This window comes from Camelus bactrianus, chromosome 12 (genome assembly GCF_048773025.1).
Source record: "Camelus bactrianus isolate YW-2024 breed Bactrian camel chromosome 12, ASM4877302v1, whole genome shotgun sequence".
Classification (NCBI taxonomy): Eukaryota; Metazoa; Chordata; class Mammalia; order Artiodactyla; family Camelidae; genus Camelus; species Camelus bactrianus.
The window spans coordinates 62,546,324-62,687,616 of record NC_133550.1 but is presented as its reverse complement, the minus strand read 5'-3'; the positions used below and the strand labels follow the sequence as shown (position 1 = coordinate 62,687,616).

The 141,293-nt window shown below is 56.1% G+C and overlaps 1 protein-coding gene and 1 long non-coding RNA gene across 2 annotated transcripts; one reads left to right on the top strand and one right to left on the bottom strand.

The window, feature by feature from the left end:
- Positions 1–25,828: 25,828 nt before the first annotated feature.
- CACNA1I (calcium voltage-gated channel subunit alpha1 I) lies at positions 25,829–136,752 on the bottom strand. The gene is made up of 37 exons (XM_074375583.1): positions 136,528–136,752; positions 126,287–126,543; positions 108,223–108,334; positions 106,501–106,634; positions 91,224–91,321; positions 77,228–77,387; positions 71,153–71,468; positions 69,945–70,037; positions 66,449–66,761; positions 63,622–64,043; positions 55,793–55,944; positions 54,949–55,134; positions 54,520–54,637; positions 53,706–53,861; positions 53,120–53,213; positions 52,269–52,459; positions 51,128–51,607; positions 50,648–50,748; positions 49,786–49,909; positions 49,475–49,543; positions 48,745–48,929; positions 48,210–48,336; positions 46,789–46,914; positions 46,205–46,294; positions 44,600–44,792; positions 43,831–43,982; positions 42,502–42,611; positions 41,743–41,876; positions 40,832–40,902; positions 37,589–37,667; positions 36,762–36,883; positions 36,002–36,346; positions 35,585–35,731; positions 34,532–34,654; positions 33,215–33,380; positions 31,504–31,700; positions 25,829–30,193 (listed from the first exon to the last, which is right to left on the bottom strand). The coding sequence occupies exons 2-37, from the start codon at positions 126,517–126,519 to the stop codon at positions 29,543–29,545; spliced, it is 6,570 nt and encodes a 2,189-aa protein (XP_074231684.1). The 5' UTR covers positions 126,520–126,543; positions 136,528–136,752; the 3' UTR covers positions 25,829–29,542.
- LOC141579458 (uncharacterized) lies at positions 31,739–39,853 on the top strand. Its single transcript, XR_012510929.1, has 6 exons — positions 31,739–33,008; positions 33,237–33,364; positions 35,538–35,725; positions 36,206–36,648; positions 36,747–37,058; positions 37,567–39,853. It is a non-coding gene; the product is annotated as an uncharacterized LOC141579458 (long non-coding RNA).
- Positions 136,753–141,293: the final 4,541 nt, after the last annotated feature.

The following is a 141,293-nucleotide window of genomic DNA, read 5'->3' as shown; positions in this document are numbered from 1 at the left end:
TTTTTTCAGTGGTAAAAGACCCTGAATGGCTAAAATGGTAAAAGACCCAGTAGTTTCACACCGTTTTTCAGGTTACAAAGTTGTCTCCACACTTTATTTCATTTTTCCCTCAACAGTGTTTGCAGGTTAGCATGATTACCCTGCCTCGAATGTGAGGAACCAAGTTTCAGAGGCGCTCAGGTCACGTCCCCGGGTGGACGGGCAGGACTGGGACCCAGGGCCCCTCCGTCTCCACCCCATGACGCCCTGGTCTCCAATGTTAGAAGCAGAACTTACTCTTTGTTCAAGCTGATGCTCACTTTTCCATCTTATTTCACTCCTCACTTCTATCTATTAATTGGAGTTTCCAGCAGGGGCTCAGACCAGGTCAGGGTAGTGATATAGTCTCGTCTCAAAAAATTTTTGAGAAAGAAGAGGGAAAAAACCTACCCGAGTCTCAGTCCCCTTGCTCTGAACCGAGTCTAACTCCTTCTAGTCTTTTATAGAAGATCAGAATGATCGTGGAGGAAACATAGCAGAAGGAAATCTCTTATTTGCACTTAAAACCAAGCAGGTGAGTCTGGTCAAACTGGAGCAGAGCCACACCGGCTGGGAAGCCAGGGAGGTGACAGTCACTGCTGTTGGCCGAGCACCAGCAGCAGCAGTGCTCTGCCAGGGCCTTTCCTCCCATGTCTGATGGCGACCCTACCAACAGGACCGTCTGCCCCATCGTGGACACAGGCAGGCAGGCGGGAAGCCTTAGGGGTCAGTACAGCTGCAAAGTGGTGCTGCTCCTCTGCCACCAGGCCGCAGAAGGAAAGGGAGGCCACTCCCCAAGTCCAGCTGCGGGGAGGGGGACCTGTGACAAAGCTCAGGCTGGGGCTCCTTCCACTGCTGCCACCGCGGCAGCGCCTGGGGACCCTCCTCAGAGACAAGACTCCAAACACCGTCCCACCCCGCGCCCTCCCTGGACCACGTTCAGATAGGAAGGTATTGATGGTCATCTTTAGCGCCAAGATATTTCTTTACTTATTTTAAGTAAACTGTGGACATTTCCTGAGTGCCTCTGCTACGTGCCGGGCTCAAGGTTAGGCACCAAAGCACCAAGATGAAGATGCCCTTATCTGGGACCTTGAGGGGCAGACTGGAGACGGCGCCCCCCCACCCCCATTACCACACAATGGACTGTTCCAGAGGCAGCTGTGCGGGGTTGGGTGACTGGCTAATTCTGCCCGGGATGGGGAGGCGAGGCACAGGAGAGATGCTATTGAGCTAAGTCGACAAGGCTGAGCTCACCAGGTGGAGAAGTGTGGTCCACGCTTGACAGAGGACACAGGCTGTGCATCAGTGAGCAGGGTGTCTGCCGGGAAGGGCCGGCTGGTGAGTGACAGGAGTTCTGGGAAGCAGGCAGGTGCGCCATCTGTAAGACCCTGAAAGACAACAAACACGGGAGTTTAGATGTTCTCTTGCAGGCAATGGAGAGCCAGGAAATGTCTGTGGGGGAGAATGGGGTGAGTCGGCGGCTGATGGACAGACCCAGGGGACTGGGGCCAGAGGGAAGGGCAGCGGCTGGGAAGAAGGGAACACTAAGCCCATCCCCACCCCAGGGCAGGCCGGCTGCAAGGATGGAAGATGGTCATGGAGCCTTCTGGGGAGCAGGTGCGCCCTCGGTAGGCTCCCAGCCCTCAGGGCAGCGTGTCTGCTAACAGCTGCCGCGCCTGGACTGAAAGCATCCTGCGCTCCAGCTCACTGAGGCCTGGCCTGCTGCTGCCCGGGAGACACGCCGGTGGCCGCACATGGGGCCGTTGGAGCTGCAAATGAAGCAGCGAGGCCAGGCTGGCCAGCCCAGCCTTCCACGGGGGCTTTGGGGTGTCAGAAGGGGTGCAGGACCATCCCCTCCCCAGCCAGCCTGTGGAGGAGCCTGAATATCATTAGAGGCTCATTCTGCCAACAGCGGGCCTTTCCTCTCCCAGCACCGGCTGTGGCGGTGGCATTCAGCCCGGCCCCTCTCGTTAGCTGCGTGATCGTCAGCGAGATCCTTAAGCTCCTTGAGCCTCAGTTTCTGTACAGAATTGACCACTTTCCTTAACAATGATTAGACCTGCACCCTCCAAGGCTGGCAGTAAAGGGACACTTCGGTGGGGAGGGGGCAGCTCTCCACAGTTCACCCATCCCTGCGGCAGCCACATGACCGCACCCCTGCCCAGTGCCCAGGTGAGGGGTGCACCCTGCCCTGGAGCCCACAGACCGGACTCAGGTGACAACAAGAAAGCGAGTATGAAGGGTGATGGTGCCCACGTGGATGCGACACTGCCTCCTCTCTGGGTTCAGAGGCTCTGCTCTGTTTGAACAAGATCCTAAAGGAAATCGCCCTGGTGGTGTTCCCAGTCTGGCTCACACAGCACCAAGGTCACATTGTGTGCCTCTCTCTCCAAATCTGGATGCAGTGACTTCACGTGGGTAGCTTGACATCGGCCATAGTGGAATTATTTATGCCATGGAAATTGGCCAGTACTACATAGCAGGGCTTTTTTTCTCCCCAAAGAGCTGGTGGTTAAACATTTATCAGCATGCCAATGGTTAGTCCCGCATGCCTACCCTGTGACCCAGAAATTCCACCTCTGCGTAAAAACTATGAAAAAGAGGCCATCCATCCATCCAAAGACAAGGGCAAGAATGTCCTAGTAGCCATATTCATAATAGGCAAAGAGTAGAAATGGGCCAATGCCCACCAGGATGAGAATGGGTAAACTGAGTCCCACATGTACAATGGATACACCTCATAAAGAAAAAGGATGAACTTTTGATACACAATACAGGGCATCCTGGATGAATCTCATAGACCTTATGAAAGAAGTCAGACACAAAAGACTACAATTGTTTCTTTCCATTTATATGAAGTTCAAGGACAGGCAGAACTGGTGTAGAGTGACAGAGGTCAGAATAGTGGTTACCCTGGGGGCGAGGGGAGTTGGGATTGAGTGGGAAGGGGTACCAGGGCCCTCGGGGCAGGGGAGGCTCTTCTACATCTTGATGTAAGTGATGGTTATGCAGGGATACATGTACATAAACACAGATCAAGCTGTGGTTTTGGGTCCGTGCACTTTGCCTGGTACGTGTCTTACTCTGTATGTTATATACCTCAATTAAAAAGGAAAGACTCTGTGTGTGTATGTGTGTCCTCCTCCTCCTTCCTAGCTCCCGGTGCACCTCAGCCCCATCTTCCAGGAGCTCAGACCTTCCTTAAAGTGCAGACTCAGGAAAGACTATCTCCCCAGTTCTGGTTTTCCAGAACACCCAACCCAGGGCAACTGCCTTTAGAAACCCAAGAGACAGGCTCCCCCTTGCCCTCCACCCAGAGGGGATGACTTCATGCACAGAGCTGAGGAGGATGCGGTCGTCAGCACAGGAAGAACAGCCGGCGTACACGAAATGCAGAGAACAGCGGTGCTGCTGAGATGCGGGGGGGGGGGGGGGGGGACCCTGGGTGTGGAGGGTTCTGTGGTCCGTAGCAGGTGCAAATACAAGTTTGCAAACCCAGGCATTTGCCCAGGACTAAAGGGGGCAAGCCACTGTGACAGGTTGGGACAAGTGTAAGTAAGACGAGTCAGCACCAGCACCAGGACCAGCTAGGGCTCTTGGCTGTAAGTAGCTATAAGAAGCTGACTCCCTGAGGAGGGAAAAAAAGGACTTTAAGGGGGGTGGGGATATAGCTCAGGGCAGAGTCTGTGCTTACCATGCACTAGTTCCTGGGTTCGATTCCCAGTACCTCCATTAAAATAACTAAATAAATAAACCTTATCCACCCCCTCAAATATAAATAAATAAATAAACTTAAATGTTAAATTAACAACAACAAAAAAGGACTTGTTAAGAGGGCATGGTCAGGACGGCGGAAGCTTCCGAGCACGGCCGACCTTGAGCTCACCCTCAGTGAGCCTGGGACGCCGCAGTGGCACCCCGGCCACTTCTGCAGCCGAGACCGCTGCCCCCAGAGAAGGAAAAAGGCCCCAAGTCGAAGCGTGCTCTGCGCCCCAGCTGCAAGGCAAGCAGGGAAAGGAACGTTTCCAGCTCCTTTAGGGGAGGCGGTCTTCCCACAGGACGGGGTTTGGGCCAAAGTGAATGACCAGCGTCCACCGCATACCCCTGCTTTCCGTGGCCCTCGAGCCGCCGGGGCTGCACCAAATGCCCGTGGTGGGTGCACATGGGGGGGTCCGTCCTGCCGCTCCCGCTGTGTTCGCCCAGCCTTGGGGACAGGATCCAGTGTGCAGAGAATTTGAACAAGGGCATTCAATCAACCCCAGACGGATTCTGAATTCTAAAGCCAGGCCAAAGACCCCTAAACAGGCCTCCACCAGACTGACAGCCAGGCCAGCCCACATTATCACAGTCACTCATTCAAAATCCCAGGTGAGGGGCCCCTGGGCCAAGGGGACAAGAAGACAGGCATGTCTTCCCGAAGCCACAGCAACGGAATTGAGCCCAGAAGGAAGGTGGGCTGTGGGGGTGGCAGGTAGACGTCCTGCTTCGTGGTTTGGCTCTGATAGAATGAGGAAGGACAAGAGGGAAGGGCCCAGGGGTGACTGGGGCCTGGGGACCAGGAAGCTGGTCACGTCTCTGCCAGAGGTCAGAAGGTCAGAAGGTTGTCATGTCAGTCTGTCTGCCTCTGCAAGCCTTGGCTGGTGGACTGCCTGCTTCCTGATTCAGGCTAAGAGAAGAGTCCTGACCAGATCGTAACAGTGACAAGGAGTTAATGCTAACTGAGCTCTGCAAGGGTGCGAGGCTCATGTTCAGTGCTTTAACTTCAGCATTTCATTCAATTATTGGCTGCTCCTGCCCACGTTTGACAACTGAGGAAACTGAGGCTGGAGGAAGTGTGGGCAGGGGACACCTTTCCACAGGCTCACCTAGTTAGGACGCCCCAAGCTCGGGATCTGAACCTATTTCTTCTATCCAGGAGCTGGGATGCTCTGGGGAAGGCAGGCCTGGGGTACACAGCAGAGGTCTGGACTGGCCTGGGTATTGGGGGTGGGGGTGAGGCTGGCGTGGAGGATCCGGCCCACAGGACTTGGGGTGTAGCATCGTCTGAGTCTCCTTCAGGCTCAGGACAGAAAGAGGTCAAACCTTGGGGGGAACTGGAGACACAGCAGAGTGAGGTGAGACCCAAATATGTGCCCAGCATCCCGCCAGGCCACCTTCAGGAGACCTTAGGTGAGGCTCCGAAGCTCTCTGAGCCTCCATTTCCTCATCTGTTAAAAGGAGAATGAAGACTTCACAGGCTTCTTACTCAGATCACGAGAAGTGATGTGAGTGACACACCAGGCAGAGATTTAGGCTGTATGAAAACACTACAGATGCTCAGGAAATACTAGCTGACTAGGTTAAATCCAACCAAGCACCCGCCAACAAATATAAATGAATACTGAATATGCCTGCTTAACCACGGCTTATGGGTGGCCCTGGGCCAAGGGCTTGGGGAGAAGGTCCCATGTGTTTGTGCAGGAAACTTTCTCCCTAAAGCTCTGAAGAATCAAATGTTCTAACACCTATCCTGCTTTGCAGTTACTTTTATTAGAAATCATGAATTCACCGAATTCCTGCCAGCTTAGGCCCTGACCCTATTCCACAGCAAATGCCCAGCACAGGAGGACAGCTCCCAAGCCCGCCTCTGTGGTGTCTGCTAGACATGTAGGGAAATGTCCAGTCACCGGGTGGCCCAGAGTGGGGTGGGGTTTCACAGGGAGAGAACAGCCGGGCCTTCCCCCCAGCCCCTTCCCTTGCCTCCTTTGGTCCCCTCCTTTCTCAAGGGCACCAAGTGGTCAAGTTTATAATGCCTCAAGCCTCTGCCTGGTGAAGACATTTTTAGAGGAAACAGCAAATCTTTTCTGCAAAGCCACCGCCTCCCAGGCCATATGCAGGCAGGCATTGCCTTGGGGCTCAGACTCGGGCCCCCAGACAGAGCGGGACATTGACCCTGCCTGGTATGTAGGCTCAGCCTGTCCTGTGCTGCTTGTCACAGAGGGTGGGGTGGTGGAGGGACCTGCGGGCCCTGAAGCCCCCCTGGGGGGGGGGGGCCTGGGCCCCAGTCTCCCAGGCCTATGATGCCGGCTCCAGAGTCCCAAACCGCCAGTTTCAGAGCCAGGGCTGGCCAAGGTGCCTGCTGGCTTCTCCCTCATGGACCCCCCGGGGGACCAACACTCACCTCCCCCAGGGCCAGCCTGGGCCCCAGTCTAGACCAAGGTCGCCCCACCTCTATGTTTAAGGGCAATTTTTTAAAGATTCATCACATTATTAGCAACAACTTGCTCCTTCCTGCCAGAAAGATGCTAAATAAGTGTGTTTGTTATTTTCCATCTTTAAGAACTGCTTTGCAAACCGAGACAAATACAAACGGGAAAAGCACAAGGGTTTATGTTAAGTCAGACATCCTCACCTGCCTCCCCCCTCTTCCCACGAACATTTCTGCACCAGCGCAGGGTCACACCCCACCGCCCACCCTGTTTTTCCTTACCCAGTGCTGCACCTGCTGCTCTTCACTTCACGAGGCATCTTTGCAGCTCTTTTGGGATCAGGCTGCACAAACCAACTCTGTGCTCTCTAATGGCTCCTGGAATTTCATTACACAAAGGCTCCATGCTGTGTAGTGTTTCAATCCCATTTTGATGGAAATTTAGGTGGCTTCCATGCTGTAGTAAATATCTTTGTGTATTTGTGCAAGTAATTCCGTGGAATAAATTCCTGGATGTGGAATTGCTGGGTTGAAAGTCAAGGCCGCTGTGGATGTCACATACTGGCTCTCTGCTCCCGTCAGGGTCGGTCCACAGCCTGAGGGGTGTCCTGGTCCTGCCCCGCCTGTCCACCTCCCCATTCCCATAAACTCTAATGCAGGCCTCACAGCCAGGCCCACCACATTTGAGAGTCATTCATTCCCTGATTCATCCATTATCTTCTCCGACCAGGCCTGGTGCTAGGTGTTGGGGGTTCACACAAGGCCCAGCTCAGCCTTCGGAAGCTTGTAGCCTTGGGTTAAGTCCTCCTGTTCTGTGAAGTCTCCTGGGACCACCCTCTCATGCCTTCTGCAAGATCTTGGCACCCTCCTCCTCTGGGCTCCCACAGCAGTCCATGAACAGTCTGCACTTCTTTTTGTCTGTAACAGAGATTTACTTACACACCTTCTGGAGAAATCTTCTTCTACCCTCACGGGCAAAGGATGTCCTCCTTCCATCCCAGGAGACCAGTTCTGTCCACCCCTGACTGGATGAGGGCCAATTGGATTCCAGTCCTGGGACCCCAGAGACCTGGATGTGAGGCAGATGTTGTTGGCCTTGGGTGGAGGTGCAGCTGAGAAATGGAGGGCAGAAACAGCTCTGGCTGCCCGTGGAGAATGGAGCCTGCATGCAGGGAGGGGCAGGGCCCGAAGAGGCAAGGAGAGGTACCCTCCATCCCTGCAGCAAATCCTGGGAGATCTGCCACAATCCTGACAGCAAACTCACTAACTCACTTTACTTAAACTGGTTCAAAAGAGGTTTGCTCCTTCTGACCCAACAAACCCTAGGATGCTTCCCCTCCTTGACTGGGCCCCTGGGGTGGAGACCAGGCTTCCGGTTCTGCATCCTCGGCCCCTAGCAAGTGCTGACAGTCACCTTCTAGGGCACTTGCCAGGTGCTGTGCTGGCAGCATCACCCAGACCCCGTGAGGGAGCACATGCCCCTTTGAAATCAGGACACTCAGGTTAAGAGGCTCTGTCTCTTGCCAAGAAATAACAGGGTCGGGGGCTTTGCTATGAGTCCACATGTTATTTACCTGCAGCTGTTTCCCACGCTGATGTTATTGGTAGGAATCCAGCATTCTCTCCACTGGTACCAAGTTTCCTCGGCATCCCATCCAACCCCCAGACCTAGGTGTGACCTTGGAGTTGCAGAAGTAACATTTCTGAGAAGTAGAATAAACACAGAACGCAGATGACAAGGCAAATGCACCGAAAGGACCAGGCTGTAAGCATGTGCCCCCTTGGGGTGACCCCAAGGGTCCCTGGGCTTTCGAGAGCCCCAGGGCTGTGGCATCTCCATGGCTGTGCTCGAGGTCCTTTGTGGGCCCTTGAGGAGGAGGAAGAGGTGATGAGACCAGCCTTGCTTGGGAATGCAGGTGGCTTACTGTCTTTCTGAGGCTCTGCAGTGTTGGAACAGGGAACGCTGTGTCTTGCTGGGGCACATTGTGGCTTAGGTTATAGAAGTTAGAAAATTTTAAATTTTCTCCCCGTGTGACATTTCATGACCCTACCCCTCACCATCATCATGACAAGCACAGGGACACTTCCAGGGAAGAGGGGAGCATTCAAGGTACAAGTGACCCTTGTCCATAGGGACCCCATCTGGTCCTTGTCACCACCTCTTCATGGGTTCTGAGAATCTGGGGCCTATTTGCCCAGGACATGAGAGGTTTCCAGATGGATCCGCATCCTGGTGCCATTTGGGTCCTTCCAAATGAGAACATGTAATGAAAACATAATGATGCGACTCTCGGGTGGCTGAGCTGAGGGGACCAGGGCTCTGTGGACTGAGCAGCCCTCCCCAGCAGATAAGAAGATGCCAGCTGATAGCAGCGGTAACTGAGTAGAATCTGGGAGAGAGTGCTGCGGGCCAAGGAAGTGGGTCAGTTGGTCTACAAAGAGGAAGTTGACAGGGTAGGTCCCAGGAGCCGAGGGGCATGGGGCTCTTGGTCCCCTCCAACCAGCCGCCTTCCTCAGGGTCCCAGCCAGTGCTGGTGTCTGGCCTCAGGCGGTTCTGGGCAGCTGTCTCAAACCGGCTTGGGGGCTCCATCTGGGTGAAGTCAGTTTCTATTGGCAGCAGGGACCCCGGGAGTGACAGGGTCAGGTTTTGGACAGAGCTATCATTCCTGGGGAGATGGGACACTGAGGACAGACAGAACCAAAGCAGGCAATGCCATTACACAGTGTACTGAGAGGGGGTAGGGTTTTACAGCCCCCGGAGGACTTCCTGGAAGAGGGAAAAACCACAGACACTTCTTATTAAACAAGTAGCCACTCTCCAGCAAAACCTAGAGAGTTGGGGAGGGGAGGGTATCCAGGCTGAGAGGCTAGCACGAGCAATGGTTGAGGGGACAACATGAGCTGGATGGGGTACTGTAGCTAGCAAGGAGACAGGAAATGGAGAGAAGCCTGGAAGAGCAGGCAGATGCCAGGGTGAGGGAGCCTCGTGCCAGAAGTGCTCGGGAGGCACCAAAGGTGAGGGACTGATGCAGTCAGATTAATCTGACCCCGTGGAGTCAATGTGGAGGGCGGGCAAGGGGCCCGTGGGGTCCAGCAGGAGATGACAAGGTGACCTAGCAGACAAAGGACACCAGAGATATTTAGAAGGCAAAGTTCTCAGGGCTTGAAACTCAGGTCCCTTTGGCTCGGGGCCTGAGCACAGAGAGCTGGTGGACTCGGCAGGTCCTAAAACTGAGGTGGCTTCAGCCTGCAGGTGGCAGAGAAACAGTCTGGGGCAGGAGACTGGGGGAGGCCTTTGTACTCAGAGCCCAAGGGAGGGAGAGGCCCCCACAGCTACGCAGGCTGGTCACTAATTTAAGAGCAAGTGGCACCTTCTCCAATGATTGCTGCAGGCTGCCCCGGAGGCCTTGCTTCTGGAAGGCAGGGAGCTGCCTTTCAGCTCTAGGTAACAGCAATTCCATTCACATATTAGAGTCTCGGTCCTAACAGCCTGCTTTCATGTTCCGAAGACAGAAGATAAATGGCCCTTATCATTCTTCTGTAGCTGAGGTCAGCACCAAAGTACATGGAGTGACCCGAGCTGCTTTTGTACCTTGTTTATTACGCACTTCAAGACCTTTCTCCAGGAAGATGCATCTGGGCTGAGAAATGACTCCTTGTTTAACATGGGCCAGCTCCACAGGACTGGGTCGAGATGCTCACACCTCCAGTTAGAACTGCAGGGCCAGTCTGAGCCCGGGACTGCGGGCCAGCTGGAGTGACTGTGTCCGGGCCCCAGCAGGCAGGAAGCAGCGTCCAGGCCTCAATTAGCTGCTCGGCAGGGCGGCCAGCCTCTCTCTCCAGATGACCAGGCAGGGTGTGGCAGGAGCAGGAGAGGAAGGGGTGCTAGTGAGGGCCCTCGCCTGCCCGGCTCTTGCGGGGAATCCTCGGGGTTACTGTACAGGAAGGGTGACGATGGCCATCAGCAGCGAGGATGCCAAGGCATGGAGGGAGATGTCACGGAGCAGACGCGGCCCCTCCACCCAGCACCCTCCCCTCTGTTCTCCGTTGGGAGGCTGGGAAGGCCCGAGGCCTGTTCTTTGTTGGGTGAGGCTGATGGATCTTAAAGCACCCCCAAAACTGGGCAGCGCCTCCCCGGGCTTGAGCCTGGTGTGTTCGGAGACCTCTGTGAAGGTCAGAACAGAGCTGCAGGGCCGCTTCCAAGCTCCAGACAACTTAATCAGGACACAAGCCAGTCTCCTCATTACAGACCTAGGTCCTAGTCCATCTTTCAAACTAATGAGAAATCTTGTTTGGACGTGTTGAGCTTTTTTTTCTTCTTCATTTTTTATTACTTTCCACCAAAACCTTACCTGAATACAAATCTGTCCTCGTCAGCTCTGCAGCCAAGCACTTTAACCCCAGATCTGCTCAGAACTCTGGCCCAGGAACCAGGGCTGAGGCCTATACGGCTCACCTGGGGATCCACTCAGGAGGCAGAGTTGACACTCACACTTCTTTCTTACTCCCCGTCTGTCAAGCACCAAGTTTCACGGGTGAATAAAAATCCTGCAAACAAATGGTTCACGTTCCAAATGCTGCTCTCTGCCAGTGAGAATCTAGTTGCAAACACAACAGCAAGGTTGTTCAGAGTGGAGGGTGGGGAGGGGGGAGCCTGGAGGGGAGGGGACCCCAGGAGGGAGAGGGAAGGGCAGGCACTGGCTGCTGGGCTGGGGGTGGGTGCTACTTCCCAGACCAGGTCCAGGATGTCCAGACCAGACCATACAGGGAGACAGAGATCAAAGCAATTTGCTGCCAGGGTGCAGGCCCCATAGGACCAAACAAGAGCCATTTGGTATAAGGAAGGTGTCCCTGTTTTACAGCCCAGTGGCCTCAGCAGGACCCAGGAACACGGCCCAAGCTGGTCCTCAGAAGGCAGGGGCATATTGGAGCATCTACCAAAGGCCAGGCTGGACCTTTAGCTCCCTGGGCTTCTGTGCGAGTATGTATCAGGTCCCTACTCTTTTCTCTGGGAGAGACTGGGGTTGGTGAAGCAGTTGGTCTCCTAACTAATGACAGAGCAAGACCTGGGAGCTCGCGCATGGCGGAAATCAGGGTTCAAACCGCGTCTGCGCTGAAACACCACGGAACGCAGGTGGCAAGGTTTCACCTGTGACCTTCTCATTTGCCAAAGGAGAGAACCAGGTCCTGTGCTGGAGGCTGGGCGTGTGGGAAGGCCTCCTGCCACCCCCAGCCCTGCAGACCCCTCCCGGGCTCCCAGAGGGCTCCCCCGACCCGCACAGCACAGCCTGTTCCCGCCACGAGCTGGGCGGGGCCTCAGAGCCTGAGTCAGGGGCGCTTTCCCCAGCGCGGGAGCCACCTTGACACGTGGCCCTGCGTGGAAGGAGGGGCGGCACTGCCCCCTGGGGACCAGAGTCACCCAGGGGAGCTATGAGTGAGCTCCAGGGTGAAGATGCGTCCCCACGCTCCGGAATGAGTCTCAGAGATCTCTAGAAATGCTGCGCATCCGAGAACATGGCCACGGGGCGAGGTGCCCAGAGGTCCATCTCCTCGCAGTTGTCTGCAGGGACCCTAAACAGAAAGCAGGGCTCTGCACACACCTGCTTGGTGTCTGAATCCCCGCCCTGCCATGTATCTGCTGTGTGACCTGGGCCCCCACAAAGGGGTGATGGTGCCGGCCTGGCCCCCACTTATTTGTCAGACAGCCGTCACTCTTTGGGCCACCAACCCCTCTTGGCCGTTCCTGGCCCCAGGCAGCCCCCAGAGCTGGGACCCTCCCCTGCTCAGGTGGGGGATGCAGGCCCAGGTCTGGTGTGACCTGCCTTGGGATTAGGGGGCCAGGAGGAGGGCCATCAGACAGCCAGCTGTGCCCCAGAGAGAGGTCTCAGGCTGAGTCCCATCAGCCTCCCCCAGGGCCAGTGCTCCGCCCAGGCACCTCCCACGCCTGGTCCAGCAGTTTCCCCAGGATTCAGAAAGCAGGCCCTTCTCTTCCTGCCACAGCCGGCTTCCAGCCCAAGCCGATTTCTCAGCCAAGACCTCTTTCCTGATATTCGGCTCAGTTTCAACCCATTACTCCTCATTACTCTCCTGAACGGCTCTTCATAAAGCTTCTCCTCCTCCACGTTTGGTTCACGTCCTTCAGTGGTTTGCAACAGGACTCGTTTCTTGGCTCAGGGACAGGCCATCAGTCTTCTTAATCTGACTTCATAAATCAGCCACCTGGGCATCCTCAGGTGCCCCCACTGCTCTCTTCAACGCCTGAGTCCTCTGAGGGCAGCACCGGGGCCTCCAGCCTCTCCAAGGGGGGGCTGTGCTCCCCCTACAGGCCCACACACCCTCTCCCTCCCCCTCTCCCCGCCAGCCAGGTGGGGGCTCACAGCTGCTCCTAAAGGAGTCCCGCCAGCAACCTGGCAGCTGCCTCTCCTGTCAGCAGGGCCTTCTCCTGGAACGGGGACATCTCAAGCTTGTGGGGATCAATTGTCCATGGCATTCCACTTCATCCCCTTCCAGGTGGCTGACAGCTTCAGTGGAGACGAGGAACGAGGACTTTTCAGGACCCTAAACCAATCCCAAAGGGACATGGCCTTCAGTGTGGAGAATGGAGCAGGACGTGTTCAGGGGCTGGGGCTGGGGAGCGGGGAGGGCAGTGAGAAGCCTCCCAGAGCGAGGGACCCTGTGTGTAGGAAAAGCCCCCAGGTTGTAGCCCTTGGGGAGCCCTACTTGTCACAAGCGAGGGGCAGGAGGACCAACAGAGTCCAGTGCCAAGCCTGGCACACAGTGGGCATTCAAGAAGGCTCCCTAAGAGGCAGAAGAGAGGTGGCAACTCTGATGAAGAGAAATAGCATGTGTGTCTGTGTCTGTGTGTGGGGGAGTTGTATGGGTGTGCTATCCTTGCTTGATGAGGTGTGTGTGCATGCCGGGAGGCTTCCTGGAAGAGGGGTGTTAACCCTGCAACAGGCCAGAATGACTTGGGATTATTAGGCTAGTGGTTCTCAAACTGTGGTCTGCGACGAGCAGCACCTGGGAACTTTTAGAAATACAGATCCTCAGGCTGAATCAGACGCAGGTGACTCAGGTGAGAACCACTGGGCTGGGCTGTGGGAAGACTGGCACAGGGGGACCCAGCATCCTGGGGATTCTCTCTTTTGGCCAAGAGTTTGGGGCCTGACAGCGCTTTCTGGGCTCCAGTCCAGGTGCTGAATCATCCTGCAGGTCGACAAAGTATGCACCCGGGGTTCAGGCAAAAAGGAAAAAATTTCTCATAGGAATTGACATTTAGTCTTTCTCCAGAAAGCATTGAAATCATCATCATGGGAAGTACCAGAATCTTTGTTGGACGTTTTATCTGTTTTATCCCCCAGATTAGACATGGTTAAGATCACTCCACCAAGTCCATGTACGCGAGACCTCCCCGCCCGCTGAGCTGTCTCTTCCCCCTCCTTCCTCCTTTAGGAGTGGGTCTTGTGAGGGGCTGTGAGACCTACCCTATCTTGGTTTTGTCTGACAATGTCTTCATCTTGTTCTTGAAAGATATTTTTACTTAATACAGACTCCAGGTGGACAATTAACGGACTCACGTTTTGGTCTTTGACAATATTGTTTCCAGGTTCCTGGCCTGTATCTGCCCTCAAGGAGTTAGCCTTCAATCAAATTGTTGTTCACAGCTGGGTCATTTTCTCATCTCTCCAGTTTCTTGTAGAACCTCTTTGCTATTCTGCACCACTCTGATGGGTCCAGGTGTGGATTTTTTTTTTTTAATCCCTTGCTCAGGATTTATTGTGCACCCTCAACTGAAATGCCTGTCTTTCATCAATTCTGGAAAATCCTCAGCCATCACTTTGTTGAATAACGAGTCTGTCCCAGTCTCTGTTCTCTCCCTCTGTCACCCCAGGTAGGGTTGTTTCTTACCCTAACTTTCTTACCCTAACTTTCTCGTCCCAGCCTCCATTTCCTATTTTCTGTCTTACCCTCTGTTCTGTGTTATGCATTCTGATAATTGCTTCTGCTCCATCTTCTCGTTCACTGATTCCCTCCTGAACTGGGTCTATTTGCTGTTCTGCCCATCCATGGAGTTTGGTGTTTCAAGTTATTACATTTTTCATTTCTAGAAATTCTATTTGGCTCTTTTTCATATCCCTCTGATCATTTTTATACCCTTTTCTCCCCCTTGTCTGTGTTCTCAATTCTTCTTTCTTGAAACATTTTTAAGTTACTTATTTTTCATTCTAGTTCTGATCATTCAAACATCTGAAATTTTTTTTATCTCATTTTTCATGTGTGGTTTCTGCTGACTCTGACTCATCATGGATTGTTTTCGCCTGTGTTTTGCAATTTGAGACTGTGGGCCTAATGAAACTCTGCAGGGACCCAGAAGGACCCAGAATATGTGGGTGTGCTCCGGCCGTGTGCCCTGCCCGGGTCTACCAACCTAACATCACTTTAGGTTAATGTCTTGGCTTGGGGTTTTTGGACCACTGATCTCACAAATTGGAACCCCAATTCCTAGTGAAGATCAGCCTAAACTGACACATTCTCAGGAGGAAATCTTTTTATCCTCATTCATTGCAGAGCCCTTGACAAATGAAATGAATGTCCTTGGCTCGAAGGTTGATTTTTATAGCCCACCCTTATGCTGAGGGTACCTCCCTGGAGGGTCCCAGCTTGAGATAAGGATCTCACTTCCTGTTCCCACTTCCCACGCTCTCATGAGCTCTAGATAAGATAGTGTCTGCGTTGTTGTTAAAACCCAAAGTTCTAGGCTCCTGTTGGCAAATGCCTCGAGGCATCCAGAGGTCAGCATTTGCTTTTGGTTGTGGTGTCACCTCCCAGGTCATTCCTGGCTTTCAAGAATTTTCCTTCCTTGCAAACTTAGCTATGCATTGAATAAAGAAGTCTGTGGTAATTGAGCCTGTATTTTTCAGTGTTTATGTAGTGCAAGTGCTCCCCCCCCTCACCTTGAAGATCTGACTGTAGCAGAACAGATCTTACTATTCACTGAACCATTGCTTCCTTTGGGGCTCACACCTAGACCACATTCCCAGCTAAGCATGGTTATATGCCCGGTGGGACCATTTCCAGGTGAGGCCCATGAAAACCTCCCACACGATCCACAGGGGAAGATGGCAGAGCCACAAGGTTTATGCGCCTACATCCCTGATCACTGCTTGAAGGGGAACTGCCTACCGTTCCAGATGTGAGATGAGCAGGAAAAAGTCACTGGAACTTCAGGGTTTACCTGCTATAGCAGCTGGTGTTATTTAACTAGTCTGTGGGCCTACCATACTGCCAGGATTAAAGTCTCACTCAGAATTATTGCACGATTTAGTATGACGTGTATAATGGTGGCAGGTGACTTTAAGGGGTTTTTATCCAGCCTGGCTCTCAGGAGGCAGGACCACGGGTCACAGAGCCCGAGGGGCTCGCTGGAATTGCCATCGAGATGATGGTCTGAGAAAGATCCCCCTTCCCATCCCTGCCTTGTCGCTGCTCTGAGCCAGGCCCCACACGGGCCACCGAATCCCCAGACCACTCAGGCGTCACCCTGCTCTTGAGGAGCTCCTGGGTGTTGGGTCACAGACGCAGAAACAGGCAAGCCCAAGACGAGGGGTTGAGGGTCTCAGTGGACCAAGGGGCTGTGCTGACTCAGGCAACGGCCCCTGCAGACCGAGGTTCCAGGCCTGTTGGGCAGCACCTGACCCAGGGATCCCAGGGTCCACTGAGCTGGAGACAGAGTACCAGGCACGTCTGGCCCCAGTCCAAGCACATGGGACTCCAGAGGGCAGTGCAGCCCGCCTGGCAGGGAGGGGTCCAGGCATGCTCAGAGGTGGGCAGGTGGCCCAGAGCTGACAGGACTTCCAAGCTGCCCTGTGCAGGAAAGCCTCATCTCCACAGCCTGAACGACACCTTGCTTGCTGGTCTCTGGAGTCCTCAGGCTGCAAACATGTCCTCAGGAGGCCACAGTCTGTAGTCACAGCAGACTTCTCTCAGCGATGAGAGCTACCTCAGGCGGCTGGAGACAGGACAGGGTCTGCAGTGACAAATCAGGCCAGAGGATGGGCTTCCAGACCCCCACCTTTGATGGGTCACAGCCTGGAGGGACAGGGAAGGTCCCCGGGCTGGGAGCTGACCCACACGTCCACCCCCGCCCTCCCAGCTGCGCAGTAAGAGCTGTGTCCTTAGCCCGCCGGCCAGCGAGGATGCCGTGTGGTGACACAGTGTGGCGAACGTGCTACAGGCAAGCGTATTCCACCCGGTTGTGATGTTGACTTCATGTGTCAACCTGGCTGGGCTGTGGTGTCAAACGCTATCTGACGTCACTCTGAAGGTACCTTGTGGGTGTGATTAACATTTATGATCCGTTGACTTTGAGTGAAGGAGGGCGCCCTGCCCTCCGTGCGGTGGGCAGGCCAATCAGTCTGGCTTAAGAGCGAAAAACAGGCTTTCCAGAGAAAAAGGGGCCGTGTCTCAAGAAGAACATAGGGGTTCTGCCTGAGTCTCCAGCCTGCCCTACGGATTTGGGATTTGCCAGCCCCCACAGGCATGTGGGCTGATTTCTTAAACTAAGCCTCACCATTCCCTTCTCTCTCTCCAACCTGCCGCTCAGCCTCCTCGACCAAACCACGGCCTTGAGAGCTTCCTGTGCACCCAGCACGGCGGGGCCGCCCAGTCTCTCCGCTCCTGCGCGGTCTCAGGGGACTCAGACTCACATAGGACACCCACCCTGACACATCCCAGGGCACAGGGCCAGAGGGGATGGCCTCGGGAGCCCAGAGGAGGGCGTGGCTGATCCCAGGTGGAGGTTCAGGGAAAGTGGCCCAGTCCGGGAAAAGCCTCGAGAGACAGGCTGAGGATTCTGCCCTTTGTTCTGGAATGTTGTCTCTGCCCCCTACTCCCATCCTGGGCCTGACTCCCACCCACTAAAATAAAATGTCGGAGCTGACCTCACGCCCAGAAGAGCTGCAGGGACGGGAGGTGGTGAGGGCAGGGGCACCCGGCCCGGCCTCGCTCCAGGAAGAGCCTGGCTGGCAGAGGAGCCCGCTCGGCTGCACGGGGGCTGCAAACCCACCTCGGGAAATGGAGTCCCCGGACTGTGCCCACTCTGCATTAACTCCGTGGCCGCAGGGGGGGCAGGCCCTTGGGAAAAGAAGTTCCACTTAAAAGGCCATCATCTACTCTCCTCCCGTCCCGTTCTCCAGACGTCATAAATTCCAGAGGGAAGCGGGGCCCGCGCTGGGGGCTGAGGTCACGGCCCCGCTCCATCCATTGCTGCAGAAGAAGGACCCCTGGGAATGGGGTGCAAAGGGCGACCGGTGGCCCAGGGCATCCTTGTCAAAGCCCCTCATTTCCCACAGCCCTATCCAGCCCTCTGACCACGATAGGTCACTGCCCTGCACTCCAGAGAAAAATTGCTTCTTCTTCTGCACTGCCCTCCTCCAGTCACCCCACCTGAGAGTTGAGCCTCTGGGGTTTTAGGGTTAAAGAGCAGTGGGGAAGCTGTGAGCACAGGAGAGCCCAGTAATTAGCTGCTGAGAATACTCAGAAGCCCACATCCATCTGGGCAGGACAGCCTTTTCACTCACATCTTAAACCCTGTGGAGCCAGCCGGAAATAACACAGACCGCAGTATTGGCTGGTCCGGCCAGGGTCCTGGCGCTGCCCCCGACTGGTGGTGGGCCCAGGACTGGTCACTCATCTCTCTGAGCCTCCATCTCCTTGTCCACAGAAGTGGGAATAAGAATCCCCACTTCACCAGGCTGAGCTGCGGGTGAAAGGCCGCACTGGACGTGCTCAACCAGCAGCCGTCCCTCTGCGCCCAGGCCCCCAGTCCCACCTCTCGTCCCTCCCTCTATCCTGCCCGCAGAAGCTTGTTGGGACATGGGACCTGGAACAACTAACACAATTTGGGGGGTGTGAGGGTTTGAGGGGGTCAGAGAAGGTGCCTCAAGTGACCAGGAGGGATTTCATGTGGAGCGGGGCGTGGGCAAAGCCCCAGGCATGAGAGTCCTGAGCTGTTCCCTCTCTTCCTTCTCCCAACTGCACAAAACACGGCCCTCACAAGCATTTGAGGGCTGTTTCCTGGGCCCCTTGATACTTTCAGAAGCAGGGGCTCGGAGGCGTCCTCTCAGGCCTGGGCTGCGGGTGGACTGAGCAGCCTCCTTCCTCATGAAGGGAAGGACTGGGTGAGGGCCCCATGGAGCCCAGGGGCCAGGAGGCGTCCTGACCTCCACAAGTCATGTCCCGTGCAGGATCCAACCACGCAGGAGGCCCCAGGGACCCCCAGCTGGGCCCAGGTGCTGCAAAGGAAAGGAGGCCAGCCTCTCAGGGAGGACAAGCCCAGAAGGGGACGCACCTCCCTGTCCCGAGCCACCTCCCGTGTGCCAACCCTGGTGGAGGAAGCAGGGCCACAGAGGTGAAGTTCACACACTGGAGGGTCTCAGTGCTTTCCCGCCACTTCTCGCAGCTAAAACACGGAGTCTGTGCGGAGCCGCCCTCAAGAAATGTAGCCACTGTTACCTGATCTATTCACTCGACAGTTTGCATCTCCACTTCAGAGGCTGGAAAACTGAGGCACAGAGGGACATGACACCCCTAGACTGATGCAGCTCAACCCTTCTGAGCACTCGAACCCAGGGAACTTCCAGGTCTGCTGCTCCCTGGCTTCATGACCTTGATTAAGTGAGTCCCCTGGACTCAGTGTCCTCATCGGTAAACTGGGAACCATCACCTCTTCCTGTGCACTGGCCCCAAGGATGAAATGAGATAACACATGTGCAAGAGCCTCATCAGGTGCCTAATATAATAAACCTTGATTAGAATTACTATCCAGACCTCAATGCTTTTATTCTAATTTTCTCCCATTAAGCACTCTGTATTTGCTAAATGAGTGATTTTTTTCAACATTTTATTATGAGAATTTCAAACACACAGCAAAGTTGAAAGAATTTTTAGGAACACTCATATGCTATTAGCAGTAGAATTCTCCCATTGACATTTCATAATACTTGCCTTATCAAATCCATCCATCAATCCATCTTATTTTTTGATGCATCTTGAAGTAAATCGATGACATCAGTCCAATTCCCCTTAAACACATCAGCATTTACTGTTTTGGAGGTGATATTTACATACAATGAAATGCATGAAACTTGATAGTCATTTGCTGAACTTTGAAAAATGCATATAAATGTGTAACACAAACTACTGTCAGAATAAAGGATGTTAATATCATCCCAAAAAGTTTCCTCATGCCTCTTTTCAGGCAGTCCTGCCCCTACTCCCAGGACGCAAACACTGTTCTGATTTTCTTCCACCATAGGTTAATCTTCCTATTGTAGAATTTCACAAAATACAGGACATGGCTTCGAAACGCAGTATAGTATGTACTTGTATCAGTTATCTGTGGCTGCATAACAAATTACCCCAAAATCTAGCAGCTTGAAACAACAACGCCTGTGACTTCACAGTTTCTATCATCTGGGAACCAGGACATGGCTTAACTGGACCCTCCAGCTTGTGGGGTCCCCTAAGGCTGCAATCTACATGCTGGCTGGGGCTGCAGTCTCATCTCCAGGTTCGACCGAGGGAGGTCTGCTTCCAAGCTCACCTGAGTGGGTGCCAAGCTCACCTGAGTGGGTGTCAGCAGAATCAGTGCAGTGGGGGTTGTTGGACTTGGGGCCCAGTCCTCCCTGGATGTTGGCCTTAGGGAACCTTCTTCCAGTCCCTTGTCATGTGGGCCTCAAGTAGACGTGGCAGCTGGTTTCCATCAGAGCAAGTAGGTGAGGGGGCAAGAGAAGGTGAGCATGATGGAAACCAGAGACTTTTTGCTGCCTGCTCTCAGAAGTGACATCCCATCATTTTTGCCACATTTTGTTCATTAGAAGGAAGTCAGTAGGTCCAGTCTACACTCAAGGGGAGGGGACTCTACAAGGGCCTGGATACCAGGAGGCAGGATCACTGAGAAGCATTTGACAAGCTGCCATGCCAGCACTGAGGCGAGACCCCGAGGGACAGTCCTCCTGGCCGCTCTCTCTCTCCAAATGCCCCTCTGGCTTCGGGGGATGACCACCGTGACAGTGCTTATCTCCCTTGGCTTGGCCTCCTGGGTGGGAAGATGCCCCTCCCTGTGATTGCAGGGGGCCTGGGCCCTGGCCCAAAGCTGACTGGGGCCCTGAGGTCCTGACCTTTGCTCTCCCATCCTCCCAAGAAGGAATGTCTTGTGGGGACACCCCATTCGGGGAGCATGCAGCGCTGGGTGTTCTGGGGTGGGGGTGAGAAGCTTCCCCCAGGTCTGCGTTTAGCTGACGAGTCCTGGTGCGGCCTTTCCTCAGGGAGAGTGCTGGCCACATGCAGCACCAGCACAGCAGGCTGTCCCCTGTTTTGCCCAAGAAGTGTGACCCTGGGCCATGGTCACTCAGGGGGCAGGACAGAGACCCTGACCTGAATGCCCTTCCCTACTCCCAAGATACCAGCAGCAGGAGTGCATGCAAAATGCACCGTATGAGGAGAAGGGAGCACAGAATCAGGTCCAGGCTGTGACTCAACCCTCAACCACATGGAAACCACGGCACCCTCCCTCTGGGGCTGTGAGCGCAGAGGGCCCGGGATGGGGGCTTGGCCTGCGATGTGCTTTCTGTTATTGTAAATATGACTGGGAAATGGCCAGAAAATCAGCAGAGAACCAGAGATGGAGGGAGATAGGCTGAGGCAGAGAGACAGAGATGGAAGAAGAGATGGACAGAGAGAGACAGACGGACAGAGACACAGAGAGAGATGGAGAGGGAAGGAGTGAGCGGCAGAGAAGACAGAGGGACGAGGATGTGAGGCTGGAAGTTGAAAGCTAACGGGCTGAAATGGAATGAACCGGGTGTTGGTACAGCACCCAGGGGAACCTTCCCGCGCCCCACATCTCCCAGGGGAAATTCAAAAGCCTCATCCTTGAGGTGCTTGCATCTGGATCAAAGATAAGGTGACCTGAGGAGCCACCAGGCTGGCCCAGGTGGGACACAGGGTCCCCAGGCAGCTGGGCGGGAGAGCAGACAAGACCCCCTGGTGGGGGGCACAGCCGGGTAGGCACTGCAAACGCACACACGACGGACAGATGGACGTGTCAGTGCAACAGGTGTGGAAGGAGGCATCTCGGCCCAGGAGCTCAGAGAGGCTAGAGATGCTACTTCTGTGTTCTTGGGGGCCATCCCTACCCAGGGGTTTGCCTCCACATTGTCTGGGCCTTTGAGATGGATGGATCCCCTCCCCTGAGCCTGTGGGCCACAAGGGCTTGAGCCCTTAGACTATGGCCCTTGACTCCTTCCAGTAGCCCTGGGGGCTTTGGTGGGCCAGGAGCTCCACACGTCCACCCCTCTTGGGGTCAGACCCCAGTCCCGCCTGGAGCAGAGCTCAGGACCCTCGGCTGTGGGAGCTGGGCAGCCCCACCCTCCCCTCCCTGCCTCCTGCCCCCTCCCCACACTCTCCAAGTTCTCCTTTGGGTTTTGGAAGAACAAGTGAGGAAGTCTTGAGCAGCCCTGAGCTAAGCCACACACCTCCCCTGAGGCACGGAGGCAGGAGTGTGCTAAAAAGAGGAGAGGGAACAGGAAGGGGAAAGAGAGAGGCCAAAATCTACAGATAATATATCCAAATATTACTCTAAAAGTGAGATGTGGAGGTGGCAGTAAAATTGTTCAGCTGCTGTGGGAAACAGTGCAGCAGTTTCCAAAAAGAGTGTAACACAGAGTTACCATACGATGCAGAAATTCCACTCCTGGGTTTGTGCCCAAGAGAATGGAAAGATACGTGTGCAGCCACATTCACAGCTGCATGGTTCACAGCAGTCAAAGGTGGAGACAATCCAGGTGTCCAGCAGTGAATATACAAAATGCGGTGTATCCGTACAATGGAATATTATTCAGCCTTTAAAAAGGAAGGAAATTCTGACACAGATGAACCTCGAAGACATTATGCTCAGTGAAAGAAGCCAGTCACAGGAGGACAAGTACTTATGATGCCACTTGTACGAGCTACCTGGAGTAGAGACAGAAGTAGATGGTGGTTCCCAGGGGCTGGGAGGAGGGGAAGGGGAGTTGGGGCTTAATGGGCACAGTTTCCATGGGATAATGAAGAATTCTGGAGATGGATGGTGGTGATGGTTGCACAACACTGTGAATGTTTATGCCACTGAATTGTACATTTAAAAATGGTTAAAGTGGTAAATTATTTTAAAATATACATAAATATTTTACCACAATTAAAAAATGACTAACTGTTTTTTTAAGTGAAGAGCTGATAGTCTTCAGAGATTGGGGACCACCTAGAGTTGCAGGAAAGTTTCTCAAGGCAGTGACACCCAAGGTGGGGCTTGAAGGCTGGGGAGCATCTATCAAGTGATAGGCCGGGAGGTGGTCGGGCTGTCACACTGGTCGGTGGGCAAGGACCAGAGCACCAGGCCTTGCTGGCCTCCATGCAGGGAGCCACAGAACAGGGTAGGGCAGGCAGAGGCCGGCTCAGAGGGCTCAGAGTGAGAACAGTTTGCAGGGGAGAGACTGGCGGGGAGATTGCCACCAGGGTGTGTACTCAGCTCTGCTGCTCAAGACCTGGGCAAGTCACCTCCACTCTCCGATAGGTGTGGCACGTTTAGCAAATAAGAATCTGAACTTCAGACAAACCACAGTTAACTTTATAGTGTAAGTAGGCCCAAAATATTGTGTGGGACCTGCATATGCTAAAAAATTATTTGTGGTTTATCTGAAATTCAAAGTTAACCATGCATCATGAACTTTTTCTGTCAGCCCTCCTCTCTGGGGGGTCACCGGTGCCTTTGCGTGGCTGTCTACCTCTTGTCCCCCAGGCCTTGCTGCAAACGACTCCTCCCCAGAGAGGCCTCTCTGACCCTCCAGGGTGGAAGGGTCTTCAGTCACTCTCTGCCTTGTCACCTGGCCCACAGCCTTCCCAGCACTTGCAGGCTCTAAAACAACTGCATCTGTGTGTCTGTTTGCTGTTTATTTTCTGTCTCTCACCCTGAGATGCAGGGACCTGTCGCTGCTGTACCCTAGGACACAGTAGGTGCTCAACAAATATCCACTGAAAGATGAAAGGGAGGGGCCACCAGGGAGAGGAATGAGAGGATGTGAGTAACGTGGGGGCGTTGTGCACTTGGTTTTGCCCACTGCACCCCTCCCACTGGTGACTTGTCCCTTCTCCTGTGAGGCTCAGGGCTGCCCAGGGGACACAGCTGCCCGGGTCTCGCCTGGATGTGGGGCCTGCTGGACTGCACTAGCCCAGCCCGGGCCTGCTGGCCACCCCTCCCACAGGACCAGCCTCCTGTCCACAGATTCCCATGGAAGCCCCGTTACCATGGCAACGGCAATCTGAGGTCACAGTGCTAGAAACCAGAGGACGCCGCCCTCCTGGAACGCCACCTCCGAGTCAGAATGTAATTTTCATTACAGCTATAATAGTGGTTTTGCATAATCGTACATATATTAATACCTAACATGCCAGTGTTTATTTTGTTAAAATTCATGAATTCAGGTCTAAATAAAAAGTGCTGATGGCTCAAGTTCTTCATTCTCTTAAAATGTTCTTGGTTTTTTTTTTTTTAAGTCAGTCTCTCTCCTTGGCAGCAACTTGCTTTTAATCCATTAACGGGTAAGGGAGAGGAAAACAAAGCTTGGCCCTGCTCCCCAGGGGCCCAGGGTCCTCAGTGGGAGAGTAGGACGCTAGCTCCACGGCAGCCGTGAAGGGGCAGTGCGGGTCACAGTCACCCCTGGCTCCACCTCCTTGTGTGACACAGTGCACACCATGCCACCTCTCTGTTTCCTGCCATAGAGAAATGAGGGAAGAGCTTAGTTTGTCTTAAAAATTCCTTCTGCTTCCAAAACATAGACATGTAGCTGACATTTCCTGAGGCTTAGCCGGGCAGCAGGCTCTGGGCTGGGAAGAGGGACTATGGTCGCTGTCTTCCAACTGATTCACATGATGGGAACTCAGGAAACAGACAATGACATCAGGAGGAAGAGTTGGTGTGGAGGGAGAAGTTGAAGCTGTGGGACCAAGACATGGGTCAGTCAGGAAGGCTTCCTGGAAGAAGTGGCACTTGAGCTGAGACCTGAAGGGTTGGAGATAGCATGGGGTTGGCAGTGCATGGGTGGTCCACAGAGTGAGAGGCTGACGAGGCCTGGAAAGGGTGACAAGGACGGGCTTGGCTCCAAGTGTCCTCTGAGAACAAGGAGGCAGGGAGAGGCTGGGGGCTGGGAGGAAGGAGAGAGTCCCAGAAGGAGGGATGGTCCTACTGACAGTCGCCTCTAAAGGGCCCAGTGGGGTGAGCTGTGGGGACCACAGGTTGTGTCCCTGGGGGTCAGCAGGGAGACCTGGGAGGGGATGAAGATGTTTGGATGAGGAGGAGCTTGGGTTGGGGAGCGGGAGGGAAGTAAGCCTGAGGTGAGCCCATTCAGGCCCTGGATCCCTAGTGAGGGAGAGGTCGAGGCTAGGGCCCAGGTTTCCAGGTAGGGACAGGTGTTGGGGGACAATGATCTGCCCCAGCCATGCCAAGGCCTCGGTCAGTCCCTGAGGAAGGCAGAGAGCACATATGAGGGGGATGGGAGGCCCAGATGAGGCTGGTGGGAGGCCCTCTAGCCACCAGCTTGGCTATTCTGCTCCCACAGCCTGTTGACAACCCGGTGACCAGTCTCTGGACCTCTCTGGGCCCCTTGCCTCATCTGAAGGGCAGCAATGAGAGCGCCCTTCCCAGGGACAAAGCCACAGGGGGCTGAGCCCGAGGGGAGGCACCCCAGGTTTTGCTGCACACCCAGCCTTCACCCCCTCCTTCCAACAAGTGCACAACTGTTCTGCTTGGCAGTTTCTCCTGTTCCTGCTCTCAGGCCATGGTGCAGGTCACCTCCATCCCCAGATCCCAGAGTTCCGACCTGGCCAATCAGAGCATGGCATGTACCCCAGTAAACCGATGAGAGTCCATGAACTTTGCCAGATTGTCAGGGAGAGAAGCTCTCCTTTATCTGGGCATGGGCAGACAGGCCCGAAGCCTGAGCTGCTGGTGGCCACTAGGAGAGGAGAAAAGCAAACACAGAAGGGAGCAGGGCCAAGAGGTGAAGAGAAACTGCATTCTAGTGACATAGTTGGAGCCCTTGATCCAACTGTACCTGAAGCCTACATACCTCTGGGCTTTTTGCTACTTGAGCCACTAGGTTATTCCTTCTTGTTTCTCTCTTTCCTTCCTCCCTTACTTTCCTCTCTTCTGATTCTTTCTTTTATTCTTAAACTCATTTGAGTTGGGTTTTTGTCCTTTGCAGCCAAGAGTCCTGATAATATCCATAGTATGATTTCAGGAAACAGTGCCAAAGGTGAACAGACTGCTACTCCCTTGTGACCCTCTCACCCAGGTCCAGCATCCTATCTACAGAACCAGAGTGTGAGACCAGGTCTGCTTCCTCCTCAGCCCAGCAGGCCACAATACCCCAGCCATGAGGGGACCCTTCCATGAGTGTCTCTAGGTCCCAGACACCCCAGACACCACAACCTGGACAAGATGAACACATCACCACCCCACTGCCTGGGAAGCCCCTGCAGATCAACACCCGCCCCATTGGGGAAAGAACAGCACAGACACATGGAGAAATTCTGAAATAGGCTTCTGGGTTTTATTCAAAACAACACTGGTGGCGGCTGCCACTTGGTTTCTCTATCCCAGGCCATCTGGGCCAGCAGGTACCAGTGCCATCAGCAGCTAGGAGGGAAGTTTATTCACACCGTAGAAACTGTACAGTGACTGGGAGTGTGAAAGTCACGGCAGCAGGGCTGGGCCGAGGGCTTCCAGGAGGCGGCGGCCTCTGCCTCCTCCCCAGACCCCAGCTTGGCCCAGGTCTGCCAGGAACACTGATTATTGCACAAAGACAAAAAGAGTATGTGTATCTGGGCTAAACAGCAGCTTCTAAGACCCCAAGCCCTTACACAGCGCAGCAAAGGGGGCCAGAGGTGGCCCTGGAAACAGAAAGCTCCGGGGGGAGAATCTGGGGCGAAGACAGGCAGACAGGCTGATACTGTGCACATTTTGTCCTCCTTTAGGGGGCTGCCTGGTGCAGGAGAAGGCCAGGCAGGGGACAGGAAAAGGGTTTGGCGGGGGTAGGCCATGTCCTATCTGTCTTGGGTCCCTCTGTACAGGCCTTGAGGTGTCCACCAGCCACCACTCTGTAGAGGTCTGCAAACAGCTTGGGTCCAGCACCTGGGTCCCCACTCTCCCCAGGGCCAGGCCATGTGGGTTAGGGTAAGTTTGTGCTTTTGTGATGGGCAGGCCACAGGATCAGGGAGGGCAGAGGGGCCATTCCCCCAACCCTTAACCTTTTTGGCTTGTCCTGGCCAGCCAATCACAGCCTCCCTGGTCCTCCATCTCCTATTGCTCATAGGAACAAGACCATGCTCCTGGGATCACCATTTGAGACCCTCTGGGAACCAGCTCCATCTCTATCTCCACAACTCCCCAGGCAAAGCTCTCTTCTGTGCTCAGCTATTCCCACCTCCAGACACACCCTGCTCTGTTCAGCCCTTGCAAAATCATTCAGGCCAGTCCCTTTGCTTGGACCACACTTCCTATGTGTCTGCTTGTCCTGGGGTCACACAGTTCAGGGTAAAAGGATGGCTTTGTGCCAGACATGCCCAGGATGTGTTCCTGGCCCAGCCACTTACAACCGGTGACACCAGGATAGCCACTTCCCTGGTCTGTGCATGGAGCAGCAGTGCACACAGCTTAGGGCCGCTGTGCAGAGTAAACAGATGACACTCAAGCCCAGAAAATGGAAGCTGCTGACCAGTGTCAGACGCCATCCCATTGAACCCCAACCCACCCTCCATATGGTCCCCCCAGATCCCACTGGCCATCTTTTGGGCCCTTGCACACACATCACTCCAGGAACACGCTGCTGTGTGCAGCTTACGTGTGCTGTCTCGCTCCACCTGCGACTGCTCGGGGCGACATGGTGCAGGGAGGGCGGGCGAGGCAGAGCCAGGCAAGCTGCCTGTGCCCTCTTCTTCCCGCAGACAAGTGCCCCGGAGAAGAAACAATCAGCACAGCAGGGGAGCCCAGCGCAAGGCCCTCTGGAGCAGGCAGCTTGGAACGTGGGCCCAGCCTCCCCAGGGAGCCCAGGGGCCACTGGGGGTGGGAAGGAACATGACCCCTGGCCCAGCCCACCCCTCACCCTGGAGGTTGCCCTCCTGGGAGGAAGCACAGCATCTGGGCATCACCTTGTATGTCCTCACAGTGACCCCACCCTCTGCCCTTCTGCCTGTGAGGAGAGGGAGACTCCAGAGAGAGGCTCGGGGCAAATCCGGGTCTGACCTCCAAGTCTGCCCAGCTCCCCGCCCCAGCAGAGGCCTGCAGCTGGGCTGTGCTTTCTGAATCCACCTGCTGTGAAACGTGGAGTCGCTGTTTCACATTCTAGGAAATCAGTGCTGGCCTCCCACGGTGCCTCAGCCTCTGCTGCCCGGGCCCTGGGGGACCTTGGGGTGGCCCTTCACCTATCTGGCCGAGGTTCCCTCACATGTAAAGTGGGCCTGATAACCCTTTCCCGACCACTCACCAGCTCTTGGGAAAAGGCTTTGCAGGCCATGAAGCTTGTGTCCCTCATTACCTCCTCCCTTTGCACGGTGCCCAGGCCCCAGGGGTCTCTACGCCACCCCGAAAACACAAGGAGCCTGTCAAGCACACCACACCCCACCCCCACGTTCTTTAAGGTCAGGTTTTGGGAACAAGGACAAGGGCCCCTCAGCGGCACCCAGCTGAAGCCATTAAGAAGATCTCACATAGGCGAAGGGCCCGGTTATTGCTGAAGCACAAAGCCCTGACCTGCGGCCTTTCCCACTCCACGACCTCTGCGTGTCAGCAGACCCCACTACCACCACGCCCTCAGCCCTCTTCCTCAAACTGACTCCAAGTCCATTCACTCGCCTTGACCTAAGCAGTATGTCTGCAAAATCACGGATTCAATGTATTGGTTTTTTTCCTAATAAATACTGAAATAAATGCATAACTATTTAAATAAAAGATACCCATCTGTGAACCTATTTGGGAAGCACTGCAGCTTTGGGAAAGTGGCGGTGGGGGGAGGGAGGATGAAACAGAGACCCAGAGACAGGCAGCGGAGGAGGAGGGAGAATGTGGGTCTTCAGATGGGCATGTGAAGGTGCTGGGATCGGGGCTGGTCCCAGGGCCCAGGCAGGTACCCCCACCCCAGCTTTCAGTCCTGTCAGATCTCCTTTACCCTGAAATCCATGGGGGCGGGGGTGCGAGGCAGAATTGCTCAGGGGACAGTGGGTTGGGAGTAACCTCCTGAAACAGCTGTGGCTCAGGGTCCAGCTGGGGGTAAAAGGCAATAAGTAACCATGCCACTGACTGAAGCCCAGGAGCCCCCTGGACAGCTCGACCGGCCCAGAGCAGGCAGGTTCCCTTGACTTCCAAGCATCTCATCTGCTCAGTGCCCTCAGCCTTTCCTCTCTCGCCTGCAGCCTTGCTGCTCTCAGCCTCCTTGGGGCAAAGCCACTGGGGCTGGGACCTCACCTGAGGCCAAGCCCTCTGCCCAGCCATGGAGCCCTGCTCCACCCCGACCCCTGCCCTAAAAAATACAACTACTCACCCCTGGTTTTTCTAAGAAAGACATCTAACTGGTTGACTAAGAGAGTTTGTGTGCTCTGGGGCATCTACAAAAGACTGTTCACAACAACTAGACGGTCAGGAACAAGACAGACACCCCGACATGTGGAGGGGCGGGATCTTAGCAGCGTTTCTTCTTTAAAGGAAAAAAATGCACCCTGAATTCCACCTCTTCTTCTGGGCCAGTCTCCCCAGCCACAGGACCCTCAGAGACCTGAGAGCCCTCTCCAAGCTACGCTCAACCCTGGGGGAGACACCAGAAATCAAGGCTGCCAATGCCCCAGCAGGACCATCTGTCCTGGAGTGGGTCTGGCCTGGATCTCAAGCATCAGGCAAAAGCCCTGCCTGGGCTCTGACCCACACTCCCCAACTTTAGCACTTTCTGGAAGTCATAAGCTCTCAGTAAAAAAAATAAATATATATATATATATGTCTGTCTCTCTCTATGTATATGCATATGTATATACTTATATGCACGGGCAGGACCACACTGGGCCATCTGAGCCTCGGGCACCGGGACCCTGCTCCACCCGCCCCGGCGGCGGCCTGGCGCTGGCCCGCGGCGCGGTGCCCAGGTCGTGGACAAAGTATTGCTGTCTGCCCCCTGGCTCCTGAGGTAAAGAAGGTGAGACGGGGCGGGCGGAGGGCGGCGGCGGTGGCGGCGGCGGCGTTGGGCCCGGCGGCCCTCATCTCTTCCCCTGGCTCGCCGCGTCTCCGAGCTGCGGTTCCCCCGGCGGCGGCTGCGGCTCCGGCGCCAAGGGGCCCCGGCTGGCGGCCGGCTCGGCCTGGCGCGGCGGGTCCTTGCAGCGATCGGCGGCCCAGGAGGGGCTGCGGGCCAGGCCGCGGGGCCGGGCGGCGGCGCGGGGGCGGCCCGGGGCGGCGGCCAGGCTGCTGGTGCTGCTGAACCGGCGGGCGGGTGGGAGCCCGGGCGGCGGGGGCGGCGGCCCGAAGAGGGAGGTGAGCGAGAGGCTGCTGAGGGTCTCCGAGTGCTCGCTGCCCGCGCCCCCGCCGCCCCCGCCGGCTCGGCCGCCCACACCCTCCTCGTCCGAGGGGTCCATGGAATCGTGCTGGGTGCAGCCAGGGCTGGTGGAGCCCCCGCTGCTGTGGCTGCGCTGGTGCGCCCGCAGCCCGCGCAGGCTGAACAGGCCCCGGCCCCGCAGGCTCAGGCGGCGGCGGGCGGCGGGCGACAGGCCAGCGTGGGGCCCCGGGGTGGGCGCAGGCAGCCCCAGGGCGCGCCGCGGACTGTCGCTCATGGTCAGGCTATCCTCCAGCGTGGTCTGCAGGCTGCCTGCAGAGCTGCTGCGGCTGGCCTCCAGCGACATGTCGCTCCCTGTGGCCTATGGGGAAGCCACAGGGGATGGGGAGCTGCCCAGTGTCCCCCAGCCCCGCTGCTCCCGCAGCCCACCCTTCCCGGTGACACGCGGGCCCCTCCGGTCCCCCAGAAATTCACTCAGAACGCCTCCAGTATCCCACTGCTTCTCCCTCTGCCCCACCATCACCTGTCTGGGCTTCTGAGTGAACTTCAACTGAGCGCCCTGCCCCCACCCCACTCCCCTGTTCTCAGTGGGTAGCCAGCATCATCCTGCTCAGACCCAGGTCAGACCCTGGCCCCCAGCCCAAGAGGCTGGGGGCTCGCTGGGAGTGAGAGACCTTGGGCCCCAGCCCATCCCTCTGGGACCTCACTTCTTACCACCCTCTCCCTTGCTCACATGGCTCCTTCTGCCCCCACGCCACTCCGCTACCCCACCCCAACCGATGCTCCAGCTGCTGCCTGGAAAGCTCTTCCCCACACCCACCTGCTTCACACTTCCCTGCCTTCCCTGCCCCTCGACCTGAGCTGCCAGCACCCTGCTCCCCCCACACCCCTTCCCTGGCAGGTCTCACTATCGGCTAGACTATACTTTTCATTCATTTATTTTGGTTTATCATGTCTCCTCCTGCACCCCCGCAACACAGGCACGAAACACTGAACTATAAACCCCGTGAGGCAGGGATTTTGTATCTTGCATAGCTACAGCCTGCTGCGTAGTTGAGGTCAGCAGTCACTGATGGAACACGTGACTGGAAAAGCCCTGGGCCTGGCCCTGCCTCCACTACACTGTGCGAGCTGGGGCAGCTCCTGCCTCTCCCAGAGACCTGGACTCCTGCCCACAAAACGGGGATGTCAGGTCTGCAGGACCTTCTGCTCTGTGCTCCACACCCTCTGGGTGCCTAGGTGGTGGCCCTGGCCAATCCACTCAGGTGGCCCTGCAAACCCATCCCCCAGACCCATCCTCCCCGCCTCTATCCCTAGTAATCACACCCAACCTCCTCGGTGCCGCCCCCCCACACCCTGCAAAGCATCCCAATGCCCCCTCCTCCCCATCCCCTCAAGTTAGAGTCCAAGGATCTTCCTTCAGGATCCCCTACCTGGGCTCCCCCAACACCCTACTGCCCCAAATGCCCTAGGACCTGGCTCTGCCCATTTAATCAGCCTGTAGTGCCACCTCCTTCCTCAAGTCTCAGCACCACCCCCTCACTTTCCCAAGTGCCCCCAGCATTGCTGTGCCTCGTGCCTTTGGTTGGGCCCATCCCCTCCCCTGCCCCTGGCCTTTAAGGCCCCACTCAGGAGTGACAGGAGTGCTCTCAGAGCCGGGAGATGCCATACCTGCCGGAGGAGGGTGCAGTTGACACTAGGTGACCGCAGGGATGCCCAGGAGCCCTGCAGGGCGATCTTGGGGAGGGTCCTGGCACCAGCGCCCTTCTCCTGCCCTTTCTGGCTGGCAGCCACAGCAGGGTGGAAGAACTCGGCTGGCATGGGCAGGAGCGGGCTGGAAGCATCCGTGGAGAAGGGGCTCTGGGGCGCTGCTGGGGGGAAGGAGAGGGGGCTGGGGAGCAGGCTCAGGCTGGTAGGCTCCTGGAGGGTGGGCTGGCAGGAAGGGACTACCTAACAAACTGGCTGCAAGACTGTGGGCAAGCCTTCCTCTCTGAGCCTCAGTGTCCCCGTTGTAAAAGCAAGAGAGAAATACTGAGCCTGCCTGTGTGACTCCTGGGAGGATGGGCACTGGTCAAAGGCAGTTTTTGGAGCCAAGCAGACCCAGACTCAAGGCCCCTTGGGCTCCTTCCTCTGTGAAATGGGGACCAGCTGCCTACCTCAAGGAGCGGAGGGAAGGCTGTAGGAGCCAGAGTCACTGAGGTGCTCCCAGTCCAGTGCACAGCAGCGCCCACTGTGATAGTCACCCCCTAGGTCCTGACACCCACAGGGCCCGGCCAGGCCTGGAGGCCCCTCCAGGACAGCTGGCAGGTGCGCTCTGCACTTGATGGCAGAGCAGACAGAGTGCTGGGGATCTGCGTGGTCTGCTCCACTGGGGATGGAGAGGGCCAAGGAGAGGGTGAGGGGAGAGTGGCAGAGGGGGCAGGTCAGGGTAGGGGCAGCAGCAACCTCTGCCTTCCAGGATGAAGATGAAAGCTTGAATGTCCACAGGTAGGGGCATTCCTAATCTATGTCGTTTTATTATTTAAGGAAAACACTAATGACTGGTCGACTAAAGAGGATGAAATTTCATCAGATCAGAATGGCTCTCGGGTCCTGTGCCCTGAATTTTGGTTCAGGATGTCTGGGGTCTTGGCACCTCAGCTGTCATGTCCAGTCCAGAGGCTATCAGCTCGAGTGAAGGTCCTCAGAAAAGTCAGCTCCAGTGAAGTGCTCAATGCCAGGCCTCCCTGGAGAGTACTTGGGGTGGGCTCAGGATCCTGGGGGTCCCTCTTCTGCTGAGCTCATCTCTCTGCCCTCCTCCCCAGCCAGTGCTATGAAACCAGATCCTGTCGCCCCTCAAGGGGACTAGAGGTGAATGTGAGCCCGAGGGACGGACGGGTCAACTTAGTCCTCTGTCCTTGTGCTCATAGCCTGGCCACAAGCCACCACAAACACAGGATGCTGAGGGCAGGGCATTGTACAAAAGGGCTATTGAGAACAATAAGCTTTCTGTTGTTCAACATGACCTTGTGTGAAGATCTGCAAGATAAACACCTTGCAAAATTCAACTCTAGAAAAACACTCCAATAATTAGGCAGCTATCCTGCTTGATGAGAGCTGTGTGTGCCAGCCTGTTTCCTTTTTCACCACAGCTCCTAGGAAACTCAGCATGAATCTTTCATTAGCCCAGATTTCTGGTATAATTATCATCTCATCTCTCTGTCATCTTTGGCTCCCGATCTTTCATTATTGTTATATTGGGCCTGAGATGCCTATCTTTTATTGTCAGTTACCCATCTGGTTCTTTCTGGACTCGACACAACAGTCTAGGCAAAAATATTAAGGGAAACACTCAGCCGGCTCCCTCTGAAGCCGACACCTGAGATCGAGGCTCCACCCTCACCTTGGCTGCTCTCATGTTTCAGCCAGGACCGGACAGGGTTGAACGGCATCGCCTCCATCTCGCACAGGAAGTTCTCTGGACTCGACGAGACAGCCATGTTGGACAAGGGGAAGAAGCATTCGCCGAGGTCCCCTACACGCATGGGCTCAGGTGGGTCTGGCTCACCCTTCAGGGAAAGGGAGGTGGAAGGGGCAGGATGGTGGAGTGAGTACAGAGGCTGAGACTCCCACAGCTGCCTTCATGGCCCTGCTACTCAGCCCTTAGCTTGGCTGCTCTCACTGCCTGGGGTGGCCTTCTTCTCGTCTCCTCCATCTGGCCAGCAATCATCATCTTCCAAAACCTGGGTGAAAGGGCTCCACCTCCAGGAAGCCCTCTCTGATGCCTCAGGCAGGTAAGTTTCCTGCTCTCTCCCCACCGAGATCCTTGAGGGTCTGCTTGTCTCTGTAGCCAAGTACCTGGTATAGACTCTGGGATAGGAAGATCCACTTCCCCCATCCCAGCCTTCCCAGAGCTGATGGAGGAGGGCCCTGGGGGACAGTGGTGCCAAACTCAGCCTGCCCCAGGGGTCAGGGAGACAGAGGTTGTCTTAGGGCAGGGCCACTGCATCCCAACCTCAGGCCAAGGGCTCCCTCTCACATTCCCCAGCTGGTGCAAGAACGACCTGGCCTGGAGGTCACTAGCTGGGCAGCAGACCTCCTCTGCCTGAGTCTGCAGAATCCACAAGGTGGTCCTTCCAGCCCTCCTGGCCTGCTCAGACTGAGTACATCGAGGGCAGAGGTTGAGGACCAGCCCTAGGGCTGGCTTCCCAGCTATGCCATTCCTGGTTGTGTGACAGGACAAGCCACCTCACTTCTCAGCTCTCATTTTCTCTGTGTGGATGGAGCCAAATCATCCCCACTGCACAGATCCGGGGGATGGACACACTGAGTGCCAGTCAAGTCTGGCACACAGCACATGTTTGCACCTGTTAGGACTGTCCCCTATCCTCTTCAGCTTCATAGCTCCCCTCCTTAAGGATAGCCTGCCAGGGATGACTCCCATTAAATGGATAAAAAATTATCCGAAGCCACAGTGAGTGACCAGTGCCACTTGGAGGCTGTGATTGGAGCCCTGGCTGGACTCGTTGCTGTGTGACTTTAGTTAAATGTCCACCTCTCTGTCCCCTGCCTTCATCTGACCAACAGGAGATGAGGGTCCAGCACACAGCAGGCATCCCTCAGACGGTGCCCTGGGAAGGAGCAGTATTCAGGCACGGCAGGCAGAGGCCAGGCTGTAAGGATGGGCCCGCTTGCCCTGGTGCCCTCCCGGGGTGCTCACCTTGCTGTCTCTGGGGCCGAGCTGGCAGGTTGCGGGGTCCTCCAGACTCAGGTCGTCACCCAGTAGGATGGACGAGGACTTGTCTGAATTCAGGGAGAAGGCCTCCGTCTCCGCCAGCTGCACCTGCAGGGAAAGGTGGCAGCCTCAGGTCACCCCTGGCACTGGGCTGGAGCAGGCTGGTCCTCCAGAAAGACATAGGACAGTGGTCAGAGCTCCACAGATCCACTGAGCATGGATGGCATGTCCCCCCTGTGCAGGGACTCAACCTGGGCAGGAGGTGGGAGATGACACAAGAGTGTCCCAGCCAGCGGGGTGCCAGGCCAGGGCTGGGCCAGAGGGCAGGCAAGTTGCCTCAGACTGTGAACTCCAAAGCTGACCTACTTGCCCCCAGACCAAGTGCCCTGCGAGGTTGGGCTGGGTCTGACTCATCTATGGGCCTGTGGAGGACCTTAGGGTATTTGAAGCCACCCCAGGCTGGGGGGCCGCTCAGGGGTTGGAGTACCCCTGGGGAGGAGCTTAGGGCCCCACGCTGCTGGGGAGAGGGCCTGCCTAAGCCTGCACAAGACAGGCCCGAGGCCACTGGATGCCTTGGGATGCTCATCTGGGAAACTCCACCTGGGAAGGTGGGGCTTAGTCCCCCGCTGGAGGCCAGGGCAGGAGCTCCTGGAGGAGGCTCTGGGGTGCTCAGGCCTTGAGTGCTGGGATGAACCCCTTTGTGTCACAGAAAAAGCAAACTGTACCAGAGGTGACACCTGGGCCTTCTGTTGGCACCAGCAGCCCGCCACCAAGGTGGGCAGCTGCCCTTTCTGAGCGCCCACTGTGTACAGGCACAGCACGGGGCCTCACAGCTCTCTGGGGCCTGACTGTGCAGACCTGTGCACACTGTGCAGACAGACAGGCCAGCTCAGGCTTGGGGAGACGGGTCTGCCACGGGCACAGGGGCCAGCATTGGCCAAGTCGGCCCAACCAGGTCCTCTGCCCAGCGCGAGCTCTCCCCTCTGGTTAGCCCCCCACCAGGTCTTCATGCCACGCTCCCTCCAGGGCTGCCGTTACCTCTTGCTTGTCGTGGTGACACTTCTCGCAGCTGGCCGGCGAGGAATAGTGGTGGAAGATGGAGCCAGACAGGTTGTCGATGATGGTCAGCTCCCCCTCCAAGGAGTCCTTGATGATTAAAGAGACGCTGTCCAGCCACAGGTTCTCCTAGGCGGACGAGGACGGGGTGGGGACAGGCGGGATTATCGGCCGGGTCCGGGGACGGCGGGGTGGGCGGGGCACAGCTGCCCTCCCGGTTCACTGTGCCCATGGCCTGGGCCCGACCCCTTCATCATAGGGTCGCCCCTTCAACACAGCTGAGCAGGGTGGGGCCCCAGACGACAGAGGTCTCTGCCCGAGGCCTTCTGGCCCAGGTGCCCTTCCAGCCCTGCGGGCCCGCCCTCGGTGACCCCGGTGCCCCCTCCAGCCCCCGCCCACCTGGGCTGGAGAATAGCAGCGTCGGCACAGGCGGCCCTCGGTGTCGCCCCCGCCACCCGCCCCTCCTGGCCCTTGGCCGGGCACAGGCGCCCCCGGGGAGCTGGCAGGTGGCCGCGGGCCAGGACCCAGGCTGTGGGCCATCTCCAGCTCGAGCTCGGCGTCCATCTCAGCGTCCTCCTGGGCCTCCTTGTTGCTGTCGTCCAGGTGCTTCATGAGCACGGCCACCACCACGTTGATGAGCACGAACTGGGCCGTGAGCACGAAGCTGACGAAGTACAGTGGCGACACGAACTGCAGGCTGCTCAGGCAGCTGCGCTCGTCGTGGGTGCAGTCCCGCAGCGTGTCCTGTGCCCGGCGGGGTGGGGAGGCAGGGTGAGGCCCGGAGGTCCCCGGGCACAGGCCTCATATCTGTCCTCCAGGAGCCCCTCCCTGCCCAGCCCAGCTAGACTGCAGGCCGGGGCCAGGGAGCCTGTGCTGGGTGATGGGCAGTGCGGCCAACGCCCGAGGGCCTGGCACCTGGAAGAGCAGTGCCTGGAGCCTCTGGCCCTGGGTGGAGCATCTGAGCACTGGTCCCGCAGCAGCATTTAGGGGCGAACAGAGAAGCTGTTCTGGCCTCAACTCCACCTTGCTGTGCTTCAGGGTCCCAGGCAGGTCCCTCTGCTTCTCTGTGCCCTGCAACCCCTCCCGTGGGCCTGGGAGTCCGTGACTGTCAGACCTGAAACCCAGCCTGACTCTCCCTCCCCAGCCCACCCTCGAGTACCTTCATGATCCCGTTCCAGTTGTCACCGGTGGAGACCTGGAAGAGCGTGAGGAAGGCCATGCCGAAGTTCTCGAAGGTGGCATGCCGGCTCATGCCCTCGCAGGGGTTCTCGTCGTTGCAGACTGGAAGGAAAGTGGGGTCAGCCCCACCCCAGGCACAGCCTGCCCTGCACTGCTGCCTCCTGGCCACATCTCAGAATCCCCACCACAACCTCAGGTGTGTGCGGACCATGCCCAGCCCACAGCTGGAGAAACTGAGGCCCAGGCAGGTGGTACACAAGCTGGGAGTCAAACTCAGGTAAGCCTGGCTCCTCCCCACACCCAGGTATCAATTCCTGCAAGAGAGAATGGGGTGGGTAAAGGCTGATGCTCAAGGGACCCTGTGTTCTGGAGCCAGCCCTGTGTAGGGCTGGGCTTGGCAGGAGCTGTGTTGCCCTCGGCCTGTGCCCTGGCCACTCTGCCTGCTGGGGCGCCACTGGCTCAGGACGGGCACCAGCAGGTGGAGCCGGAAGGGGCTTTCCCGAGAGGCTTCAGACGGCTGAGGGGGCTCCAAGCTGGGGGGTCCCCTGTACAGGCCTGGGTGTGCACTGGACTCAGACTAGCATCTCTCAAAAGCTCCTGTTCCACTGGGCAAGAGATGTGGATGGCTGAGGGTTACTCATCCATCCCACTGTGGGCCTGCAGAGGGGGCACCACCCCAACACAAAGACCTTGACATGACAGTTGGTGGGTAGGGGGGGTCTCAGGACTCCCTGCCCTACCAAAGCCCTCCTCCAGACCTGTTCCATGCACCCGCCCCTCTACAGGCCTTTTTCGGGCATCACTCACCCAGCTTCCCGAACAGTTCCACGCCCAGGGCAGCATAGATGAAGAAAAGCAGCATGAAGAGGAGGCCCAGGTTGCCCACCTGTGGGGACAGCAGGTGGGGATGGGGGGCCAGCAGGCTTCAGGCAAAGGGCCAGCCTGAGGGTCAGGGCAGCTGCAACATTTCACTCAGCTGTGTCCATGTCTGCCCCTGCGCACGACCTCCTGCAGGGCAGGGCAGGTCCAGCACGGGGCAAGGGAAAATAATAAAGCACCTGTGACGCCTTTACTGTCAGCAGCCCAGTTTCAAACACTCCATATTCGTTACTCCACACAATGGCCTACGAACTCTCTTTTACCCCCATTCTTCAGATGACCAGAAATTATGTACTAAGAGATGAAGTAACTTTCCCCGGGTCACACTGTTAGTAAGTGGAAGGACTGGGGTTCAAACCCAGCAAGCTGGCCCCAAGGTCCATGCACACAGTCACTACTCCATACACCTGTGTGTGGTTAGTACCATCCCATGGATGAATGGAGAGACTGAGTAAAGGAAGTTGTAGCAATAAGGCCACCTCCTCCATGAAGCCTGCCTGGATTCCTTTGGACAGACCGAGATGCAGTCTGACAGCGTGAGTGTAACCGGTGTGTCCCTGTCACTGTCTCTGCTGGTCTGGGAAGGCCTTGAGAGCAGGGACATGGCTGGATTAATTCAGATCTGCTTCCTCAGGCCAGCCTGGGCCCTGGCTATAGAGAGGAATGAACACAGGAATCATGCTAGACTGTGGGCCCCAGAAGCCTCCTGCAAACCCAGCCACCCCCGTCCCACAGCTCCTGTGGGAGAAAAGCATCCCAGATTCCAACCTATTTCAAATCCATCCGTAGACTGGAGACCGTCTTTAACTTGTGTTATGGACAAGATAATGTTCAAACACGTCCTCGCCCTAGAAATGCACTATCTCCTAGAAGCCTCAGAAGACCTGCATGAATGGAATCCGAGATGTTCACAGTAATTGCTGAAAAGTAAACCACGTTAATCACAGACTCCTAATGTTTCTGTGCTCCAGATGAGGGTTTCCTTCAGAGCTACAATCACACCAACAGTGTCTGACTAATTAAATGATGCTCTTTCATTAATGAAACAAGCACTTATGGAGCCCCTACAAGGCAAGGTGTGAGGCCCTGACAGTGAGAGGAATCAGGCATGTCTTGGGCCTTCACCTCAGCCTCCCACCCTGTGCAGGCCCAGGTCAGCGTGTCTTCGACCTCACCTTTCCTATCAGCTCCCGCCCGCAGCATCTCCGAGTCTGTGTGGCTACAGTGGCCTCCTCACCTGCCTCCAGCCTCTCCCTCCAGTCCACGCTCCTCATGGCCACCAGAGCAACCTCCTAAAAGGCAGCTTGGCTTGATGCCTCCCTTGTCCAGAACCTCCCGTGGCTCCCACTGCCCACAGGACCAAGCCCAAGTTTGCTCTCCTGGCATCGAAGACCTGTGTGATCTAGCCCTGCAGACCCCCTCCCAGCCTGATCTTCCAACCTCAGACTCCAGCCACACAGAAAACAGACCTCATCTGCATATTCGGTTTCTTCTGCCGGGAAGACCCTCTCTCTCTGTCTTTGCCTAGTAAATGCTTCCTCCCCACCCCTCATAGCCCAGATCACAGGTCACCTCCTCTGAGAAGTCTTCCCTGATGCCTCCTCCCCCTGCATGCCTGAGGTAGAGCCTAGAAGGAAGGGACTGAAGTTTCATTTTCATATCACTTTACACATAACCGAGGAGATGTCCAGGGTCAGCTGATAGATTTTGAGGGGTAATCCCCTCACCCCAGTATCACATGGTACTTGGCACATGCATCTCTTAAAGCGCTGATGTAATTGTAATTACTATCATGTGTCTTCCACTTGAGGCTGGGACCTTCTAGGCATCTCCATGTGCCCTGTGCCAACTCACAGTTGGCCTGGGGAGCCACCCAAGGGTGCCCAGGGGTCAGAACAAGGGGACAAGGAGAAGGGCAAGGAGGCCAGGCAGGCTGGGGGCACACACTTGCCACCCCTATCCCCGTCCTTTGCAGATTCTCACATGGCACTTCCTGTGACCCAGGTCCTGCTCAGTGCTTTATAAGCCTTAACAATTGTAAACCTCACAACATCCCTTTGAGACAAGCACTCTTATCATTCCCCACTTCATAGGCAAGAAAACTAAGGCCTGAGAAATTGAATCACACACCAGGATCTCCCCGGGGGACTAGGCTTTGGCAAGTAGGGTGGCTTGAGTCTGGGCTCCAACCTACTTCCTGTCTGCACACCCCCACCCACCCCCAGCCCAGCACTCACCCTAATCTCCCATGTGACAAACTCCCCTGAAGGGATTTCAGCTCTCTGAATGAAGGCCCTTGCTTTCCATCCAGACCCGACATGAGCCATGTCACTTTCCCTTTGCAACAAGGCTGCTGGGAAACTCACATCAAACTGAGGAACAGAGCTCACTAACATCCTCAGCCCAGCTGCCTGAGAAAACTAGCTTTGCTTTCCCCTTCCCTGGGCCGTTAACCTTTTATCCTCATTTTTAGTGTGCTGTGTCTGTGCCTTTTACTTTAAGGTACCTGAAGCTCCTTAAGACTCGATGAGTCATAATGAATAAATGAAAGTATATGAGGCTCACCTCAGAGTGAGGTGAGGCCACACTGAGGGGAGGGAGAAGGGGAGCCTGGGATGCAGAATTCCCAGGATGTGGCCCGGGCCCTACCTCCCTTCCACCCACCACTGAGATGGGGTTGGGGGGGGGGCTTCCTAACATCCCAGGGTTCCCACCACGGCAGGACCTCACGCTGTCCCCTCCTGGAATATCCTATCTGTCACCTCTCCATCCACATCACCACCTCCTCCTACCAAGCTGCCCTACAAGGTCAAGCTCAAAGCCCCCTGATTCCCCCAGGGAGTGTCAGGATCCTCTTCTCCCTACACTGCCCTGAGGCATGTCTTCTCCACCAGACTGGTGACTACTGAGGGCAGAATGTGAGTCCTCAGTGGGCAGCCCAGGGCTGGTGCAGAGCAGGTGTGAGCGAGCCCTTGGCCAAAAAGGAAGAAAGAGGCAGAGGGGACCCTTCCCACCTCTCACGGCCCCTGGCTCACACTGCTTCTCTGGAGGCGGGACTCTGCCCTGGCTCCAGGCAGGCCCAGGGAGAAGGGCAGTGAGGGCTCGCACCCACCAGGGCCGAGCATGACACTAGTGACAGCCAGGCGGGGCGGCCGAAGGAGCGGCTCTTACCTGGGGCAGCGCCTGCACCACGGTGTCCAGCAGGGCCCGCATCCCCGTGGCCATCTTCAGCAGCTTCAGCACTGTGGGCGAGACCCAGCCCAGCCCACTCAGCCCAGGCCAATGGGGACGGGCGTGTGCACAGGTGTGCACGGATGTGAACGCGGAGGAAGAGTGAAGAGTTTGGGGAGCATGTCAGCAAAGCGGATAGCTCTGTGATGTCGCACTATAAGCACGTGGGTGCAGCTGAATGAGGGAGTTGCATGAAAACAAGCGTGCACAAGGTGGGACGTCGGTGTAAAAAGTCCAAGAGGAGGAGGGCAGGCACAGTGGGAACGGAGGGATGTGAAGTGTGTGCGTGAGTGAATAATCACCGTGATGAGACAACAATGAGCGATGTGTGAGCGCCCACATCTCTCCCCGCCCCTCCGTATTACAGCCGGGATTCTCCACTGGGCCCCTCCCCACCTCCGAATCTGGAGGCAACAGGTGGTTCAGGGGGAAGGGCGAGCACCGAAGGAGGAGGTTTTTGAAAGAAGTAAGAGGAACAGCCTTGGGGTGAGAGGGAGGCTCTTGGAGAAGGAAAGAGATTTTCAGGACGGTGTGTCGCAGCCAGTGTTGGAGAAATGCCAGTGAGGAGCCCAGTGTCTTCCCAGCTACACTGGGTTCCCTTCAGCCCAACCTGAGGCTGGACCGCTCGGGTCACGGTGTGATATGGAGGTGGGTGCAGGGTGCTGTGCAGAGCTGTCTGGACCGGAGCACATGTGTGCACACAGGGGGTGAAGGTGTGTCAGGTACAGGATGCTCCTGGCTCCTGTTCCCCCCCGCTTCCCCCCTCAGGAGGAAGTCCATCTGGCCCCCACACCTCCCCCGCCTCCCCCGCCTGTCCCGCCTCTCCCGCCTCTCCTGCTCCCGCCCCTCACCCCGGGCAATGCGCAGGACCCGCATGATGCGGATGATGGTGGGGTTGATGGGCAGAGCTGCGTTGATCTCGATCTCCTCCAGCGTGATGCCCATGACCGACAGCAGCACGATGGCCAGGTCCAGCTGGTTCCAACTATGCAGCCGGGCAGAGGAGGGCAGGAGTGAGAGGCAGGGTGAGAGGCACATGAGTTTAGATATGCTCCAGCTGGGACGAGTCCCCCACCTCTACACCCTCCTGCCATGGCCCGGGGGGTCCCTCACAGCCCTTCCAGACCCTACTGGTTCCAGCTACCTTTCTGCCCACCACAGCCTCTGATCCCTCAAGCAAGAGGCTGACCAGGCTAAGCAAACACCTCTGGCCTCCTGCAGGAAGAATGGACTCTGACTCCTAGGTCTGAGTCTTGAACCAGCTGCTCCCTCTGTGTGGCCTTGAGCTAGTCCATCAACCTCTCTGAGCCCCACTTGTTCCCTTCCTCTAGAATGACTGGCCTGAGGGATGCCCTGCTCTGCTTGTGGGGTATGGAGGACCCACAAGAGATGAGCTGAGGAGGGCTTGGCAGAATGCCCTGCACCCATCCATTGGGACCATAATCACTTCCTGTTCAGGATTTTAGGCAGCACCTGGGGTCCGTGGCCGTCAGTGCCCAGATGCTTATTGGCTCCCCTCCTCCAGCTACTCCAGGCTTCCCCAAGGATCAGGACTGCTTCTCCATCTTGCAACGCACTTAGTGCTACCCCAGCCCAGCCCAGCTGCTCACCGGTCCTTGAAGAAGCGCCTCAGACCAAACGCCACCAGCTTCATCACAGCCTCCAGCACAAAGACAGTGGTGAACATGTAGTTGCAGTACTTGAGGGCTGTCTCCAGGGACTGCAGGGGCAAAGGGGAGAGTGATCCAAGCCCTATGACCTGGTGCCCACCTTCCTCCGGTCAGATAATCTCTGCCTTTTAAGGGGAGAATTTACTCCATTCACATTGACTACAATGATTTATGTATCTGCTTTTATTCCTTCCTTCTTAACTATTTATTTTACATTGCTGTTTCCTTTCCCTGTTTCTGCTGGTTTGGTCCAACTGCCCTTCTTTGGAGGCAGTATGGAGCAGTGGTTAAGGGTAATGGTTAAGAGCCAGGCTCCCTAGATTTGAATCCAGGCTCAGCACTTACTCTTCGTTCACTGTGTGACCTTGGGCAAGTCACCTGACCTCTCTGAGACTTAATTTTCCAATCTATGATTTGGGAATGATAATAGTACCTACCTCAGAAAGTTGCTATAAAAATTAAATGAAGTAATAGCCCAAGGCCAGACAGAACAAGAACTTGGTGAATGTGAGCTATTATTATTCCATTTCTTCACGTTAATTTAGAAGTTCTATAATTACTGTTCCATTCTGCCAAGGTTGCCTTCCTTTTCCCCGCACTCCTAATATTCCTCTGCTACCATTTAAAATAAGATACTAATTCATCATTGAGAGGCTCTGCTCCCCCCTCTTCCCGCCCCTACTCTCGTAAGACTTGCCCCTACACACCCCTCACGTGCCCCTCACGCACACTACCTGCAACTAGCTGGGAACTGGTCACCATCTCCTGCACCAGTGTTTGACCCCAGTGGTCCTGCCCCTCTCCTAGGCAGCGGTGGAGCCACATGGCAGGCCTTGAATGCAAATCAAGCTCCAGTCCGGCCACCACTACCCACTGCCTGAGTAACTTGGGCAGCGCATTTTATCTCTCTGTGCCTTGGTTTCTTCCTCTACAAAATCTGGAGAAAGCCCTCCCCAGTGAACACCTTAGTGTTGCTGCAAGGATTAGAGAACTGATGCCTGCAGCGTGCCCTGCAAAAAGTCACACTGAACACCCCGCAGCCACTGTCACTCACATTCAAGGCTGGGCCCAAACGTCACCCCCGTCCCCTGCTCACCAGGACAGTGACCTTTCCCTTTCACTCACCTGTCCTACCAGGCCCAGGGCTTCCTGAGTATAAGGCCTACATGGGAGGGTGCTCAGACCCTGCCCCACCCCGTCCCCGGTGCGGGGTCCTGCCAAGGACCCAACCCTGCCACGTGACCTCTGGCAGGGCCAGGCTGGGCTCACCGTGGGCTGGTTGTAGTGCTCCAGGGACATGGTGACCACATTGAGGCAGATGATGAAGGTGATGAAGATGTCCAGGTAGTGGCTGGTGCACATGGAGTGGATGAGCAGCCGAGTGGGACAGTAGGTAGCGTAGTAGGGCAGCCGCTGGGCCTCTGCAGGGGGTGTGGGGTTGGGAGGTAGGGGGCATAGACCACAGAAGGTCAGGCCAAGGGAGGGACAGAGCACATGGAGGGAGAGGTGGAGGGGAGGGAGAAGGCACAGGGGAGAGATGCCCCACCCCAGGTCCACCCCAGGCCCTGGGAGTCAGTCTCCTCCACCCAGCCAGGGTGCGTCGAGGGAAGGGGGCAGGACGTGAGGGAGGGTGGCAAAGAGGGACACTGACTCTCCCCATCTACCCCAGATGTGCCCATGTGTGGGCTCCGGGTCTGCTGGCGGCTGGACAGGGGTCTCACAGCTCAGGGCTGGGCCTCCTGGCTCTGCCTTTGCCCTCTGCCTGGACTGAGCTGCCAGGGCCTCATTCAGGTGGGCAGGGGGTCATGGTCTCATTCTGGACGGACACCAATAGGGGTCAGGTCACCGGGACAGGCCGATATTGGGGGAAGGGCAAGGCCAGGGGCACAGGTCCCTTCCAGCTCCAAAGGCCCAGAGGCTGGGGTCAGGCCCAGGCTCGGTCCCTGCACCCCAGAGGGCCAGCGGCAGCGGGCAGAGGAGCCCTGGGGCCTGGGCTCAGAGAAGGGGTGGGGGGCCACACTCTGTGTCCCCCACTCACTCCGGCGCTTCTTCTCCAGGCGCCGCAGCCGCTTCTCCTCGCGCCGCCGCGCCTCCTCCGCCTCCTGGTGCTGCCGGCACTTGTGGAAGTTCTCCACCACGACGCCCACGAACATGTTGAGCACGAAGAAGCTGACGATGAGCAGGAAGGAGATGAAGTAGAGCAGCATCCAGGGGTTGTGGTTGGGCACGGGCTGCGGGGAGCCAGACGGGGCTGAGGCAGGCGGGTCGGCACCGCGGGGCCTGCCGCAGTGGGCACCCCACCTCGCCCAGCGTCTGCGCAGAGCGGGTACCGATGGCAGCCTCCTAGGAGGCTGTGAGGTTTGGAGGTAGGACGTGCCCCTCCCGAGCACAAGAAAGGTGCTCGGCAAAGAGAGCCCTCCCCTTCCCTGCCACCTGGACACACGTCCATCCATCTTCTTCCTCTCACTCGCCCATCCATCCACTTATTCATCCATTCACTGATCGTCCATCCATTTATCCACCCATCCACCCATCCATCCATCTGTCCATCCATTCATCCAGCCACTCACTTATTCATCCATCTAGAAACAAGGCAGGAAACAAAGCAGCCAGCAGAGGAGAGAGCACAGCCCTGGTGGAGTCCAAGTGTGTGTGTCTGTGTGTGTGTACATCTATGTGTGTGTCTGTGTGTGCGTGTGTGTGTTGGTGGACGTGGTGGGCAGGAGGGGTGTACAGACAAAGAAGTGGAGGAGGATGTCTCTAAGCGTTCCCATTCCCCCACATCTCCATCCTCCACTTCCACCTCCAGCTCGAGTTGGGTGAGGCCCATGAAGCCAAGAGCCTGAGGTCAGCTACAGGCCTAGAAGTTACCTTCAGGCCTGATTCCTTCAGTGAGTGGGCCTTGCTGTGACCTAGAGTATCTCTCTACTGGAATGACCCTGACTGCTGACCCTGGTCAGCCACATGTCTTGTCTAAAGTCCCCACCCAGCCCGAGAGGGGACCCCTGCTCTCAGGGAGATCTTGGGAGCGAGGGCTCAGGCCTCCTTTCAGGCCCAGCCTCCTCCCTGACCCCTTCCACCCTGGCACCCCAAACCCATCCTCACCCAGCAGCCCCCAGGAAGCTCCCACAAGCTAACGTGGCTGTAATGCCTTCACTGACTCCCATGGCCCTCAGATATACTCCAGCCCCAGCTGCACGCACAGGTCTTCCTGACTTTCCCGCCCTGCTTACCTCCCGCACCCACCTCCTGCCACTCTCCTTCCACTTTCTACCCTGGCCCTCGACTCTCGACTCCCTGAACACGTCACTGTCCCACCCCAAGCCTGCACCTGCTATCCCTCGCAGCTGTACTCGGCCCCTCTCCTCCTCCGACACTAGGTTCTCCACCCACAGGCTGTGCAGCCCTCCAGGCACAGCCAGCTTGCAGAGCCGGGTTTGTTGAAGCAGAGGACACAGTGACTTATGCTAGCCAGAGAGCAGCTCTAATGGTGGAGGATACAGGCCAGGTGGGGAAGGGGTGGGCTGTGGTTGACAGTGGGAGACACTGGGGTTTCCTGACACCAGCTTCAGACCCCTAGGCCCCAAAGACTCCGTGTCCTGCCCCCGCTGCCCTGGCTGGACTTGACCTCAGCCACACCCACTTGCTGGTCCACAGCGACAGCATCCAGTCCATTGTACATGATGTTCACCCAGCCATCCTTGGAGGCCAGGACAAAGAGGGACATCAGGGCCTGGAAGACACAGGAAGAAAGGGGACAGGGGTGGTGAGGGCAGGCAATGCAGGCTTAATTTGCCCCTCCTCACCATTTTTATGCTTTTGGGTGGCAGAGGGACCAAGAGGCCTTCCCCACGTTGAGGGCAGAGCTGGAAACTGAGGTAAGTACAGTAAGTAGCAGAAGCAGGATTCACACCAGGTCTGGCTGACTCCAAAACTCCTATCAAGGTCCGCTGAGTGGAAGGTGGGGACCAGGAACCAATCCCCACTGAAGCACTTACTAAGTGCCAGGCACCTGCTGGACACTCAGCAATCAGGGTCTTAAGCCTCATGCTACCTGTAAAGTGAGTTCTGCCCATTTTGCAGAAGAGGAAACCAAGGCTTGGAAAGCAGAAGTGCTGCAGGGCAGGACTGGAGGCTGGTCTGTAATCCCAGGGCTGTTGGCACCAAAAAGCCATCACCTCCACCCACCGGGGATGGGTCAGGTCAAGGGTTGGTGGGGGTGCTCACCTGGCCCAGATTGTCGAAGTTGTACTTGTGATGGACCCAGCGGTAGTTGGCGGCCACGCAGTCGGAACGGTTGGTGATGTTGCGGGTGTCTACACCCAGACAGTGGTAGAACTTGCCCTTGAAGAGCTAGCGGGTAGGGACACAGGGTTAGTGACTGTCCTGCCAATGCTCCCAGAGGGTGGGAGTGGGTTGCACATCAGAAGAAGGACCCGCCCTCCGGGGGCACTTCTTCTGTGCACAGCCTGAGCCAAGCCCTGGACCACACCATCCCTCCATGTCCCTAGTGTGAGGTGGGGCTACTCTCATCCTGTCTCACAGGTGAGGAGACTGAGAGCCAGGGGTGTAAGGTAATTTTCCCAAAGTCATTTGAGGTTTAGGAGGTGGCAGAGGCAAGGTTCACACTCTGGTCTGTCTGAAGCCTAGCTCTTCCTCAGACCCCGGAGATCAGACCCCAGTACCCACACTGGGGATTCGGGCAGGGACTCCATGCGAGAGTGCTGCCTGCGGGCCCCAAGGGGGAGAGAAAGAGAAGTACAGGGACTCCTTCTAGGGACCCAAGCCTTCTCCATGTCAACTGCCTGGAAGGGCAGGGTCACTGTTCACACCGGGTCCACACCAAGCCCCTCCTGCCCAAGCAGCTGTGCTGTGAACCTCTCAGCAACCCCAAAGGACACCTGTGCACAGGGCTCCTGCAAAGCTGCAGCCCCAAACACAGGGCCAGGTGGGGAGCCTGGGAGCCTTAGAGTAGGGCTCAGACCCTCAAGAAACGGTCTCAGCAGCAGCTCAGGCCCCAGGAGGCCCAGGTCATTCCCACTGTCCCAACACGTACTTTGTGATCTGCCCCTTCCTATTCCTGTGTTGACCTCCAAACCAAAATCTGAGTCAGTTCAAAGCCCTGCGTGGGTCAGAGACCAGCCATGGCCTTGACCCCAGAGAAGCCAAGCCCAACTCCTTAGCTGCCATTCCAGGTCTCTTCCCACTTGGCCCAGCTCATCTCTCTACACCCACTATAGCTCCAAGTTCTCTCCCCAAAAATGCCCTGCTTGGTCCCACCTCCCTACAGGTACCCATCTGCCCCTGAAACCACTTCCCCCCATGGTGACTTGCCCAAATCACCTGTCCTTCAAGGCCCAGTGCAGAGGCCACCTCCTCAGGCTGTTTTCTCCATTGTCCCCAGCCCAGACCTGCGTTCCTGCATACCTCGGATCCCTGGGATCCCATTTACCCAGATTGCCCTGCAATCAGCCACTGGGGCCTTGTCTGCCTCCCTCCCTGGAAGGGGAGCTCACTGCTGGCAGGGACCACGGCTGCTCCACCAGGACCACCTGGCACAAAGTCGGGAGAGTTGGGCAGGAGTGTGGAGCCCCTTCCCCGACCACAGAGCCCCCCACCCCTGCCTGCCCAGCCTGGGTACCCCTCACCTGCACCCCCAAGATGCCAAAGATAATGAAGAAGGCACAGCAAATGAGGACGATGTTGCCGATGGGCTTCAGGGAGGAGATGAGTGTCTCTACCACCAGCTTCAGGCCAGGTGCCCGGCTGATGACACTGCAGGCAGAGAGGGGCCAAGGGCACTGTTAGCCCTTAGCCAGGCCTGGAGACACACCTCCTTGGCCCAGAGTCACCAGGGCAGAGGACACCAGGCCCCAGATCTATACACAAAGCAAAGCGCTATGCTTTCACCCCATCCCCTTAGGATCCACATCACACCCTCCTCTAGACACCAAGGCCCAGAGGCCACCCAAGGACACAGAGAGACTGGAGGCCACCTTCAGACCCTGCCTTCCAGCACCTGTTCCAGGCTCCTCCCCCAGGACCAGGGCCCACCCCTCTGGTGCTTGGCGCCTGCTACGAGGACAGAGCAGGGTGGAGGGCCGGAGTGAGGGGTCCACTGAGACTCTGGGGGCTTCCTTGGACAGTGCAAGGATTCCCCCACCCATGGGGCAGGGTCGTCACCGCAGGGGTCGTAGGGTGCGCAGGAGCCGCAGGACTCGGAGGACCCCCAGGATCTTGGCTCCCCCAGCCGAGGCGACTGACACCACGATGTCAATGATTGACACGAAGACGAGGAAGCCGTCCAGCACATTCCAGCTGCTGCGCAAGTATGCCTGCTCGCCGAAGTACAGGCCCAGCGAGACCACCTGGGGGAGGGGCAATGGGAGGGGTCAGCCGGACTCCGCCATGGGGCAGGGCGAGGTCAGGTGGGTGAGGGACAGAGTCAGGTAGGCTTCAGGCAGTGGGGAGTGCATGGGCAGTAGGAGACTCCTGCCCAGCCACCCCCTCTGAAGGTGGCTTATAGGTAGGTCTCCACCTATCTAAGGAGCCGATCCCTGAAGCACAGGCCCACAACTGCCCCGTTGCCTTCTCCCCGCACATCTGGCAAACCCAATTTGAAGCCATGCACTCTGGGAAGCATCATAGATGGAAACTTCCCCCAGTGCCCCGACCTCCCGGAGCTACCTCTGTTACACTGGAAGTGGACTGTGAGCTGTTGGAGAGTGGGGACTGCCCCCACTCCCCGCTCCAAGTAGCCCAACCCAGCTGCTGGCACCAAGTAGGGGTAGGCCTCCAAGGCCACCTGTGGAATTCTGCTGAGGGGCAGGTGAGTAACAAGCTGAGGGGGGCCTGGGCCGGGGCCTGGAGCCCTGGACAAGGGTTGGGAGAGGTCCCAGGTGAAGCCAGGTACCTTTAGTGTCATCTCGCCCACGAAGATGGCTGTGAAGATGTAGTTGGACACAGTGAGGAAGATGCGTTCCTGAAAGAGCCGGGGGATACCATGGGCCCAGGGGCATCCCGGAGAGACTGCCCCTTCACAGGCTAAGGAGGCAGCCCCCCCCCCCCCCCCAGTTCCAAGCTCCCTGCCACACCTCCCAGCCTGGCATTCGGCCTCGCTGAGCCCTCCAAGCCCTTCAGCCCTGCACGCTGTCCCACAGCAGGCCCTGGTGGCCTGCCCCTCTGCCTCGTCCCTTGCATGGCCGGAAGTCCCCAGCCACTCACAGTGCTGCCGGCCTCAATCTGGGGCCGCTCCAGGGCAATGGTAATGCAATTGAGGAAGATGAAGGCCAAGACAACGTAGTCAAAGAGCCTGTGGGCGATGATGGTCTGACACAGGACCCGGAACCTGGGCAGGGAGGGCAGGAGGCCATGCGAGTGTCGGTTTGCCCCTCACCCTGCCCAGGAGAAAGGCAGAAGGCCCAAGCACATGGGGGCCAGGATGGCCTAGAGGAAGCTGACCCTTCTATTCTCCTCTGGCCACACAACAGGTGGAGACTTCATATCTGCTCAGGATGCCCACCTGAAGCCACTTCCACTGACCACGCTGCAAACTTCTGGCACCACAGGATGATGGGCACCCACCTACCCCTGGTACTCAAGGCTTTCCAAACACTGGCCTGAATCCCTGAGCCTTGTTCTCCAGCCGCATGGACACATGTTACCTGATACCCTCAGCTTCTGCCCCCAGGTCTTCCCTTGGGCTGCGCCCTCTATCTGGACCAGCCTCCACTTCTTCACAACCCCATCTTCATCTACAGAACTTTGTCTGCCTCCAAAGTCCAGCACAAAGGCCTCCTCCCCCAGGAAGCCTTAGGATGCCTGCCTCCAGATGGAAGCACCCCAAGTTACTAAAGATTTGTTCAACCTGGTGCCCAGCACAGGGATGGCCTAGAGTAGAGGAGATGCCCAGGAAAGCCCCCACACGAACACTACCCTCCTCTGCAGACCCTCCACTACAAGGCCAGGAGAGTCCTCTGGGGTGTGGGGAACTCCCCAGTGGCCTTGCTTGGCTTGGCAGAAATCTCTTCCTCCCAGACGTGTCAACCCCCTACTCTAACCTCATCCCAAGCCTGGCCCTGCCCACCTGTTCTCCGGGGAGAAGAGGTAGACAGACCAGTCTTCACGGACTTCGCACCAGTCAGGCTTGTAGACGTCAATCATCTTGCGGACACGGAAGCACAGAGTCTGGCAAGAGAAGGATGGAGTGCAGGCGCATCAGCGCTGCCCAGAGCTGCTCATCTCCGCCCACCCTGGCCATCTAGCAAAATGGGGCCACTGGATGACCTCCGAGCTCTCCCATCAACCCAGAACCCTCGCCCCCTCCAGGGGAGGCAGGGAGAGTTTTTCTCCCATGGGCGCGCCCAGCTCAGAGGTGGGCAGTTCTGGTCCCCTGCTCACTCACTTGAAGCCCTCTTCCCTCTTGGCCTTTGGCCTTTGGCCTTGCCCCCTTAGGGCGGGGCCTGGTCGGGCCCTCCCACTCCAGCCCCGCCCCTCGCACCCTTCCGGCTTCTGTCCGATCTTCTCGTGGGCCCCTCGGCCCGGCCCTAGAGCCCCGCGCACTCACGTAGTCCATCTCCTCCTCATCCTCCCCGCGGTCCCGGCGGTCGTCCATCTTGGTGAAGACATCCTTGGCGATGCTAGGCATCCTCCCATTGCAGTCCTCGTGCCCGGGGGCCGGGCCTGCAGCCCTCCAAGCCGCCCGGGGGTGAGTGCCCACGGTGGGTACCAGCTCGGCCAGGTCCACCGAGTCTCTGGTGTCGAGCGACAGCGTCCGGCGGTGGTGGCGGTGACGGTGCGCCGGATGGGGACCATGATGCGCGTGGTGCGCGTGCGGGATGTGGAGGGGCGCGGCCCGCGGCGGCCCCTCTTCCCGGGCACCCTCGCAGCCCCCGGCGGTGCCGCCGCCGACGCCACGCTCCGCGGAGAGCAGGGACTCGTGCTCCGCCGACGGTGGCTTGTGCTTGAGGCTGTTCCAGCTGGAGCGGCGGCTGGCCCAGGCCCCACTGCGGCCCCACGGCCCGTAGTAGGAGCTCCGAGAGCTGGACTGGGAGGAAGCCCGGGACTCTGGTCAGCCCCATCACACACACCCATGGTTGTGACTAACACCCTGCACACCCGCTGAGGCCCAATGAGGGCCACCCACCCGTCTAATGGGTGACAGAACAGGCTGGACCTCAGGGGTTTTCTCCCTGTCCTGCCTCTCACTCTAGCCACATCTAGGGACATGAGGGCACCTCCACCCTGTGGCTATGTCCCTTCCTGCCACTTCACTTCTCTTGAGAAAGGTACAGCAAGTTAGGGTATCTGCCCATTTTGCAGGAAAGGAAACTGAGGCTCAAAGAAGGGCTGTAACTTGTTCACAGTTACAAAGGTTGGCAGTGGCAGAGGCCAGATTCAAGCTCAGGTCTGCACCACCTCAAAGCCCAACTCTTTACCCTACACATTGCTGCTGAGACAAAAACCCAGTTCCCTACACCAGATCCACTGGCACTACTCATTCATTTTTTCCTTGTTGCCAAGTCCTGCGCGATCCCTCGGCATCCAGGAATGCAACAGACATGGTCCCTGCCTGGTTCTGGCTAGACAGTCTGGTGCCCTAAGCCTAGGCACCAGTCTGGGGCTGAACTGGCAGGCATTTCTCCCCAAGGTCCCTCAGCACACAACCAGCAGGGAGCAACCAGGCAGAGCACCCCACAAGGACTCACCAGGGAGCGCTGGTCGTAGCTCACCCTCCCCAGTGACATGACACTGCTCTTGCGTGAGTCCAGGGCCATTAGCACGGGGTCTGGCTGCACTGAGAAGCGAGGGGCAGATGCTGCAGCCAGATGTCCACCCAGGGGGAGATTGGGGTCCAGGTGCCCATTGGGAGTCATGGGGATTGGGCAGAGCTTGGGATCTGGGGGTGGGGGGGTTGAAATACAGAGGGAGGGGCAGACAGAAGGACAGAACAAGAGCAAAAGAAGCCATGAGGAAAAGAAACAGACATGGACAGTAACAGAAATTAAGAGTTTTTCTGGAGAGACTTCCTCCACCAGGAAGTCTTCCCGGTTGGACATCATCACGTGTGCCTCCCCTCTGCCCCAACTGCAAGGCTCTCAGCTTTATTTCTGGATGAGTGGATCCCTTGCCTACTGTGTTCAGGGCCAGCTCATGAGAACCTCACTCTGGCCACTGCAGGAAGCAGGCAGATACTGTCCAGCCTGGCTACCAAGAAGGACACTGCATGGGTTGGGGAAGTTTGTTCCAAGCTGCCCAGAGGTGCTAAACAGAACCCAGGCATCCTGAGGCTGAAGGCTCTTCCCAACAGGCCATGCTGTGTGGAGGGGTGAGGGTGGGCTGCAGCTACCCCTGTGGCTAGAATTCAGGAGAGCCATGAATGTCACTGGACTTTTGAGATTTAGCTTTTCTTTCAATAGTAAGTGTAAATAAGAAGCGACAGAGAATTAGCTGTCCCCGAACCTTGGCTTGAGGGGAAACCAGATGCTATGCCCTTTGCCCACCTAGATCTCAGGGGAAGAGTCCTGGCCTCCTAGGTGACAAGTGGAGGTCTGTTTACCTCCGCCGCCGTCCAGGCCCTCTTGGAGCTTGTCAAACTCCTCCATGTTGGATGAACTCTGGTCCTCGTCCGAGTACGAGCGATTGGCGTCGCCCTGGGAGACGGTCCCTCACATTGGAACAAAAGTCAGCTAAGCCCTTCCCTCCCTCCTGAATTTTTCAATAGGTGTTTTCACCCTCCCCCCATTTTATAGATAGTGAAACTGAGGCTCAGAAAAGGGAAGTGAGAAGCTAACGAGGATCTGGGCCACAAACCCACATCTGCCTGACTGTAAGTATCCCCAAAGCCTCATAAAATGGAGGAGCTGTGATCCAGAATCCCAGATCTTGGAGATCTTAGAATCTCAGAGGTAGAGAGGCCTAGTCCTGCACCCCTGGGAAAAAGACAGGGATCCTAGATGCAGCCTCCATTTGCACACTTCCTGTGATGGAGAGTTCACTGCCTCTACTGCCTCATGGGCAACCCCTTCCTCTGGAGACCCAGTGCCTGCTAGATGTTTGACTCACAATCCTCCCCCATCCGGATCCCCCCACCCAGTCTCGTGCAGGCCCCAAAAGAGTGCATCTTCCACCAGGGCCACAGTCACCTCTGCCTGGAAGCCCTCCACCAGGATGGCCACCAGCAGGTTGAAGAGCACATAGTTGCCAAAGGTCATGAGGGCAACGAAGTAGAGGGAGGCCCAGGGGGAGGTGGAGGCCATGCCATTGTAGAGGACGACGTTCCAGTCCTCCTGGGTGAGGATCTGTGGGGGAACGGGGAATAAGGGCTCAGCCCCAGAGAGCCCCAGGCCCCAGCCCAGCCAACCGGGTGGACTAGCTTCAGGCGTGCTGCAGCCCATGCACACCTACAGCAGCCTGTCACATGTGCTTGGGCATACAACACACACACACACACACACACACACACACACACACACACACACACACACACACACACGATCTTCCTGCTGTCTGTCTGCCCACACCCTCAAGGCCTGCATCACACACTCGTGGTGCTCCATCCTGACTGCTCCCATAACCCCATCCTCTCAGCAGCCTATCCCATCACCCAGGGCACAAGCCACCCCCGCCCCCGCCTCTTCCCCTTGTTCCCTCTGCCCTTACCACAACTGTGTGCACACAGCCATTCAACCACACTATGGTACATGTGAAGAAACAGTCTCAGGGATGAATCCAAAGTCTTGGGGCAGGAGTGGAGGGGCAGGGACAGGCATCAGGCAGTCAACCCAGCTCCCAGCCTGGCCCCGCACTCCGGACCTGCCCACTGGAGGCTGGGGCTGAGGGGCCTCACTGTCAGGCTGCTGCTCTTCCCTGAATTCTCTGAGGCTGGGGGCACCTCCAAAGAGCGATCCTGGGAGAAACCCCTTCCCTGGACAGACATGGACATGTTCCGCTGCTTACCTGGAACACTGTGACGATGGCCCACAGCAGGGAGTCAAAGTTCTTCCGGTCAGGGACCGTGTCTCCCGTGTCCGTGCGAAGGCTGAATTTGCAGCCAAAGATGTGCATCCCGAGGATGCTGGGGGAGGGATGGAGGTGGCTCAAGGGACTCACACACACACACACCAAGCTCTTTGCCCACCCACCTTTCATTCCTGAGCAACCGAGTAAGATGGGAGGAGGCAGTGTTGGTCCCATTTTACAGAAGTGAACACCGAGGCTCAGAGGGGTGGTACTTGCCTAGAGCCATTAGGGGGTTAAGTGATGGTGCCAGGATTCACACCCAGGTCTGGGGTGGTACCCAGAGAAGCTCAACCACCCACACTCCCAGGCTCCTAACCACGGCCCCAGCAGACCCCACAGGTGTGGCCTCCAGGGTGGCGGGCTCACCTGAAGATGAAGATAAAGAGCATGAGAAGCATGCAGAAGGTGGCCACGTTGTCCATGGTCTTCATGAGCACCACGAGCTGGCGCCGCAGCGCGGGCATGAAGCGCACCAGCTTCAGCACCCGCAGCAGCCGGAAGGTCCGCAGCACCGACAGCCCGCCATCCGCCTGCCCCACAATCTCCCAGATGCTGCAGCCGGGAGGGGGCCAGCAGGGGTAGGGAGGGAGAGAGGCAGGAGGGAGGCCAGGAGGAGATGAAGGCAGAGGAAGGAGAGGCCGGGGAGGATGGAGAGACGGAGAGCTTCCATTTATTCACTCATTCATCCAAGGAATATTGTTTCACAAGTCATTGCACTTCCGTGCACCCTAAATCCGGAGCTCTGAACCTGGATTCTGTGGACGCCCCCCCAAGAAGTCTATGGTCCATGAATGTCACTGACCACTTTTTGAGATTTAACATTCTTTTGATTACAAATGTCAACAACAAACAACAGAGAATTAGCAGTTTCTATGGCCTCGTAGCCAATTGAAATCACTGATATTTTTCTATCACATGGTGGCCAATACAGATATTTCCAAATATTACTTATGCTCATCCTTTCTTTGGAATGGTGGTAGTCATGGACCCACTACTAGATCTTGCTATTTAATGCATTCATCCAGAAGCACATATATTGCTAAGTCACAACTTCTACAATATTTTGGTAACTGTGTTTCAGGATGATTGGCTGCCTTCATTTCATATACTTCATTTACTGGCTGGGGTCAGTGCACGAAGTGCCCCTCCTGCTCCGCTCTGTTTCTAGGCCCACAGCCTGGAAGGTTGGGGGCAGGGGGCGGGTCGGCACCTGATGATGACAATGATGCTGTCAAAGATGTTGTAAGGGTTGCGCAGGTAGTCGAAAAGCCCGAAGGCAGCCAGCTTCAGGAGCATCTCCAGGGCAAACATGCTGGTGAAGACCACATTGCAGATCTCCAGGATGTTGGTCAGCTCCTCAGGCTGTAGGGGTGTTGGGGCAGGGGATGGGAGCCCGGTCAGGCCAGAGGGAAGCTGCGGGTCCCTCCCTCTGGACACCCATCAGCTTCAGGACCCCCGCAGAGGCAGGGAGGCCTGGCTCAGCCACCCTGGCTCCATGACCTGCAGGTTGGTGTCCTCGTTGGAGCTCCATCTCCCCCTGCACTTGGCCTCAAGAACCTGACAACTCTGCTGCATCTCTGCCATTCTGAGGGGTCCACTGAGATGGGAATGACCTTCCACAGATTTGGCAGAGATGCTGGTACTACATACTGAGGGCCATGTTATGATACCCATTTTACAGATGAGGAAACTAAGGCTCAGAAACCAGTCTAAGGTCATATGACTAAACACAGAACAAGACAGAAAGGCAGGCCAGTAGCTGCTGAAACTTCCTATTTGCCCATGACCCTAAGCCACTTAGTGAGCATGTGCAGGACCTGTTCTGTGCATTTTATAGGCATCATGTTACTTAATCCCTCACGGGAGTCCATCATACAGATGAGGAAACAGATTCAGAGAAGGCCAGTCCCCTGCCTGAGGCTGCAGAGCTAGCAAGGGGCAGAGCCAAGATTCAAACTCAGGCAGCCTGGCTCCAAGACTCCTGCCCTTAACCCCTGCCTGTGCAGACCTCCCCATCCAGCCCTCCCTTCTCTCCACTTTCCTAGCAATGTGGCTGGAGACCACCACGCCCCCTGAGGGAGGACAGAGACTGTTCATCTACCGTGTGCCTCGACAGCTCTTAATCCACCCGACCACCCGCTCGGTAGGGCTTACTTCACACACTTCTCAGAGGACACTAAGGGCGGAGAGATTAAGAATCAAAGTCACCAGCGGGTCAGAGGGAGGCTAGTCCCCCTGGCCATAGAGCCATCCTCTACTCCAGGAGCTGTGTACCTGCTGGTTTTTAGCAGCAAGTGACAGCCCTGCAAGTGGGACCACTCGAGGGACACCAGTGTCTGAAACAGGCCACACTGCTGGCCGTGACCAGGGGCAGGGTTCCAGGTCCCCTCCTCCTCGGCCAGGCCTGTTTCCTCACCCATAAAACAAGGGGAGTGAGATGAGGGCCAGACGAGGCCCCAGCCCTTCTCCCCCTCTGCAGCCCCACCAGGACTAGTGAAGTGTCTGGTCTCTGCTCACCACTGAGTCAGGCTGTCCCCGCCTGATCACGGAGAAGGGAAAGGCCATCTGTCAAGCCTGACCATGCGCCCCTGCTGAGCCCGACACCAACACAATTACTGATGCCTCAGACAACCTATGAGGCCGCTGTTGGCATCTCCATTTTACAGATGAGGAAACTGAGGCTCAGAGAAGTGAACTGCCACACAGCAAGGCTGTGGCAGAGCCACCAAGTCAGACGCCAAACTACTCTCCCAGTACACACCCCGACCCGCCCCCTGAAACTCATCCACCCATCCACCCACTCATTCACAGCTGCATACACTCCACAGGTCTTCCAAGCATCCGTCAGGTCCTGGGCTCGTGCTAGCCAGGGTGGGCAGTGGTGAACGAATCAGGACATTCTCCCTGCCCTTGAGAAGGGCAGGGTCCACTGACAAAGCCCATTTCACGAGTTAACAAACCAGTCGGCAGATGCTAAAAACAGAGGAAGGTTGAGGGTGTTTTGGGGGAACACAGACAGTGGAGTCAGGAGCAGCTTCCTGGAGGAAGTGACATCTCAGTGAGACCTCAAGCTGAAGGGGGAGCAGGAGACAGGGAGAAGAGAGGGTATCTGGGCACAGGGACCAGCCCGAGCCAAGGCTGGGGGAGACAGGAGAGCTCCCATCACCAGCACCGCCCCTCCACCGGGGGACCAGGCCTCAGGGCCTGACGCTGATTCCACTCGGGTCAAAAGGAGATGAGAGAAAAATAACCCAACCCTCCGCTTCCGCCTGGTGTCTGAGAAATCTAATAAAACTGCCAGCTCCTCTCAAGCCCAGATAAAAGGCGAAGGCGCTATTTCCATCTGTAATTACATTTGACTCACAAAATGGTCCCAAAAGGGGAGTGGGCCCCCGAGAGAGGCACCCAGTGAGGAGGGGCTGGGGCCCAGCATCCCTGGCTGAGCCAGGGCCCAGGTGCTGCTCGGAGCCACCAATTTCCCAGCCCGCCAAAACAGAGATGAAAGATGTGGCCGCTGACAGTCCACAATGGCCAGCGCTGGCTCCGGCCACACGTGCTGCACACACTCCCGCCCAACTGCAGCTGAGGAGGAGCCCCCACCCCACTCTCTCTCCCCGAAAGGTCACCTGCTTGCTCCCCTCCTCCCTTGGAACAGCTGTTTCTCTAGTCAAGCGCACACCTGTTAATCTTTTTCTAATGGACCACCCATCACTCCTGCGAGCATTTTTCTGGGAGAGAGACAGTGAGCGGGAGAGAGAGACAGACAAATACAGATACAGTGAGTGAGAGACTAAGGGGGGAGGTACGTGGAGAGGGACAGGGCAGCCATTAGAGAGATGGACAGAGAGGGACTCGAAAAGAGAGACGGACAGACAGACTCATATAGACACAGGGAGTGAGAAGCAAAGGCAAGGTGTGGAGAGACAAGACAGAGAGAGAAAAATAAAGATAAAAACATAGCGAGGGACCAAGATCATGACACTGTATGTGAGTTAGAGACAGAGCCAGAAACTGAGAGAGAGCAGGCAGACAGACAGACAGACAGAGACTGCAGACAGGTGGCTGGAAATGGCAAAGACCCATCCAATGGAAGAGGAGGTGCCAGGGGAAGAAAAACCAGGTTAAGCCAGAGGCAGGAGTACAGAGGGCAGATGAGGGGCTGCCAGCGGGAGGTGAGGCCAGAAGCAGAGGGAGAGGGGTAGGGGCAGGACCAGCTCATCCCTGCCGGACGCCAGGCTTGGGAGGCCCGGCTGCCTGGCCTCTGACCATTTCTGCAGGGGCAGATAAGGGCCCAGTCAGGCAGGGGTCTCTAAGTTGCCCCCAGGAACCCCTAGAGCCCAGCATCATCCCCATGATAATAATGGCAGCTGGTATTAAAGCATCTCCCACGTGCGAGGTAGCGCTAAGCACTTTCCATGAATTATCCAGTATAAGCCTCAAACATTACCCTATAGTATCCCCATTTTACAGACAGGGAAACTGAGGCTCAGAGAGGAGAAGCAACAGTCCCCGGCCATGGCCAAGCAGTGGTAGAATCAGATCTCAAACACCGGTCTCCTCCCTCCGGCCCACACCCTCATTCTGCCATGTCCCAAGTGTCTTTACCTGTCCTGCTTTTCTGACTTGAGGCTCCAGTTCACCACAGACACGTCACTGCCCTGCTTACAAGCCTTCCAAGGCTCCCCACTGCCCTAAGGATAAAGCCAGTCTCAAGACTTCATGAATAGACCCCCTCAGCCTCCTGGGCTGTTGGCCCTGCCCCAGGTGCACATCCTCCTTGAAGACTCAGGGTCTTACATGGGAATGCGTATGCTCCTGGTGCCTGCCTCTGGCCCTCCTGTCTCACTAATGAAATCTGAGTCATCCTTCAAGATCCATCTCCTGTGTCACCACCTCCAGGAAGCCTTCCCCAACCGCAGCTCATGTTGGTGTCTCTCTCCCCTAAGCCCTCACGAAGCTGGAATGTAGGGCACTAAGCCACTCTATCTTCCTCTTCCCGGAGTCACCCCAGACCTGGGTTGGCAGTGACTTGATGGAGCTGCTGAAAAGAGAATAAAGCCTACTTGACCCATCCACTGATTTGGAGGCCCTGAATGCTGTCTTCTGGGAGCTGGAGAGAGTGGACTTGCCCCAGCCAGGGTCAGCCCTTCCCCACAGAGGCTCCTTGCACTCCTGCCCTGCTACCCATTCAGCCTGACCCTCTTTTTTGTTGTCCAACTTGGTCACCATCCTCTAGCTCTAGGACAGCATTGCCCAGCTCAGGAGGAGAGGGGTGCGCTCAGACAGCCTGCTCCCAGGAGCAGTGCCTCCCCACCCATCTCCTGCTGGCTCTGTGGAACCTCCAACTCAACCTCAGTATCTGAGAGCCCAGTGCTGATAGCTGCTCACCATGTCACACTGGGCAAGCCAGTCCACTTCTCTGAGCCTGTTTCCCCGTCTGCCCAGTGGGGACAAGATGTTCACCCTGCTTGCCCCAGAGGGCTGCCGTGAGGCTCACACAGGGAGGAGATGTGCAACACATCAGATGATGATAGAGGAATCTGGCTGCCCAAGTCGACCCCATCTACCTGTCTCAGTCACAGACTGTCCTGGGCCCTCCACCCCAGGGCTATGCAGGGTGGGGGACCGACTTCGGCACCATCTGACCACCTCATGGGTCACACAAAGGCCCCTGCTTGGCTGACCCCCACTTTCCCCTGTCACCTCCTCCCAGGCCAGTGCCTGCAAGGAATGTATGTGGCCACGAGGACCCTGGTGACACTCCCTTGTGATTTTGGCAGCAGCGACCACCTAAAGGCCATGGGCTCCCACAATCTCACCTCTCATTTGAGTGCTTGTGACCCCAGAGGCAGGGGTGGCCCCACTTCGCAGCAGGAGAAAGAAAGCAGCCACCTGCCTCCCCCCACCTCACCAGCTGCCAGCCCCCCACCTCACCACCTGCCTCCCCCCACCTCACCAGCTGCCAGCCCCCCACCTCACCACCTGCCGCCCCCCACCTCACCAGCTGCCGCCCCCCCACCTCACCACCTGCCGCCCCCCACCTCACCACCTGCCAGCCCCCCAACCCGGTGGCCACACTAAGCTCCCTGCAGGCGGGTTGTGCAGCCGGGGTAGGGTGGGGCAGCCAGGGTAGGGTGGGGCAGCCAGGGTAGGGTGGGGCAGCCAGGGTAGGGTGGGGCCCCAGGATGCCTCCCCTCTGCAGTCACCTCCCCCGCAGGAGAGGGGCAGTATACAATCACGTCTCTCCTGCTCCTCCCCTTCCCTCCCTGCCCCCCAGACAGCCCTGAGCCACCTCTCTCCACAGGCGCCCCTCAGATGAGGCTGCTCAAAATAAACTCGGGGGCGGCCCGCTCCCTGCCAGCAGTGTCTGGGAGCGGGGGCTGCGGAGCAAAACTACCCTTGGCTTAGGAGCAGGCCCTGCACAGAGCTCGGTCAATGGCTGACACTCCGAGCCGCTTTAAAGAGAACATTTTTTAAATTCTTCCTCCCCCTCACTTTGTCTTTAATTAATAATTTTTTGAGACTCCAGATGGCATATAGGAAGCTCACTCCAAGGGTGGTGGCGTAAGGCTCCAACAAAAAATTAGAAAATTATTCATAACTAGTGAGGACCTACTATGCACCAGGCTTCTTGATGCATTTAACCCTCCCTCTGGAAGAAGGGTCCGTGTGACCATTAACAGATGGGGACAGTGGCTGAAGGAGGCCAGGCGACTTGCCCAAGGCCTCCCTGCTGGTCAACAGCAGAACCAGGGACGGAGCCCAGACCTTGAGCTGACAGAGTTCAGTTCTCTGGCAGTGACGTTCAGAGTGGGAAGGGGGTGGGGGTAATACCTGCGCTTAGTAGGTGCTCAGTATATGGGAGCTGATCCCTATGAGGAAAAGGGCATGAAGTTAGGGCGCCTGCTCATGGATGAGGAGGCCAGGGAGGGTCCTGTGAAGCGGCAGAGCCTGGCCAGTGAGGGCAGCCTCTCCCAGACCAGCCAGGGGACAGGGGTACCTGCGGGGCCACAGAGGCGGCTTCCCCATATGGAGGCCGAAAACCTTGCTCAGTAGGATGTGGCAGGAGTGAGGGGGGCCAGGCCAGGGAGGGAGACCCTGAGGAGGCTTGAGCAGGGACTATGGCCTGGCCTGAGGCTGGCGCTGCAGATAGAGAGAGAGAGGCTGGACCAGCGAACGGAGCAGCCCTGGCCGCCGTGTTGCCTTGGGGGGATGGCTGAGAAGGCAGGAGCCAGCAGTACGCTGGCAAACAGGCCTCTGAAAAATAGTCCTGATTTGCAACATGTGCCAATTTCCATGGTGTAAATACTCCCACCACGGCCAATTTCAAGCTACCAACTGTTTTTAACAACGGGTTTGCCAAATCCTTGAGTATGAGAAAATTGGCTCTTGCAAGCTAGTTCCACAAGCCACTGGCAGGGACAGGGCTCAGGTTCTGGTGCAGCAGGATGGTGATGGGCACCCTTGGTGCTGCCCCACCCAGAAGCTAGAGCCAGTATCCCAACAGCACCGGTTCCCTGTGGGGCTCTCCCTGGGGACACAGGCCCAGCCAGGCCTCTGGCCCCTGTCTGACCTGGCCAGGCCAAGGCCAGAAGGTGGGACCCTAGGCCAGGGGGTCTGGGCTGCCGGTCTCACCAGCTTTACCCTGCAGAGAGCCTTCCCCCAGCCCTCCCCAAGACATTTTTAATTAAGCTGGAACGGCAGGCAAACCGGCAAACAGGCAGCTCTGAGCAGAGTGGTGGCAGCCCCAGGGGCCGCATTTCAGTAAATTGAATAGAGCCTGTGTCTGGCGAACTAATGAACAGGGAAATGAGAGTGTGGCCCACCCCCGGGCACAGTGGGCGGCCAGGCCCCGCAGAAAGAGGGCCACAGGGAAGCAAAAGGGGGGGGCGTCAAAAACCAAAACCCTGTAGGGCGTCAGTCTTGCCACACAAAGATGTGGGTTCAAATTTGGCCCCTGTCTGGCTGTGAGACCTTGGGCTGGAGATATCCCCTCCTGGAGCCTCAGGGTCACCAGCTGCCAGATGCAGAGCCTCACAGGGCTGGGGTGCAGGTTAGGGGAGGGCCCCCCACCTAAGGGCTGGGGCACAATGGGAGCCAGAAAATGATGTTATTCCAAACGAAGCCAGGGCTGGATTTGTCAAAGCTGTCACCCCAGGTATGACCCATGGACTAGGGACATCTGTGCTAACCCCTCACAGGTCTCCATCCTGTGTCCCCACAACAGCCTCCTTTCCTGCTGTACACACCTTCCCTGTGCTCCTGCCACCTCCCAGAAGCTGTCCCCTCCCCCACGTGCTATCCCCTCTTGGGGACCCTTTCTCTGAACTCATCTCACCTCTGAACCCCAGCAGTATCCCTGATGGCCCAAGGGGCCTGGGACACACCATTCTACTCAGCCAACACCTTCCTGCACCCCGTGCACCCAGAGTTGAGGACAGAAGCAACCACAGGTTTGGCCAAGAAGGGAGATGGGGGACAGCCTCTGCAGGGCAGCCTCGGGGCTGTGGTGAGGGGGAAGTCAGGGGGTGCGTCAAGGACAGGAGGGCAGGTACATTGTGGGCAGAGCATGAGAGGCCTTGAATGTCAGTGGAAAAGTCTGCATTTCATGCCAAGGGCATTAATGGGGGCTGTGGAGGTTTGGGGGCAGGGGAGATCCCAGCCTCTGGAAAGATCAGTCCAGCTATTTTGGAGACAAGAGACAAGCAGGCTTACGTGGAGGGGTGGCGAATGGAAGTTAGGATTTGGCAGGGATTGGCAGGGAGTGGGCTGTGGGTGCCTTGGTGTCCAGGCTGAGACGCTTAGAGGGAACAGAACTGGAACCCCTCGTTCTCACCCTGAGTAGTCACTTGGTCACTCATTCACCCTGAGCTCCGCCTCCTCTGTGGCTGGCCCTGGGCCAGGCACTGAGGCCACATGGATGAATGGGACACAGGCTGGGGGGAGACAGACACAGAGTGGGTGTTGGACAGACCCGGGCTGCCCAGGGCCCTCCTGCGCCTGCGTGCCAGCCCGCGCCCCGTGCCTGCCCCCACTGGCCTGCTGGTGGTGCTCGATGCCCATGCTGACGGTGTTGACGAGGATGGCCATCATGATGCCCCGGTTGAAGTACTTGCTGTCCACGATGCCCCGCAGCTTGGCTCGCGTCTCCCGCCACACGTCTCCGCACAGCCCGGCAGCCCCATCCGCCTGCTCCTCCTCGTCCTCCTTCCCCAGGTCTGAGGAGGTCCCGTCCTCACTGCTCCGGGCCCCGTCTCCGTCAGCCTCATCTTCACTGCCACCCGAGCCCCCAGAGCCCGAGCCCTCCTGGCCCGAGTCGCTGCTGCCCAGGCCCGAGGGCCGCCGGCCCGCCTCGTGCTGGCAGCGGGGGCAGCTGGCAGGGTCCGAGACCAGCATGGCAGAGATGGGCTGCACCAGCGCGTGGGGCGTCGGGTCCAGGGGGCTGTGTCGGGGGCACAGCTCTGAAAGCAAGCAGAGGTCAGGGTGGATGCCTCGGGTCATACTTGCGGGTCACGGAGGAGGCAGCCTCCGCCCACACCCAGCATGTGCCCACCCTGCGTGTGACCACACGGTCACCTGGAACCTGCCAGCCCTCCACCCCATCCCTGGAGGCCCAGAGGCATGTGGTTCCTGGGGAAATAGCTTCACCTTCTGGGCTTTCTTTGCGCAGGGACGAGGAGCACCCATCTTGCAGGGCTGTGGGGCGGATTCTATCCTTGACACATGATAAGCCCAGAACAGGGTCCCTGCTTTGTCATCCCTTGGCCCTTGGCCCCAGGTTAGTCACTGAAAGACCCTCCAGGAACCCCAGGCCCTCCCCACGGTCCTGATTCATGACATCTTGGAGTTTGGAAAAAGCGGCTGAAGAGGAGCTTCTGAAAGCCCAGCAAAGCAGGCAGACATCCCTCAGAAGAGGCCAAGGTGGCTGTGGCCTTCCTCAGTTCTCCTGCCTGTGTCGGGGGCTTCTTGCATCCAGGAGGAAGGAGGAAGGAGCCCTGGGCAGGGGCTCTGGACGCACCCCTCCCACTTCCCCCTGTCCAGGCCCTGGGGAGCGGGCAGGAGGGCCCGACACAGTGGGAGGGGCCGGAGCTGCCATCCCCTCTGCTGCCCTGGGAGTGTGAGGAGCTGGGAGGGTCTTGGACTCAAGTTGTATGATCTCTGAACCATTTCAAAGAGGTGTCAGAAAGGCTCTTTCTGGGTGGCTTGGTTCCTTCTTTATATTTGTCTACATTTTCCTAGAATAAACAGGTTTTGCTTATGTAGCAAAAAAGAAAAAAAATTAGAGGAAAAAAACCTGTAATGTTTACCCTTCACTTCTGCACTTGCTTCCAAATACCTCCCAACACATGGACAAGGCCCTCTGACTCATTTGCCCTCTAGACTGGTGGGGCAGCCAGAAGCCTGGAGTGGGGCCACCTCAGCACCAGAGGTCAGAGCAAAGCCCTTGCCAGCCCAACTGTATGTGGGGCTGGGCCCTCTGACACCTGTTTCCCAAGGAAGGGGGGTGGGAGAGGCACAGAGCCCATGGGGCAAGAGGGCATGACCTCCCTCCAGAAGCCCGTCTAGGGCTTCCCTCCATGCAGGTTCCCTAGAAAGGGTGGCGGGCAGCAGCAGGAAGCCCCGAGCAGTAAACACCCTTCCCCGCGTCATCCAGGAACACGGGGTGCCAGCCTTGCCCAGACCCCAGCTCCCCCGTCCACGTGCTGGGCCAGCCCACGGGCCACCTGGAACCTCCCCCAGCACCGTGCCTGGACGGCTGGCACCCAGGGACGGGTGGGCGGCAGCTCTGAGGAGGAATTCTCCAGCTTGCCTCTCAAGAATCTGATTCCCAGGATGTGAGAGCTGCGAGCGCAGGGGCTGGGGGCGGCTGACTCCCACAGTGCACCGCCTCGTCCTCACTCCATGGCAGGGAGCTGGAGGCCGGCAGAGGGGCCGGGCTGCCCACCGTCACACCTGCGCCTGCTCTAGGATAGTCCTGATGCCTGCTGACCTCCTCACTGGCACCAACTGGGGGCAGGACTGGGCCTGGGGTGGGGCCCACCTCCTGTGGTGCCTTTGCCTCCTCCCACCAGAGAGGTTCACTTCCCCCGGAGGTGGGCCCAGCAGAGAGTGTACCTCTGACATCCCCAATGCTGAGCTTTTGTCACTGACACACTATGTGACCTCAAGTGACTCCCTTCATCTCTCTGGACTTTAGTCTTCCCATCTGAACACTGGGGATAATATTACTCACTCTGTTCCCTTCTCAGGACTGTTTTCTAGAATAGAGGAGAAAACGAATGGAAAATCTTTTCTAAGCCTAAACTGTTAACTCTCTGGAACCGTCTACAGTCAAGCAGGAGAAATGGCCCCAAGGCAGGAGCAGATTATAGAGTGGCACGTGTTCCCAACACGCCCTGTCTCTGCAAGGCTGGCCATGGCCCCTTTATTCCAGGTGACCCAGCATCACGGCTCAGGTGTGCTAGCAAGCAGGGACCCTCGGGGGAAGGGGGAGGGGGCAGGCTGTAGTGGCAGAGGGATTTTATAGCTTCAGAAGACTGAGAATTTCTTTGAAGTGTGGATCCTAGGGCGGAGCCTGAGTTGGTGTGCGCACACTGGATTGGAAGAGAATCCCTCCAGGGTGGGGCTGAGTCCCCCAGGCCCAGGGCTAGCCCAGGCCTGGCACTGACTGGTGGTCGGGAAAGGGGACAGGGAACCAAGGGCTGTGGACTGGAACTCCCAGGGGAAGATGTGGGTTCTGAACTTGCTGGACACCTCTGCTTGTGCTGGAGAGATAGGACATGTTTGCAAACGGTGCCACTTCTGAGTCCCCAGTTGGAGGCACACAAGGTCTGCGTGGGGCACTCGGGAGGCCAGGGCCACTTACTGCAGTGCCTGGGCTCCTTGGCGTGGGGCCCGGGCTTGGCGGAGCTGGGTGTCCCCGGGTCCGGGGCCTGGCGCCGGCTCTGCAGGGCCTGGTAGAGGCCCAGGGCCCGGCGCTTGGCCTTGCGCAGGATGTGGCAGACGTACTGGAAGATCTCCTCGTAGCAGTCGCCAGGCTCGGCGTAGCTGGCCACGGTGCTGGAGGACAGGTAACGCTGCCGCTGCTCCAGCATCAGCCGGTGCTCCCGCTGCTTGGTCTCCGAGAACTGGGTCGCTATGACAACGAGGCACAGGTTGATCATGAAGAAGGAGCCCACCTGTGACCAACAGGAGGAGAGGACAGGGACAGGGACAGAGGGGATGGTGGAGGCAGGGAGCCGGAGGGTGGGAAAGAGAGGCGGAGAAATGGAGAAAGTGAGGCGGGGAGACGGTGATGGAGACGGAGGAACAGAGGGATACAGAGGCAGAAAGGAAGACAAGAGGAGGGGCAGGGACAGATCCAGAACACGGAACAAGGAAAGGACAGAGCAGAGCGCAGACAGGGAGAAGCAGCCAGGGTGCAGAGAGACCAGGGCAAGGAGAGACACCGAGGGAGAGGGAGACAGACACAGAGGGTGGGGGAGACACAAAGTGACAGGGGGCAGGTGGAGACAGGGAGAGGAGGAGGAGGGGAAGGGGAGGGCCCAGAGAGACGGAGAGGCACAGGCACAGACAGGGACAGGAAAAGATGGCTGAGGCCTGGCTCCAGGAGGAGGTCTTGCTCTGGGAGGAGGCCAGGGCCACAGGACAGCGTGGCCCAGGCAGCTCCCCAGCTCCCCTGTGGAGCCTGTTTCCCAGCCCACTCCCCTCAGGCCCCTAGGCCCTTAGCGCTGAGGCCAGAGAGGGAGGCAGAGCCCCTCCCGGGCTATCCAGGCCCTGAGTCCCACCCCAGCCCTGCCCTCTCTACAGCCTTGACCTTGGCCCCAGGTGGGCCTCCAGACAAGAAAGAGAAGCTTCCCTAGAAAGGGTTTCGTTGTGTGGCTTTGTCTGTGCTTGGATGGCTGGTGGGGAGAGGCTACCCAGTTGGTGCTAGGACTCTCACCACCTCAAGCCCCAGGGCCCAGCTCCAGGGGGCACCACAGGCAAAAGAACCCTTCCTGCCCCAGCTGCCAGAGGGCAGGCTCCTCCCAGAGATGTGCTAAACCTTTGAACAGACTCAGCTGCCTGCCAGAGAGAGGGGCTGGTGGTGGCTCATCCTCCTCCAGGCTGCCCGCCAGGAGGTTCCTGAAGGCTGCAGCCCCAGTTGCTGATCTGCCTTCCTTCCCCTCCCCGCCCCACCATGGCTGGGGTGCTGGGGTTCAGGAGGGAGAGAGTATAGCAGTTGGGGAGCTTCCCTGCCCAGAGGACTCTGGGAAAATCCCTTGCCTCTAAAGTAAGAAGATGTCTCACTCATTCGCTCTCTCTGTCATTTCTTTCATAAGCCATTTCCTGGAGACCCGCTCTTCGGGCCTGGGTGAGGGGCACAGACCCTGCCCTCTGGGAGCTCACACCTGCCTCTGCAGCTGCTGTCCCCGGGGTAACCAGGCAGCTCCCCATCCCCTCTGGACCTCCACTTCAGCATCTGTAAAACAGAAGGCTTGGGCAAAATGAGCTTAGGGCTTTCCCAATCAGGAGCACTAGGGACCTTGGTTCTGAGGGCCAAGGACCCCTCACCCACTGTGTGGCCCCCGCCAGGAATCTCACCCCTCTGGGGCTCTGAGGAACAGACAAGTGACCTGCATGGCCAGGGTTGTGAGGATAGGATGACAGCATGGTGGCTCAGGCTCTGCTGTCTGGATCCCTCCCAGCACCTGGAAAACTCAGCATGCTCAGCATCCCACCAGCATGCCTTCTCCTGGGACAGGGCCACCCAGGGCCCAATCATCACAGCAATGATAGCAGCAGGGCACATTTACTGAGCACTTACTGTGTGCCAGGGGCTGTGCAGGCTGCAGGCTCCATCTCCTCTAACTCTCCCCAGGGCCTGTGAGCCAGGTGCCGTCCCTGTTCCCGGCTCCGAGATGAGCTCGGGGAGCTAAGGGACCGCCCAGGGTCGCACTGGGAGTTACCACCCTCAGACTCCCACCCCTAACTCCCTCAGGAGAAGCAGATGAAGCATCCTCCAGCCTCTCTCTGGAATTCTGGGCTCCTCCGGCAACCCCAGTGGTTGACAGTCCCCCCACTGCAGGGTTCTGTCTGGCTTCAGGTTCTCTGCAGGCGCCCCCTGCCCAGGACACTCTTCTTCTGGCTCCCTCCCTCAACCTCCATCTCCAGTCTTTAAGGCTCAATTCTGGCATCACCTCCTCCAGGAAGCCTTACTTCCCCCATCCCTCTCCAAGCTGGGTTAGAGGCCTCCTTTGGGCTTCCTTCTCTCATGGCACCTAAGACGCTGTCTGGCTCCTGTCTGCTGTAGCCCATCTTCCCCTACGAGACTGTGGGCTCCTGGAGGGCAGAACTGGCCGTCCTGACTCACTGCTCAGTACCCAGCCCTCAGCTCAGGGCTTGATGCAGTGCAGGCTGTCCTGAATGTGCTGGGGAATGACTAAACCAGTGGATGGATGGCAATGCCGAACAAAGCCTGGGCCCCTCCCCTTTGATCTGGGGTGTCTCCTTATGGGTCCAAGGCCCCAGGATCCAGGGAGGCATCGAAGCTAAGCCAACAGCAGGTGTGTCTCAGGTTAGCTTGTCCTGAACCCCTAGGTCAAAGTACCACCAGCCCAGGATAGGGTGCTGCCCCAGAGGGCCAAGCGTGCCCTCTCTCCCACCACCAGGAAGCCGGAGAATCTGGCCTTGCAGCAGCAGGGAGCCAGCAGCGACTCGCCTAGGAGTGAATCACCTTGACATCTGGGGATTGTGCTGTGGCTGAAGCTGCAGTCAGGCATGACAAGGTGGATGAGATGGCTCTGGGGAAACGGGGTGGTGGTGGGAGGGGCGGGCCAGGAAGGGGGCCCTCTCTGTGGGGCTGAGAGCGCCCCCCTTCATCTCCAGGTCTCCCCTACAAAGCAGAGCTGCTCAAGAGATGCGAGTCCCTCCGAGAATTTCAGGGAGCACCACCAGCTCACAACCAGCCCCAGGCTTCCGTTTCACAGCATCTCATCTTCCCAACCCAGGGAAAAAGGGAGAAGCTAAAGCCCTGGAGAAGCTTTCATCCTGGGGCTGCATCCCTGCTAGGGTCACAAAAGCATGTATTCCCAGAGACAACAAGGCAGAGAAACACAAGCAGGAGCAGCGCGCAGACTTAAATGCCCAGAAATGAGAAAGGCAATCGGAAGTGATGGATGCCTCTAGCAGCCACCCCCGATGAGCTCCTTCAATCACCCACGGCCCGGCTGCATTTAAAAATCGCCCCTCCAGCTGTCTCCCACTCAGCTCTCCTGGCTCTGAGGGGCACCCTGGGGACTTCCAAAGACCCCCCCAACTCTGGTCCACTGGTCATGGGTCCTTGAGCTTGCCCGAAGAGCCCCAGCTTCCCTGACACTTACTATGATAAGCAGGATAAAATAGATGAAGTTGTAGAAGGAGTGAGCATCCATCACGTAGTACATGATCTCCACCCAGCCTTCCAGAGTAATCACCTGCAGCCAGGACACAGCAGAGGAGGAGAGATTGCCTTAGACAGCTGACCCTCCCGAAAGGCAGGCAGCAAAGGAAGTGCCCCAGACAGAGGCTCCACTGTGTGCCGGGGCACCTACAAACGCTGTCTCTATCAAGCTCACAAGGGCTCCACCGGGCAGCCATCCTCATCCCCAATTATACAGGTGAGGTAACTGAAGTTCAGAGAGGTTAGGGCACTTGCCCAATGTCACACAGCCAGGAAGGAGTGGACCGGTGACTTAACTTGGTCTCTCTCACTCCAGAGCCCACCCGAATTCCAGTCTACCACACCACGGCAGGAGGGCTGGAAGCAAGGGGCCCCACGCTGCAGGTCCAGCTCGCCCCCAGGCCACTCTGAGCCTCAGCTGCTTCTTCAGTGTGTGGGATTAACGGAGCCCACCTGGTAGGGCTGGAGTGCAGCTCAGCTGAGCCTGGGAGTGTGGCTGTGACGAGGCTGGTGTGACTCTGTCCCCCACACATTTTCCCAGAGAGGGAAACAGAGCAGCCTTGGGCAAGATGGACACTGGGTCTTCCCCAGCACCATGGTCTTATTCATGTCTGGCAAATGCACAGCCTACCACCCTCTGGGGGCCAGAGGGTCCCAAAACACAGCTTCCAGGCTGTGATCACATCACGCCTGCAGCTCTGAATTCAGTGGTCCTGCCACTCCCCAGAGCAAAGTGCACACGGCAGCCATCTCGGCAAGGCCCTGCCGTCCCCCCAGGGGCCTCTCAGCCACCACCCTCTGTACCTGCCCCCTCCCTTCTTCTGACGACAGCAGGAAGGTAACCTTGACTGAACACTCACTGCACATTGGGCTCTGCTCACATCATCTGGTTTATTCTTCTCAGCCACTCAAGGTGGGGGAAACTTATCATTCCCATTTTAGAGATAAGAAAACGGAGGCACAGAGACATGAAGCAATAAACCTGAGGGCCTACAGCCATTTCCTCGAAACTCAGCTGCTGTCTGTAAACGGGCACGTTGGGCAGACATCAGTGAGCCAGGCTGCAAACGCCCAGCACAGAGCCCCACCTGCCGGGCGAGGCTGCTCACCCACCTTGCCCTCCCCCAGCCCCAGCCCAGAAGGCCTCACCTGGAAAATGACTATCCAGGCATAGCCGATGTTGTCAAAGTTGATGGCGCCCTTGTGGGGGTTGGCGCTGCCTGTGCGGCACACGTTGTAGTAGCGGTTCCAGTTGATGCAGAGCCCGCTGGCGTTGAGGTCCTGGCGCCCCGCCCCGAAGTCATAGACATCGTCCTTGGACAGGCAGCACTCACGGCCCTGCTCCTTAAGCGGGGGGATCTCGTGGCAGCCCATGATGCCATTGTCCCCCGACAGGGAGCAGATGAAGGGCATCTCGTCATCCTCCTCTGGCTGGTAGTAGGGGGGCAGGGCCACATCCCCTTGTCTGTCCATAGGTGAGGGCGGGGATAGAGGAGAAGGGGGCGGTCACCACCACGCAGCATGGCAGAACTGGCCCAACAGGCTGTCACTGCTTCCAGGCCTTTGCACATGCTGTTCCCCTTGCCTGGGACACCCTTCCCACCTCTGCCATGGTCCCCAAAACACCCACTGACCCACTGTGGGCAGTTCCAGGGTCGCCCTGCTCAGGAAACACTGTACCCTGCACACACCTCCATTATTACTCCTGCACCCAACTCCCCTGGGAGGCTGGAGCTCTTCCAGGGCAAAGACTGGGTCTGAGCACCCTAGCACCCACACACCGTTTGGTCGGTGCAGAGTAGGTGCTCAATACACAAATGCTGAATCTTACTGATCAGCATTCAGTACCTTACTGAAGGTACGATCCTCTTCCTGCCCCACCCTCTCCCATCTATGTGACCCTGGGCTGGTCACTTTCCTTCTCTGGATCTCAGTTTCTTCATCTGTAAAGAGAGGTGGCAGACCCTGCCTGCCCATCATATAGGGATAATCTGTGATTCACTGCAGTCCCAATCAGAATCCCAACATGTTTCTGTCTATGGAACCTGGCCAGATGGTTCTAGGAGTTATCTGAATGGAAGAATAGTCAAGACAATTTTTTTTAAATAAGAAAGATGAATGGAGTGCAGCCCCACAAGAGAGCAAAATACTCTTCAGTGCTGATTATTAATCCAGTGTGGTATCACAACGGGAACAGAGATTTGTGGAACACCACAGAGCATAGGGACGCCCATGTATAAAAGAGAATTTAGTAAGTTATAGAGACGCCTCTTCAGATCCGTGAAGAATGAAAGGACTAGTCAATAAATGATGTTAAGACATTGGCTATCCATTTGGAAAATAATAAAGTTAGATTTCCACATGACACCATATACAAAAATAAACCTCTTGAAGACATGGTATCAAAAGAAATGAATGTCTATTATCCCATCATTAATTGTTTATATTGATTGCACACTGAAAAAAATAACATTTTGGATATATCAGGTGAAGTAAAATATACCATAAAATTTAAAATAATAGACTCCTAGTGGATTTAAAAGCATAAAGGCAACAAAAATAACCACACAAACATTACAAGAAAATATGAAATATTTCTGCTAATTGGGGATAAGTAAGGCCTTCTTGTATAAGACACATAAAATCCAAAATCTATAAAGAAAAAGGTTAACAAGATTGATTACACACCAAGTAAAATTTCTGCGAGACAAAAGTTAGCTGACAAAGTAAAAAGACAGACAACAAATTGGGGTAAAGTGGATGCAGGGAAACTTTTTCCGTAAAGGACCGAATAGTAAGTATTATTTTGCAGACCACATGGTCTGTGTCCCAATCACACACTCCGACACTGTAACATGAAAACAGTCATAGGAAACAGGTAAACAAGAGGGCATGGCTGTGTGCCAATAAAACTTTATTTACAAAAACAGGCCAGAGTTTGCCAGTATCCCCCAGCATACCATGTTTGCATCATACAAACCAGATAAAAGATCACCATCTAAAGCATATTCAAATTCCTATAACTCAATAAGAAAAAGAAAAATAACACACTAGGAGGGAAAAGGACAAAGGAAAAGAGAAAATTCACAGAAGAAATCAAAATGACGAATATATAGGAAGAGAGGCTCCCTCACTAATAACAGGAAAACACAAACAATGACAGGAGCTCTTTTACGTGCATCCAAATGCAACCATTTCAGTCTCGATAATGCTGAGTGCAGGGAAGGGTGCGTGCAAACAGACACGCTGGTGCTCATACGCTGTTGGTGGGAGAGTAAACTGATACAACCTTTTCAGAGGGCAATTTGGCAACATTCATCATCAAGTAACATGTAGACATCAACCCAAACACATACGGTCACCTGGCAGTAACACAGGGACTCCTGCAACCCCGTGGAGAAAGGATGGACTTCTCCATCAACAGTGCCGGGACAACTGAATATCTGCATGAAAAATGAGCCTTGACTCCAACCACGGGCCATTCTAAAAATTATTTGAAATGGAATATAGACCTAAATGTGAATGACAAAAACAAGAAAGCTTCGAAAAGAAAACACTGGAGGATATTTTCATGACCTTGAGTTAGGAAAAGATTGTTTAAACTGGATACAAAAAGCAATGCTAAGAAAATGACTGATAATCTAGACTTTATTGCAACCAAGAGCTTCTGTTCATTAAATGACTCCATTAAGAGAGTGAAAATGGAAAATTCAGACTGGAATAAAGTATCTGCAATATATATACATAGAACTGCTACAAATTTATAATAGAAAGGCAATCCAATTTTTAAATGGCAAAAGACTATACAGACACTTCACCAGAGGATATACCAATGGCTGAAAAACATCACTACTCATCAGGGTAATTCAAATGAAAACTACAATAAGGTACCACTGCACTCTCCCAAGAGCGGTGAAAATTAAAGAGCTGACAATTCCAAAAGTTGCTAAGGATGTGAGGCGACTGGAACTCTCGGACTTTGCTGGTGGACATTTAGTGCAACCATCTGGGGGAAACATTTGGCAAAAATCTAGTGGAGCTAATAAACATATCCACTTCCTTAACCCGGCGATTCCTCTCCTGGGAATTTACCCAAAAGAAAGCATAGCCATATCCACTCAAAGACATGTACAAGGATATTCATGAGTCGCGGAGCCAAAGAACCAGAAACCACCCAAATCAACGGCAGCGTGGAAACACACACAGCGGTATATTCACTTGGCCGAATCCTCGCTGCAATGAAACAGAAGAAAATAGTGACCCACGCAACAACTTGGACAAATCTTACAGACACAGGACGCTGAGCTAAAGAAGCAGACAGAAAAGGTAACAGCCTACATGATTCCATCTAAAGAAACCTCAAAAACAGGCAAAAGGAATCTGTGGTCACACTGAACAGCGGCTGCTTTGGGATGAGGAGAGAATGACTGGGGAGGGGCAGGAGGGAGCTTCCTGGGGACTGCGAGTTTCTCAGGGCAGACTTACACCGGCGTGGGACCCACGTAAACCTCACGGAGCCGTGCGCTTAACAGCTGTGCCCGCTACTGACTGTAATTTATATCTTAACCCCAAAAACGTATTTTAAAAATGGACACATGGGCATACCTTATTTCACTGAGCTTTGTTTATCGTGCTTCTTACAAATTGAAGTTCTGTGGCAACCCTGCCTCGAGGAAGTCTACCGGTACCATTTTTCCAAAAGCATTGGCTCACTTAGTGTCTCTGTGTCACATGTTGGTAATTCTTGCAATATTTTAAACTTTCATTATTATCATATTTGTTATGTTGCTCTGTGATCAGCGATCTTTGATGTTACTACCACAACTCGCTGAAGGCTCGGAGAATGGTTAGTATTTTTTGGCAATAAAGTAATTTTTAATTGGGGTATGTTCATTTTTATGCTATTACACATTTAGTAGATTATAGTATAGTGTAAATATAACTTGATAGGTACTGGGAAACCAAAACATTCATGTGACTCGCTTTATTGCTGGGGTCTGGAACCTATCCCACAATATCTCCGAGGTATGTCTTATAGTTTGACCAGTAATTATGAGTCTAGTCATTAATCACACGAGTATACACATTTTGCAAGCATACACAATGTTCCCTGCAGGCTTGTATGTTAAGAGCAAGAACTTGGAGACCGTGCAAGGTCCATCAACAGAAGCTGGCTTGCTGAACTGTGGTTCATCCGTGGAATAAGAAACACTGATGTGAAGACACACTGTCAAAGCAATTTGCACTTTTAAAACCTCTCTGGGGTGTAAACAGTGGTATGTGTGCATTATTGCCCAGACAAACTCTGGGAGAAGGGACACCAGATCTGGGCTCAGACTCTGGGCCCTGCCACTTCCTAGCTAGGCGACACTGTCCTGATTCTGTGCTCATCAAGAACGCTCAAACTGACCATCTGCGGTCTCCCCAGGGACTTCCGCACCTGGATGGATGCTTTGAGCACACTCACAGGGGGCAGTCACCACAGGCTTTGGAGTCAGGGGAACCCAGGTTCTAATTCTATTTTTGACTTTGCCAAGCTATGTGCCTGGGAGCAAGGTTCTCCTCTCTCAGCCTCAGTTTCTCGGTCTCCACATGGGATCAAAAGCCAAGCATCACCTCCACGGCCTCTGTCATACAGGAGCGCTTCCTCACTGCTAACCAAGTAAATAAGCCAGTCCAGAGACACCCAACAACCGAATGAACTCACAAGTGAGGTAGTTTCAGACAGAGATAATGCTAAGAAGAAAATCAAGCAGGATAATGCAATAAAAGGCCTGGGGGACAGGGTGGTGAGGGAAGGCCTCCAGGAGGAGGCAACATTGGGGCTGAGCTGGGATAATGAGAAGGCGGCCGCCACAGAATGACCATGGGAAGGATCTGAGTGGGACAGAGGGGTCTGGATGTGTCCTGCACCCCCAAAGCTGAGAGCTCCTACCTGTGCATCTCCATCTTTGAAGGCCAGACCAGAAGAAGCAGTGGCCCCCTCTCCTGCTGCCCCAGGCCGAGCCTCAGGGCCCGACTTTTCCAAATGATTGACTCTGTATGGGTCCCCTTCCCTGCCATAGGGCCCTTACCCACAGAGGGGTCCCATCTCTGGTCGGCCCAGATCCCCCATTTTTCCCCCACAGTGATGGGCAGGTGAGCCAGTCTCTTTTACAGGCCTCCTCCCGGCTCTCCAGCTTAGTTCCTTTCCCACGAGCAACAGTCAGGCTGTGAAGCAGAACCCAGCCCACGCCTGTGCGGGTCCCCATGCTCCTGAGGTCATCCTCAGTCCACAAAAGTCACTCAGGGGAGGCATCTGTGACCAGCTCCAGCCAGGGTGCTCCCCGAGGGCAGGAACTCCACCTTCTACCGCGTCCTCAGCCCTGAGCACCAGCTGGGCAAGAGCTGCCCCTTGGGTGGGTTTGTCAAGTGAGAGGATGAATGAAGATGCTTTCTTACTTCTGTGTCCCTGGGGCCTGGCACACAGCAGGAGTGCACTAATGCACGTTAGTGAAATGAAATCAAAGTCATGTCCAAAGACACACGGGCACGTATGTACACTCGGAGACAGTGCTCATCCCTCTCCGCTGAGACTATAGATGTCAAATTCCTCAGACAACGCAACCCAACTCCTCCAAGAACCAAAGCTTGATTTCTGTTTAGATAGCTCTGGATAATCATCTCTCTGAGAAGCTGCCTGCTGCATTGCTCTTAGACACAAGTGGGCCGAGGGCAAGCCAACCTTTCCCTGATGACTCACGGTCACTGATAGGAATGTCTGGGCTGTAATTAGAGAGCCGGGTTCCATGTCTGCTTTTAAGGTTTTCTGTCTTCTTTTCCCCTGTTGGCATCACTTCTGCTGGGGTCTCAACTGCCCTTTCCCCTCCTACCCAACCTTCTAGTTTGCTGCTTCCATTCTTTGGCCCCAATTCTCAATTCCCAAATAAGGTAAAACTGTGTATTAAGTACGAGTCACTAGGAGCTGTTTAGACTAGAACTCTGTGATATCAATTTTGAGAGCTCAGAGGCCTTCTGTGCTCATTTGGTGTCCAACCATTCACGGGAGACCCCCCACCAGCTCACCTGGGCACATCCCTTCATCTCTCTGCGCCACTGGGAATAAGGCTTGGGACCAGGTGGTCAATGGGGAGACATTCCTAGCCCTAAAATATTCAGCCCCACTGCTGCCCCAGGGAAAGCTGGCCGGGGGCCACGGGGCGGGGGGCCGGGGGCCGCACTCACATGGTGAAGTTCTCCTCCAGGAAGCAGCGGTTGCGCAGCAGGCCTGCCCAGAGCTGCACGCCGATGATGCCAAAGATGAAGAAAACAAAGAAGCAGAGCAGAAGGACATTTCCCAGCATGGGCAGCGTGTCCAGGAGCAGGTTCACCAGGATCCGCATACCTGGGAGAGGGAAGGGTGGAGGGGTTGGCAGACAGAGGCAGAGGTCCCAGAGAGGAGAGAGCGGGAGCAGGGTTAGAGAAACAGGAGGCGGTGGGAGGAGAGGTGAGACATGTGCGCAGGGCCTCCTCACTGCACCTAGCCTGCTCAGTGGCCACAAGACAGACCTTCTCCTTGGTATCTGCCCCTCCACCCAGAGGCCATGGCAATGGCTCTGGGCCCCACTGCACTTCCACTAGATCACAGATGAATAAGCAGGCATTTATAGAGCAACTTCTATGTGCCAGGTGCTTTTCTGGGTAGTGCACAAATATGATCTCCTTTGGTCTCCGTGACAACTCTGTGAGGGTGGTACTATTATCCCTATTTTATAGAAGAGGCAACTGGAGGTTCATAGAACTGAAGTTACTTGCCCAAGGTCGCACAGCAGAAGGAGCAGGGTCTGGACTTAAACCAGGTGTCCTGACACCAAGTCCAGCACTCTTTCCACAACACCAAGGACCCAGAGGCCTGGGACTGAGGTGGGCTCATCTCACTATACCCAGCCCCCACCTAGGATGGGCATAGCAGGTGCCTAATAAGTGTGTCCTGAATGTCCTTCATCTCCAGGGCAGTCACTTGTCCCCTGATCATGCCAGGACCCATCAGTACCAGCCAGAGGCACTCTGCTGACCCACCCCACTGCATGATGGAACCAGGCAGAGCTCTGAAGAACCACGGCCAGCCAAAGGACTCAGACCTGACCTGGTGCCAGGGAAAGAGGTCTTTTCCTTTTCTGAGAAACAACTGCAAAGAATGAGCCAAGCCAGAGGTGAGGAGGAGAAAGTGAGGAATTGGGAGGGGAGACAGACATCCCCAGGGAGGGTGACAGGGTGACCTGAACAGGGCGTCAGGCAGGCATGGGAAGGGGAGCAGAACATGATAGTCACTTCCTGTGGCATTGGAGGCAGGGGTCTGACGTCCTGAAACCCCACAGGTAGGGAGAGGAAGCCTGTGGAAAGCACGAAGCCTCTAATTTAGAGAGATATGGGTTCAAATCCCCACCCTGCTGGTCTCTGGGACCTGTGGGACCTTGAACCAGTCCCCTCCCCTCTTGGAGGACAAGGCCACTCAGCAAAGGGACCCAAGAAGACAGCAACCACCCTGCAAAGATTCCCCGGCTCAGGGGCCACACCCAACTCTCAGCAAATTCTGGGGCTCCCACCCACAGAGAAAATGGAAAACGTGCTCAGCTTCTGGCCCCATTCCACACACTTACCATCCTTCACTTCTGTCTTCCTAGCCTTCCCTTCTGCCCCTCCTGCCCTGGGCTCACCCATCTGCACCTTCTATGCCCTCTCTCCCCCTCTCTCTGGAGGCTCAGTCCCCAGCTGTGAAAAGGACCCAGCTCTCCCAAGTCTGGAAGAAGTCACCCACCATCACAACTTCAGTAACTGTCTGCAGGTCACTCGCTCTCTCCTGACTCCTCCCTTGCAAGAACATCCAGCCACCCAGCCGCTGGAGAATCCACAGGACTGCAAGCCTCTGTGGTTTTGCCCATCCCCTCCTTCCACAGTCCTAAGAGTCCTACGCCCCAATTCCAGTCCCTGTGGTTTGGGTGGGCTGACATGGAGATCACATGATCTAGGCCTGGCCAATCAGCATATTCTGCTCCCCCAGCCCCAGTGGTTGATCCCAGATGGGCACGTGACTCCAGGCCCAATGAGAGGCAGCACTGAGACTTCTGCTGGAACTACAGAAAAAGAGATGCTCTCTTTCCGCAGGGGTTCCAAGCTGGGAGGAGTTAAGCCTGGAGCAGCTGGGGCCCTCTTGCCTGGGGAGGACAGAGTCTGCCTGGGGAAGTAGTCAGCCCAGGGAAAGCAGAGACCAGGACAGAGAAGGGTTGATTCCTGATAATGCCAACTCTAGAACGCTATTCTGGGCATGTCACCACTGTGTGTGAAACCTGCTGGCATTCCCAACAGCTACAGAAGCTGGGGTTTGTGAACCCCTAGCAGGCAGGGGGAGGTCCCTGGAAGGACTGCATGAACCTCATGGAATTGCTATAAAATATGCAGGTATGATGTCATGAATTTTTCTGAGAAGAAGGTCCACACAAGTGTCTGTGGCCCCAAAGGGTGTCAAGAGCTGGTGGGTCACACCCCCCACAAGATCCTGTGATCCCTGTGCCCCCTGCCTGCCTCTCTAGTCTCATCTTCGTCTCTCCCTCCTGCCCCAGTGTGCACCCTGAGTCTAACAATATCAAATTATTTAAAGTTCCCTAAAGATACCATGGGATTTCACACCTCCATGCTTTTTTACTCATGCCGTTCCCTCTTTCTAGAACAATCTTCCACCTCTCTTGTGCCTGGCAAACCCCTATTCAGCCACCACAGCTCCATTAAGGATCTACTTTCTCTCTGTGAAGACTTCCATACTCTTTCTCACCAAGTCTCTCTCTCTTCTTCTCTGGGCAACCTCAGCGCCTCCAACCTAGCCTAGGCTGCCATGTACAGTTGTACAGGTTGCATACTGCACAACATTGGAGGTACCATTTACAGCAACATATAGTCTTCTTCTAGCCTTAGTGCACAGTCATCTGTTTACTCTCCTGTCTCTTCCACTGGGCTGTAAATTCCTGAGGGCAGGGCCTGCGTCTGAGTCACCTCAGTGTTCCCAGAACCCAGCAGGTCCTGGCCCAGAGCACAGCCTCAGCCAACATTTACTGAATGACTGTTCATGAATGAATGATGTGATAAGTCATGGGGAGGGATTGAAATATTGAACAGGGGAGGATGGAAGGGTGGTGACAAGGAGAACAGTAGCCCTGTCCAGACTTTTATTTATTCCAGGGCGATTGCTGAGGTGGATATTAATGAGGGTAATTATTTGGGATTTGCATCACAAGCTCCGTATGGAGTGATTTCCAATCAATAATTAATGCCCACCCCTATCCTCCCTCCCCACAAAACTAGGTCAGCCTCCTCTTGGGAAAGCAGTGGGGCTCCCTTGCAGCTCCTGATCTCCAATTGAGAGCAAGCCAGGGTGAGTGAAGGCTCGATACCCACCTTGCCACAACCGCCCCCCAACAGGGTAACCAGGGGGTGTGCAGAAGAGAGAAGTAAGAAAACAGAGCAAGCACCCTGTAATCCATCCAAATGTTATGTAAGTTAGTTGCAGGCCATTCTGGTGCCCCATCATTCAGTCATTCATCAAACACTTATAAATACTGTTACATACCAGACACAGTACTAGGCACATGGGAATCCAATGTTGCATTTTTCACCCCCTCAGAGCTTGTAGTCTACCAGCAGGGAGCCACAGTGTTGGGGAAAGGGACCATGCCCGGGGAGTGGGGACAACTTCAGGCATATTCCTGAAGGGGCTGACTGGAGCTGGGCCCTGCTGGCTACAGAAGCTGAGGCCAAAGTACAGAGCATGACTGTCCAGAGAAGGCATTCAGGCCGCACTTGGAGGTCTGAGGAGAGTGGGGCTCTCTGCTCAGTGGCTGGTCAGGGAGTCCCGTGGGCAGATATCTAAGCAGGAGGGGCCCTCCATCAGCTCTAGGCTTTATGGGGGAAGGAGCAATCCTGGAGGCCGAGACAGGCTGGAGGCAAGCGCGGAGGGCCAGGCATCGGCTGTGAGAAGGGGCTGCAGCAGAACGGTCTGGAGGAGGCTGTTCCACACAGTCCCAGCCTGGCTGCTCCTTGCCTGCTCCCCTGGGCCCAGCCTTTGTGGCTCAATTAATTACATTTCCCAGTTCTCTGGGATATTGAAATTCTGAAAGGCTCCTGAAAACCTGCCCAGCTGGCTTCCCTGAATGGCAGCCGGGTCCCTCCTCCCCTCCTTTCTCCCTCCGCTGAGCTGGGCCCCAGCTCACTTCTCAGTCCTCCCTGGGGCCCAGAGAGTCCCAGGGCCACAGAGGCAAGGCATAATTAGCTAATTAGGGACGCAAAGCGAGGAACTCGCTTCCGCACCAGGGAAAAGGGGCCACAGGATTAGGGAGCCAGGGAGGACCCCGCAAGAGCCCAGCTAATCCTCCTTTTATGTCCACAGTCAAGTAATTAGCTAAAGCAAGTCCGACGGCTCCACTCTGGCCTCAGTTCCCATGGCACTGGATACAGAAGAGAGAGAAACAGAGACAGAGAAAGTGAAACAGAGAGAGAGAGAGAAATGCAGACAGAGAACAGAGATGGAGGGAAAGAGAGACTGCCTTTAAGACCTGTCACCATCTGCCTCGGACCATCCTTTCTATTTGTCTCCCCCCACACCCTCCGCTAGCCAAAGCCTCCTCCTTCAGTCAGTCTTCTCTGATTCTCACGTCCAGTTAGTCATGAAGGCCTCCTGCCCTTAGCTCCCGACGGCTCTCCTTTATCCCCTCTCAGGATGAAGCTTACCTGGTCTGCTCTCTTGGTGTGACTTTTCAGGCCTTCTGCTTGGGGTGGGGACCAGGTGGGCCTTGATGAGGGCAGGCTGCCGGCCACCCAGGAGTGTGGCTGAGGGCCCTGCTTCCTCAGCCAAGAACAGAAAGAGGATCCCGGAGTCCTCAGAACATCCAGTGTAGTGCATACCCTGATAAGCATCTAAAGCAGCGACCCAGGACAGGACATCTGTCCCATTCCTGGCTGGGCAGCCTCGAGGCAGAGCTGGCCCTCTCTGGGACCCAGTGGCCTCAACTACAGAAGAGGACAGTGGTTCCTATTCAGCCTCAGGAACACCCTAAGGCCAGGACACCTCAGAGGGAGGTGCCCCCAAACTCAGAAGCCCATCTACCCCCATGAAGAAGGTGTAAATCCTTACCCCGCCTGCCCCCATCCCCTGCTCACAGGCCCCCACAATCAGCCTCCAGCCTCTCTCCCGGCCTCACCTCAACCTGCTGCTCCAGCCAGACTGCAGATGCCCCCAGCACCCCAACTCCCCACCTCTGCACACCTGCCCCCACCCACATCACCCTCCCCGATTCTGCCATAAGGGTTCCTGTTACTATTGTGCCCCCAGGGACAATGCTGGGTCCACTTCCCAAGGCAGGAGGGGGTCCATGCTGGAGCCAGACCCACGCACTTCCCGTTCCTGGGTCACCTCCAGGCCCTCGCACACACCCTCTCTCTTCTGTTTTCAGACCTCAGCTGCGTGGACACCTCTTCTGGTCCCCGGGCTGGGCTCGTGCCCCGGCAGTGAGCTGCCTCAGCCCCGCCCGCCCTCCATCGCAGTACTTAACTACAATGTCAGTGTTCATCAGCTCACAGCCCTGCCCTCCCCCGGAAACGAGGAGTGCCAGGCCCATCAGGGCTCCACGTCCGCCAGTCCAGCCCAGGGCCTGGCACAGAGCGGCCCCTCCGAGGAGGGCAGTGTGAATGAACGGAGGAGTGAGAGTGGATGGGTCCATTCAACAAATATTTAGTGAGGGCCTACGATGCACCGGGCACCACTCTAAGCCCTAGGGATATATCAGTTAAAAAAAAACACCACACCAAGTTCTCTGCCCTTGTGAAACCAATATTCTAGCTCAGGGAAGGGAGAGACAGACAGAAAACAACAAACATAATAAATCAGTGCATTTCCTCATTTGCTGGGGGAGACGTGCTACAGAAACAAAAAGCGGAATGGGGGAGGGGATGGGGAGTGCCAGGTTAGGGCCGGGGGTCAGGCTGGTTTAAAGCGGGGGCCGGGAAAGGCCTCACCGGCAAGGTGCATGGGGCAGCTGTGTGCACATCTGGGGAAGAGCTCTCCAGGCAGAGGGCAAGGGCGGGAGGAGCGCGAACAAGGGGGCTGCCTGCAGGTGAGTGTGAGACTCCGGCTTCTACTCACGCTGAGAGCAGTGGGCAGAAGAGAGTCGTGGTCTGAGAGGTTGGAAAGACTCTCCCCGGCTGCTGGGCCAGGGCAGAAGAGGGAGGCCCGAAAGAGGACACAGCCTGCGGCTGCTGTACAAACGCCCATGTGTGACCCCAGCACATGCTCGCATCTCCAGAAAGTGGGCCGGGCCTGTGGGCTGCATGACCAGGGGTGTAACAGCGGACACATGGTAGCTGCCTCCTGAGGGACAGAAATAGAAAGCCCAGAGGGGGACACCCAGAGAGATGTGGCCCTGGGCTGTGCCCTCTGACGTTGCTCGGTTCCGTGACTCTCCAGGATGGGAACTGGGCCTCTGTCCACCTGCTCCTCTCCATTCTGCCCAGCCTGGCGCAGCCATCTCTTACCTGCCAGCCTGATACTGCACATCTGGCTGGGTCCAGATGACAATGGCAGTGGAGGGGGGCGTGGCTGGATTCTGGAGACATTTTAAAGGTTGAGCCAAGGGGCAGGATGTGGTATGAGTGGAAGAAAGGAGCCAGGGCAGCTCCAAGGTCAGGGGCCTGAGGCCAGAGGCACAGAGCGGCCATCAGTGGAGACAGGGCTCCACTGGGACACGTGGAATTCGGGGTGCCTGGTGCACAACCACGTGAAGTCGTTTCATAAGCTCTCGGGGTCTGGGGTTCAGAAGAGGGAAGTATGGCCTAGAGTGTCATGTGGGAGGCATCAGAGTAGAGGTACTCTCTAGGCGGCATTTAAAGCCAGGAGCTGGGGGAGACGGATGACGGGTGGACAAACTGATGGAGCTGCTCAACCTTTTCACCCCTTCTCACCAGGGACCCCCAGACCAGACCCCCTGCCCTGAGGGAAGCCGGGCAGCAGCCAGACAGGGGCCCTTGGGGGCAGTAGGGACCCAGGAGGAGATGGGGTGCACTTCCTGACAGGCGTCTCCCCCGGGGGTCTGGGGTGCTCCCTGCAGACGGGCACTGTCAGGCCTGATTAGCGTGGCCCCTCTGCCAGGCCAGCTCAAGTAGAAAGAGCCGAACTCATGCCAGCCTCTGCCGGGGTACAGCCTGCAGCCGGGAGAAGGGAGGCAGGCCGAGGGCAAGGGGCGCCGAGGCTGTGGCTGGCCATGGGGCTCCCCTCTCTCGTGTCTGGCCAGGTCAGTGGAGGGCGCTGAGCAGCCGGGAGAGGCCGTCTGCTGCTCCTGCCATGGCCAGTGCCAACTAATCAGGGGCACAGTGGGTGCCGGGAGGGCGGGCCAGGCAGCATACGGCCAGGCTGCAGAGGACACAGCTGCTTGCAGGGCCCAGCCAGGTAGGGGCCTCAGCACCCACCTGAGATAAGAAACAAACCCTAGGCAAGGAGTTGGCAGCCCTGCACCCTCCAGCCCAGGGACGCTTCCGGGTCCTTCCCTAGGCCATCAGTGCTCACACCCTTGGGGGTGGGCCTGGCCCTGTCCCACTGAACGTCCCCACCCCCACTGTGGCCCCTGCTGCCCTCCTACCCATTCTTCAAACGTCCTGTCCCTCTCCTCTGTGAAGCCTCCTCAAAGTAGTTGGTGGCCCTTCCCCTCAGCCCCTGCTGCCTCTGTTAGAGCACGTGTCCCCGTGGCCCACAGCTCCTGGCTCCAGTGTCTGCCTGCAGAAAAGGGGCTGCATCTGAGTCTTGTCGTGACTGCACATCCGACCAAAGCCTGGCCCGGTGGTGCCTTAGCGCATGCTACTTTGGATGAATGGACGATTGGATGAATGAATGAATGAATGAATACACAGTGGCTCTCTCCCTTGATCCGGTGTCCTGTCCAGGAATCACTCCCTCTCATGGTGGCGGGAGGGGGACCTTCACCCCGCCCCCACCCCAAGCATCTCCTTCCACAGTCCTGGCTGCTCTTTCCTGTTCCCAAGTCAGGTTCTCATCAGATGCTCTGGCCAGATGTTCTCCCCCCCACCCCCATCCTTTCCAAAAGGCAGCAGCCCTGGGGAAATCAGGCCCCTCCACTGCATTGTCGCTTTTCTCTCCCTGCCTCCGTCCTCCCCTCCCTTCCTTTCCTGGGGGCTGCCAAGCCTTTCTTCCCCAGGGTGGCTGGGAGCCCCTCGTGGGTGCCAAGAACAGACACTCTAAAGTCCAAGGTCCTGCCCGGGGTCAGAGCCTCCTTCAGCTGCACCCCAGGCCCTAGTAAACACACGTGCACAGTGAAGATGCTGAGATTCTCATGCAAGCTCTGTTTCAAGGCCCCCAGCCCTCCTGCCAACAGATGCGGAGTATGAGACTCCCACGTGATCAACGCCTGGTGTTGGCACCTTCGCTGGGCACCCCTTCTATGAGCAGGTGTCATGAGGATATTTTGCTGCCCCAGGGCCTAGCAAAGGAGGGCTGGGTCCCCTTTATATGGATGGAGAAACTGAGGTGGAGCCACTGGCTAAGATCCTAGGCACAAACTCTGATCTAAGTTCAGGTTAATGCAGTCATTAGCCCCGACACTGGGACCCTCCCTCTGTGAGGAAGGCTGGGATGGGTAGCTAACAGGGCACCTGGTCTACACCTGGCACTGCAGACTAACCCACACAGAGGTGCCATGTGCCATCCCCAATCCGTACAATGCAGACAGGGGTCCGAAGCAAGAGAAGACTCTTTCCCCAGGCCCTGCAGTGAATTAACCTAAGTTTTGAATGCTGGCAGAGCGACTCTCAGGCCACACTCTGCACTGACCACTGTGCAATCCTTCCTGCCCTGACTCGTCCCCATAGAGCTGCACAGGGCTCAGCACCATGAGAGGTCTGCACCCTGACGGTGAAAGGCGTTCAAACGTCCGGAGCACACTAACCTTGGGGGTAGACCAGGAGAGGAAGGGCATTACTGTAGTCTACAGGGCCTTTCTGCCTGGACCCTGGACAGGGGTCTTTCTGACGCCCTGTAGATGGAGTAGGTGGCTGAATGTCTACACACTAAAAGGAAAAGGAAGGAGGTCGTGAAAAGGGGCAAAAAGCGCTGGCCAGCTGTGTGGCCTTGGGCAGGTTACTCAACCTCTCTCTGCCTAGGGCTGTTATGAAGGTGAAATAACAACCGTGTAAAGCACCTGATAAAATTTAGCCGTTTATTGTCATTAGTAAATCACTCAAAGACGTGGAACACTCACCTCCTGCCTCCCCCTGACACGCAGTCCTCTGCCCAGCTCCACTGTTCCCAGGACAGCGCCTCCTCTCCGCCTCTGCACGTGTAATTCCACTCCGTCTGCCAGGACCACCCCCGCCGCAGCCCTCTGTGCACGTGGTGAGCATCTTCCAAACCCAGCTGCTTCTGAAGAGGTCCTGATGTCCCCACCCTCTATCCTCAATGCTCCCAGCACCTTCTTCATAATAGTAGCACCTATTGACTACTTACTGCATATGAGGCTCTGGGCTAAGTTCTCTACACACAAAGCATTTCATCCTTACAAAACTATATGGAAAGTGGTATTATTAAGCTCATCTTGTCATTAGAGAAATGGAGGCCCAGGGTTTCACGATGGGCAGGTGAAGGGACTAGCCCATGGGACTCTCAATACAGAGTAAATCTCCAGTTCCTGGTCCAGCAGCTGAAGTCCAACAGTAGCCCTCCCCACAGGACTGTTAGCTCTGCCTCCCTGTCCACGGGCCCTGCCACAGGAGGCAGGCTCCACCTCGCTCCACCCCATCCCAGGCCCAGCCCAGAGGCCCTTGCACAGAGGTGGGTCCATGCTGAACCAGGGGTTCAGGGCTCTGGGAGGTGGGCAGTGGCCCAGGGGAGGCTCAGCATTCCGAGCAGCTGCCCCCGAGCTCCCCTGGCTTCCCTTCCGACCCCGCCCTCCCCCCAGCCTGGGCCGGGTGTGCAGCGGCCAGGTGCAGATGTGGGCCAGCAGCTCAGACTCAGCTGGCTCAGGCATTGGAGTAACTGCCCTAGTTTCTTACTGGAGAAAAAAAGCACTTTCCATGTTTAAATGGCTTGGCCAGTGGGTTCTGGGAAGCACTACAGCTGCCTGAGGGGTGTGCAGGCTGGGAGAGGCCAGGAGTCCGCTGGTGCCAAGAGGCAGCACTTTCAGAGATAATCCAGCCCCATCTTGCCAAGGCCCAGAAAGGGACAGGGACTTATGAAAGGTCATAGAGAGAGGAACCAGAACCCAGCCTCCTGACTCACGGCCTAGTGCTTCTTCCCTCCCTCCCAACCTTCTCCTCCATGCTATCTCCTGCCTTCTGTCCATAACTGGTTGAGTGGTCAGGACAGACCTGAAGGAGTGGGGTGGAGGGACATATTTCACGAGGCTCTGTAAAGGCGCCCCGTCCATCCTGGGCAAAGCCGAGAATCATACATCTAATCAGAACCTCCTCCTCCTTTGTGGAAGTAAGGAAACAGGCCCAGAGACACCAAGAGGCTTCCCAGGTCACACAGCAGGCTCCCAGCTGAGCTAAGAAGCAGCACTTACACTCCCTGACAACCCGACCGAGTCTTCTTAGTTGGTCATGTTTTTACACTACTTTCTGAACTGCAGGCAGCCATCCCACTCTCCACAACTTTGCAATTAATAACCCATAATTTGACTTTGCCCAGTCCAGTTCTCTAGCCTGCCATCTAGTGGCCAAACTGAAAGCTACAGGCTATTGTTGAAAAGAATGCGTCCCAGGGCAGAAGCCGCCCTGAAGATAAATGAGAGGACTTGGAATGTTCAGGGAAACATCTAGAAAAAAAGGAGGCAACCAAGCAGACCTCTCAAAGAGACACTTCTATAAGCCTGTGCCTGCCCTCCCAGCTCCCAATGCCGCTCAGTCCCCGGTGACCCTGGGCAGAACATGCAGCACCCGGGAAAGAAGCATCCCCTTCTATAAATGAGGGTCTGGACCAGCGGACCTGCTCCAACGACCTGAGGCTCCTGTTAATTAAGTTTCTCATGAATATGAATTTATCTTAAGGTCCCTTTCCAGGGGGGGCACATTGGTAATATTTGGGATCCTGGAGGGTTCATGCCGCCAACAACTCCCCATGCCAGATTCTGAGAAAGCAAAATTGGAGAGACTCGTTTGTTCGCTGAGAGGTGGAATCATCTCAGAGCGGGAACAGAACTCCCCACCTCGGGCCACCCTGGGCCACCCAGCGAAGCCTATTAGCAGGAAAGAGGCCCCTGAAGAAAGATCTGAACTCCTCTCTGGGCTCTCCAGGCCACCCAGCCTCCAAAATTGTAGCCTCCAGAAGTGCAGGGCCCAACCTGGGGTCTTCTCCAGAGAACCGGACAGACTGGCACTGGGGGCCTGGAGTGACCCCCACAGCCAGGAGCCACCTAATGAGCTCCTTACACAGCCAGCAAGAGAGGGAGGTGGGGGGCCGGGAAGGAGACACAGGTGCCCACCTCCCCCCACATGTGCACACACCCCCACGTATACACACCCCACATGCACACAACCCCACGTGTGCACACACATATACATACAATACATGGTCTCTCATGGATACAGAGACCTGCACACTCACACACACACACACAGATGTATGGAAACCTACCCACAGAGACCCTGTGTGTCTACCCTGTCCACCCCTCTTCTAAACCATCTCTTCTCAAATGTCCTGTCACATGGCTACTCTCATGCCTGTCAGATCCAGAGACCTGAAGGGAGGTGTAGACCACAGGATCATGTACAAACACCATGTGTGACCCCAGCACATACACACACATCTCTAGAAAGGGGGCCGGGCCTGTGGGCTGCATGGCCAGAAGAGTGATAATGGCCATATGGTGGTTGCTTCCTGCAGGACAGAAATGGGAACACTTGAGTGGGGCACCCAGAGAGATGTGGCCCTGCCCTGTGCCCTCCCTGCTGAGGTTGCCCGAGCCAGATGCGGGCTTCCTCCATGACTCTCCAAGACCAAAGCAGAGCCTCTGATCACCTGTTCCTCTCCATCCTGCCCAGCCTGGCCATCACTCATACACATTACCAGAGCAGTCCTGTGTCCAGCTCACCCCCTCATTCTCCTCCCCACTGCCTGGCACGTCTAAAACACTCCCTTGCCTGGTTAATCCCCAAATCCTGCTGAGTCTCTGCACAGATATCACCTCATACCCCCAGCGTCCCCCACTCTGCCCCGCCCTGCACCCCGGGTGCTCCACATGCCAGTGCCTGTCTGTCTGAGCGCTGACGGCACTGTGGCCCTGGCACAGGACGGATGCTCCATAACACCTGCCCTGTGGGTCCACTTCACACCTATTTATTGAATGCCTTCTATGCACCTGGCATCGTTCTGGGCGCTGAGGGAACGAAGCCCACTGTGGCCAGTTTCCCAGCAGAGGGAGGTGGAGCCTGAGGGAGAGGAACACATGCCACTGGGGAAGGTGTCCTGGTTAGAACGGGCTCCAGTTTAGTCCCTGCTGTGTGACCTTGGACTGGTCATGGCCCTCTCTGGGCCTCACTCTCATTTGTTAAATGAGGTAAAGATGATTTTGAACTAGGTGATCTCTAAGGTGTCTTCTAGAATAAGGGAAGGATAGAGAGAAGCTGTCACCTAGGACGGCCTCTCTGGATGTCCTTTCCCTGCCCCCGAGCGAGTCTCCCAGGACAGTGGGAGGGGCAAAGGTGCTACAGCTGGACTGCTCCTCTCCCCACCCCCACAGCTTTGGTTCTCACTGCTCACCCCCTACCCCCACCTCTCAACCTGTCCCTCAGGACCCTCACAGCAGCTCTCAGGGACCCCTGGAGTTTCCCATCAGTCAAGGTTCACCAGTGGGGAGCTGACCTTGTACATGCGACCTTGAGACTCCAGCCCCCCAGGAGCCTCTCTGTACCTTGCCCAATGCAAGCCAGCCAGCCCCTCCAGGTCACCTTGCTCCACAAATGTCCCAGAGCATGGCGTCCACTGCCCCACCAGGCCTGCCTGGGCTGACCGACAGGCTCCGTGAACCCAGAGTCAGGCCAGCCTTCAGGGTACTCACAGCAGACGGCTGCAGAGAGGTAGACTGGGTGGGACGAGTGGCAGGGCACCCCCAAGGGCCCCACAGCTGGGTATGGGGGGAGTGGAGTCAGTGCTGACTGTGGAGGAGGAAGAGGGGCAAGGAGCCCTCCCATCTAAAGATGGGGAAACAGGCTCAGGCGGGGAGGAGAAGCAAGAGTTCAGATGGAGCCAGGGAAAGAGCTGGGCTTAGAACGGACATAGCTCTGCTCAGATCCCTCTGCCTTGCCCCAGAACTGCTGTGTGACTTTCTGCAAGCCACTTAACCTCTCTGAGCCTCAAGTGCATTGTTGAGAGGATTAAGTCAAGTGCCTGGCACACAGGAGGTGAGCAGATGCTCATAAAGTTCCTGTCCTTCCCCATCAGGGCTGAAGCCCATGCAAGCAGGGCCCCCCATCTCCTTCCCTGGATCCCATCCCATTCCTGACCCAGGGCAGTGGAAAGAGTCAGGAGACCTCTTGGGCAAGTAACCTTGTGTCTCCAAGTCTCGGTTTTTTCATCTCAGTTTTTCAGGAGAACAGCCCACCTCCCTCCCAGGGGGACTGTAAGGCTCAAAAACAATCACAGGGAGGAAAAGCTTTGAAAGCTGTGTGAGTTTGGGCAGATGTCAGGGTTTGTTATCCGATAACCTCTCTCAACACGAGGTGGGTAGACAGGTGGATGGGTGGGTGGATGGACGGATGGACAGGCAGATGGTCGGGGTGGGGGAGGGTGAATGGACCTATGGGGGTGGCCCTATGGTGGGGGTGATGAGGGGTTTGGGAGCTTGAGTTCTAAGTCAGTCAGCACAAGTGGAGGAGTCCGGGAGCCCCCCCCCAGTGAAATTCTGCACAATGTACTCCCTCAAACCAAGCAGCTTATTTTCACACACAGGCCACCTTGACAGCACCCCACTTCCCCCCCCCCCACCGCCAAGGAACCTTGTCCCCGAAAAGCCAGAACTTGCTGCAATCTGAGTCCTCTGGGGACCCAGAGGCATCAGGGCCACCTCCCAGCACCTTCAGATACTGGCCCATGAGCCTCTGGGAGCAGGACCTACATCTGTCCAGTCACTGAAGGATCTTGTGCCCAGCACTGGGCACTGGGCGGGCTGGGTCAGGGCAGGGGGCACCAACTCACTGGGCACACGGTTGATGGCTTTGAGGGGCCTCAGGACACGCACAGTACGGATGGCTGACAGGTTGATGTTCTGAAGGTCCAGGGAGTACTCGACCATCCTGCAAAGAGAGCGGAGGAGAATGAGGTGGGGAGCGGGAGGGTCAGCCGGAGCCATGGGCCAGGCCACCCACGTCCACACCGGCCTGGAAGGAGTGAGAAAAGTAGTCAGAATCCCAGTTAAGCCCCGTCAGCCCTGTGGCTCAGGGCTGTCTCCTTGGGCCTGTCTCCCTCTCTGTAAGCTGGGCGGGTGACATCTACCTCCCAGACTGCCCCGAGGATCCCAGCAGATGCAGCCAGGGAGCAAAGGAAAGGACAAGCAGAGACGCTGGGTCCCCACTGCACACCCAGCACTGTGCCAGGCGGCTCCTGCCCCAGCTTCCAGGGCAGCCTCTGAAGCAGGAAGGATTCGCCCCATTCCTCAGACGGGAGAACTGAGGGGCCAAGAGGCCCCAGGCTAACCCCAGATGGCGACTGGCCATCACAATCACAGCAGCAGCAGCGTCTGTGGGGCCCTCGCTGAGGGCAGAGGCCTGAGTGGAACTCCTAGTCCCTTCATGTCCCCAAGTCTGCAGGGGCCCCCCAGGCCAGGGCTAGATGCCTGGATTTATGATGAGATGAGGCTGTAAGAGAGGTGATGTCACGTGTCCCAGGTCACCCAGCAAATGGGTAGAGGCTCAAGCCAGGAGACAGCCCAGGTCTATCCGTGTCTCTTTGTCTCTGAGCTCCACCGTGGGCCCATGCGAGGCCAGGCATCACAGGCCACGTCTCTGGGATGTGGCAAGAATGCTGTGTTTTGCCTGCAGGAATAATCCACTCTTTCCTGGACAAACCCAGTCCAGCCAGCCCCCTGCAGGGTGCCCAGGCCCCCCCTCCAACCTCGTGGGCTCACGGAACTTCCCCCTTGCAGGACATTCTCCCACTGTCCCTCCGGCCGGGGACGCCCCTCCCTCATTTCTGTCCACTGAAACCTTGATCAGATTCTGTGCAGATGCCCTTGGAGTCCCGGAAGTTTCTCCATCCCTGAGTCTACGATGAACCAGGCTAGTCTAGGTGCTATGGGTCCAAGAATGACTCAGACCCGGCCCCCTACTCTCAGGAGTACGCACCCAGGCAGCGGATACACTCAAAGCAAAGACAACACTGGAGCCCTCATCGCTGCCCCAGTTCTCATCCTCAGGACCTCACCAAATAGGTCTGCCCCATTCCACAGTCAACAGCCCTACAATTCCTAGGAGACAGTTTGCCTCCTCCAGGAAGCCTTCTCAGATCTCCACAGAATGCAGATCTATGGGGTAGTCTCCAGGGTCCCCTCAGCTCCCCGCATGTCCACCAGATCCCTCCTGCTCAGTTGCTACCTGCCCCCCCATCCCCCACTGAAAGAGGTCCCAGAGGCCTGCAGCCCCAGCCTGACCCCGGGTGCCCCAATCACCAGACCTGGGCCCCCTACCCTGGCACTCCGGCACTGCTGCCAGCTCCACCTGTCACCATCATCAGCAGGAAATGAAGGCTTTTCCTACACACCATGGAAACCTGTCCAATTGTTGTGAAGCCACTACCCCCTCCCGCTGCTTGAAGAGTAATTGAGTGAAAGTTCCGTTTGCCTGAAATGCCTCCATCCATCCCCCAGCTTTCTGGGGCACAGGCTCCGGCTCTCGTGCTCGCTCACTCTCTCTCTCATACACACATGCAGATGCGCGCTCACACGCAACACGAACGCCTGCACGCCGCCATCGGTGCACACACACATACACACTCCCTGGACACTCTCATCCACACTCACTCCTAATTCAGATGAAGGCGTGTGACCAAAAAAGTGGCAGAGACCTTAGAACCAGAGACAGAGACCAGGGGGACCAGAGGAGGGGGAGGGAAGGGGTGGCGGTGCCAGGGGCAGCAGCCAGGCAGAGGGTGAGGGCTGAGGCGCGCCCAGGGGCAGTGGCTGCAGGCAGAGGGTGATCTGAGAAGGGGTGCCGAGGGAGTGGAGCTGTATGAGGATTCCGTGCGTGGGTGAGCCACACTGTCGTTTTCATATTTGGTAGAAAGAGCTCTCCAGGCAGCCAGGGAGATGAGTGTGATGGAGGCGCTGCGGGGGCGGCACACACGGGCACACAAACAGGCTCTCACACTGGCGCACGCGCACACACGCACACACCAGGCCTAGGAGAGCCACCCCACGGCAGGCCCAGCTCCAGCCAGCCCCTTCCGCCTGTGCCCCGCACCACCCCGCTCCCCGAAACACAGACCCTCTTCCTTCTGCCTGGTTCTCTCCATCCTGCCGACGGGCTCGGTTTGTGCTTTGCTGAATGTGCTGGAGGTGAGGGCTCCTAGCTCACGCCAGGCTGAACCCACCCAGGTACTATATTCCAGGAGCCCCGGGCACATCTGCTGAGCTCCAGCAGGTGCCAGCCCAGGATTTGTTCCATCCCCATGAAGTCTCACAATAGAAATAAATAGCTCTTTCACAGACGGATGTGGAGACAGAGGAAAGAAATGGTTTTTGAGGGCCTCTTGTGTGAGTTCTCATTATTTACTCAAGTTAACCTGTTTGAGCCCCACCTACATTACTTAGGTCCCACCTCCCCCCTCTCCATGCTCTCCTGGACCAGAGCAGACCCACGGCCACAAACCACACCAGCGCTTGCCTCTCTGGGAGCCCTTGGGACAATCCCGCCTGGTCCCTGACTCCCCTGCCCCACAGTCACATGGGCTCCATCCCCATATGCCCTCTTCAAGGAACCCACAGTCCACAGTCTGGGACTACTGGTTCTTAATTAAGGGAAGGGTACCCACCAGGGCCCCTGATCCAGGATAGGCTGTGGGGCAAGAACGGAAAATGCCTACAGATGCGCTGCATATTCAGGCTGCTTGGTGAGAAATCGGGTTCGCTTTCCTTATGTTTTTCTCTAAAATAACAGCAGGGCTGGCCCCTGAGTGAGACATGAGTTATGCCTGAAAGTCACCGAGGCCCACGATTACCTAGAGTGAGCAAGCTTTAGGGTCTGAACACTTATCAGACCCCATCTCATGAGGGAGACTAAGCAGTCACAACCTGGCAGAACTCTGGGTCTGCTGCAGTGGCCCAGTTCCCTCCCTTCACCTCTGACCTGACCCTTCACTGAAAAAATTCCCCTGAGAATCCATCAGTTGCAGCCCTCAGGGTCCCTGCTGAAAATCTTCCAAGAGAAATTTCTTGGAGAATTAGCGTCAAGAGTTAGGTCTGAGCTTCCTGGCAGTCAAGTCAAAAGGGGAAACGTGATGAGTCACTGAGTTCGAAGCAGCATGAAAGAACTTGGCCTTGTGGATTCTCCCAGGGAATTCATTTGCCAGAACATTTCTCCCAGGTCCCATGCACCTATGTTCTGCTGCACCTGCATCACCTGTCGAGGGAAGCAAGACCAGGTATAAATGCTTTCAGTGATAAAGAGCAACTAGTAGGTGCCTAGTGAAGAACCCAGTAGTGCTCATTCTTCCCTGATGGGAAGAGGATAGAAAGGTGAACACTGGACAAGGATGGAGAGAGATGGTCAGAGAAGCAGCAGGAGGTGGGAACTGTGGGGCTGTCTCTGCCCTGGAAAACGTGCTGTCTGACGGTGACTCTGCATCTGCAAGCCCAACGTGGGACAGTCGGCCGACAGCTCCACCACCCTGCCCTAGTCTAGTCTCTGTCCCTCTCCTGACAGCGGCAGTACCTGCTTCCTCCCCACCCAGCCCATCCTCAGTTAGTCAAAACCTCCTAAAACTCTAATCTAGCTGTGCCACTCCTGGACTTAAGCCCTCAGTGGCTCCCCATTGCCCTCAGAACAAAGTCCACACCCGTGACCACAGCCCTTCAGGCCCTCCAGTCTGGCCGCGGCCCCCTCCCCCACCCCCTGCTCTCACTCCCTGCAGCTCAGGCGCCGGGCTAGGCCCACCAAGCTCACCAAACATGTGATTCTCTGCCCCTTTCCTCTGTCCCGTGCCGTCTCCTCGCTCTCATCCTTCAAGATCCCCTCCTCCATGAAGCCCTGCTCACCCCGTCCCTGCACCGCAAGCTGAATTCACTGCTCTCTGCTCTGGCTCCTTCCACACTCTGCTCACACCACTAGTCTAGTTTGGGTTCCCCCAAAGCAGACTGAGCCAAGGCCTTGGGAGCAGCAGTTTATTTGGGAGGTGATCCCAGGAGGCACAGAGACGGAAGGGCAAAGAAAGGCCAATGAGGGGGGCTGCTCATGAGCAGGTTACCACTGTGGGCCATGGGGCGCCATCCCAGCAGGGATCCTGACAGACTGTGTGGATCAGAACTCGACCAGTGAGGGGGGCGGGGGGCTGCGGCTGAGCACCTCTCTCCTCCTCAGCACAGCCCCGCTCCAGCCCCACCGCACAGTCGGCAGGCATCGGGGAACCTGTGGAGCATGAATAACACCTGTGATGGAAGAAGCCGCCTACTAACCCCTTCCCCCACCCCACCCCTGGATGAGAGCTGAGGGAGCACCCCCCCCAAAAAGGAAGGTGAAGAGGGCGGCTCTGTAGGTGAATAACCACCCGGCTGACTTCCCTCAGGCCCCAAGTAAGACATCACTTGCGGGAGTGAGAAATTAATCCCTAATTACACAGTTACTTTATCGCGCAGCTTCAGTGCTAAAAGTCTAAAAAAAAAATCAACAAAACCCCCCACTACATCCTGCCAGCTCCCAAGCGCCTAATTAGGTAAGTAATTTTGCTTTAAAGCAAGCACTTTTGTCCTGACATCACCCCAGGAGAAGAGTGGCTGCACCTAGCTCCCGGGTGCGTGTCAGGTGTCTGTCTGGGGAGAGGGGCTTAGGCGTGGTGTGCGGAGGTGGGGGCCGTGGCAGGGGTGGGTCAGCATGGTGGACATCTGCTCTTCAGGGCACGTCCCACGGATTCCTGAGCTTCCCTCCCCTACTCCCAGTTCCCCAGCTTCCTAGAGAGGCCCAGAGACCCAGGCCTGGCCACCCAGGGAGCACCACCCCCGGCCACCATGACTGGTTCAGGACGGGCACACGTGACCCCAGGTGGGCCATAAGGGGCAGCCAGCTCTTGAGCTGGGACTGCAGGGGAGAGGCTCTCCCTGGCTAAGCCACCACCAGGAAACCCGAAGGCGCTAATGGCCATCTTGCCTCCATGGTGGCCTGAGAATTTTGCCAACACAAAGGAAGGCTGAGGCCAGAACCGGGGAGAGGCAGGATCCTGACCATATGGTTCGAGCACTCCCTCCAGCTGCACCCGAACTGCAGATCTGCCCTCCATTCTTCCCAGTCCCGTGAGCTGGTGCAGTCCCTTTGGAGCTTGGGTGTCATTCGCATTGGGTTTCTATCACTGGCAACTCAGAGTCCTGCTGACTCAGAAGGGTTTTGGAGCACTTGCCACATGCCACGCACTTTACACAGCTTCCCATGGTGGGATAAGGGCGCCCACCGCAGATGAGGAAGCTGGAGCCAGAAAGAGCCCAGGTCGCAGGGCAGCGGGCCGCGTAGCAAGGGGATCCCGGCGCCCTGCATGGCCTACCCACCCCCCACCTCATCTCATCAGGCCAGGCCACCTTCTGGCTCAGGAGCACCCCCTCAGCTGGCCCGGTGCCCGGGAGGCACCACACACTTGGCAGCACGTGGAGTAGGGCCAGCATCCGTGGCAGCAGTGTTGCCCAATGGTTAGAGCATGGAGCCTGGGTTCCAATCCCAGCTCTGCTGCTAGTGCACCGTGTGACCTTGGGTGTGTCACTGAATCGACCTCACAGGGGTATGGAAAGAATGAAATGTGTTCACATATGGATTCAGTGCTTAGAGCTGGGCCTGGCACAAGTAAGAGCCAAATAGGTGTCAGTTACTATTACATCACAGCCTCATTCGCTGCCTCAGTTCACACTGGCCCACGAATCACATGATGCCTGCTTAAACCCCTCTTTGGACCCATCTCCTGATGGGGAAAGATCAAGCAGGAAGGGCCTCTGGAAGCTCTCTGACCACCATTTGCCCTGCAGTCCAGGGACACCAAACATCTCCACTTCCCAGAGTGCACCGCTATGTCCAGCCTACCTGTCTTTGCGTCTGCCAGCCCCTCTACCTGGACTGCCCTTCCTGGCTTTCCGGAGCCCACCCTCAGGCAGAATTGAGCTCTCCTGCCTTGTATCCCACTGGGCCTCTAGTACAGCACCTCTGGCTCTGAGGGGTGCTGCCACGCCCCTGTTCCACGGGGGCTAGCTCAGAGTCTTAGCCGGGTCCCCAGCACCCAACCCAGGGCCTGGCTTGGAGGCGGCTCCCTGCCAGCCTGTCAAACAAATAACTTGAGGGGACAAGATCAGGAAAAAAAAAGCTTGGAGCTGACAGAAGCAACATAAAATGACTGAGATTTAACATCTTTCCAGGAAACACCCCTCCCAGGAGACGATTTCTGTGTTGCTGATAAAAATAGGGTGTTTCCTCAATCTTTACAAGGGACCCACGGGGGCTTTCTTAAAATGTAATTTAAGATGTAGCTAATGGAAAGGAAGCTGAGATGCTGGAAATGGCAGCTCATCTGTCAGGAGGCAGCTCTGCGATGACTCAGGCTTGTGTTGGTTCATAACCAGACACCAGCTGAGGATACTATCCCAGCACGCAGCACACAGTAGGTGTTCAGTGGAGGGAGGGCGGAAGGAACTAACAGCAAGAGAGAATTAGGGAGTAATAACATTAGCCCTTGACTCTGGCCAGTGTTTTATGATTTACGGGTCATTTTTACCCACACATCCTCATGCAAATCCACTGAGACCAGAAGAACAGGAGTTCTTAAACCCACATGACAAAGAAACTGATGCTCTGAACCCAACTCAGGCCAAATTCAGAGTAAAGGGGAAATCTGGGGACCTCAGCAGCAGAAGACCCTGGACCTTCTCTTGACAAGGCTCCACTCAGGTGACAATACTCCAGTGACTTTATCTCTGGGAAGAGTTGCCAGATAAACAGGATGCCCAGTTAAGTCTGAACGTGAGGCAAACAACAATATACAACTTTTTAGTATATACCCCAAATGTGCCTCATGATAGGCCTCCCATGACATTCGGCTCCCTTACTCCAGAGTAGTCCTGCCCACGGCAGGTGGGCACAGCTGATGGAAACCGGACTGAGATTCTTTTGGCTCTACCACAGCTTGAGGGGAAAGTCCCTCTTCCAGGACTCACCGTACATCCTTCTAAGAGTTGATGAGGCTGCCCAAGTCCTCCAGGGCAGATCAACTGGAATATTTTGGCCTCTGAAAAGGTACAACCCCTCATGCTGTGAGTCGGCATGCGTTCTCGGCACCGTCGTACTTGAGCACATCCCAGATCTGGCCCATGCAGGCTGTGTGACCTGAAGCACGCCACTAATCTCTCTGAGCCTCCACTTCCTCATCAGCAAAGTGGGGGTAACAACCCCAAGTTCTCGCGACTGTGACAGTCCAGCCCAGTAAGGAAACTTTAGTTCTGGTAACCCACCTAAGCAGAGTTGTTTGTGCCCACCTGGAGCTCCCTTCTCTGCTTGCACAGTAACAGTCCTGGGATTTTCCAAGTGCATCCTCCTCTCCCTCAGGCCCTGTGGTATGAGAGGTGCCAACACCTTGACCTAGGTCTAGCCAATCAGAGCACTGCCTCATGCCGGTGACAGTGATTGGTTCATGGATGAGCACATGACCCACGCCAGCCAATCCAAGCCAAGGAGGTTCCATTATGCACTCACTGGAGTGGCTGAGAAAGTAAAGGTCTTTCTGTTGAACCCCAGGGAGTAGGCTGCACATTAGGGGCTGCCAGCAGCTACCCTCCAACCAAGAGGAGAGCTGCCAGGGATGGAGGTAGCACAGAGGAATGAGAAGAGCTGTGGAACAGGAGGACACAATGCCTGGTGACATTTTTCAGGAATCTGGACTGAATGGATCCTAAAGCCAGAGACGCCTCAGCTTTCAGTAAAAGAGATGAAAAATTTCCTTAAACCAGGTTCGGCAGGTTCCTGTCTGTATAATTGAGAAAATCCTGACTGACTTATGATTGACTGGTGTCTGGCTTATCAACCTGTAGCCTGAGAATCTCTGGTGACTTATCCCTACCCCGCCCACCATGGCATCTAGCATCCTGTTTCCATGGAAACGGACTGGAGCTGATGATCATCTCTCTCTCTCTCTCCCACTGTACTCCATATGTAAATCAAAAATCATCCACACCAGGATTCCCCGTGGAAACTTCCCAGGTCCACACTCATCCAAGGGCCAGTTCAGCTTAAAGAAAATGGCCCCAGATTCCCCCAGCTCTGTGGTGACTGTGCACAAAGATACAAAACATGTCATGGAAAGGGGAAGGTATAGCTCAGTGGCAGAGTGCATGCCTAGCATGCATGAGGTCCTGGGTTCAATTCCCAGTGCCCCTATATATAAATAAATAAATAAACCTAATTAGTCCCCCCATTAAAAAAAAATGTCATGGGGCCTCCCCTCCATGCTGGCCCAGGGCCAGGCTCCAAGGACTCCAGGACGATGGCTCAGCCTCAGCCCTGCCCTCAGAGCATCCAGGCCTTGGAGCAAACAGACCTGTAGACCCCAGGATAAATCGGTGGAAAGTCAGTGACAGAGCCAGGAGGGTGCCCTGGGCCTGCTGACACGCAGAGTGCTTCCCTGACCCAGAGGTCACGCATACAGAGCCATGCAGGAGGGGGGCCAACTGAAGAAGAGGCTTCTGGAAACAAGCCAGTGGTGACCCTCTGACACCCGTAACCACAGCGGGTCTGCTGGTGGGTGCGGGCCTCTGCAGAGCTTGCACCAGTTGGTAACTGACTTTAGATTTTTCAGCAGATCATGCACACCCCCAGTCAGCCCAGACAGAAGGCTCCAACTGGGACTTGGAGACATGGCAGAGTCACAGCTTTGGCCAAGAGACAAAGAAACTCAGGAAAGGGCAGACTCTGAGTTGCCCATTTAATATGCATTCTCTCTTCTTCCAGTTTTGCCTGGCCCCAGAGAACAATTCTTGGTTGATTTATCCAAATTCAATGATGTTTTCTATTTCCCTAGCTTCCCTTACAGCTAAGCATGGCCATGAGACCCAGTTCTGGCCAAGTGTGCTGGGACAGGGGAAGGATCTAGAAGAGAAAAATGTCGCTTCCCAGACCCAAGTAGAAGCGCAGCTGGCATAGCCCTGTCTCCCTCCACCCTTCCTGCCTTCAGTGCAGAAAAAACGCCCACAACTTCAACACCACCTTGTGACCATGAAAGAAAGACCTGGAAAATCACAAGCATGTCAGCCCCCACATCACAGAGCCATCACTGGTAACCACCAATCTCAGAACTTCGTGTTATGTCAGGAAAAACACCCCAGGATTTGCTTCAGCCACTGTTGGTCACATGTTCTGTTACTTGCAGCCAAACACATCCCTGACAAATACACCCAGCAAGTTACACAGAACCAGGATTCAACCCCAGCCCATGGAGCCCAGCTCCTTGGGTTCAGCTCCTGGCTCTGCCCCTTACCAGTCTGTGACCTCAGGCAGGTGACTCCCTGTCCCTGTGCCTCATCTGTGAAACGGAACTGACTGCAGTTCCTCCCTCACAGAGCTAGTCTGAAGATTAAGCCAGATAATGCCCAGCATCGGGCCCACACGGAGTACTCAGCAAACAGTAGATGCTCTTATTTTTATCACCTGGATAATGCCTAAGAGGATTCAATCCCCTTTGCTTTTTAAAGTCCCACTGATGGGGCACTTTGGACAATAGGAACTCTCAGCAAGCAACCACAGAGGGGACAGGCCTGCCTAATCTTTTTAGAAAGCTCTAGTCCAGGGATGACGAACAATTCTTATTGATGTTCTGTCTCCCAAGAGCCTGTAAGAGTCAAGTTGGAGAAGCTGTTCCCCAGGCACACTTGGGAGAAGCTGTTTCCAGGGTGTAATAGATCCCGGCCCGGCCTCTCCCTCCCACTCCGAGGTCAAGGTGCGGAGTTACCGACGCTACTGCTATTTGTGTTAATATTATTAATGATGACAGAAATGCTTACAAGGAATCCCCACTGTTCTGGTGACATAGTACATCTTCTTGTCATGAGAATTAATTCAGATTCTGGACACAGATCAGAGATGGAGTCCTCCCCATGCCTCTTCCGCGACCTGCGGTTTCCAGATTGGGAATCGTGATCCACACTTGAAGCGTTCTTGACCAGGGGCTCTGGGAGGGTCAGATGAACTAGATCCCCTTGCATCAGGACCACCGGAGCTTTTTTATAAAATGCAGGTTCCCAGGCCCTCCATACCTGCTGGATCTGGGTCCCTTGGGTGAGGCCCAGGAATCTATATTTTAACATGGGCCCCAGCAATCTTGTTGCTCCTTGAATCTGGAGGAGCACTGAGAAGGGATATAAGGTCGCACATATGCTTGAGGCTGGGGGAGGTTGCCCGTTCCCCATCTGCTCACACGCGTCCCTGGGCGGCTCCACTTCCCACACCGAGGCCCCCTCCTGGATGTCATCCCAGTCGGAAGCTTTCAGCAGCTTTCAGACTCAAGGCCACTCCTGTTCCCTGCACTCATCCAAGGTGGGGGCCCCCACCGGCCATGCCCTTGGCAAGGGCTCTAGCTCAGCCTCATTCTGGAAAGATCCCTAGAGCCCTGGTTCACCCCAGACACCCGTCATCAGGAATTCTTAGGGGTGATTTTAGCAGAGGTGCCCAGACCCCTCCCCACAGCTGTCAGTGGCCATTTCATGTTTTTGGTTAGAGGAGGAAGTAGTTATTACCAGCGTGATGCACCAAGGGAAAGATATAGATAAAGAAAATCTCGAGTTCAACAAGAATGCCATTGAATATTTCATGACCTCCTAGTGGACAAAGGCAGAGAAGTGTAACTTAAATAAGACAGTGAGGTAAATTCAACAATTATCCAATGATTACGGGGGCTTTGTCTCACACAAGAAGAGTCTCTAGTGAGGTGCCACAGGGCTCGCTGTCCTGGCTGATTGAGGACAGGAAGAAATGTAATGAATGACCGAATCAAGGCTCCAAGAGATCAGTATAAGATGAAATTAATAATAAATTTAAAGGTAGATATTTAGGTTTTGGGTATTTTTAAATCAACTGTGTTTAGTTCCAGGGTGGGAGAGGCCTGGCTTGGAGAGTGAACGAGACCTAGGGATGACAGGCAGAGCAGCCACTCTGCAGGTCACTACAACCCCATGCTGCCCTGAGGTGAGGGCTGCCCCTTCTCTCCCCTGTAAGTCATCACCGGGAGGTTGGGGTCCTGCTCCCCAGCTGGGGACCACGACAGCCTCAAGTCAGTCCAGCAGGTGAGGCCACCTCACCAGTCCTTTGACAAACTGTGAGAGATGCTGGGGACATTTTATGTGGAGAAAGGGTGACTCAGGGAGTAGAGGAGCCGCTTTCCAATTTGAGAAGGACTGTCACAAGTCTGTCGGGGGCATCTCTGTCCACAGGCTGCAGGCCCCCCTGTGCAACCAGGCCCCTGCCCTCTTCCCTGGCTTTACCCCTTAGCGCCCACCCACCCCCAGGGTCCCTGGGCTCCCACAGCCCCTCTGCTCTCCCTTCTCTTCCTCCAACAGCATCCCCAGGCCCTCTGCATGCTGTCCCCTCTCCCCTGAGACACCCTCCCCACCCCCTGCCTGGTCAGCTCTTACCCCGGGGCCTCTCTTCCTCAGGAAGCCGCATACTAACCTCTCCCGCCATCTAAGCCAGGTCCCCATTCCACACCCTCATGGCCCCTTATACTTCTTTGCAACAGCATTGATCCCAATTTAGAATTTGTTTAGAATTTCATTATCTGTTTTCTAAATCGTGAGCTCCATGAAATCATGAGAGCATCTGTCTTGTTCACCTCGAGTCCCCACTGCGCAGTACCTGGCATGTAGTAGGTGCTCAGTAAATACTGATTTTGTGAATAAATCAGTGACCGCATGGTCCCATCAGGTGGGAGCTACAGGAAGACAAATTTCGGCTCAGCGAAAGAACTGTCTAGCACAGCAGGTTGTCCCAGTTTGTGATAGGCTGTCTTGTGACCTGGCCCAGGTGGTGGACTGGATGTTGAAACAAAGGCTCTGACCTCTGAGGAACTTTCCAATGTGGAGGTTCTGTCTCCTCCATCACTAGAAGAGGGAGCCAGTAATTCAGGGAAGAGGAGGAGCAGGAAGGAAGAAAACATTCTCGGGATGGCAGGCCTGTTACTCGGGAAACAGGACATTTATAGCTGCGAGCCTGGGTGGGGCTGGGGGGGCTGCGCTCTGATGCTGGGGGTTGTGGCTTCCCATCCTGCCCTCTGCGCTCACCATCCCCAGGCACAAAGCACAGGGCGGAGCTTGAGGACAGGGGTAGGTCACTGGAGTCCCTAGCCTCCTGCCTAAGGCTATTCATGCCTCTCCCAAAAATGTCTTTGTTGAACCCGCCCCCCAGCCAGGACTGGCTATATAATTTGCAGGGCCCAGTGCTAAGTGAAAATGCAGGGCTCCTTGTTCAAAAATTCTTGAGAATTTCAAAATGGTGCGAGCAGAGCATTAAACCAAGCATGGGGCCCTGTGGGACTGCACATGCGCCCAGCCCTCCCTGACCCCCAGGAGGATGCTGGCCTGTGGACCCCACCCCAAGGACTGAGAGAAGATAGCAAACGGAGACCCCGCGGCAGTGCTGAAGCCAGGCCAGCTCCTCACTCCGCTCAGCTTAGATCTTCACTGTCTTTATTTATAAATATGAGCAGACGAGGGGAATCATTAAGCAACAGAGGAGACTCTTCAAGTCAAAAGGGCGGAGTAGGGGCACTCATGGGGAGCCAGCAAAACAAATGACTTCTCTGAAATGGGAGTTAAGAAAAATCATCCTAAAACTGGGAAATATGGCAAAGGGAGGGCAGTACTTCTCGCAATTGCATTTGGAGCATTATTTAACAGACCCATATAAAGATTATCTCATTATCTAGGGAAATATACCTTTGTTCGAGTTACTCTTTACTGTTAACTAAAGGTCTGGCTGTTGTGAAATTACATGTGAACTCATAAGAGATTCGTAAGTGATTTCTGCCCAATATAAAAGATAACCCCAAAGGTTATGGTTTTATGGCCCTATAAAGCCACTAACTAGCTTTGATTCTAGTCCCCTCTTATTCCTATAATTTTTCCTCCGATGTCTATTTTCCTAATTCGGCTGATTACCATCCTGCTGGTTCCTCATTAATGAGTTGAATAAATCTGTGATACATGTTCCTTCCAAGATTTGTGTGAGGGTAATTTTTTTTAACTTTTTGAAAATTATGCTTGGACTTTGGGGTCAGGAAAGGACTTTTAAGAAGCCTAATCTGTACCTGTAAAGAGATGAGTGACTGTTGCGCCCACTAAAACAAACTGCTCTGAAAAACGAGACATTCAAGGACAAGAAGCGATCCTGGTGTTAAAAAGACACAGAGGAGACGAACGCTTCCATCAGGGACTGTAAGAGGGAAAAGGAACTCACTAGTGATTCAGAGGCCAAGCCAAGAATTCTCTCCTCGTCCGGATGAACTCTGTGAGAGAAATGAGGAAAGATGCAGAGCACAGATAGAGGAGGGAAACAGCCACTTATGGGAATTCCAGGAGACAGCAGAGAATGGGCAATCACCGAAGAAGGTATAGAGTTTTTTTTCTGACCTGAAGAATTACACGAGTCTTGAGTTCTAAAAGGGGTCGGGATGGGTATAGCTCAGTGACTGTGGTGTAGGTTTGCATGGTACCATGTGCAGGGTTCTGAGGGAGAAAAATTATGGCTCTAGAACAGTGCAGACAAAAACCACCCTTCACACACAAAGATCAAAGGAATATATTTTTGGACTGACAAGACTGGAAAATGACACGATCCAAATACCTTCCCTTAAAAATTTTAAAAAAATAAAAAAACTGCTTAAGGATGTCCTCCAGCCAAACCAAAATGAGACTGAGAATGAAGACTTTGTCAAAGGGATGGCACAGTTCACAGGATACCATAGAGACCCAGCAGAACTTCTAGTTAGGTCTAAACCATCGTTGACAACATGGTTGTGAAATTAAATACAGCTCTTAGGACAGGATACACGGAAGAGCTAAAACATTTTAAAGAACACCAGTGAGCGAATCCTTTCACTTCAGGGCACATTTGTGGAATTCAGCATCTACTCGGTGGTGCTAACTCGCCAGCGCAGCTGTGTGCCCGTCCACCCTCTGTCCCTTCCAAATGGCATCACACACGTATGCTGGCAAGACCTATATGCGTATACACATGCTCTCACACAGTGACACATGTACACACTCACACACAGGCCCACACTCATGGGCTGCCAGCCTTTTGGTCTCCCCTTCTCACCTCTGCCATATTGACCCTTACTGGGCATAGTTAACACCTGCTCGCCCTTCAGCTCTTGTGTTTGTGTCACCTCCTCAGACAAGTCCTCAAGCCCGCAAGCCCCAGCCTGGCCCAGAAATGCTCTCAGAAAACCACGACGCTTTCCCAGACCCCTGGTCTCAGCGTGGCATGTTTACCCACGTGGCTGCCGGGTGCCTCTCTCCAGACGGTAGTGGGGAAGAACAAAGTCTACGTCTGGATTTGCCATCCTCCATACCCTACAACTAGGGCAGCACTCAGTAGGCCCAAACACTTAGTAGGTGCTCATTTAACCCCTGCTTGTTGGAGGAGTGTATGAATGGGCATTCAGCCTGGTTTGACCCAGGAAAGCAAGAACAAGGCACAGAGCAGGGCCCAAGATGCGCCAAAACAGGCTAAGTTATCACCTGGCCTCTCTGACTGTAGCTTACACCTTGGCAGAAATAGCCACAGTTTGGAGTCAGACAGTACTTGAGTCTGTGCTGGATCTCTGACCTGCCGAGTGATCTAGGATGATGGTAATAATAATAGTCAACATTTATTGGGTGCTCACTTTGATGTAGCTACTCTTCATTATCTATTACTCCCATTTTACAGATGATGAAACTGAGGCTTAGAGAGTTTAAGTGGCTTTCTCAAGATCATAGTTAGTATAAAATAGACGTAGTATCAAAAAAAAAAAATAGATGCAGTATCAGCTGACAGTGCAGGAAGACACATGATTTACCAGAGTAGGGAGGAAGGAATGTCTGTCTGTCCAGGCCATTCAGTGAAGAGACATCATTCCTTCCACTGCAGGGGTCCAGGAGGGACCCAGACATTATCACACAGCTTCATCATTATTACCAAGAAGCCCATGAGATTACATAAATTCTGTCTGGCATGCACTAGAGGCTAGGACCTGTCTGATATGGTCTACCTACCCCGCCATGACAATGAAGAAATCCAGTCGGTTCCATGTGTCCCCAAGGTAGCACTTCTTGCCAAAAATGCCCAGGGCCACCATCTTGAGCACCATCTCCATGGCAAAGAAGACAAAGATGAAGTCATCAAAGACCTGCAGGGGCAGGAGGAAGGCAAGAAGCAAGGGACAGCGTGAGGTTCTGGAGCAGGATCTGGGGCTCAGAGCCACGGTGTTAGGTGGGAACATGGGCACAGATACGAGGGGCCAGGGGAAGATCTAGAAACTTCTCCTCCTGGGCAGGAAGAGAACCTCAGAGATCCTGGTCCAATGCGGTCATTTCACAGATGAGAAGACTGAGGTAGAAGACTGAGGGAATGAGCTTGCCCAAGGTCATCCAGCCCACTCTATTTGTTCTCTAAAAGCAAGTGTACTGACAAGGGACCCAGTTAGGAGTGGGGCAAAGGGACCCTTCCTAATAATCACCAAGCACTGGGCTAGACATGTGATCTGCATTCTCTCTTCGATTCTCACAATGATCCCCTGAATATTCCCATTTTACAGATGAGGAAACCAAGGCTCAGACTGCTTAAGCCGCTTGCCACAAATCACACAGCAGTGAATGGAAGACCAGAAATGACACTCAGGTCTATCTGACTCCAAAAGTCATGTGGAAGGAGCTTTCTCAAAATGGGCCTGACATCTTCCTGGGCACAGGTTTCAATGCTGCCCTCCTCGGCTCAGAAAGGAGGCCCCAAATGTCCTAACCACAGGCTCAGTTGAGTGTATATTTCCTGAGGACAGGGCCTGGGTGGAGTTCCTCTTTCAGGGATCAGTGAGGGCTACAGTCAATTCAGTTCAACAAGTGGGCGCTGAGCACCTCCTGTGTGCAGGACGTAGACTGGGCGTCGGGGACACAGAGATGAGTGCTCAGTGAACTCACCGCCTGGTAGGGAAGCCAGCCTAGTATCCGCTGAGGTTAATTGGTTCTAACCCCACCCAAGGCCCCAGGGCTGGCCAAGGAGCTTGTTACCCACTTGGGCCCCAGACCTGCCCCAGAGATTCTAATTCTGCAGGTTTGGGATGGGCCAGGAGTCTGGATCCTTAACAAGTGCCCCAAAGGAATCAGAGGCCCCAGGTAGCTTGTGAACTGCTGAGTCCTGTGGAAACGTAAGAGACAGATGGCAATTCCTCCTAGGAGGAATCTGACTTTCCCAGGGAGACAGACTTGGATGTTTCCTTTCTACATCTGTAAAATGGGTATAAGCCTAACACCCTGCATTCTGGGTATACCTGTGCTGCAGGGATCAAAGGTCAGGCCTCCACCTGGGACCTCGGTGAGATGAAAACAGGAGAGATACAAGAGGCCACTCCTAAAGGCACCGACTGAGAGTTACGGAACCCAGCCTTTATTCCAAGAGCACTGGAGCCAAGGCAGGCTTTCTGCAGGGAGTTTCTGGGAGACCAGGAGGAACCTGGTGGTGGTCCCCAGGCAGGAGAAAAAGGGGGCCTGGACTAAGGCAGAAGCCTCGAGATAGAGGGGAGAGGATGGAAGAGAGAGAGGATTACAAAGGGAAATGGGTAAGACCAGCTGGGAGTGAGGAAGAGGACAACCAGGGGAGCGAGGGCAGGCCAGGTGGTGAAGATGTGGCTAGGCCGGGCAGGGCAGAGCGAAGAGGGGCAGGTTTGGGGGGGCATTGGGTGAGGTGGGGTGGTGGGTGGGGCCCGGAGCAGCCGGCCTCACCTGCAGGATCTTGCAGCGGTCGGACAGGCAGTCCATGTCGTCGCACGGCTGGTACATGCCCAGTGTCACGCAGTTCAGTAGGATCACCAGCATGCTGACACATTCAAACCACGTACACACCAAGTCAAGGACAAAACAGTTAGGGGACCATAGCCATGGGGTCAGAGTACACCCACCCACCACAAACACAAGCCCACACCCCATTCCCCTCCAGGTGTCTCTCCTGATGGGTCAAGCCCACATTTTCAAAGCCTTTAGAGACCTTGGAGCCAGCCTATCCTCCCTCACAATAGACATGGCCACACGTGCCAAACCCACCAGGGAACCCAAACCCCACCAAGCTACTACCTGCCAGGACCCTTGCCCCAGTCTGAGAGCTCCCCTCTCAGGAAAGGAGAGGCTCTCAGAGGTCCAGCTGGCAGGCCATCTCTGGACTATCTCGGCCTCTCTATCTCTGACCACCTCCCTCTGACTGTCATTGCCTCCTTCTCTGACCACCCTTCCCTTCCCCGACCCATGCCCCCTCCACCTCTGCCAAAGGCCTGGAGCTGAAGCCTGCCGAGGGGCCGTCCAGCATGGCTGAGATTGGCCAGGCACCCCTGTCCTTCTCTCCTCTCCTGTGGCTGGGTTACAGCTCATCACCAGACTCTGGCACATCTGTGCCTAGGCCCTCCCCAGGCTCCGAACCTCGCGGAGTGGGGCTCACTGTCCTCAGGTCTGCCCAGGCAGAAAGTCTCCCGCTGCCACCAACCTTGCAGGGCCTCTGGGGCACCTGCTTGGACCCAGGATGAGTGGGCTCCCCAAGCCAGATCACTCTCCTTATCAGCACTCACCTCCTTCGGGCTGATTCCTGCCCAGGCTTCGAACACAGCCAAACGATGTCAAGTCCCACCCCTCCCAATCCACCTAGAGTCAAGGAGCCAAGGAGCCAAGGAACCAAGGAGCCAGAGCTTGAAGGGACTGAGGGCCTGGGTCATTCACAAGTTATCTTGCTGACATGAGCATTGACTTTATCGATAACTAGAATCTACATTCCAAGGGGACAGGGGTTTTGCATTCACAGCTCTGACAGCAACAGGAACCTAGGAGGAGCTCAATAAACGTCTGTTGTGCAAATAAGTAAATCCATCTCTCTGGGCCCTGCCCACTCTGACATCCAAGGATTCTTGACTGCCCCCAAATGAAAGCCTGGCCCCTCAATTTCAAAGCCCTTGCTCTGAGCTCAGATGTAGCTATGCCAGCCAGACCCTTAGCCAAACCCCCCACTCAGTGGAAGGGTGAGTCCTCTTGCCTGATGGAAGACTGACATGGTTTCCGTGGCAACAGCCTCCCTCTCATTCCTGGGCCCTTGCTCACCTTGGGATGCTGCCTTCCCTCCTGCCTCCCCCTCAGACCCTCCTCATCCCAGCTCTGCTCCTTCCTGCCCGCCCCCCACTCCTTTGCCACTCTCCCGCCACAGCCTGTAATTAACTTCAGTCGCTGCCAGGGCCCCCTTCTAGCTTGCGCATCGCTCCAGTAGCAGCTTCATCATTAATTAACTTTTTTGAAGTTCAAACGTTCTAATTACTAGCGAACGTCCCCCATCCCCCTTGCCTTTCCCCCAGCCTGTCATGCTCTCCCTCCTTCCAGTCACCTCTTCAGCAACTTCTGCCCTTCTCACCAGTTTCAAGTTCAAAGTGCACTTGGCAGGTGTCTCCCAGGAGCCTGGCACCCCCAATTCTTCCTCAACAAGGCCCTGAGCAGTGCGGGTCAGCAGGCCCATTTTATAGATGAGTAAAACTGAGGCTTGGAGAAATGAGGGGCCTCTCCTAGCTCATACAGCTGGGACACACCAGAGTGGAGCGCCACACTAGGCCTGCTGGACTCCAAGGGCAGTGCTCTCCTCTGTGATGCATGGTCTGTCTCTGCCTGTGCTTTACCCCTCTCTCCTCTGAGGCCTCAGCCCATCCTCAGTGTCTCTCACCAGGACCCTGCACAGCCTCCTGGCTAGCCTCCAGCTCTGATCTCTCTGCTTCTCCAATCTGCCCCGCACACAACCGCCAAGCATTTGCTGTGTGGTCAACACCATCGGAGCTCTTTGCAAGTGTTATCCCATTAAACCCCCCAGCACTATTATAAGCCTCATTTAAAAATGAGGAAACTGAGTCACAAAAGGGAACGTAACTTGCCCAAGGTTCCCAGCTAGAATAAGGCTGAGCTGGGATATAAAACTAGAGCCTGCTTTTCTTGCCCTCAAGGTATTTTGCCACTGCCAGATTAATCTGCCTGAAGCACAGCTCTGATTATACCTCTCCTATGTTCAAACACATTCCATGGCTCCCCATTGCCCTCCTTGGCCTGACACCCAAGGCCTCCTACACACCAACCTCACTGAACAATCCTGGCCTTATCTCCCACCAGCCTTGGCATGCCTTGAACTTCTTGCTGTTCCCAAGCATATCCTTTGCATGCACTTCCTTCTGCCATCTCTACCAGGCAAACTCCTAATCATCCCTCACAGCCCAGGTCATCTGTCACCTCTCTCAAAGCTTTCCTTGAAGCACCTTTCCCCACCCACACAGTGGTGACTCAGCATCCTCTCTAGAAATGCTCCCCACCCACCTGGTCTAGCTCCTATCGAAGTAATGAACTTGGCAGTAATCACAACTAATACGTGCCAGGCCCCTAGGGGCACGGCCTTAGCTCTCATCACTGCCCGCTGTGGGCAGATGGAGGAACGGGCCAGAGGAGCTGGAGTGACTTGCCCAAGGTCACACAGTCAGTAAGTCCCCCAAATGGTCTGACTCAGTGGTGCCGGAGCCACCGGCACAGGGCTGCCTCTGTTGCTCATCCCTCTCAGGGGCAGACGGAGTAGCTTTCACCTCTAGATTGCTCAGCTTCAGACACTCAGAGATGGACAATCTCAGCCCTGCCCCGAGGCACTGAGGGAAATCCCAGATGGCAGAGCCTGGGCCCTTTCCAGGAGCCCGTGAGGCTCAGAAGTCAGGCCAGAGCTGGCATCGCTGCCCGTGGTTCCTGACACGCTCCCCACTGGCTCGGGGATCAAAGGCACCAGCCCTCCTTGAAGTTGAACTAGATCACGTGGCATGGGGAAGGCGTGTCAGAGGGAGTAAAGGTCCCAGGCTGAGCAATTCGGTGGCTTGGCCCGGCGCCCAATGTTTCCATCATTAGTCTCAAGTACTGAGGAACTCCGAGAGCAGTCAGGCAAAGCTCCGGTGTTCTGGGACAATGTGAGGGAGGACAGAAGCCCCAGGAGAGTGGTAAGGGATTTCTGGGTAACAGGGCCGACAGGGGCCTGAATGCCAGCTCCACGAGGGCAGGGCGCTGTCAGTGGCCCTGCATTGCCTCCTACAGTGAGGCTGTGTAGTTAGGATCCTGCCACCTGGCCCACTTCGCCACCTTCTGGGTGACCTTTGTTACAGAACAATCCCATTGGGGTCCTCAGAAAGCACCTAGTGCCATCCCCCACTGCACAGATGTGACACGGCGGGGCAGAGAGCCACTCCAGCGACACGGCGAGCCTGGAGCAGAAGTGACCCTAGGACAAGAGACTCCCCACCCACAGGGTCCCTGAGCCACGGCTGGATTCCAAACCCCACCGAAACGCCACGTGTCCCCAGACGTGTAGCAGCTGCTCGGTACAGGCACCTTCGGTCATCTGAAGCTGATTAGATCCGTGACGGGCAGCCAGGGGCTCCTCTGAGGAACACATGGGGAAACGCATCAATGGTGATCCGATCGGTACTCTCCTTGGCAAAGCCTTCCCAAGCCCCTGGCAGGGGTGGGGGCAACCAAAGGGCCCTTAGGGGCTGCAGAGCCCTCACCCCACCTATCACCTCCACCCTCACCTCCATCTCAGCCCCACCTCTTAACAGCCCTTCCCTGGGGCCTGACTCTCCTCCCTGTACCCTTGCTCTGTTCTCAGTGCCTCCCATGGTCCTTGAAATTGGGGCCTCAGAGCCCAGCAGTGAATTAACAAGCACCTATTGAGTGCCTGCTATGTGCCAGGGACCAGGTTAACAAGAGCAATAAATGTAACAATGGCCAACATAGCTCAAGTGTTCTTGAGTGTCTGTTTGCCAAGGAGCTTTCTAACCAAACGGCACGTATTATCTCACTTAAACCTTACGGCAAGCACACGAGGCAGGGAGCCCAGAGGCCCCAGAACACAGAGCCAGTGTAGCTGTGGACTGGAGACTAGGGCTTGTCAAGTGGGTGCAACAGGAAAAGCCCTTCCCCTTGTCAACCTTTCCTATAACAGGGTCCAGGGTCTCCAGTTCTTTGGCTCTTCTGGGGAAAAAAGTCATCTCACCAGCAGAGGACTGAGAATCCCATGCTGGTGTTATCTGCTGATTGATTACTTAATATGACCTTGAGTAAGAAGAAGAGATGCTATCACAAACCCTTTAGATGATGTCTGCCTCCCAAGTGCTGAAGGTTCAATCAATTCAGGCCTGGCAATGTGGAGAGTAGCCCTGGAATTTCAGCCAAGTCCCCCCATCTGGCAGGTACTATCATTAACCCCATTTGATAGATAAGGAAACTGAGGCACCAGTGCTGGCTCTGGGGCTCCAGTCACAGCCACCTTGGGTCACGCAGCTGGAATGCGGCAGGGGCAGAATTTGAACCCGCCTCTGCTGACTCCAAATCCCTTGTTCTTGGCCACGTGCTCTGCATCCCCCAGGCACAGAGCGTGGACTGGCATGTGCTCAGTGGAGTATCTGCCCTTCCCTTCTCGCCCACATTGTCTCCCTCTCGCCCACGTTGTCTCCCTCTGGCCTAGGTCAGCAGGGCGGGGTCAGGAAGGGGGATATTCCACCCCTGCCACAGCTGGGAAGGAAGGACCTGAGTGCAGGAGATGGTGGGAGGGGAGGCTAGTGAGGGGAGGGTGCTGGCCTCAAGGACCCCAGCAAGAGACCGAGCTGGATCGAAACCATAACTCCACCCCATGCTTGGCTGCTATCTTGAGAAGGCCAGGGTGTGATTTGGGAAAATAGGGTCACCAGGGAAGCCATGATGCCAGGCCCCACCCCCCTCCTCAACTTCTCAAAGAGAAGAGTGACTGGCTGGGCAGTGCCCATAGCCTGAGCAGGCCCCTCAGGGCAGCCTCCTCTCCAGGAGCCAGAGCCAGAGGCCTGCATGGTTACCATGGCAACCATCACCCTCCATCCCGGAGGCCCAGCTGACAGTCATGGTTTCTATAATGCAGGGGGCTCTGGAAGGGTGGATGGGGGCGGGAGTACTGGGTTTGGCTGGGGCAGCCAAGTTTGTTTATTTTTTTGTCAAATCTGAAATCAGATCCATTTCCCAGGATGCACCTCAGTTGCTTAAATAAATCAAGTGCAGGAGGAGGGCTGGGAGCTGCATCCTCCTGGACCAGGGAGGCAGGGAAGGTGACCCAGCCCCTATACGGGAGTCCCTCCCCTATTCCTCCAACAGGCACTCAGGTCTCCACAGACCAAGGCCTGAGGCTCCAGGCCCCAGTTCTTGGGCCAGCTCCATGCTCTTCCAAGGCCAGGCCCACAGGCATCCATAGGGCACCTGCTATCCACCTGGCCTGTGCATCAGTGTACTGAGATGAACCAGGTTCGCTCCTGCCCTGGAGACGCCCAGAGTGCTCGCCTGTTCCAGGACCCAGCGTGGTATGAGTCCATGTGGCATGCACTGTAGTAAAGGTTGCTACCATTTTGAATGTCACCTATGCTGCAGGCCCTGGGCTTTAAAGAGGGTATCCATTCACTCATTCATTCATTCATTCATTCAATGTAGCTTCATGAGCAACAACCACTCTGGAAAGCTGCTTGGCAGCATTTATTCAAACTAAACATAGGCCCACACTAGGGTCCAGCAGTGCCACCCCTGAGTCCATACCCCAGAGAAATGCCGACATAAGTCCACAAAAAGGCACACGATATTCTTAACAGTGTCAACCTAGGGAAAGCTCAAGAGTCCCAACCCAACAGCAGGAGAGTGAGTTGGGCGCAGATTTCAACTGGGGACGATTTTGGCCCCCAGGGAACATGTGGCCAGCCTGGAGACAGTTTTGGTTGTCACAACTGGGGTTTGAGGGACACTCCTGGCATGTGGTGGGTGGAGACCAGGGACGCTGCTCAATATCCTACAACGCACAAAACGGCCCCTCCACAGAGAACCATCCAGTCCAGAATGTCAACACTGCGGTACGTCCCTTCGATGGGATACCCTGTGATGAAAAAGAACAAACTACTGCAGCAGCATGGACGGAGCTGCCAGGCACAACTCTGGGTAACAGGAGGGAGATGCCAGAAAGCAAAGAGCATCCGAATCTAATTATACGAAGTGAAAACCCAGGCAAAGTGGACCGACAGTGCTGGAGGTCAGAACTGCGCTAACTCTGGGGGAGTGCCCATTGCAGGGGGCACCAGGGAGCTTCCGGGGGCTGGAGATGTTATGTTCTTCTTGGCCTGAGTGGGGTCACAGGAGTGTTTATGTGGAAAAATGCCTTGAGCTGCACATTAAGACATGTGAGCTCTACCGCATGCCCGTTTTACCCCAATAAAAAGTGTAACACAAAATGGTAACGAGCAACTGCTCTAAGGACAAAGAAAATGCAACCGTTAAAAAACACAGGCACCTGCTGGGGCTCCGGCTGTCATGGACCCCCACAGGGACCTTCACCACAACCCTGCGGAGGAGGAGGTGTCATCTCTGTTTTACAGACTTGCCCCAGGCCACAGCAAGGGGCAGAGCCGAGATCCGAACCTCACACCATCCCGTCTTCAGTTTGTTTAAAGATTTGTTCTGTCCAAGCCCACAACAGGAGCCCTTGGAGACAGGCCTGGAGACATTACATCCACTTTATAGATATGAAAATGGAGGTCCAGAGACAGCAGAACTTGCCCAAGCGGACACAGTAGTTGCGCTGAGACAGAAAATTGTTCCACAAAGTGAACAGACCTGCTGGGCAGAGAGTCCTAGGCCTGTCTCCACTTACATGCCTCTAGCGACAGGAAGCTCCCCACATGACACACAGCCCTGCCCGAGCTGATTGGTTCTGGCTATAAACTATGGAGCCTCGGTGGGTTGAGATCCCTTAGAAAGAGTGAGCTCTCCCTTTCTTCCTTGTCCCTGCCCCCAACCCCACTTCTTTAAGTCCCCTTAATTTGAGAACTCATTGAATTTGGCCAAAGTCTCTGATTCTCAGATGCCCAGCAGGCCTCCGTGCCCAGTGCAGACAGTGGGAATGGGGCAGGCGATGGCGAGGGAACTGGGGCTGCCAGCTTGGAAGAAAACCTGGGGTGGACAGTCTACAAGACAGAAGCTCCAGCCCAGGAGACCCTCCAGACGCCATGCTTCAGCCACTGCTGAAGAGAAGGGCAGGGAAAGCCCCAGGGGGTCAGGGTCCCACTGTCTGTGGGCTGACCCAGCCTCAGGAGCCCACCTACAAAGAAGGTGTGCCTGCAAGGCAGCCTCCTGGAATCCAAGGCAGAGGGTGTGGACACCTCCCTGGCCCTCACTGAACCTCGGACGTCCCCCTTACAACAGTGTGGTCTGTCCCAACCTGTCATCTCCAACCAGGCTGTGCTCTCCAAAGGCAGAGCATATCTGTCCCTCTCTGTGCCCACCTGGAGCAGCAGCTTATGAGGGAATGAGGTCCCTGTCACTTGGAGGCATCAAGTTGCTAAGGAGGGATTTTTTTGCTGGAGGGATTCCCAGTCTCCCTTCCCACCCTGAACTCCCCTCTCCTCTCCTTTTTAACATCCATCACTCACTATCCATTTATTCAGCACCTCCTCACTGATGTCCCCCTCTGTCTGGCCCACAGGGCCTCTGGGAACCCTGAATGAAGACGACATGGTCTCTGCCCTCCAGAAACCACCACCAAACACTCAGTGGAGACAGATGGAGAGGGTGAGGGCTGGATGGAGGGTGATGACACTCTCCCTTGGCCTCCTGGGGGCCTGTACCCCACCACACATGTCCCCGCCCGCCCTGACCACACACTGCACATGTTCACGTGTGCATTCCCCTGAGCCCCGCAGCCCCGCGTGCACCTGCACACCACATATGCTAACATGCGTGCACAGCGTCCTCTGTGCCCCCAAGGCAGCAACGCTGGACACGGCCCACCCCCTCTTCCTGCAACAGCGGCTCTTAAGGGTCTCTGTGGTCTCTGGGGAAGCGCACGAGCCCTTTCTCAGAAGAATGTTCTTAAGTGCATACATTCTTTGAAGAATGCTTACCATTAGAAAGGAAAGAAGCCAGTTATGTTGAAATAGTTGTCAAAATATTTTTTAAAATCACAAATTTGTCATGGAGAACTATATGTGCTTCGTTATCAACACAATGAATAACCAGAGCCAGGGGCGGGTCCGATTCTGTGTGACGAGGAAGCGGGGATGAGTGGCAATGACACTCGGAGAGCTCTACAACGGCCGAGATGCAGCACAGATCTCCATGACCGCTACTGGTGACAGTCACGGGAACAGCCAGGAATCCCACCGTGCTTCATTGCCTCCATTCATAATAGAAAGAAATGCTGCATTTCGGTCAGAGGTCAGTGAAAACAAACATGCAACTTGTCCCCATCCAAGTTCACGAACGTTGTTCTAGAAATGCTCTCCTCCTGGGTGGCGGGGACACCACAAGCCCCCGGGCAGGTCCCCTTCCTACTTTGCAGACTCCACCTCTTAAATGCTGGCCCTTCTCAGGTCCCCAGCCCCCTGATCTCCCTTCTCCATTCCGTGACCCCACACCCACTGCCACAACCTCGATGACCGTCCCTGGGCTGACCAGGTCCTGAGTCTGTCCCAGCCACAGGCTCACTCACTGCTGAACTGGCCTCCTAGACACTGCCCTGGGATGTCTCCAGGAACCTCAAATTCATCAGGCCCAAAATGGGATAGGTCATACTCTCCGCAGACTGCCAAATTCTCCCCTGCACTTCACGCCCCCAAGAATAATGCCCCCAACCACCACCAATGCTGCCAGTTGTCCAGACTAGAACCCTCCAGAGCTTCCCTCCCTCTCATCCCCATGTCCATCTCAGAGACCTGTCCATTGCGCCGCCTAAATCTCTCCTCTCCACCCTCTCCTCTGCACCGCCGCTGCCCAAGGCAGGACGCACCCACTCACTCCTGAGTAACTGAACAGCCCCCTGCTCCAGCCTTGCCTCCTCTGATACATCCTCCATGCAGCAGCCCGAGGGCTCCTCTAAAACCAAAAGTCCCCCTTGGCTCCCCACTGCCTTCCAGAGAATTCCCAAATTCCTTGGCTTGGCAGTCCTTTGTGTAAGGGCTCTTGGCTGGCCTCATCTCTGTCCACACAATCTCCGCCTTCAACCTTGTTTACTAGGATGCACTTCATTGAAAGCTTTGCAGCACACCTGCTATGTGCGGGGCTGAGGGTCCAGGCCTAAAGAAGAGACAGGCATTAATGGAATATGGAGCCTGTCTTCACAGAGCTCACAGTCTAGCAGAGGATGAGAAAAAGCCAGGTACAAAAGGCCTTGTAAGTAGTACAAGGAGAGAGTGATGGCGCCCAACACAGGGTTTAGCTGGGCGTTCAGCGGGTGGCAGGCGGATCAATAAGCATTTGCCAAACAAGTGAATTGATGGAGAGTGAATGAGTTGACAGGTAGGAAGGAGGGTGGGGTGGGGCCTTTGGGTAGTTGGGCCAATGGATGATTGAATAAGCAGGCCGTTGGGAATGTGGGTGGATGAATGCATGGATGTAAGGATTGGGTGGATTAGGTGGGTGGGTGGGCAGATAAACGGGTGAAGAGATGAAAAGGTGAACAGATGGACAGATGGATGAGTGGGTTGGTGGGTGGACAGATGGATGGATAGATGGATAGATGGATGGATGGATAGATGGATGAGTGGGTTGGTGGGCAGATGGATGGATGAATGGATGAAGTGAAGAAAGGTGGGTGGGGAGATGGGTGGGTGGGTACATGGGAAGGTGGTTGGGCATGTGACTCTAGTAAATGGCAGCTCCAGGATTCAAAGCCAGGTCTATGTGACTTCAGGAATCCCTTCAGGTTGGGACTCAGCACCATCCTTGACTCCTCTTTCAGTGATTCCCACTCTCAGTCTCAGCCCTCCGCCCCACAAGACCCTTGGCTTCGTGATTTTCCCACACTTTCAGATCCTCAGGGGCTCTCAGAGACCACCTTGGCCAACATTTCTGAGCCGCAACACTACTGACATTGAGAGCTGATGATTCTGTTGTGGGAGGCTGTCCTGTGCATTGTAGGACATTTGAACTTTACCCACCGGAAACCAGTAGCACACCCTCCCCAAGCTGTGACAGCCAAAAGCATCTCTGGACACCACCAAATGTCCCCTGGGGGCAAGATCACTCCCAACCGAAATCACTGATACAGCTCAACTTTCTCCCACCAATTTTAGAAGAGGAGTGACCTCCCTGAGCTCACAAAGCTTGCACGTGGGTGCAGCCTCTCCCCCAAGCCCAGCCCCCCAAACCCCCACATTCCTACAGCACTTCACAGTTGGCTGAGCCTCCTCCCACTTTCTCACGTAGCTCAGCCAGATGGCAAGTGGCGCCCAGAGAGGTCAAGTTGTTTGCTCAGCATCACACAGCAGTAATCGCCAGCGTCAGGGTTAGAACTTGGGGAGAGAAGAGAGAGACGGGAGAGCAGAGCATGGCTCCACAGGACAGATGGGGATGGAAATGTGGAAGGCAGCCCCATAGGAGATCTGGAGGGACATGCGCAGGAAGACATCCTGGCTGATTAAAAAGACATATTGATTTTTCTCCAAGGGAAACAAATCGGGCCATTTGTCTCCCAACAGGACTGTGAGGCGGTCTGAGGGAGGCGACAGGTCAAAGTTGGCTTCTGACACGAAGCCGGAGCCGGAGCACAAGCAGGATGGAGGAGTAAAAATCCAATCATGTTTTAAATGTCCCAGGAGGAGGCTGACTCCTCATTAGCCAGCTAGCCCTCTTTCTAATCCGTCTGCTCTTTATCAGTTACAACGAGACCTCCTGTCTGGACTCACAGGCTCCACAGGGCTGGCTGCTCAGGCCCGGGCCCCCACCCCAAGCCCCACGCAGCCACCGCCAGGCTGGGTGGCCTAGCGAGCACTTCGCCTCTCTGGGCCTCGACTGTCAAGCGGGCAAATCTCAAGATCCGGCTGAGCTGCTGGGACAAAGAAATGCACCCAGCGCTTGGGGTTTTGGGTGAACGCCAGTGCCCTCTCTGGCACAGCCTTCCAGAATCTGGGTCCTGAATATCCTTCCCACTCCTGTCCCCTCCCAGCCCCCATTCCAGCCTATCTGCAACCCCGGTGACCCCAGCTTGGCTCAGCGCCTTGGACCAGGCTGTTTCCTCGACTGGGGTGCCATTCCCCCTTTCTCTACTTCACCCCCTTCAAAGTCCCTCCTGACTCCTGCAGCATCCCCGGGCAGGACAGGCTGACCACTCCATCCTCCTGGTGCCCACGGCCCCCTGAAGGTCCCTCTGCCCAGTCCTTACCCCATTCTTCTTCACTGGAGTACGATTCGGCTGTGGCTCTGCCTCCCCCATCAGGTTGGGGACTCGGTGTCCAGGTCTTGTACACCACGTCCCCACCCAAGTCAAGAACAGTGTCCAACACTATTGAAGCTGGGCTTCAGTAAACACTTGCTGAATGAATGAATGAACGAGCGAATCAACCAATCAATATCCATTACAGGAGCCTCCTGCTTGGTCTCCAGAACTTAGTCTCTTTCCCTCAAGCATCCTCCATTCTGCTCTAGCAACGACCACTCTAATAAATGAAGTTCCCACGTCCTATCCCTGCTGGACACCCTTCAATGGCTCCCCAGGGCCCACAAAATCAAGAACAACCTCTAACCTGGCATTTCATGCCCTGCTATCCAGCCCCTGCCTCACACTGTTCCAGCCACACTAAATTCCTCACTGTTCTCTACACTAGTCCCTCTGCCTGAAACACCACCCTCAACTGTTCTCCTGGAAAACTCCTACTCATGCAGCAAGACCCAGGCCAAATGCCTCCTCCTCCAGGTAGGCTTCACCAATGCTCCTGGGCTGGGTCAGGGGCAGCTTCTGCATATGTAGCTCTCTTTATATAGAAATCTCCAGGTGACAGTACCTGAGGTTGACCACGGGTCAGGCTCTCCCCGGCCCAGCTAGGCTCCTCTGACTGGCTGTCCAGTCCAACCTGCTGACCAGTGAGAATGTCCCATCCACTCTGGCCATGATAAGCATCCCCAGAGCACAGCTTGATGCTGACTTTTACTTCTGAGAAAAACAACCTTCCCTACACCAGATGGAGGGAAACGGACAATTTCCCAGACATGTGTTGCTTCTTCCAGCAACACTTATCGTCCATCTGGGCCTTCCCATTGGGCCAGGGCCTAAGGAGGAGGGGACCCTCCCCAAAAGAACCCCTTCTCCAGCCACGAGCAGACCGTGGCCTGAGAGTCTGGAGCCCCAGGTTCCAGTCTGCCCTGGCTCTGCCAAGTGCTCAACATGTGACCTCAAGCAAGTCATGCTCCCTCCCCTGGCCTCAGTCTCCCCAGCTGTAGAATGGGGAGTTAGCACTCTCCAGGCCCTGCCACTGCACGGGAGGGCTGAGAGAATCTGAGAGGTCATGGCGAGCTGGAAAGTACTTTGTAAACCGGAAAGTGATGAATAAGCCTATCTGTGCCAGGCCTGGGTGTTGGAGACACAGTAAAGTGAGAGCCACAGGCCAGGCAGTCTGGGGCCTCACACCCGGTGGAGGGGAAAGGGCAAGGAACAAACAATTCCCTGAGGCAGGAGGAAGCTTCTAGGCTAGGGAAGGGCTGATAGAGGGCTGAGGGGGTCTAGAGCGGAAAAAGCTGAGATCCAGGAAAACTTCCTGCAGGTGGTGGCTGGGAAGCTGGGGCTGGTGTGGCCGGCAGGATGTGGCACCGTGGGGATGGGGCAGAGGGCATCGCAGGGCAGACAGGCAGGGAAACAGAGGGTTCAGGAAACACCAGCGGCTTGTTTGGGCTTCAGAATAGAGCACACGGAGAGGAATAGCAGGAAGGCGGCTGGAGGCCAAACTGTGGATCATGGAAGGCCCGGAATCTGTCACTCCGGGGGTGACAGAGAGTCACTGAAGGCTTTTGAGTGAGGAATGAATAAGCAAACAAATGAAAGAAGGCAGGGAAGGAGGGAACACATTTGACAGACGACAAACTGCTTCCACACCAGGAGCCCCAGGGCCCCGAGGACGAAGGTGAGTGGGGAGGAGAGTGGGTCCGGGGAGAGGCCCTCACCGGAGGGCACACAGCTCTGGGCTCCCGGCCGGGTGCTCTCTCCATGGTGTAGGGGAGGCAGGGAGGGTGACGCCAGCTGCCAGTGAGGCGGGAGGGGTGAGCCCAGGAGCCACCTGTTTGGACAGGAAGAGGCGGAAGAGCACAGCCCAGATTTCCGGGTGGCCCAGACACAGGGGCCAGGCTCAGGGCAGGGAGGGCGGAGGTCAGAAGGAGGACTTCCCAAGTGTCAAGAGCCCTCAGCGCCCTGATTGGGTGGCCCAAGGCCCCGTCTGGCACAGCACGACTGACAGGTAGCCCGCCAGAGGCAGGGGGACGGACTAAATGACCAGAGCAGGGGCAGGAGGGTGCCGGGAGAGGGGTCTTCTTGCTGGTGACAGCCCCGTTTCTCCTCCCCACAGTTAGGGCTTGCCAGGTTGTCTCCCCTCTCACTCCCCAGCCTCCAGGCAGCCCCACCCCCCCAGGAATTAGCACATTCCTCCCCTCTCCCTGGCAGCCCGGCCCACAGGCTCCTCAGACCATCACCAAAGACGTGGGGCTCAGCTGCCTGCTGGCCTTCCGGACCCTTGTTCTGAACCAGGGCACCCAAGCCACCTCAGGTGGCCCCCTGCCAGTGCCATCATCAGCCCCGGTGCTGCCACTCGGCACTTCACAGTTTGCCTGGTCAGTGCTTGCCCTAGAATTCTCACTGGACCCTCTGACATTCCCACATTCCCAACTAGGAGTCGCTGAGGCTTCCATTTTGCAGATGAGCAAACAGAACCTCAGCAAAGACAAAGGCCTCTCAGCCAAGAAGCCAGGAGCAGGCTATCATTCACGCTCAACCAGGCCACAGTCCCTAGAGTCACCTCTGAGTCCTTCCAACACCAACCCGAAAGCAGCCACCCCTCCACTCGGACCCTCCTCTCCAGGCCCCACCAGCACCCTGGGCCACCATCATCCCTTGCCACCATCCCACAGGTCCGCTCTCCTGATGGTCTTCAGGCTGCCATCTCTCCAAGGGAGCCAGAGTGACCTTCCCTTGCACGTGCCTGGTACACGGTGCGCATTCGGTAAAGGCTTGCCGAATGATCTCATAAGTGGGTGAGCGCAGGATGGATGAATGAAAGCCCGTTCACTCCCTCAGCAAACACACTGAACCCTCACAGTGAACAGCACAAGGCTTGGAACCGCAGGGCTACGATGAGACGGTGGGCTCTGCCCTCTTCCTGCCCAGTGAGAACCCAGGTCAGAGGGTCCACAAGGCGGGGGTCTCAGCCAGGCGGACTTCGAAGCACGAGCACCCACAGACCCCAGCCCTAGCAGCAGAAGGCAGAGCCAGGCAGGGGGCCAGAAGCAAGCAGAAGTGGGACAGGGGGGCAGATGAGAACCAGGACCACAGCCACGAAGGCACAGAGTGTGAGCCTGCCCACAAGGAGCGCAGCGCCCAGTCCCTGCGGACACCACTGAGATGCTTCCTGACAAGGGCAGCAGGGGAATGGGCGCCCCAGGCAGCCGCTTCCTGACCTCACTGCCCAGCTCTCCCCATCCTACAGACAGGGAGACTGAGGGCAAGGAGGGGAAGTGACTTGTCCAAGGTCACTGGCAACTGGCGTCTCCTGCCTCCCAGCTCAGGCAGGCACCCTCCCCCTGCCCAGCAGAGAGGCAGCCTTCACAGCCGACTGGCTTCCCACCATGCATGGCTGGTTCGCACCGCAGCAGAAGCGCTGGCTCAGCGCTGGCTGGCGCGGGGGAGGCAGCAGCCAGGAGCATGCCGGGAGGGAAGGGGGCTGCAAAGTCCTCAAGGGGGTGGCCCCTGGCAGGATGCAGTGAGGTGCCTGACGAACGTACATGCTGGAACCCAGGAAGACCTTTATCCAGCCACCTGGAACTGAGAAGCAAACCTCCCTGCTCTGGTGGAGTGTGGAGAGCTGGTGTCTCCAGGCTCCGCAGGTGGCAGCTGTGTCCTGGGTAAAAGCTGAGCCTGGGGATTCAGAGAAATTGAGGTTTTCATGCCAGCTTTACCATATCCTGGCTGCACAACCTGGAAAAAGTTACTCAACCTCTCTGAGCCTCACTTTCCTCCTGCGTAAAATGGGGCTCTGACAGCACCTACCTCTTGGGGTGGTTATAAGGGTTAAAAGGTAATAATGCAGGTAAAGCATTCTGGGCACAGTAAGTGCCAGCTCTTGCTGTTATCAGCCCTGAACCCTCTTCTGTGCTGGGCACACAGCTGGGTGCTTTGCAGGAATCATCTCTTATCATCTTTAATTATCCCATTGTAGAGATGAGAAAACTAAGGCTCAGGGAAGGGAAACCAGAGCGAGCACAACCCACCACTGGCCCTTCTCCCGCATGCAGCTGGTTACGCTCCTAAGAAAGGTTCTCAAAGTCTAATCTAGGGTGGAAAATAGGTTTCCACCTAATTAGTCATGCTGCCAGAATGCCCTGCTGGAGGGTGCTATGATCGGTTAGCAATGACTGCACAGATGAGGGCATGGCTACTAGCAGCATAACTGGCACAAATTTACCTAAATAACAGAGATTGAATCTGATTTTCCCCAGAAACAATGTCCTCTGAAGGCATTATGTTCTATCTAAAAGACTTGGTGCCCAATGTCTTATCGAATCTACCATGAGCAGGGTTTCATCAGCTATATGTGAGGGCCCTGTTCACCTTTTGGACTCGGGTAGTAAGAGTGATGATCACAGTAGGGAGGGTACAGCTCCGGGGTGGAGCACATGCTTAGCATGCGCAAGGCCCTGGGTTCAGTCCCCAGTACCTCCATTAAAATAAATAACCAAATAAATAAGCCTAATTACCTCTCCCCCTAAAACAAAACAAAAATAAATATTTTTTTAAAGTGATAACCACACATATGCAGTTTCTCTAATCTACAAAGATCCATTTTCACGTGTGTATTATGCACTGCTGTGGTCTTCAGTGCTATCCTGTGAAATGGGTAACATCATCCTCATGTGACAGGTGCGAAAACTGGGACTCAGAGAGGCTGAGAAACTGGCTTATGGTCACACAGCAAATAAAAGGCAGAACCAGCCCGTGGATCTGTCTCCCTCAGGTCCCCAGTGCTTTCTATACATCACCTACTCATGAGTCAAACAGCACAACTGATCCCTTGACGTTTCAGACCCAGAGCCCCCCCAGCGGAAAGCCCGCTGCCAGGGCACACTCACAGCCTGGGCCAGGCAGGGAGTGGTGCTGACATGTGGGTGTGCCCACTATTCCCAGCCTGGCTCACCAGCTCAGGGACGGTCCCAGCAGCCCTCTGGCTCTCCAGTGAGTCAGGCGGTGACTCAGGGCCTACCTCTGTGCTGGGTGAGCAACTGAGTCAGGGAGCACCAAGCTTCAAGGGGCAGCTGGCTCTGAGCCAGGGCCCCTCTGCAGCAGGGACACTCGTGCTCAGGACATCTGTCTGGGACAGAGCTCCCACACAGCCCTGCCCCCCTGCCCCTCCCCGTCACCCCGGGCCTGCTGGCCTGACCCTGATGCTGACATGTCCACCGTGCCTTTGGGGTCTTGAGGGGGAGCAAAATCCTGCAACATCTGCAAATGTGAAGGGTCATTTTTGGCTGTCACAGTGACTGAGGGCCACTACCTACCAATATTTAGGCACCAAACATCCTGTAATGTGCCAGATAGCACAGACCACAAAACAACGTTACACTCAAAGTGCCAACCGTGCCCCCACTGTGGAGCCCCAGGTTAAACACTGCCCCCTCCCAGGGAGGAGTAGGGGGAGGGAGGTTTCTGGCCAGGGAAGAATCCTGGAGCCCCAGCACCTGATCAAAGGCAGCCCCCCACACCCTAAAGCCCCGCCTGCGTATCCCATGAATGAGCCTCTGCTCCAGTCATTATTGGAGACCCTGCAAAGACACCACTGATATGCCCCCAGGGAACACTGAGGGAGCATCCACGGTGCACCAGCCACTGTGCTGGGGTCCCACAGTGAGCAAGACAGGCTCAGTCTGTGTCCTGGTCACCTGACAGCACCCTGAAGGAGGGAAATGTTAGATTCAGAATCCCACACTAGATAGTGACAACAAATGGAGACGATGAGGAGGAATCACAGAGGGCTGCCCTGAGGAGGTGACACTTAAGATGTGACTTGAAGGATAGAACAAAGGATGTGGCCAGGAAAGGGAAAGGATTTCAAAGGGAAGAGCAACTGAGAAGGCCCTGAGGCCTGGAAGAGCACAGGGGAAGCAGAGCAAGAGAAATGAGGCAGGATCTCGGGGCAATGGGAAATGGAGAAGGGGCTTGACGCAAGCCAACCAGAGGCAGACGTGGAGGCAGGAAGATCTGTGAATCTGTGAGGAGGCTGCTCCCTGCCGCCTTCCAGCCCCAGTCGGAGGCACAACAGAGAGAGTAAGAGGTGGGTGGAACCTCGCCTTGCAGGCTGGGGTCAGCTCCCTTCCCCCGGGTCTGTGCCCACAAGTTCCCCATCAGGCTCTCATCACCCCTGTGGTCACCATCAGTCACTACGAGCTTGTCCACAGGCCAGGGTCTGACTCAACTCTGCATCTACAGTCCGGGCACAGGCCTGGGGCTCACACTTGAGGACTTCCTGAACCAGCCAGGTGCTGCATGACCCCCATAGTCATCAGCAACTTCCAGAACATTCACATCAGCAGGACACCAGGTCCTCAGCAGTCCGAGCCCCATGGCTGGAGGTCTCCCCGGACCCACTACCTGAGCTGGCTCACGGCCACCAGGCCTCGGACCTCCTGACCAGAGGAAGGTGTGGCAGACAAGGCCCCGAGAGAACAGCCGGGCCCTGGGCAGGGCCCAGACCAACACAGGCCGCACAAAGGATATGGGTTACACACCATCTTGATGCACCAGTTCCGCGGGCTGGTGGTCTGTCGCAGGCAGAAGAAGGCAACAGGCGCCAGATCCGGGTGAGGGACGTCTGGATCGACTCCATCCAGGGGCTCCTCAGGGCCTGGAGGGGAAGGAGGGGGGCTCTGGGGCCCTGGCTGCTCCGTGACTCCTGGCTCAGCTGCCGGGGCTGCAGCAGGTGAGGAGGGCGGCGGGGAGCTCTCAGCCATGTCTTCTGCGCTAAGCAGGGAGCCCTGCGGAAGAAAAAGAGGCAGCACTTGGTGGGGGCAGGCCTGGCATCCAGGCCCCGACCCGCCTCCCCCGATAAGGGAGCACGGCTCAGACAGCCCAGCTCCAGCCCCCGGGCCCCTCACCCTCACTCTGGCCGTGATGACTAGGAAAGAGGTGATGCAACCGAGCTGGAATCCACTTCTAGGTTGGTGGTCTTGGGGCAAGTCTGGTAACCTTGCTGAGCCTCAGTTTGGAGAGATGAAAAGTGGGGAGAATAAAACCTTCTTAGAATGTAGCTGTGATATTAATTGTTGTTGTTACTTTTTGTTTTTTAATGAGACTAGAGTTAACTGTTTACTGTGTGAAGGTAAAGAAAATTTGCAGGAAAAACGTGAAAGTTATTGTAACAGACATTACTGCCAGGATGACATGTGTTACAAAGGAGAGATTGAGGTACTGTGGGACCAGATACCAGAGGACCTGGGCAAGCCAGGAGGGAATCAGGGCAGGCTTCCCTGAGGAAGTGAGACCTGAGCCAAGGCCTACAGTTGAACCCAGGGACCCCCTCCCCTACTCACTGCTTCACAAAGCTGAGAACCCAGGGACCTAACACACATCAATCTTTTTGCTTTACAGTTGGAGAAACGGATGGCTCAGAGAAGGGACAGGATGGACACACAGCCAGGGAACAGCAGAGACAGAACTCCATCGGGCCTGGCTTCCTGGGTGTGTCGCCTGGGCAACCGCCCACGGCCCTGTACTCAGAAGGGCCCTGTGCTTGGTTTAGTGCTCTGCGGTCACCAACTTGAAATTCTTAGTACTTTTTGATCAAGAGGCCCACATTCTCACTTTGCACTGGGCCCTGCAAATCATGTAGCTGGTCCTGAGTTCAACTCAGAGATACTTCCACATCCTCGTCTCATCTAATGCTCATTACAACCCCAGAAGCATTATTATGCCCATTTAGCAGATGGGGAAACTGAGAAGAGAGGAGGCTGCCAAGGCTACACACTGAACTAGGGCATGTCTAGGGTCAGAAGCCCGCGCCAGCCATTCTGACTCGGGGATGACTGACCGTGGTCGCTCAACCCCCTCCACAGCCAGTCCTACTCCTCAGGGCCTGCCCCTCACCACCTCACCCAAGAGTCTACCGATCCCTGCACCCTCACCCACCGGGGTCTCCTGGGCCCTGGCACCCCAGTAGTGCCAGACTGGGCAGTGGGAGCCAGAGATGAGGCTCAAATCCCTGGCACCCACCCAGCTGCTGCCCGTGACTTCTGAGCTATGGGCTGAGCTGCCTGGAGCTGATACGTTTGGACACTTCTCTGGCCCCTGGAGGCAACAGGCGGGAGCTGGCACCTCCTGCCACTTCGCCCGGCTGGTCAGCGAGGCAGAGTTTTCTCTTGAGCTCAAGGCTTTGCTCTCGGTTCCAGAAAAACAGCCATGGGCCTTACATAAGCTCCCAGGCACCTCGAACCGCCACGTGTTAACCACTGGGCGGAAAAACATCCTCCCCGGGGTGGCTGTAGGTCTGCTCACCACCGTACCAGCCTCAGAGTCTGCCACTCCCTGCCCTGGCCCCTCACTCCTGCCAAACCAGACCTCTTCAGGTCCCAGAGTGCCAGCTGCCTCCTCCAGGCCTCTGCTTATACTGTCTCCTCTCCCTGGAGCACGCTCCCCATAACTCCCATCCCCCGTTCTCCCAGGCCCTGACAATTCATTAATCTGGCCAACAATGTGGCTCATTTCCTGAGCACCTACTATGTGCAGGCACTGTGCACGATCTGGGGTTCTTCTGGTGATTAATTAGACTTGGCACCAGCCCTCATTCAGCCGACACTCCAGAAAAGGAGGGAGGCACATGGGTCAATTAATTTTTCTCTCTGGATTTCCACAGCTTTTATCATCACCAAGCATAATGTAGAATTTATGTATTTATATATTTATGATTTAGTGTCTGTCTCCTGACCTGAAAGAAGGCTGTAAGAGAGCAGGGACTGTGGTCTGTCTCATTCACTGCTATGTCCCCCAGCACCTGGAACAGTGCCTGGAACACACCAGGTGCTCAATAAATATTTGTTGAATAAATAAAAAGTGTTGGGAAGTAAATAAACAAGGGAGAAAGGTGGGAGTAGAGAGAACCCACCTTGCCCTCTATAAAGAAAGACATTTAAGATAAAAACGATGAGAATCTCCAGGTACCAGGAACAGCATGTGCAAACACTCGGTACATGTAAGGAACAGAAATGAGGCCAGTGTGGCTGCACAGGAGGCAAAATTGGAGAGTTTGGCAGGGCCTGTCGTTAGCCCAAGGAAGGAGCTCGGGTTTTATTCCAGGTGCAACAGGAAGCCACAGAAGGGTTTTGATGCAGGGAGTGGTGTGTTCTGGTCTGTGTTTCTAAGCCATCCCTCTATAAGCTGAAGGGGGAGTGGGTAGAGGGACAGGAGTGGAGCAGGGAGGGCCAGAGGGAGACCGGGAAGATGGGCTGGGCTGGCCTGGGATGCTGGTGGAGATGAAAAAGAAGGGAGTGGATTTGGATATATTTTAGAGGCAAGAGCCTGGCCTTGCATCGGCCCTGATGCCACCCCGCCCAGCACGGCGAAAACTGCAACTGCATGGGTGGACAGTGCTGCCAAGGCCTCAGGGACCACACACAGCCACCTCCTCTCCTCGCGCTCAGCTCCGTCCGCTTTGTGTTGACTTTCCCTTCGCCTCACTTGGCCCTGTTTAATGCTGTCACACTGTGCTGCTCTCCTTTGTTCTCACACCTTTCCCCCACACTGTGGGGCTCTTAGAGACCATGACTGCCAAGGCCACCAGCTCACTCCCCAGTGCCCACCCAGACCACCTCCCTCTGACCTGCTCCCCATCCCCAATTCCCTCTGCTCTGTGCCTGCAGCCCACCTCCTGTCCACCCATGGCTGAAAGCTCTTGGAGAGAAGGCAGCTGGGCCCCCTGGGCTCCAACTTGTCTGCAGATGGAGCCTCAGAGAGACGAGAGGACTTGCTTTAGGTGGCAGCATTGGTGGATTCAAACTCAGGTTCATCTGGTCCCAGAGTCTGAGCTGCCCCCACAGCTGGAGCCTCCTCCCTCCAGGCGCTCCGAGGGTGGCCCCCCAGGCGGGGATGCCGTAACTGGACTGGCCTCCACGAACAGGGGCAGGAGCAGGACCCCACTGTGTCTAGAACATATCCCCCAGTCCTGACTCCACTGCCCCCTTGAAGCCTCAGTTCTCTGTAAAGCTCAGCCCTCCTCCTACCTGCCTCTGCAAGCCCCTGTGAAGAGGCAATGTGATGTGGATGGAAAGGCTCCCTAGGACCCATGAAAGTGAATGTCCAAGCATGCATGGGGCCGGTTGTGCCATCCCCAGGGGCTGCCACCCCAGCCCTATTTGTTATCACCACCGTCACCACCACCATCACCAGCACCACCATAACCACCATCATCACCGACCACCACCATCACCAACAACAACCGACACCAACACCATCATGACCACCACCGCCATCACCATCACCACCATCATCACAGCATTACAGAGGCTCTGACTGAGTCTGACCCTGTGCCAGTCAGTGTTTATGTTGACTCCCACACAGTTCCATGATCTACAGTCCGTGCTCATTCCTACTTTGTGGAGGAGGAGACTGGGGACCGGGAAGTCCAGCAGTGCCCAAGGTCGCCAACTAGCAGAGGGCAGAGTAAAGGTCCCAGTCCAGGTCAGCCACCCCTGAGCCCAAGCACTGAACCATCTCAGGCACCACCCTGGGACAGGGGAAGGTGCCCTGGAACAAGTCCTTCCCTCCCAGCCGAGTCAGCAGGCAGTGCAGATAGAGCCACTGGTCCAGCCAAGACCCCCCCAAGTATGAGCAGAAATCCTCCAAGTCTTCCCAAGTCTATGGGGAAACCTGCCGCCCGGAGTCTCCCAGCTGGCACTCCACAGCCTTCAGAGTGTGCTGTTGGGGAGCCTTGTATCTGCAGAGCTCAGAGTCCTGGTGGAGAAAGACCTGAGGCCTGGCCTGGTCACTCCAGGCCGTGTGTGTGTGTGTGTGTGTGTGTGTGTGTGTGTGTGTGAACATGGGCAAGCAACTTGTTTACCCCTTTGTCAACAACCACACATCAGCTAATGTCACCGCTTGAAGAACAAACAACAAACTCATTCTGGGAATTCTAGAATCCAGGAATCTCAGAATCAGAATACCTTAGAATCACCCAGCCTGTTAGAGGCCCAAGATATTAATGACAGTTCCCTTAGACTCTAGAGTGTGTGTTTCAGGACACTGGCACTGTAAGCCGAGACCTGTGTCGGAGTCTGGCTCTGACACCAACCCGCCTTAGCAACACGACTCAGCCTGGCAGGGACCTCGGATACCCTGTCGATAAAATGAGGGTGACGGCTGCTCTGCAGCAAGGCTGCTGGGAGGATGAACTGGGGTAACACTCACAAGCCCCTGACCACACCATCAGACCCGGGAACAGTGCACAATAAGCCCGCGATGGTCTCCCATGCTTGTCAGTGCCATCAGCCACGGAATTCCAGAACCCTGAAACTTAGGTGGCCCAGAAACACAGTGTCTGATTTTAGACCCTATGGGCTCCAGATCTTTGCAAAGGGAAAAGAATGGGACCCCTGAAGTGGCCTAATTCATCACCACACGCATTCACCAGCACAAAAATGACAGCTGCACACACGCACACTCACAAACACAATCACACACAGAGACACATACGTACAATCAGACATTCACACAATATCCAGTAGCAGAGAACTACATCTCACACACTGTCACACTCACAGATATACACAAACCCACACGCAGACACACAATGACACACACAGACGCAAAAAACATTTACTCACACAGACATGCACTCACACACTTCATACACTCATTATCACACACACACAACACCCACTCACACACACACACACACACACACACATACACCCACCAATACAGAGCCTGCATCTGGTGGCCTGTAGAAAAATCTTTATGAGGCTGCCGGAAACCTGTCTCCCAGAATCTTCCAGCCGGCATCTCAGAGCCCCTGGAACCCCCTGTCGCTCCCTCTTCCGCATGACAGCCCTGCAGATGTGTGACAGTGGCCTGCCCACCCCCAAGCCTATCTGCCCCAGGCCTCTTGTCAACAGCTCCCTCATCTATTCCTTTGGTGAGGATTTCCAGATCATCTGTTCCTTGGGACCTCTCCCCAATCACACTCGAGTTTTTCTACTTCCCTCTGCAAGGGCTGGACGAGGTTTGCACCAAGTCACTCAGAGTAGAGCAGACAGGTCCCTGCCTGATTCTGCAGGGGCAGAGAGAGAACTCTGTTGATGCAGCCTGGGAGCCCCAGAGCCTAGCTGGCAACCCAGTTACTGTAGCAACTATGGGGCATGTGGTCCACTGGTCTCCTCAGATCATCTTCGGAGGAGTTGCAGCCAAGTCAAGGCTCCTCTAGCCTAAAGAGGAATGGCTAAAATCTGGCCTCTAAGTGAAGGACTTGACACAAAACTTGCTCTGGTTTGACCAGTCAAGCCTGCCCACCTATTGCAGTCACCTTGGTTCTGTCACCAAAATCAACAGCTAGCCCTCCCAGCTTTGCAGTGTGCAACGTACTGGATCAGCAACCCCTCCGATGACGGTGAACAAGAATCATAGCCAACATTATTTGTTGAGCACTTACTACGTGCTGGGCACCTCATCCTACCGAATGAAGTAAGCACTTTTGCTCTCTCCAACGTAAAGGTGAAGAAACTGAGGCACAGAGAGGTTAAGGGATTTTCCCCAGGCCAAGAGCTACTCAGTCAAAGAGCTGGGATTTGGATCTGGGAGGTCCAAATCCAGGTCACCAGTTAAAGGGCTGCCCAGGCTGGGCTGCCGTCAGAGGGTTGCAGCCCACTCTCCACCCCCAGTACCTGTCCTGTCGTCACTAGGCATTGCCATTTGCTTGTCAGCTCCCGGCCTTATGACAAGTACCAGCAAGTGAGGCTGTGTGTTTGAGCGCTTCCCAGCAGGTGACTCTGCTGATCATCTTTCACTCACTCTGCAGTAACTAGGGCCTTGGGTCCTCAGCTAACAGATCAGGATGAATGTGGCCCCTGATGGAAGGGAGACATTCTGGCAGAAAGAGCACTGGCTCCGGAGTCTCAGGGCCCGGGTTCAAGTCCCAGCTCCTCCCTCTCTGCATCGCATCCTCTCCCCAAGCCTCATTTCCTCTTGTATCAAACGCAGAACACGCTGCTTTCTCTGACTCACAAAAGGGAAGGCAAATGGGGAAAACGATTGGGAAAGAACCTTAATGGAAGAAAAACAGCCTCACTGCACCAGGCCCCATGTCAGGCACTGTGCAGACATTTCTAAGCCTCACAAAAATCCTGTAAGGTGGAAGTTATTATCCCAGTTTTACGAGAAGCTGCTGCTCCCGTGATGCTGAGTGCCTTGCCCCTCGGGGCCATGCCTGTCATCCTGGGCGGCTCATGTTCTCCCGGCCGGGACAAAAGCTGGGTGACCCAGGGAAGAGGCCTGAGTCCTGGACCAACAGCAAGTGGAACGCAGTCCTGGCGGCTCCTCAGGGCCGGTGGTCAGAGGTGAGAAAAGGGAAAACCCTGATGCTCTTCTCAAAAAGCATCGTCAGTGAGACCGCCCTGGCAAGAGCGCAGGAAAGGGGGAGCTGGCAGCAGGAGGGCCTCCCAGACAAAGGGAGAAGGTCTGCAAGGCAGGGCCAGGTCAGTGCTGACCTCAGCCCCGAAAGATGATGATCTCCACCCTGGAGAAACCATTTCCCTCTCATCCTCTCCTGCTCAAGGAGCCCTAGGAGCCCAGCACTCGCTCCAAGGGCATCCAAACACCTAGTGCTTTCAGAGCCTTCCATGATTTGTACCCTCTCCACCCTGTATCAAACATAGCCCTGGTTTTCCTTTCTGAGAGCACACAAGGAAATCAGGCCTTATGGCTGTGTGCCCACCTGGCACCTGGCATGGGGGATGCCCCAGGCCCCTCCCAGGGGCACAGAAGCTCCAAGAAGGCAGGCTTTGTCTGTTCCCTTCTCTTCATGGCTATGTCCCCCAGTGACCAGAACGGGGCTTGGCACAAAATAGGTGCTTAATAAATGTAGGAGAGAAAGAGAGAAGGAAATCAGATCTGTTTTCTTCCCTCCTTAGATGGCAGCCATGAGGGGGAGAGATTCGGCCCACACCTTCCTGGATATCAGGATCCACAGACCCACGAACCTACAGACCCAAGGATCCTGCATCCACAAACTCACAGGCTCACAGACACCTACAGATCTGCAGATCCACGCACCCATGGACCTACAGACTCAAAGACCCACACTCACACGTTCGCAGAGACCCGCAGACCACAGATGACGGAGCATGGACTCACAGACCATGCACCTGGCTCCCTGGGCTGTCTGAGAGCTCCCAGCCCAGCGGGAGGACTCCTAGAAGCACAGGGGTTGAGGACACAAGGCAAAAGCACATCTTGGTAACGTGCGGGAAGAAAACATTCTGCAGAAAAGAACAAGAGGGAAGGAAGGGGTCAGAAAGGAGCAAGAGGGAGGGAGGACAAGAAAGGAAGCTGGGAGCCAGGAGAGAAGAGGAGGTGGAGGAGAGGGGAGGAGGGCGTTGCTCCCTATGCAGCCCACAGGGTCTCCCTGCAGCCCCCACCCAGCCCACCAGCCTCTCTTTCCAGCCATAGTTTTCGAGCACCCTGAACCGGGGCTGGGAACCCAGAGAACAGAGCAGCTGAGGGGGAGACAGCCGCAAATCAAGGAGCCCCGCAAGAGCCTGTTTTGTTACCTTGGAAAGCATTCAGAAGCTGCTGGGGGTGGGAGCCTCTTGAGGGTGGGGGAGGGACAGAGCGATGCCCACAAACAGACTTTCCTGGGTGGGGGCGCTGAGGCCCTGGGGAGCCCCACTAGGGGCACAGGGTGAGGGTGGTAGAGAGAGCAGTGGAGCGGGACAACAGGAGGAGAGTCGGAGGCGACCCCCTGGCGGGTTCAGGATGTGACTCTGGGTCCAGGACCACAGGGAGGCTGCAGTCAAGCCAGTCTCTGCAACTGCTTCCAGCTTGGCTGCAAGCTCACGAGGCGCAAGCTGTCTGTACGGAGCCAACGACAGAGAGTGGGAGAGGAGGGCTTCTCCGCTCCCACCTCCCCACCCAAGGTCAAGGGGAGCCAGGGCACAGGGACTTGGAAACTGCTGCTTGGTGCCCCCTGGTGGGCCTAGGAGATGCCCTCTCAGAAGCGCCTGGAATGGGGTGAGGGGAAGGGGGTGGAGAACCTTGGTCAAAGGAACTGGGAGGGACCTTCAGGCAGGCTGGTAGCCCCTCCCCCAAGTTATCCCTCAGGTGCTCCAGAGACAGGCCTGGGCAGCTCTGAGCAGCCAGGAAGGGAGTGCAGCAGTCATGGCGTGGTGACCTGGCCCGGGGTGCGTGTTGGGAGGGAGGGTGAGTTTAGTGTCAGCCAGCTCAGCAACACCCCCATATGTTCTCCTCTTTTCCTCTTCCTCTCCGAGACTGCAGCCCCAGAATCAGTCCTGCTCAGTGCCACCTGCCCTGTCACCCACTGGATCCCCTGCCTCTGGTCTCAGCATGGACGGTAGAGGTGGCAAGGAGACAGGGAGGTCTCCAGACTTCCTGCCCAGTCCCCATCCCAGGCCCAGGTACTGGAGCCTGAACAGAAAGTTTGTTCTAAAGGGTGGACAACAGTTTCCAAAGCCAGTCCTTTGGGCTGAGGGGTGACATGGATCCAAGAGGGGCATGGGCCAGGCCTGAGGGTTGAGACCGTGGGGAAGCAGGGCGGAACTCCTCAGCCAGCCCCTTTCCCATGGGGCCTAGACCACGGACCCACGGCTTCATCGGCACAGCATCCTAGCCCCAGACAGTGCCGCTATCTGCTGGGTAAATCCCCCAGGCAGTGAGAGACAGCAGGACAGACTGGCTCCCTGCACAGGGCAACCTGAGCACCCCAGCCCTCAGGACACTCCTCACGTGGCCTGTCAGACCCCATCACACTGCACGGCACAGACGCAAGCAAGCTTCCTCTCTCTTTCACACACACACACACACACACACTAATAGGGACACACACGCACACACCTGGCCCCAAAACACAGACTCCCACGGCTGGAATACAGCTCAGGGTTCTCCCCAGATGCCAATCTCATCCAACGCTCAGGAGCCCCCAGGACCCTGAAGGGAAAGAAAGACAGAAGCAGAGCAGCTGACTGCCGCCTCAGCCTGGGCCCATCCAAGCGCCCCCTCCCCCAGGCAGCATGACCTCCCCCCAGAGGCCTTCTCACCCCCTGCCAAGGCCTCTTGCCCCCCACATCCCCCCACACACCACCCAGCGTACAATTAAAACCCAGTCATCATAAATACTCATTATATAACCAGCCCCAACGTGCTGAGGATTCCTTTTACCCCCGAGAGTCCCAGCTCCGACCCCGCCTGGCTTCACACAGGGAGGCCTTGGGGACCCCCTGGGTGCTGACCAGGGAGGGGGCCGGCTCCCACCACGGCCTCGAGGAAAGTTAAACGCTGCCTGGGATTCCCCCATTCAGTCTCCCTGCTGCCGCTGTCCCTCCGCCAACACCCCCAGCTCAGCCCCCTGGACACTGACACCAGCTCTGGTCCCGCTGGCCGCACAGCCGCAGCAGCGGAGGGGCAGCGGGACAGACAGACAGCCTGGGCCCCCGGCCGGCAGCCTGACTTGTTGAATAAATTTCTGCAGCGCTGGCTCAGCCGGCTTCAGCATTGGCACCGAGAGAACTTTCGTGGCCTTAGAGAAGGGACCGGTCAAAGTTTCCCGTCCTTCCTCCCAGGGCACCTACCCCGAAGGCATGGGATGGGGGTCCGACCTGATGGGCACGAGCGGGTGGGGGGACCTGTCCCCAGAAATAAATAAATAAACGCCTCAATAAAGAAAGAATCCGACTCGCCAAGAAATTGGCATCGAAGCGGAGCCCTCCCTTCCTTCCCCTTCCCCCCACCCCACCCCCACCTACCTTGGCATGGACTTGGCCGGGCAGCGGGGGTCGTTCAGGTTAGAACCGCCGGGCCGACGCGTCCCTCCGAACCCGGAAACTGAGGGGGACCCGCAGCCCCGCCAGCCGCCCCCCGCCAAATCAGGATCAGCTGAGCCCCTGGGGCGCGAGGGGCGGCGGGCGGTGGGCGGCGGGCCCTGGGGCCCGGGCCATGGCGGGAGGAGGCGGCCGGCTGGCGGGAGTGTCGGCGCGGCTCCGGCGGGCGGCGAGAAGCCGGCGGCGCGGACGAGCCGCGGACGGAGCCGGAGTTGGAGCGCGCGGCGGGCGGCGGGCAGGCGGGCGGGAGCGCGGCGCTCCGGGGCCGGGGCCGGGGCCGGGGGCGGGGGCACTGCGGGGACCGAGCGGCGGGCAAGTGCCCGGAGAGGAGCCGCGCGGGCGGCGGCCCGGGGCGGGGGCGCGGGGTCGGGGCCGCGTCCCTCGCGCGGTTCGGCTGGGCTCGCGCCTCCGGCCCGGGGCTCGAGGCGCGGGGTCTGCGCGCGGCGGGGGCTGCGGAGGAGCCTGAGCGCCCGGCGGTGCGGGGACGTGCGGCGGCGGCGAGACCGAGCCGCGCCGCGTGCGAGGCAGAGCCGTCCTTATACTGACACCAAATGTTTTCGGGGAAAGCTGCAGGCGCGGGACGCTGTAGGGGGGAGGCGTGGAGGCGACAGACAGACTGACGGCGGCGGCCGGTGAGCCCCCACCTCTCCCCAGAGGGCAGGAAGCCTCCAGCCTTGTGGCCACCTCCTTTAAATCCCGGGTCGTGCCTGGGGGAGTGTCCTACCCCCTCAACATGGGGGCTGCGTCATGCATAAAAAGGGAGGGACCCCATTACTGACCACCCCCAAGTCCCAGGTGCCTGGTTGGCCAAATTATACTCCGGATTTTCCCTGAGATGCTGTGAGAAGGCGGGAGGGAGGCCTTCACTGCCCCAGTGAGGGGCTGCCCATCTAAGACCATCAGCTCTTACACGGTGGATCCCGGCTGGAACTCAGCTCCAAAGGTCACTCCACAGCCCAGACAACCTCCCCATTTCTCATCCATACTCTGCTTCTTCCCAGCCTAAAGGCTTGACAGAAAAGCTTCCTCCTCCAGGAAGGCGTCCAAGAGAGCCTCCAGGTGGAACAGATGCCTCTTTTTCCAACTGCAAATACCCCAGCCTCTCCACTTCCCCTGGGTCACAGGAGCCTGCGAGGTCAGAAACCTCATCTCAGCTCTCCACCCCCACCTCATCTCCTTGAAGAATGTGAGGGGCACCCTGCTGGGCTAGGGCTGTGAAGGAAAGCGATACTGAGGCCTGCCCTGGGACTACTTGGTCTGGCAGATGGGCAGAGCTTTGGAGGAAGATACCCTCAGATCTGATCCCAGCTCAGCCACTTCCTGACTGAGAGCCTTGGGCAAGCCCCATGAAGTCTCTGAGCCTCAGGTTCCACATCTGTGAAATGGGGATAAAAGTTCACGCTTTGCAGAATGAGAACAGTTTAAAAAGGGCTTAGCACCATGCCTAGCACATAGTAGGTGCTCAACAAATACTCATCTTTTAATCTGTCCAGGGAGACAAGGCAAATCTTTGTCACCAGACCACAGTACAAGGTCACATGAGCACACACCAGGCTATGCAAGGTCTCAGAGGCATGGATGGAGCAGGCCAGAAGGTGTCCACGGGTGGGACAGATTTATTTCAGAGCAGAGTGGGCTTCAGATCAGGAGTCTCAGGGAAGGCCCCATCAAAGGCCAGAGGCTTACACTGGGCCTCGAAGGCTTGTAGGACTGAAATAAGAGAGGAGGTGGGTGGAGAAATGGCATCTAGGAGGGAGAAAGGACATATGCAAAGGCAAGGAGGTAGAAATAAGGTGGCACAAGTAGGCTCCCAGTGCCCTGACCGGCTGAGTGCCCAGCTGGACATCCCCAGGCCTGGGACAGTGAAAGGGAACAGGCAGCAAGGCAGGGAGAAGATGCCAAGTACTGCTCGCTTTCTCTCCATTCTCGTCTGGCAACATTTTCATTAAGTTCAAAGGCTGGTTAGGACCCTGAGAAGCCACCAGATGGTGAGTTCTCAGGAATGGGTCTTTTCAGTTACAGCCTCCCACGCAACTGCCCAGCCGCATCTTGCATACCTGGGGTGACGAAGATCCCACCACCTCCTGGGGCAGCTCCTTTGCTCTCTGGGCATCTCTGATCATCTAAAGTTCTTTTTCAGATTTAAGGAGAAATTTGCCCCCCTCTATGACCCTAGTCCCTTCCCTGTCCCGGCAGGACTAACACCCTCTCCCCAGCCTCCTTGAAGCATCCACACCGGCAGGAAGTCCTGCTTTATGTCCAACCTGCTTTATGCTTCAACTAAAGCCTGTTGTCCACTCCTTCCCTCTTCTGCCCACCCCACCGCTCAGCAGAGGGATGGGCTCTGGGGACATGGAGAGGTCATGGAAGAAGTGTTGATGAGGAGTGACCGTCAAACCTGCTGGGGGATGGGATTGCAACTCCAGGTCTCCACAAGAAGCAAGGCTGCGGCAGTCCCTCCTGGAGGCCCTCACTGGCTGCAGGAGCTTCATTTATTCATTATTGCTATTTATATTGTGCCTGGTATTTGCAGAAGGCTGCAGCCGCCGCACACACTCATTAGGCCCCGCCAGGCCCTGGGAGCAGGGGCCTGCCAAGCTCCTGCCAGGATGAAGGTGAGATGGGCCCCGGCCTGGAATCCCCTAGTGCACCCACCTGACAGCTGGGCCAGGTTCCCTATCCCCGCCCCCAGAGACAAAGCCCAACCCATGTTGGGCCCCCACTCCTGACTCCAGCAGCTGCTGGGCAGAGAAGCCCAGACTCACCTCCATCCCCTAGGAGAACTTTCTAGCATTTCTAGTGGCTGGAAGGGTAGGGAGCATCTGTCAATGGGGACAAGCAAGCTGGGACTAAAGGAAGCTGGGGCAGGATTCCTGCCCTAGGACACGAGATGAGGTCTTTTCCAGACCTAAAGATCCTAAGAGCACAGAAATAAAGATTCCAATATCCTCAAAATTCACGCTAATTTATTTCTCAAACACTTACAGAGTGTTTATCTGCGCCAGGCCCTGGTCTAAGCCCTTGACAAATATTAATGCATTTGATCCTTTCCACAGGCTTGTAAATTGTCACTACTATTTTACAGATGAGCAACCATTGGCAGAGAGAAGTTAGGTTACTTGCTCAAGGTCACACAGCTAATATATGGCAGAGCTAGTATTTGAATTCCCGGGTACGGGCTCCAGACTCTGTACTCTTAAGTACGATTCTGGATTCTAAGATTCAAAAACGAAGAGTCAAGGTTTCTAGGATTCCAAACTGGCAGAGTGACCCCATCTACTAGCGCAGGGAGGGGATGGCCTGAGATACCCTCACACTGGCCGCCCTGTGCCCCTTTAGAGCACAGTCCCCCAGGGCATAGAGGGGGACTGCTCTTAGCCCAAGCAGTACCCTGGATGCCTAAGAACCAGGCCCTGGGAGCAGCCCACCAGGATAGGAGCTAGGGATAGGAGAAAATCAATGGCAGAAAATGAACTTCAACAATCCAAGAGCTTTTATTAGGCATCTACTGGGTACCAGGCCTGTGCCAGGGCTGAAGGAAATGATAAAGGATGGAAAGGTCCAGAAATTCTGACTGTGGGTGAAACAGGGAGAGGATTTGGAGTCAGGTGCCGAGGAAAGATAGGCCAAATACTGGGCCTCCCAAATGTCGTGGGGCCGGCGCGTGATGGATCCAGAGAGGCCAAGGTGGACCCAGAGCCCTCTGGAGGGTTGTGGCTGGACTGGGAAAGGGAGAAGAACTGGAAATTTCGAAGGGAAGAGAGTAGAGAGTGAAGGGAGAGGAGAGAAGATGAGGAGGTGGGGTCACAGGGAGAGGGAGCCCCCAGAAGGGAGGCTCCAGTCGTCTCTCCCCACAAGCCCCCAGGAAAGTTGCTAGATGCCTTGTGAGAGTGGGGCTTTCCATGTGGGGATGTGAAGAAAGGGATGAATCCCCCTCGGAGCTGATGTGCATGAGGCCAGCCCTGGGCAGGCCAGCCAGTCCATCCCCCAACAGGACTAAGCTTGCGGAAGCAAAGGTCAGAGCCAGAGGGGCCCAGGAGGGCACTGGCAGCCCTCCAGAGTCGCTGCAGCCACAGGAATCCTGCCCTGACTGTGTGGGTGGGGGTCCAGAGTCTCACCCAGCTAAGGAGCAGGGCTCCCTCCCCCGGAAATGTGCCCATCTCCTCTATTCACCCACTTAACCCTGGCAGCAGGTGAGCAGGATCATGAAGCTCATTTTACAGATGGGAGAACCAGAATCCAGAGAAATTAAGTAAATTGCCCAGGGTCACACAGCTAACGAGTGGCAGAATCAGGATTCTATGCCATAGTGAGTGTGTGAGAGTGTGTGTATGTGTGAGAGAGAGAGACAGAGCGTAGAGACCCGTCTCCCACCTGCCCAGGAACTGGCTGGAGAAGGGCAGAGGGAGAGGGGACAGATCTCAGGACCCCCAGTTTCCTGCCAGGTGGGGGGCACCTGACTTACAGCCAAAAGAAGCCTTTAATGCCCTAGAACCTTCCGGGCTGGGGCTTGAAGAATCCAGTCTGGGGGCAAATGGACAGGACTGGTTAATTCCCCAGCAGTCTGCGACTGGCGGCACACACGCTCTCAGTCTCACTGCCTTTATCTCTCTGCCCCTCCTGCTGCTTGCAGAAAGAATAATAGGGCAGGCAACTCTTCCCTTTATCCTTGGCTGGACAAAGGCTGGCAC

Coding starts and splice junctions, on each gene's coding strand:
- CACNA1I (XM_074375583.1), bottom strand. CDS start 126,519: ATGGCTGAGAGCTCCCCGCCGCCCTCCTCACCTGCTGCAGCCCCGGCA. Junction 71,469..77,227: donor CTGGAGGAGAACTTCACCAT/GTGAGTGCGGCC, acceptor ACCTATGGACAG/ACAAGGGGATGTGGCCCTGC. Junction 43,983..44,599: donor CCTGGAGAAGAAGCGCCGGA/GTGAGTGGGGGA, acceptor CACCCCCTGCAG/AGGCCCAGCGGCTGCCCTAC.